At 36.3% G+C, this 144,179-nt stretch overlaps 1 protein-coding gene across 1 annotated transcript; it reads right to left on the bottom strand.

The window, feature by feature from the left end:
• Positions 1-16,676: 16,676 nt before the first annotated feature.
• DRD3 (dopamine receptor D3) lies at positions 16,677-80,735 on the bottom strand. Its single transcript, XM_003763596.3, has 7 exons — positions 80,445-80,735; positions 63,865-63,977; positions 50,596-50,738; positions 39,058-39,254; positions 29,348-29,428; positions 20,416-20,785; positions 16,677-19,586 (listed from the first exon to the last, which is right to left on the bottom strand). Exons 1-7 carry the CDS (start codon positions 80,730-80,732, stop codon positions 19,390-19,392), a joined length of 1,389 nt encoding a protein of 462 aa, XP_003763644.2. The 5' UTR covers positions 80,733-80,735; the 3' UTR covers positions 16,677-19,389.
• Positions 80,736-144,179: the final 63,444 nt, after the last annotated feature.

Raw genomic sequence — 144,179 nt, forward strand, 5'->3', positions numbered from 1 at the left:
GAACAAGTATAAATTTGAATCAATTCTCTATATATTTTATTCATTCATTCATTTATTTATGAGGCAATTGGGGTTAAATGACTTGCTCAGGTCACATAGTTAGGAAGGGTTAAGTATCTGAAATCAGATTTGAACTCAGGTCCTCCTGACTTCAGGGCTGGTGCTCTATCCACTGTGCCACTTAGCTGCAGTTTCTCTAGAAATGAGGACTTTATCAGATCCTTTGGATGTAAAAATATTTTCCCAGATTATTGCTTCCCTTCTAATATTTGTTTGTACAAAAACTTTTTAACTTAATATAATCAAAATTATCTATTTTGTGATCAATAATGATCTCTAGTTCTTTTTTGGTCACAAATTCCTTCCTCCTCCACAAATCTGAGAGGTAAATTATCCTATGTTCTTCTAATTTGTTTATAATATCATTCTTTATGTCTAGATTATGAACCCATTTCGACCTTATCTTGGTATATGGTATAAGATGTGAATCAATGCCTAGTTTGTGCTAAACTATGATGGAGACTATTTTAGTGGAAGAAGACAGTTTGTCTCACAGCTCTTCTTCTGCATTCAATTGAATTAATGATTTAATTGATTAATTCATAGGATTAGGATCCTATAGGATAGTGCCTACTATGTGCAAGCTACTGACCTAGAAACTTGAGGTTACAAGGACAAAAAATCTAGGGAGGGAAAAATCTAAGGAAAGAAAACAAAATAATCCTACTCTCATCTTCCATAATGATAATAGTAATAATAACTAGGATTTATATAGTTCTTTTACATTTGCAAAGATCTGTGGGATTTTAAAATGTCAAATCTACAATAAAAGAAACTAAATCAGAGCTCTGCACCAATGTCACTTTATTAAAGAGTTCAGGGATGCTCTCTAATGAAGTAAGTCTCAGATTTTCCTCTAATCCCCTGATTCCCAGGACCTTGGTTTTTATTGGGTTTGCTACCTAAATATACAAAAGAAGCATGGTAAATACAGAATCTCATTGGTTGACAGACCTTGCTCTTGAGGGTCAAAAATGATTAATAGTAGGGAGGGTCACAGGGTGGTGAAGTACGGGACATCTTCATTGACTAAATGATCATAAGATAATCACCTGCTCATGTTGGACAAAAGAGAGTGGTTGAGAGATACAAAATAAGTTGTAAGACTTTCAAAAGAATCAAGACATCCCATCCATGATGGGAAATTTGAGTAAAACAGGTTGGAGTTATCTTTGTCAGCATTCTTGTCGTTGCACAAGTGAACATCATAATCACTAAACAAGTAGTGAGCATTAATTACATTAATGTATGGGACTCATTAGAAAGGCCTAGTATAAAGATCTATCTAATCTAATTATTCCTATATGATTCATATAAAATGCCAAAGTGATTAATACTGATTGGAATAGAGATCCTAATGAATCATTTCTTACAGAGCTTTACATATATTATTTCCTCTGATTCTTACAATAATCCTGAGAAATTGGTACTATTATCATTCCCATTTCACAGTGAGGAAATTCAGGCCTAGAGAGATTAAATAATTTACCCAAAGTCACAAAGCTAAGAGTTTTATATTCACAGCTGCATTTATTGATGTTTTGGGAAGAGATCTTATATTTTTTATATCCAGAAAATATTTTATTAACATAATTTGGTTTTGTTATAATTCCAGTTGGAATCCAATAGAGAAACCAAGATGCTAAGGAATCATGTCAAATGAGAGTTGATTAAAGGAACATGGGGTGTTTTGCCTAGAGAAGTGAAACCTTGGGAATGGAGGGAATGTAAATAGCCTCAGAAATTGTCAAAGGCTACAAATCAGGATTTGATTTATTGATTTGTTGATTGTATAGATTCAAAAAAGTGATGGAGAAAATGTTAATGATTTGAATTAAATATAAAAGTGTGTCCTCAGTAACATTTTGTATGTGTATGTGTGCAAAAGTGATTGTTCCACATTTATCAGCCCACCACAACCCCTCTATCCATTTGAAAATTATCTAGCCACCAATTCCTCATGCATCCCTACTTCCCTCCCCGACTCTGCCCCTGACATGAATTAGCATGACTCTCTAACCTTAATCTCTATCCCAGGTCTAGGATCCCTGCTCATTCCCCCTAGTGCCTGGTTCTACTCTTACCAGATAAAACATCCTATAAGAATCACCAATTCTGATATCCCCTTCAATTGGACATTCAGTTGGGACCTTGACCTGTTTCCATCCACTCTGGCTGTCCCCCCTCTCTTTCTCTGTCTCTCTGTTTGTCTCTGTCTCTCTCTCTCTCCCTCCTTCTCCCCTCCCTTTCTGTCTCTCTCTTCGTGTCTGTGTCTTTCTGTCTCTGTCTCTTTGTATCTCTCTGTTTTTGTCTGTCTCTTTCTCTCTCCCCTCACATAACTTTAAGGTTGTGCTGTGTTCTGCCTTGGAGTAATTTTCCTCCTTGGACTGAATCTTGTAAACCTGTACTTTGCTTAAACTATATTAAGATGGGGAATAGTTGGAATGGGACATGATATAACTTTAAGCATCTGAAGAGGTATATATTATTAAAAAGTATTTTCAATACTGTGTTTACTGAATTGTATTCAGATCAATGAAAAACTTAAGGCTGCACATATATATGGGTAGGGCTGACCTTAATCAGTTTATCAGTCAGTCAACAATCATTTATTTATTTATTTTGAATTTTTCTTTTTTTTTTTTTTATTTAATAGCCTTTTATTTACAGGTTATATGCATGGGTAACTTTACAGCATTAACAATTGCCAAACCTCTTGTTCCAATTTTTCACCTCTTACCTCCCCCCCCACCCTCTCCCCCAGATGGCAAGATGACCAGTAGATGTTAAATATATTAAAATATAAATTAGATACACAATAAGGATACATGACCAAACCGTTATTTTGCTGTATAAAAAGAATCAGACTCTGAAATATTGTACAATTAGCTTGTGAAGGAAATCAAAAATGCAGGTGGGCATAAATATAGGGATTGGGACTTCAATGTAATGGTTTTTAGTCATCTCCCAGAGTTCTTTCTCAGGGCGTAGCTGGTTCAGTTCCTTACTGTTCCATTGGAAATGATTTGGTTGATCTCGTTGCTGAGGATGGCCAGGTCCATCAGAACTGGTCATCATATAGTATTGTTGTTGAAGTATATAATGATCTCCTGGTCCTGCTCATTTCACTCAGCATCAGTTCGTGTAAGTCTCTCCAGGCCTTTCTGAAATCATCCTGTTGGTCATTTGTTACAGAACAATAATATTCCATAATATTCATATACCACAATTTATTCAGCCATTCTCCAATTGATGGGCATCCACTCAGTTTCCAGTTTCTAGCCACTACAAAGAGGGCTGCCACAAACATTCGTGCACATACAGGTCCCTTTCCCTTATTTATAATCTCTTTGAGATATAAGCCCAGTAGTAACATTGCTGGATCAAAGGGTATGCACAGTTCAACAAGCATTTATTAATCACCTACTATGTACCAGTCTTTATGCTAAGTGTTGGAAATACTAAGAAAGGAAAGCAAATAAACAAAAACTCTGCTTTCAAGAAGCTTTATAGTCTAAAAGAGTGGGACAGGGGCAGAGGGAGGGGAGAGACAAGATGTGAGCAGCAACAAACAAACTTGGGTATAAACAAAATAAATTGGGAATAACCTCAAGAGAAAAGCACTAAGATTTAGGAAGGAAAGGTTTCTTGCAGAAGATGAGACTTTAGTTGAGACTTAAAGAAAGCCAATGAAGCAAGAAGGTGGAGATGAGGATAACAAACCTCCAAGCACCAGGAACACCTTGTAAAATTATTCCGAGTTGAGAGATACAAGTCAAATAACCTGGAAGTCTGTATCGCTGGATCAAAGAACATTTGGACAAGTTGTAAGGTGTAATGTTAGGGAAAAACAGACCAAGTTGTAAAGGGCATTAAAAACCAAATAGAGGATTTACACTTGATCCTGTGGTAATAGGGAGCCACTGGAATTTATAACTAAATGTGTCTTGTCCCCTTCTTTCTGGCCCTTCTTTCTCCTTTCCCCCTGTCCCACATTAGGGATAAAGTAAAGTGATTTAGTGGTGGGATCAGAGGAAATCTGATCAAAAGAAGGACATCAGGTCAATCTAATGACCGCACAGTTCCTTATGAGGGCTGGTGGCTGAATCCACTTACTTTATGTTGGGACTGTCAATGTTAGAAGAGAGAAGAGGTTATAGGTCCTGCCAAAAACAATCAGGATCAATAAAATATCAGCCCTTGTGAGTTTCAGTTTCCATTGAAGACAGTTTTACATCTTGTATGATAGATTATTTGTTGGACTCCTATTTTATTTCGATTAGTATTAATCAGTTTGATATGATTTCATAGGGGTGGTGATTATGAGTTCTTCACATCAGACCCCAGAGTTGTGAATCATAGGTTATAAGTTCACATCCTTAATCATAGGAAGCCAACTAGGGGACTTTACTTTGTCTTTCCTTGTTGTGGTCCCCAAACCCAGTGTGGCAAAGGTGACTCAATTACAGTTGTTGTCCCTTCAACCCTTGTCATTCCTCTATTGCCCAACATGGAGGCATGAGCACAAAGAAGTAGCCAGTGAATAACCCTGATTGTCAGCTTGCCCTTCCACTGGCTTGTTGGCTCAAGTAGATGTTTTGATATGCATTTATCAGCCCAATTCCAAGAATCTGCTATTTGACTTTGGTAGAACCTCCTATAAGATCAAGATAGATCTGTTAAGATCTGCTCATTAGACCATTTGTCAACCAATGGAGATGCTATATTTTGTATAAACCTTCTTATAAGACAAAGGCCAGGGTCTAACAATCCGTGAGATTCTGTATTGTTGTTCTTACTACTTCTGTATTGTCCAGGTATCAAATACTATAAAACTAAGGCCTTAAAGGAAGTGAGCATCTCAGATCATGAGAAAGACTTGAGGTCTACTTAATTCGAGGGAGCCAAGGACTCTTTAATAAAGTGCTTTCGGCTTCAGTGGTTTTTCTTACCGACTGAACAATTTTGAAAAGCCCCATACTAGACCCATAATTCCTACTTCTTCCATAGTTTCTAATTCTTCGGCTCTTCTGAAGGGTTAGGCATTAACAGGGCACTCATTGTCTTGCTTGCAAAGCATGCAGTGATGGGGAACTAATCAAATTCAAACTACATTTCCTGAAACTCTTGTGTTCCAAAAGAAGCTTCTACAGTTTCTCATGGGACATATAAAGAGTGGAGGAGGTATCACTTTATAGCCATTTGTTGGATATTTTAGTCTTAATTTTTTTTGTTATCCTGTACTGTTTATTTGCTTATTGCTTTTATACTAAGGATAAAGATAATTGCACAATATTCAAACATGTTTTATGCTTCTCTAGAGTACCAACTCCATTGTGTCAAGATTATGAAAATTTAGGATCACTGAGTAAAATTATGTCAGGAAAAAGGCTGGTTTGGGGACTGAGGAGGGGCTAGACAGCTGATTTCTGATTGAATCAGTTCATAAGTTGTTATATCCCATTCATAGATTATCAAATTCTCTGAAAACAAGACAGTGATGCTCTGTAGGTGTATGGAGGGTGGGGTAAGGCATGAAATGAGAAACAAATGGTTGGAAACCTCTGGGGACCATGGTGAGCAGAGAACTTAGTATTCTGACCACTGGGGCAATTATGAACACCAGGGTAGAGAGCAGAGGATCATATGTTTTTATAAACAGATGTGAGTCAATGCTTCTCAATACCGCCTGGTGGTTAAAGATGCTTTTTTGGCATGATATGAATGGCCAAAAGTTAATAATCAATTTTATAAGATTTCCCACTGATCTGAACTTTCCACTATCAAAAATTCTTTTCTTTGGACAACCTATTGAGAATTTACCAGAGAAGGACAAAGATTGCAGAACTGAGAGGGCATCAGTGAAGTTGTATTCTTCAATTGTAGTAGAATGCATTTTCATCTGAGCACTGAAGCATTATTTGGACTAAGACATTGTAGAGGGCCACAGACAGTGGGGGGACTCTGGGAGAGGTGTAAGACTCTTCAGCCTAGAGGGAACCTACTAACAATGTCTGGTTCGGCTCCCCATGTCCCCTAAGGGCTCTCAGCCTTCCTGAGAAGTCAGGGGGGCTGTGACAACCTGTGTGATAGTAGAAGCAGAGTGATACTAGGTGGCAAAGAATCATCTGCATGTAATAGCAAGTTGTTTAAGTGGTCCTCATGTACAATATATAGTTAGTGCATGTACAGTGTTGCTATAGTTATATAAGGGTATTAGGGTATATAAGGGTTAGAGAATTTGGAATAAATGGACTCCATGTTTGACCATCCACATGAGTCTCGCTTCATCACTCCTCTTCTGAGACCAATGACTCAGGCTGGTACCAAGATCCTCCAGAGAGCTAGTCCAGACACAACACCACATTATATCTCATAGGCCCCTTTAAAATGCAATTATACAATTCAGAGAGGATGTCAGTCATTACATTCAGTAATACCCTAAGAAAAAGCTGAGGTCCTGAGAGAATGGGAAGAAGGGAAGAAGGCCAGACTTTCCCTGACTACTTGACAAGGTCAAACCAGACCAATTTTGAAAGTATCTAGTAGAATTTTTTTTAAAGCAAACTTTATGAAATATAGTCATGTTTTCATACAGAAAATGTTTTCTATGTTCAGTGGAATGTATGGAAATGCTCTTTTCATGTATACTTAAGTTAAGAACTGAAAAAAAAAAGAACAGAAAGTATAGGTTCTAGTTGGGAGCCTTTGTGCAGGTAAATTGTGAGACATTGAGTGAATAGGGTGAGTGGGAGGACTTTAGTAAAACTGAATAAGTCGGAAGGGAGAGTAAAGATAAGCTTTGCCAGTTTCACAGTTTAGCCCAATAAAAGCTTGTGCATGCAATTTGATATGCTTGTATGTAGATGAGTTATGTTTCTCTCAGTGTTCTAAGCATTTCAGAACTTCAATATGTAGATTATACTTTGTTTTCTTTTAACAAACTGCCACTCGTCTGTTTTTTAAATGTTTTCATCAAAAAAGGATAACTTTTTTTTTAATTCCATTTTCTTGTTTGCAAAAAGAAATTATTAGGTCATTGAAGCATCTTCTAAAAGAAAATGCACAGAAAAGAACATGAGAAAAGCCAGAAAGAATCACAAACAAGAAGCAAAAAATGAAAAGGATGGAACACATAACCAATGAAGATGAAATTAAAGCAAATATTAGGAGTTATTTTGCTCAACTCTATGCCAATAAAACTGACAATCTAAATGAAATAGATGAATATTTACAAAAAAAAAAAGAAATTGACCAGATTCACAGAAGAGGAAATAGAATATTTAAATAACCCTATCTTAGGAAAAAACTGAACAAGTCAATTGTTCAATGAACTCCCTTAGGGGGGGAAAAAACCCAAGCAAGACCAGATGGATTTACAAGAGAATTATACCCAATATTTAAATAACAATTAATTTCAATATTATGTAAACTGGAAAAAAAAGTTTAAAAGGAGTACTGCTAATTTCTTCAGTGATACAAATATGGTGCTGATATCTCAGCCAGGGAGAACAAAAACAGGAAAAGAAAATTATTGACCAATTTCCCAAATGAATATTGACACAAATTTTTTTAATAAAATACTATAAAGGACATTACAGCAATACTTTACAAAGATCATACACTATGATCATCCTGAATTTATATTAGTAATGCAGGACTGCTTCAATATAAGGAAAACTATAAGCATAATTTACCATAGCAATAACAAGAATCATAAGTAGAACGGTTTTGAAAGTTACCTGTTGAATTCATTATACATTTAAAAGAAAAACAAACTATGTCTACTCAAGATCTCCAGTTTTATGTACAGTCTTTATACTGTGTGTACAGGCTCATTTTATATGGTATTTGAAGTTCAGAATGAAAAAGAAAAGAAAAATATTTGTCAAAATAAAATAAACAATTATGCACATGATATAACTATATGATTTTGAAATTATTCATCTTAGTAGCAACTCTTTGCTTTTAATCTTTTGTATGATCAGAATTAAATGTTACCACAACTACCAAAAATGTTCTGAATGGCTATTATAGCTTTTTTGAATGAAATTAATTACTGTCTCATTTCAAAGTACTATAATTTCTAAAAAGAAAGGCTATTAGAGATTTTTAAAATTTAGATCAATGAACTCCATCTCAAAGAACAATGAACACATTGCCTGGAATATAGTACATTTAAATAAAACTCTTATTGGATAATCTCTTATGATCAACGGCCTATTGGATATTTCTACCTGCATACACCAGAGCTCAACATATCTAAAACAAAGCTCATTATCTTTCTTCAAGAAATACCAATACTCTTCCAAACTTCCCTGTTTCTAGTGAAGGCACTACCATTCTCCCAGTCTCTCAGATTTGTAATAGAATTTATCCTAGACTTCTCCCTCTCTTTTAATTCTATATCTAATCAGTTGCCAAATCTCAACACCTCCACATCTCTAGTTTCTATTTTCTCTTTACACACACACTTAGCACTTTAGTTCAAATACTTATCAACTAGTCTTCTACAACATCCTCTTATTTGGTGTCTGCCTCAAGTGTGTCTCATCTTTAGTCTATCCTTCACACTGTGGCCAGGGTGATTTTCTTCCAAGGAAGAGCTGACTTTTTTATTCCCTTACTCTGTCAACTCAAGTGGAATTCTGTTACCTACAGGATCATATAGAAACTCTCCTATTTAGCTTTTAAAGCTCTTCACAACTTGACCCCAATCTATCTTTTTAGTCTCACAGTACAAGGCTCTCTCCTTTCATACTCTACAGTATAGTTTCCTTACACAAGACATTCCATGTCCTCCATACCTAACAAGGTATATCCCCATTTTCCTCTGTCTCATAGAAACTCTCCCTTAAGTATCACCTTCTACATGAAGTGTTTCCTGATTCTTCAATAGCTAGGTTCTCAAACTTCATTGGATTTATCTATTTTGTATTTATTTTCTTTGTATTTATCTTGTATATATTTGTGTATATCTTTATTGCCTTTTCTCCATACTCTTCCATGATACTGGTTTTTTTTAAAACTAGATCTCCAATCTATCTACTTCTCCATCTCCTGAATCATTATCCATTTTCCATCCTTTAATATAGGTGTTTTCTAGGTGACATTCTCTCTCTTCTCTTTCATTTTATCTCTGCTTTTCAGAATCTTTCAAGGCTCAGCTCCAGGGTCATTTTCTCCACAAACCCTTCCCTGATTCCCTCTTGTGGTTATCACCCTCTCTAAATAAGTATGTATATGTTGTATGTTTTCAGTTGAAAAGAAGCTCTTGAGAATAGGAGGATTTGGTTTTCTCTATTTGTCTTTAGTGCCTAAATTTTCACGTGGTAGGTTCTTAGTAAATATTGTTGATCAAATTGTCATCTTTGCTGATTTATCTTGTTTTACAAGAGCACAAACTTCCTATTTCAACAGAAGGTAGGAAGAACATCTTAGTGTCTAACTCTTATTTTGCACTAAGTTCATTGCATTTTTGTCTTAGTTAGGGAATCCTGCCTAAAGTGCCTTTGAAAGATAAGAGAAAAAATGAATTTTGCTTCATAGAATCTAGAGTTGTAAGATAACTTAGGAAACATTTCCTTTGATATCCTCACCTTACAGATGAGAAAACTAAAGCCAAAATAGATGAAATTGCTTCCCCAAAGTCACACAGATAGTTGGTAACATACACAGGGATTCAAACATAATTTTTTCTGACTCTAAACCTGATGCTTTTCTCCTCTAAGTAGGAACCACATAGATGTAGAAATAATTCCATTTTCCTCTGGTCACACTAATTAATATCCTTTTAATGTCAGTATTATGAAATTTCCTTTATGAATATATAAATGTTATTTTTCTTCCTTCCCTTCCTTCCTTCTTTCCTTCCTCTCTCCCTCCCTCCTTCCATCCCTCTTTTCCTCCCCCTCTCTCTCTCACTCCCTTCCTTCCTCCCTCCTTCCCTTTTTCTCTTCCACCCTTCTTCCTTTTTTCCTTTCCCCTCTATCTTTCCTTCCTCTTTCCTTCCCTCCATTCCTATTCTCCTCCCTCCTTTCCTCCCACTTTTCTACTTATGCTACTGCCAGTGGGCACTACCAGTGCTTAACTGATGGTAGCATTATTCTCATTATACCATTGTGGTAGGAGGTAGCCATGGTAACTCATTCCCTTTCTGAAATGATGGGGAGAGCAGCAGCAGGAAGGAGGAATCAGGTTAATTGCCTGTCACCCCCTCTGTGCTCTCTGTATGTTGATTCAAATTCAAGTTTTTTCAGTTTTTTGTTGTCAGTCTGTACTACTTATTGGAGTACAGGATTGGAAGTCAGGGATTCCAGAAGGAAATAATTTTTAATCCATCCTATCTATTCATCCATCTATCCATTCATTCATCCATCCAACCATTCATCTATTTACATCCTCACCTTTCTGTTCAATGCTAATGCCAGGTATTCAGAAGAACACATTTGACTGCCTTAAGCCTTCTGAGACTCCTGATCCAAACATCCAAGTGTAAATCAATGTAAAAACCAAATCCATTCAACTCATCCTTCCTCCTGGGATGGAAAGACAGGAACAAATCTAGTTTGGATTTCTATAGTTTGGTGAAATTTTGGAAGAGAGAATGTAGGAAGTGATGTCTTGGGGAGTATAGTCCCAAATAGAAGACAGGCCAGATCCATCAGGACCTTCTAGTCCTGCAATGGATAACTTTTTGATATAGTTGATATCGGGAATTTTGCTACTATTCAAAAAAATTTCTGGAGTCCCAAGAAAAAGAACCCTTTGCCCTTACCTTTCCTCCATAAAACAGTATAACATTTCTAGCAATGGTCACATGTATAGTAGGACCTCTTTGCAAAACTTTTTAAAAGTAGTACTATTCATTCAAATCTTATCCTTATGATGTGGAGAATTGTTACCCTTCCCAGAACAACTTTATACCCAGGATATCATCTAGGACAAGATAAGGAGAGGGGATATTGTAATGTAAAACTATGAATACTTTTATTTATAAGGTTTTTTTCTGTATATGTATAATATCTTTCTTTATAGGTCCTCTATAGTTGATTTGAGTGTTTTTACTGCTCAGAATAATTTTGTCCTCCACAGTTATTCTTCAAATGTTATTATTGTATATTATATAATGTTCTTTTGGTTCAGTTCATTATTTCATACAAGTCTTCCTATGCTTTACTAAAACTAACCTGCTCATAATTTCTTATAGCACATCCATCTTATAACACATTACATCACAATAATATACCACAATTTTTTTAGTCATTCCCCAATTGATGGACATTCCCTCTATTCTCAGTTCTTTGTCACTACAACAAAAATAGCTAAAGATATTTTAGAACAAACAAGTTCTTTTTCTTTTTCTGTGATCATCTTGAAAGACAGACCTAACAGTGATTTTCTGGGTCAAAGTGTATGCACTATTTTATAACTTTTGGGGTCAGTTTACAATTCCACTAATGGTACATTAGTGTCCCAATTTTTCCACATCTCCTCCAACATTGATCTTTACTTCCTTCTTTATTTTACCCATTCTGATAGGTATGTGATAGTATCTCCAAGTTATTTTAATTTGCTTTGCATTTCTCTAATCAGTAATGATTTAGAGCATTTTATATGAGTATCTATATCTATCTGTCTATCTATATCTTTGATTTCTTCTTCCCAAAACTTCCTGTTCATATCCTTTGACCATTTATCAATTGGGGAATGACTCACATTCTTATAAATTCAACAGAATTCTACATACATTTGTGATATGAAACCTTTATCTGAAAAACTGTCTAAAGTTTTCTACTTCAAATTTTCTGCTTTTCTTCTAATCTTGGATACATGGTTTTATTTGTATAACTCCATTTTAAATTCATTGTAATTGAAATTATGCATTTTATGTCTCAAATGCTCTCTACTTCTTGTTCATTCATAAATTCTTTTCCTAACCATAAATCTTATAGACAATACATTCCATGTGCTTCTAATTGATTTGATATCTCATATATTATGTATGTGTATATATATATGTATATATATATATTTATTCATTTATTCCTTTGATGTTCTTGACCTTTTATTTTTTCAAATGAATTCTATTTTTTCTAGTTTAATTTAATTTAAAAAATTAATAATTGAATTAGGATGGCATTGCATATTAAGTAATCTTGTTATTTTTGCTACATTGACTTTGCCTACCAATGAACAATTAACATCTCTCAAATTATTGAAATCTGAATTTATTTATATAGAAATTGTTTTATAATTATCTTCATGTAGTTCCTAGGTTTGTCTTAGCAGTTATACTCCCAGGTATTTTATGCTATCTATGGTAATTTTAAATAGAGTATTTCTTACTATCTTTTCTTGCAGGGTTTTATTGGTGATATATAAAAATGCTGCTAATTTATGTGGTTTTATTTATATCCTGATACTTTGCTAAAATTATTAATTATTTCAGATGACTTTTCAGCTGAATCTTTAAAATTTTCCAATTATATTATCAAAATGATATACAAAAGAGATCATATTATCATCCCATTACCCATGCTGATTTCTTAAATTTCTTTTTCTTCTTTTATTGCTATTGCTAGCTTTTCTAATAATACTGAATAATACTGGTGAATAGTAGACATCCTTGTTTCACAATTGATCTTATTGGGAAGACATCCAGTTTATCTTCATTACAGATAATGCTTGCTGATGGTCTTAGGTAGATGCTTCTTATCATTGTAAGGAAAAATCCATTTACACCTATCATTTCAATTTTTTTGTGTGTGTGAATGAGTGAGTGTTGTGTTTCCTCAAAAGCTTTTTCTGCATCTATTTATAATCATATAATCATTATTCTCTTTATTATTGACAGTCAATTATGTTAATAATTTTCCTTATGTTAAATCATTTCTGATATAGATCCCACTTGATCATAATATATAACCTCTGTGATATATTGATATAGTCTCTCAGCTAGTATTTTATTTAATATTTTTTGAATCTATATTCATTAGTGAAATTGTTCCATAGTTTTGTTACTCTGTTTTTGCTCTTCCTGGTTTAAGGTTCAGTACCATATTTGTTTCAAAAAAGGAGTTTGGTAGGATACTTTTGCCTATTATTCCAAATAACTTGTTTAATATTGGAATTAGTTGAAGTTTAAATGTTTAGCGAAATTCACTTTTCCTGAAGGCTTTTTAAAAATAAGTTCATTTATTACCTTCAATTTCTTTTTCTAAAATAGATTTATTTAGACATTCTATTTCCTCTTCTATTAATATAGGTAGTTTATATTTTTGTAAGTATTCTTTCATTTTACTTGAATTTTTAAATGTATTGGTATGTAATTGGGCAAATAATTCTCAATAGATGCTTTAATTTAATTTTCATTAGTGGTATATCCTTCATACTGGTATTCTGGGGTTTTTCTTTTCTTTTCAAATCATATTTACCAATGGTTTATCTATTTCATTGTTTTCCCATTGTTTCAAGCTCTACATATCCATGAAAAAAAATTTAATAATGCCTACAATAGTTGACCAAAAATTTAATGGATTACCTTAAGAGGTGCTGAGTTTTCTTTCCTTGGAGGTCTTCAGACAGAGGCTGGATGCTCAATACAAGTATGTTATAGTGAAGAATTATACCCTTTTGGGTATAATTTGGCCTAGATGACTTCTGAGGTTTTTGTAATTTTCTAATTTTATTATTATGGATTCATAGTTTTCTTCTCTCCCCATCCCCAAACCTGCTCCTTCTTGTAATTTACTTATATCTTTTCATGACACCATTATCTTTCTGTTCTCTCATACTCAGAGTTACACTTGATTTTTCTCTCTCTTTCATCTTCAACATAAAATTAGGTGTCAGGTCCTGGCCCTTTTATCTCTGTAGTTTCTCTAAATACATTCCATCATCTCTATTCTCACTGGAATCATCTTGCTTTATACTCTTATCACCTCTCCTTTAAACTATCATAATGGACTCCTAACTGTTCTCACTGTCTCTAGGCTTTTTGCTCTCTGGTTTATGATAAACAACATCCAGAATAATTTTTCTAATATAAAGGTATGATCATGTCACTTCCTTGCTCAACATCCATTGAAGATACTTCCTTTTGCCAATAAAAAAATAAATCCTTTAGCCTAGTGTCCAAAGCCTCCCATTATATGATTTCAAATTATTTTTCAGCTTATTTTGCAGTATTACTCTTTACACATTCTATATTCTTGTCAAACCAGACTTCAATACTAGCTGTTTCCCTTTCTTATCCTATCATTTTACATCCCCATACATTGCACAGAATGTCTCTCATGCTTAACATATACTTACTCCATACTCACAACTATGTGAGATTTTTTTCATTAAAGACCCAGACTGGGTGCTCCCAGAGCGGTAAGTATCATGAAGTGAATGAGGCATTTAGCCTAGGGACTTGACTTCGTTATCTTGTCATCTGACTTCACTATCCCTAGCCTTGCCACCTTCTGTAGCTTCTGCCACTCTTTAACCCTTAAAGTCACCACCTTCTGGATCAGAACTTCCAAGGTTCAATTGTAATGATAACTCTTTCCCAGGACACACCATCTACCTAATATTCTATCTAGACAATGTACAGAATCTCTGGGGAAGAGACTATACTTTTTTCCTAGGTCAACTATAACTGAAATTGAACTGTCCTTGGTACTGAAACACTCAATCCTCAAATTATTTTTTTAAACATTCCTAATCACAGTTCTAACCTTGCCTTTATTTAATTGTCCTTTATCCTTTTCTCCACCCCCATTGTCTTTCCTCAAATTTTCTTAAAGCACTTTGAAGCATTCTTTTGCCCCATTACATAGTATTGATATCATATTTTTTGTGGTTATATTAAGTTCCATCACTAACTACTTGAAAGGTAGACATTGTTTTTCATCTTCATGACTCCAGGGCCTAACATAGTATATTGTCCACAGTTGGTGCTTAATAAATCTTTGTTAAGTTAAGTTGAATGCCTAAAGGCCTGCTAGAAGAAATTTACAGATGATATTTTAAAACAAATTTGTTCTTTTTATTAAAATCTGACACAATTGTATCACAATTACACACACTGCTTTTTTTTTTTTTCAAATATTGTTGTAGATAAAAAAAATGACAATAGTAGGCAAGAAGATAAATGGCAAGGAAAAAATGCCCTTAAAATGTTGTTTGAAGGGATAATTACAAATTGATTCTAATGTGCTCCAAGTTATTAAAATTCAAGAATTATAAATTTTTAAATGGCACAAAGACCCTCCATATGACAATCCTAAAATAATGAAAGTCATCAGGTCTTAGGGACTACTGCCAAGGCTGAAAACAAGGTGCTTTGCCTGGGGAAAACTATGCAACTCTCTGAGAAACCTATTTTAAGCAAATACTAGAGTACAAAATGCAAGGGGAGCTGGGATGAAATAAGCTCCAGAGAGAAGAATGGAAACAGTGACTCAATGAAAAATAAGACCCTTGTGAACAGATAACCTAGGCAATGTACCATGACGTAGGAGAGAATGGAGATGCATGAAAAAACTGTCTCTTGCCTTTGCAGGCTATCTTGAACAATCCAAAAAAGGCCTCAGGAAAGAAAGTCTGCTACTGAAGTCAGCTACCTTGGAAGGCTAGAGGACATATACAAATAACTGACATTAATGTGACCTTTTAAAGTTTTCAGAGTACTTTACATAAATTTTCTCATTTGAGCCTCACAACCCTGTGAGCTAGATACTTCCAGTATTTTGGAAGAGGGAAGATTCTGAACCTGTTATTTCATTGATATAGGAAACTCTCAGTAAGAAAATTCCTTCTAGCAATAAAGACAAACAACACTTTGTTCTACTTTTATTTTTAGATAGATACTTGCCTGGGGTACTGAAAACATCAAATGACTTGCCCAGGGAACAGGTAAATAGGAAATATCAGAGGCAGGATTTAAAGCCATATTAACCAGACCTCAAGTCCAACACACTTTTTTTTATCTTTCTCAACTTGGAGATTCATTTTTTCCTGATCCCTCTTCTAGTATCTGTTTGGAATCATTATTTCATCAAATGCTCAGGACATCCACATTGTCTCCTCTCACATTACTCCTAATCCCATCTCCTTACCAGCAGCCTTGTATCCACTTTCCCTTTCCACTCCACTCCATCACACTTTTCAGACCTTCTTTATGTGTTGTCTCCCCTATTATAATGTAAGCTTCTTGAGAGGTGTTATCTTTTTTTTTTTTGCTTATATTTGTAAACCCAGTACTTAATACGATACCTGACCCCCACATCTCTCTCTATCTCTTCCCCTCCTTCCCTTCTTCTCTGTTTCCCTCTAACCCCTTTCTCTCTCTCATATCTGTCTGTCTGTCTGTCTATCTATCTATCTAATATTTCTATGTCAGGCTACTTTTAGTTGCCAATAAGCAAGCCTCTAAATCCTTACTCTCTAGCTATGTGCTGGAGCTAACTCATGCCAACTTGAGATGAGTTTTAAATTTTCAGTGAGAGCATTTATACCTTGGAAATCATCAAATGCTACAGATCAGGCACAGACTCATTATTTTATTGATTGTTTAGATTTTAAAAAGTATTGGAGAAAATATTAATAATGCAGATTGGACTTTAAAGAATATTTTGTGTGCATTTTTTGAAAGCCAGTTATTAAACATTTACCAGCATGACACTATTCTTCTTCCTCTTTACAGCTGGCATTCTTTTCAGAAACTCAGAGAAGTAAAAGTCATGGCCCTTCAGGGATTCTAAAAGAATTAGGTCAAAACATAGCCTAGGGATAGTTCACCTTGACCCAGATCAGGAGATCCTCTGCTATAATAAACATGAGGGTTCTGGAAGCCTCCTAAGTCAGCTGAGCAGGTGGTTTTCCTCTTCTAGGAATGGCATAAAACACTCCACATATGAGGTCCTCAGATCACTTGTTTTTGATGTGCCATTGATGGGCCATGATTACTTATAGATTTAATAAAGTCATTTGAGCCAACAATGGGTTATCACTTGCTGCTTTTGTTTCATCTTTATGCTTTTTTGTTGTTCAATCATTTTAGTTGTATCTGACTCTTTTTGACCCCTACTTGGGGTTTCCTTAGCACATATACAAGAATGCTTTGCTATTTCCTTCTCCAACTCATTTTACAGATGAGGAACTGAGGCAAACAGGGTTAAGTGCCTTGCCCAGGGTCATACAGTTAGTAAGTGTCTGAGACCAGATTTGAATTCAGAGAAATGAGTCTTCTTTAGTCCAAATCCAGCACTATCCACTGTACCACCTACCTGCCCCATCTTTATACTTAGAGAACTGCATATGTAGGCTTGGGCTAGAGAAAAACTTGGACACAACTCTGAGTTGAGATTTAAGAGTCACTGGGGCCAATAGCCATACAAAATAATGAAGGAAGAATCATTCCCACTATGGTGTTAGTGCAGAGTTCATCTGGCTGGTACTTAGTGACACTTATCTGTCCTGATGGTCAAGGGAGCAAGTTACCTAAAGGGCATCCTCCAAGCTGCTTTATTACTTCAGGAGAGTTGGCAAAGGTTGGATATCAGCAGGTTTTGGCTATGGTATTGGCCATAGAATTAGAATTGAATCCCAAGACAGCTCTTGCTTCCTTGGAGAAATATCAGTAGAATATAAAAACCACTGGCTTTGGAGTCAGAAAAACTGGGTTCAAATATGGCCTCTGTCACTTACCACTTCTGTGACCTTGAAAAACACATTTTAACTTCCAAGGGTCTCAGTTTTCTCATTTGTATAATGAGAAGGTTTGAATACTTAGTGTCTAGGGTTCTTTGAAAGTCTAAATCTATGGTCTTATTACTCACATAAAATGACTTCTGAGTCTCTGTGTCCAGAATGTGACCATTACTCATGCTGTCACTCTCCTATGGGGATCATATGCTCTTAGACAGAAAGGCTTTCCTATTTTTATTACTAGGTGATGAGTAAAGAAAATTTCCTCCATGGAGTTAGTCCTGAATGTACTGTATAACATTAACCTGACTGAGGCCACTGGCTGAGATTTCAAGAAGTAATGGTTCAATATGAATGATTTTTTTTACCCTCTGTCCAATTATGCTTCAGATTGCTTTTTGTTTAGCATTTAGTATTAGTCACTTCTTTGAGAATTATTGTCACTCTCGTGTCCTCTCCAGTTATCCAAAAAATAGTTTGAGTATTCTTAGATTTCACTAGAAACGTGGAACAGTGAATCATTATGGAATAATTTATGTGCTTGTCTGTCTCTTGCCCTCTTGAGAGATCCTAAATCTTCAATTTGACGAACATTTATTAAACACTTACTATGTGCCAAGCTCTGAGGATTCAGAAATGAAAAAACAACACAGTCCTTAGCTTCTAGGATTCTATAAACTAATACAGATTGGGAGGAATTACAATTATGGGAGGGAATAACAGGCATTTAGGCAAATAGGATAGGATAGAAAGCCTTACTTTCAGGGAATTTACAATTTATGACTAGATTGCAAGAATATCAGACATATAGATCAATAAATACAGTAGGATAGGAATCCCTAGCTAAAGGGAGTTTACATTATAATGGGGGGAAGCATAAAAAAACAAGAATTTATTAAGACCTACTGTATATATTAGATAGTATGCTAAATGCTTTATAAACATATCTCATTACAAGTTTACAAGACTATCTGACATATAGACCAATAAATATAATACAGTGTATAATGTGATAAGGTCAAGGAGAGAGCAAGACTAAAGGCTTTGAGAAAATTTGAGGAAAGGGAGATCCAGCAAAGAAAGACCATTTGAGTTGTGTCTTGAAAGAAGGGAAATATTTTAATAGGCAGAGATGAGAAGGAGAATAGTCCATCCCAGAGATAAGAGGAAGGCATGAGCAAAGAAATGGCACTAGAAGAGAGCAAGAGAAGAACAAGGAATGGAAAATAAGTCTCATTTGGCTAAAACTTACAGCTTGTGAAGCAGAAAATGTCAGACAAGACTAGAAAGGCAGATTGGAGCTGAATTGCAGAGAGCCTTAAATAGCAGGATAAGGAGTTTAAATGTTTTCCAAAAGCAATGGGGAGGCCTGAAGATTTGAGTATAGAAATCCTGTAATCAGTGTGCCACATTAAGAAGGTTACTTGGGCATTTCTGTGAAGGATAGACTTAAGACTTGAACTACTGAAGTTGAGAAAACAAAGTATAATACAAGGATGTCAAGCAGCCTGGCAAATGAAATCCTGGAGTGTAGCTAAAGGCTTCTGACTGCCCCCTATGGAGTTACGCTCCTCATTGTCCCTGGAAGGACCAAAAGAAGTCAATGAAGGTAGAGACCCTTCTCTCCTTTTAGCAGGACAGGATTTTGAGGAAAGCTCTGCGGAACTCTACATTGAAGGTGGTGTAGATCACAGGGTTGAGGGCGCTGTTCACATAACCCAGCCATGTAGTAGCGCTGTAGAGCTCTGGGGGCACATGGCAGGTCTGGCAATGAGTATTGAGAATATGGGTCAAGAAGAAAGGCAGCCAGCAGACAATGAAAGCCCCTAGATTTCAAATGGAGAAAGCAAAAAAGAGCAAAAGTTAGAAAGCAAAAAAGAGTTCATTTCACATTTTGCCCCACTGTGTATCAAAATGGTATAGGAGAACTAAACTCTTGAACCTTTTCAACCCTCCCCAACTTTTTAGTTCCCAGATGTCTCTTTAATAGTTCTTGATATCTCTTTGAAGCATTATTATCACTATAGGTTCATAGATCTATCATTGTTAAGAGATCTTAGAGACCATCTTCTCCAATCCTCTCATTTTACAAATGAGAAACTGAGACTCAGGAAAGTTAAGTCACTTGCTCCATGTCACATGGCTAGGAAGCATCAAAGGTGGAATTTGAACCCAAAGAGCAAGGGCTCTTTCTACTAGACTACACTGCTTTCATTATCAAATCAATCAATCACTTAATATACTTATAGATATATAACATAAATAAAGTGTTTTCTAAATTTTAGAGAGATATATTCATGTGAGTTATTATTATCTCATCACTTGAATATAACACTTCATTATTTGCAAAGTGCACCTTATTTTGTTTTATCTGGGAGACAGGTTTCAAATATTATCCTCAGTTTATAAAGAAAGACAAGGAAGATGAGATCAATGGTTAAGTGGCTAAGTTAAGAGGTTTAAAGCACATAACTAATTCTGGAAGAATCATGATTTGAACTCACATTTATTGAGGCCAGATTCACTGGTTTTTGGCTTGGTAGTGAATAACTGAAGTAACTATGGTTTTCATTAACCCTCAGTAATACCCAGGACCTATATCTATATGATGCAGAATTTCTACCTTCTGGCAAATGCCATTCCCATGCAACTCACCCAGAACAATAGCCAGCATCTGGGTTGCTTTTTTTTCTCGAAGTGGAACACTACGGGGCTGCTGGGAACTCAGTCTTAGAGAAGTCATCATTCTGCCATTGCTGAGTTTACGAACTTCTAAGCCCAGTTTGGGAGCCATGGTGGGGCTGAGCCCTCCCAGAGTCCTCCCAGCTCCTTTCACTTCTCCTTCCTCTTCTTGGTGTCCTGGCTTTGGCAAAGGGGCATCCTGGCAGAAGCTATAGTAGCGTTTCAATTCCAATGCTGCCAGTAGTTTCTCAGATGAATGGACTCTTCCTGGAGAGGTGGACTGAAGATGGGACAACAGTGAATCTTGACAGCCAGGGGGGTATTCTTTTTCTTCAGTAGGTTCCTGCAAGGAAGGAAAATGAATAAATAATAAAAGTTCACATTTAATATAGCTCCTTAAGATTTAGAAAACACTTTATATACATTATCTCATTGAGACTTCCCAACAACTTGCAAGGTAGGTGCCCTTAGAATCAACATTTTATAAATGAAGAAACTGAGACTTAAAATGGTAAAAATGACTTGTCCATAGTTATAACTAGTCAGTATCTGCAGTAGGCTTTGAACTCAAGACTCTTACCCCCAAGTCCAGTGTTTTATCTATTACACATTGTGAGAACAGGGAAGAGGAAATCATTATAATATGAAAATTATTGTGGGAAGAATCTAGGGTCTGGAAAGGACTGGAAAAAAGACCATAGGATTATAAAAAAAATATTGAAGACTCACAACAAGTTCACAACTGGGAAGAAAAAAAATTAATTACTGAGATCTTTCTCTATAGTTAATGTTTCCATCATCTTCCGAAGTGGAAAGACCTGGTGAATATTATAAGAAGTCTACAGGCTCTGAATATTTCTGCCTTGTATCCTTAGGGAGCTGTCCCTCTTCAATATGTGAAATGCCATTCTTTATAGCCCATAAACTCATTAGATGGACATATCCTAAAATTCAAAGAGATTTTAAAGTCACAAACTCAAACATATTTTTGAAAAAGATTCCCTTCTACAACATTGCTATGAGGGATTGTCCAATGAGGAGAAGTCAAGAGTCTCATTTTACTTTTAAATGATTCTGTTAGTTCTACCCTCTGAAGCCCAAGAAAAACCAGTCAAGTTGCTGTGAGGTGGTAAAAAGACATAAAGATACAAACATGGTGGATGATAATAATCCATGAGCAGTTTGAAAGAAAAGAACTGAGGTTCTCATGACCAAAGACCAGGAGAGAATTTTGTAGTGACTTGTTTTGATTGTGTAATATTTATATTTCTGTTTCTGCCCACCATTTATGTGCAAAGCACAGTCCCACAATATGAAAATTTGTTGTGCTTGACTATGTATATATATGATAGGTTTCCTACCTAGTGGGCTGTTGTATTTGTAGGAGGCTTTGACTCCTATCTGGTGGAAAGAATTCTTTGACCATGCTATATACTAGAAAAAGAGATGGAGTTGATGCCAGAGCTTCTCAAGTTCCTTCAGAAGAGATATAAGGACGGGATACTTCAGAGAAAGATTTTGGAAGTTGTTTATATGTAGGAGAAATAAATTCCTCAACATGTCCCTGATCTCAATCTTCTCTCTCTAGATGCTTCAGAGAAGGAATTTGCTAAATTCTCATCTCATTTCCATCTTAAGAGCTCATTTATTCCCATATATTTTCTATTCTATTTTATTCTGTATATCTTCTCTGATTTCTGTGTGCTGTATCTTTGGATAAAAGGGTTTACTGCCCTTCACTTTTTCTGATGGTTTTTTGTGTATCCAGTGCTTAAAAGGAACCTAGGGTTAAGTTGTGTAAGTTGAGGCCAACTTTCCTCTTTCAGAGTGACCAGAGAAATGGCTTTTGTTCTGAACCAAATTTATATTCCCAGATTAGCAATATTTGAGGTAGATAGAAGTCTAGTTTGACAGTCTTCCTGAAGAGGAATAAATACTTAGCCCATGGCCCTTTTCCTACTTCCTTCAAAGAAAAAAATTGTAATCTCCCCTACAGAGGGATGGCTGGATTCCAATTTATGCCACCTGTGAATTGCATATTTACACATTTAGATAACCCATGTGGACTTACATATCTTATATGTTGCAAATCTTATGCACATTTGTTACAAGGCTAGTGAATGAATGTTTTCAAGGAAGGACAGAGTTGGGAGGGAAAAAAGAGATATGGATGAGGTTGTTAAAAAGATAAGGAAAAAGAAAAGAGGGTCATTGTAGCATTTTAAAAAAATGCATAGAAGAGAACAGGAAGAACATTAGAATGGAATCAGAAAAGCAGAACAGTTTTGAAAGTCACATATTGAATAGATTACATATTTTATAAAGAAAAGCAAGTTGTGTATAAGAGAAATTCACAGTTTCATATACAACCCTCTTTTTAAGCTCTAATGTGTACATGGAAATGCTCATTTGATTTAGTGTTTAAGTTTGGAGTAAAAAACAATTTAAAAAACCCAAAACAAAATTTAGGGCTGTCTTCCTCCTGGAGAGAGAAGTAAAAGGAATCAAGCAATGCCCTTTCACACTCTGGGTTATAAAGAATCAATACTAACATTTGTTAGTAAGAACAAATAATCCCCCCCCCCAAAAAAATAACAGAACAGGCAAGAAAATAACAGAAAAAAAAATGATTTAAAGAGGAGGAGGGGAACTCTGATCACTTTTAAGAGTTTGGAAAACAAAAGCATGCCTCACAAAGAGCTTGGATACTTGGAACTAAATAACCAAAAAATAAATTTGAGGTTCTTCCTTAAGAGGAGAGAACTGAATGTTCTGAGAAGGAAACAGAAATGATAATTTCCTCCCCAGAAATTATAAAATAATTCCACAAGTGGTGTTAGATGTAAATTAGAAGAGAAGACTTATAATAAAAGAAGAAAAAAATAGTAGAGCAGATGATATATATGTCAGCAGTTATCATTAGTGGTGGTTGGTGACACTTTGCTGGGAGATACCAAGGCAGCTATTTATTAATCTGAAAACAATAATGGAAAGATTTGTTGTCTTCTCAGAGAATGTCTTCAATATATCATAGAGAACTTTTCAAGACTTGTCAAAGACCAATTCTGGTGATTCACATGGTACTGCCAGAAAGGACTTTGGCAGCAGTGTCAGAGATCATAATATTTTGGGAAAGAAACTGATGATCTCAGGAGAAGAGATTGCATTTTCTTCTTTGCTGTACATTGAAAGCAAGGGGATACTGAGAATTAAAAAAGATTAGAGAACTAAAAAGATGGTTAGAGAGAGAGTATCTGAGAATAGATTGGAATTTCTCCATCATGGAATGACAGGGATAGAGTATATCTTTCAGAACCTGGAAAGAAGGTATTTGCCTAGGATCTTGTATATTTAATCAAAAGGGCTTTAGACTGAAAAAAGAAGAGGGAAGGAAGAAAGTGCCTATATATATTTGCCAACCTAGAAATTGTAAAAGAGTAGCCACACTGTAGGAAGAATAACATTGGAAATATTCTACAGTTCTCAAGAGACAAAGTCAATGGAAGGAAATTGTAACAAAATCAATGACCCCCAAATAATCTGTTTACAACTGGACAAGATATGGGCAATGAGTAAAATGAATTTTAGGTCCTAATACTATTAACAAGACTTGGTGGGATATTCCATAATTAAAATGTGACTCTGGAAAGGTATGCCTCAATAAAAAAGAAAAAAAAGGATAGGTAAAAATGTTTTATGTTGTGTTGTGCTGTGTTGTGTGTGTGCGTGTGTGTAGTGTGTGTGTGTGTGTGTGTGTGTGTGTGTGTGTGTAGGGAGGAGGTAGGGCATCATAAATAAAATAAGATATATTTATGTGAGAAAGATCAGGAACCAGAGGAAGAAATTTTGCTGGGGAACATTTGAGTATTGTTCAGTAAAGGCAAAAACAGAAGTAAAATATTGCAGTATATTACAAATTGCTTGGCAAGAAAGAAAAAATAAATGAGGAATTCAGGAAATAAATCCTAGCCCAGAGATGTACATAGCAGTTATAGGGGACTTAAATAATTTGGAAATCTTCTAGAGTTTTTTCCTGCCCAAAGCAGAGCTGGTCATAATTTTTGACTTGTATTAGTGATAATTTCAGTTTTTAAAAAGTCTACTGAAACCTTGAATCTTGGCTCTTTTTTCCATTGTGTAATCTGTTCCTCCCAATTTCATGTCATTAGCAAATTTGTTAACCATAAAAATATATCTTCATTCAAGACACTGATAATTTAACAAGTTACCATTTAAAATGTTAACCAAGGACAGATCATTGGAACATTCCCATGTGCCTTCCTTCCAGCTTGACATTATCTATCCTTTGTTCCTGGTTATTTAACCAATTTTGAATCTACTTCACTGTATTATTACCTAGCTGGTATAAAAAGATAGCATAAGAGAGTATCAAATATGTTGCTCAAATCTAAAGATCCCATGTCTAAAGTTTTCTCTCCTGATTTCTAAATCCATCAAAATCTATCAGAAAAGGAAATTAGTTTGACCTGACAAGACCCATTTTTGGGGTAGCCATGCTAGTTCTTCATATAAGGTAGGTGCCTAAGTGAGGCTCAATCTAGTTAAATATGTAGGTGCTTATTACCTCTTGGTCACTGGGTGATAGCTATGATAATTTATTTACAAAGAAAAATACAAAATGATCCAGTCTTGTGCAATTTCTTAGTGCTTTATCAGTAATGGGAACAGAATGGGAATAAAGTTTGTGTGTGAAGTGGGTCATGGGGGGGTCTGGACAGGCTAAGTATAATACAATTTTTAGATTGCCTAGAAACACTTACTTAGTTGTTGGTATTCTGAATGGGAAATCCTTATACAGTGACCAATGAGTGGAAATTCTATTTGATGAAAAAAATCACATCAATTTTAATATTCTCCCTATAAATGAACCTAGAAGACATTAAGAAATTGGAGCCAAATGAAGGCTCGTTCTCGATGGAAGGGCAAGTGAAGAAATTGGTAGAATTGGTTTTATTATAAGTCCAAATAGGACATGATAGAAGAATAGCTAAAAATAACATGAATTATCACTATTTAAATGGTTCACCATCACAATAAAGAATCCAAAAGAACCTAGGAATTACTTCAGCCATCAAATATTTGGCCTCTTTACCAAGGAGAGATATGGCAGCCAATGGCAATACTGGTTTATAGTATAGACTTGAAAAATATTCCAATGTTTTATATGATTGCATGTGTATAAAATATATCAGATTGTTTACATTCTGAGGGAGCAGGAAAGGGAGGGAAGGAAGGATAGAATTTGAAACTCAAAACTTTAAAAATGTTTAAAATTGCTTAACATAGAATTGAGGAAAAATAAAATATTTTTCATACACACACATTCCAAAGAATTCAGATGAAAAATTTTATGTAACTTAGTAAAATAAAAGAAGTGAAAGCAAAAATAAGTTTACTGAGAATTTGAAAAGGGATCTAACCAAGTCAGATAATCTGGAGGGCATTTAAAGATAAAAATGGAGAAAAGGCAGGGATGGGTAGAAAGTTTAAATATCTATGAAGAATTCTGTAGCAAGCTTTATCATCAATGAACAGATATAGCTACTCTTCCATTTCTTTAACATTTCTAAGCTACATGTCTATACATAAAGGGAACAGGCAGATTATTCCAAATGACATTTAATCATAAACTACATCTTTATGATCATAGAACAGGCTAAAATATTGAAAATGTATGATGTAGCAATGCTTATTTTTTTTTAACTATAAAATATGGTTTGGTGGACCAAAATGTTTCCTTAAAGGCTGTCCTTTAACAAAATGTTTCCCAAACACATCAAAAATCATATGCAATCCTTGGAAAGATGGAATAGAGATGACTTTGTTTGATGGTCGCTGTGATTATCACAGGAAGGATAAAACAGGAAGTATTTACTACTATCATAGAGTATATTCAAAGCAGAGTCCAAGTTAAAGAGAAATTCTATATAGATAGTGAAGTTCTTTATATATTCCTATTTGAGGATGACATTTTATGATTGAATTAAGGATTAGAAAATTTTGGAGCCTCTTAAATGAGATCTATGAGCTCTCAAATGAATTTGGTCTAATTATCCACACTGGAAAAGCTCAGGGAGTGAAGAATGACTATTATCCCAATTTTGACAGATAGTTGGCTAATACTAGTCCATCAGTATCTATAACTTGTATGGACACTCTATATTGAAAATAAACTGAATTTATAACTGAATGGGAGAGGGAGAGTACGCTGAATTGCTTTTGGGTGCTTTTAATGATCCTGAGGTTTTTCCTAAAACAAAGGCCCATGTTTTTAGTGTCAATGTTTTCCCAATGAAGCTGTATGATTATGCATCATGGAATATCACATTCTGTTGATGAATTGAAGTTGTGAGCCATCTAAAGGGTAATGAAGAGGCTCATGCTAGTTATGAATAGGTTGAAACATATTTTAATGAAGAACTATGAAGGAAAAGTGACATGTAAGATGTTATTAGAGAAAAGACCAATCATAAAGCAAGAGCAAGAGATAATTGAGAGAAAGCCCAGGAATTCTTTTGGAATCTACACAATGTCAGGAGATCTGAAAGAAAGCCACAGCAAGTTAGATAGAATCTCGGTGGAATATATCCTGCTATAGCAGAATATAGACAACATGCTCATGGAATGAGATGATGGTAATGAGTTCCATAGTACTCTTAGATAGTATGGGTATTTTTGAGAGGGTTCTATGGATTTTCTTCTTTATGTTTAAGGGTGACATTTCTAATTAATACATTTTGGAGAAGAGGAAGAATTCCTTTTGACTCCTTTCTTCCCCCATTAGTGTTTGAATGAGGAAAATGCTTCCATTATCTCCCTGAAACTATATATGATTTGGCAGTTCTTTCTGGGATTAGGGTTCCAAAATCACTTCAACTGTGCCAGGTGGGGAATAAAATTCTAATCATCATGCTAAAGGCCTAAGCACAATGGCACTATATCTGCCAGATTTCAACCTGTCTTTCAATCTTTTCCTCTTTTGTAAGCGAGATAGTGCTTGACAAGCACAAAATATAAATTTAGGATGACTTATTAAGAGCACAAAGTAACTCCAAGAGATCCCCCTTCCTCTAGGATCTTTATTACCTGACTCCTTCAGCCATTTCTACTGTCTCTTATCATAATCTCTAAGACTGGCATAAAGAAATGCCACAGCCACAGTCCTTCACACATAAAGCATGTCATAACTGAGTTTTCAATGTAGTTATTGGAACCAGTCTTGATCCTCAAGATAATCCTGCTAATATTACCATTTTCCCCCTCTTCTTCCCAATTTCAATTGATGTGGTTTAGGAGTTCCTGAGTTACCTGCTTTGGATAGCTTTTTTTTTTAATAACTTTTTATTGACAGAACCCATGCCAGGGTAATTTTTTACAACATTATCCCTTGCACTCACTTCTGTTCCAATTTTTCCCCTCCCTCTCTCCATCCCCTCCCCCAGATGGCAAGCAGTCCTATACATGTTAAATAGGTTACAGTAGATCTTGGATACAATATATGTGTGTGCAGAACCGAACAGTTTTCTTGTTGCTCAGGGAGAATTGGATTTAGAAGGTATAAATAACCCGGGAAGAAGAATAAAAATGCAAGCAGTTTACATTCATTTCCTAGTGTTCTTTCTTTGGGTGTAGCTACTTCTGTCCATTGGATAGCTTTTTACCTTTGACAAGTCTAGTTGTTGCTCAGACCTTTGTGAAAAGCAATTAATTAACTAGACACAGACATGACATAGATGCAAAGGTTCAGCCTTTCACCATTGCTGGAATTAGAAAACTCCTTTTATAATGAGCTCTTGGCTTTGGTAGTTGGAGGAGACAGAAAACTCTTCCTTCTCTTGGAGCCCAATCCCATCAGAGCACTTCAGGTTTCAATGGCAGTGTTATATTTCTTTGAGAGAGTGAGGTTCTGAGTAGCCTGTAAGAAAGTTTTATGCTATTCTCTGGTTCAGTGAATAAATAGAATACTTCAGTCACAAAGCTGCAAATTTGTCTTCTCTTTCAAAATTAATTAGTTTTAAATTGGACCTGAAAAGAACACTTCCCTTTCTCATTCCTCTGTCTTTCTGTTCTACTCAGACAATCTTGGTTTCTAGTTCCATTTTCTTTAACATTTATGGTTGACTTCAGTCTCATAACTCCATTCTGACCATCCTGACTCAGATCTTCACATTCACACTCCTGTCTAAGAAATATTCAAGTATTATACTTTGATACTGCTTATTACAATGCAAAAAATCAGAAAGGATCTCAGATCTGATATAAATTATGTGCATGTCTATGTTTGCAAGTGCATGTGTAGGAGAGGGAGTATAGTTACCCTAGTATAAATATGTGGAATGTGTATTAATACAAATCATATTTCTAGAGGAAGTATTTCAAAGTTATTACAATAGAAAAAGAGTTATTGTCTTTCTTTTCACAGTTATCCTAGACAAATATCTATAGATAGCTGGTGTCATAGTAGAAGGAGTCCTGGGCCTGGAAGAGTAGATAGAGTGCTGGAGTTCAATTCAACCTGAATTCAAATCCAACTGGGTGATCCTGGGCAACTTATTTAACTTTTGTTTGCCTCAGTTTCCTCAACCATAAAATGGGGAAATAACAACACTTACCTCCCATGTTTGTGGTGAGGATCAAATGAGATAACATTTGCAAAAAGCTAAGAGCACAGTTGCTGGCACTATATAAATGCTACACGAATGTTTATTTCCTTCCTTTCCTTCCCTTCCTTCCCCTTTGGCAAGCATACATCTCCTTGTTTTATGTACTGTCTGAAATTAGTTATCAGGGGGTAGTCAAACAAATTCATCTTTGTTGTTTCATCATTCAATGACTGATTTCAAGGGAACATCTTTTTCTTATTTTCAAAGAATGGCCTACTTACTGTTTTCCCTCCGGTTTCTGATGAAGAAAATCTGGACCTTATTGAGAAATGCCGAATTGCATGCCGCCGCAGAAAGATAGACTAGAGAAAGAAGAGAAATTCAGATATAAAATAAGTTCCTTTCGTTGTACAGCATGGGAATGGCATAGAGTTAACATGAATAGGATAAAGGCTCGGTTACATTGGAAAAATTCTTAGTCTTCTGTCATTTAAAAAAATATATCATTTGAACTGAATCCAAGGCCTTCAATTTATCACCTTTTCCACTTTTGTTAAAAGGAACAATTCTCATTTTACCTGCACATTCTGGGGTCAACCACATCTCTGTAACTTCTTAAACTTCTTAAACTTAAACTGGCAGATTCTAAGGACTTAACATCCTTCTTTTGGGGAGAGACTCAGCATAAGAACTCATTATATGCTTAGAGAGTCCCCCTATTCTTCCAGGAAGGAACCTTTTTTGAAGTCCCTGAAGCACACCCTTATCTAGGAGGCACATGTTGCAAAACCCTCAAAACAACCCCTTTCCACTAATGGAACTTGATTTTTCTTTTCCCCTGTTCCCCTGCCAAGGTCCTGTCTCGAAAAGCTCTCCAACTTCAGAAAATATGAATTAAAAGACCATATAATTTCCCTTCTTTTTCCTTTCCTAGATCAGTGGGGAGTACATCCCTGAATGTCTCTAATCCCTTTCCTCATCCCTACCCATTCTTTGTTTTATTCTATCTAGTGTGGGGTGGTGTAGGGATAGGATGGGAGGGGGGGATGTGAGAAGAGTCTGTTAGTTTAGTTTTTTTATTATTATTATTTTGAGCCAATGAAGGGGACTGAGCTTGGAAATAACTTCTTAATCATCTTCTGAGGAATCTCTCTGGCATTTGTATTGTTATTAGCAATTTAAAAAAAGAAATTTTATTGACATATTTTGATACAACAGGTATGGATTAACAAATATCTAAATGAATGAATCCCTTTACAAATTCTAACCTTTTTTAATCAGCAGAATAGAATCCAATGAATTAATAAATAGCAAACAAGCAACAAAAAACAAATTTCTGCTACATCCCTTTCTGTCTATAGTTCTGGTATATTCTCTTATCCCCTTCCTTCTCTTCCTTGTCTGTTCTCTCTTTCATTTTATGATGGTGTGGGAGAGAAGAGGTATTAGACTGCCTACCAAAGAAAAGGTCTATAGAACTGTTGTGCTGACCTTATTGTTGTATGCTTGTGAAATCTGGACAGTCTGCTAGCACCCTGCTAGGAAATAGAATTGCTTCCATTTGAATTATCTTAGGAAGATTCTGAAAGTCACCTGCTAAGATAAAATACCATACACTGAGGTCCTTTGTTAAGCTAAACTGCCAAGCATTCAAACTCTGTACCAAAGAGCACTAATCTGATGGATTGATCATGCTGTTCAAATGCCAAGGTATGTACCTTTGCCCCAAAATCTATCTTATGGGGAATTTTCACAATGCAAGCACTCACCCAGAGGTCAGAAGAACCATTATAAGGACACTCTTAAGGACTCTGTGAAGAGCTTTGGAATGGATTGTGAGACATGGGAGATGCTGGCACAAGATAACCCACACCATGCTCACATCAAAGAAGGCTCTTTGCTCTTGAGCAAGCAGTGGCTCAAAAAAAAAAAAAAAAAAAAAAAAGGAACATGCAAATTTAGAGACATCACTCCAATGTTCACATGGATTATTTTTACTAGAGCCATCTGAGTTCATATTGATCTGATTAGCCACAGTCAGATAAACTGTATCTTGACCCTAACATAGAGATGTCACTTCAGTACTCTTTGAGAACAAAGGAAAACATATGTACCTATTCAACTCAATATTCATATATATATATATATATATATATATATATATATATATACACAATTCTAGTTTTATAGATATTATTTATTGCCTCTGCACATAGGTCCTTCCACATTTTCTTGCAGCACTATAACTGATTTGGAGCTCTAGGGGAGAATATTAAATTGTACTCACATTCTTGACATTGTGGATACATATTTTATACACATTTCTACACATTTCACTTCATACATCAGATAAATGCCTTACTTGCTTTACCCTTGTTATGACTGTTTCCTTATAAGCTTTTTTGTGTATATATATATATATATATATATATGATACATATGTATATATCTGTAGAGCTCTCCCTATAGATGCCTATCTATATTTATTACCTTTTATGACACTGCAATTTTCCATTATATTATCATACCATAATTTATTCATCTAGTTACCAATTGTTGAACATATAGCTGTTTCTATTTTTTCCAATAACAAATAGTACAGTTATAAATATTCTGTATGGACATGTCCTTTTTTTCTTTTTAGGATGGTTTTGAAAAAAAGAATTCTAACAATGAAAACATTGGACAGAAGGTATGAGTAGCTTGGTTACTCTTAATCAATATTGCCGTGTTGTTAACTACAATGTTTATACTACTCTATAGTTCAATCAAAAATGTTTTCCACAGCTTTGATAACATTTGGTCTTATTGTTCTTTATTATTGTTATCATTCTAGTGGATGTAAAGTTGTCATGGTTTTGATTTGTAATTTTTTGATTATTAGTGAATTTTCATTATCTTTTCATTATAATTATTAGGAATTTATATTTCTTCCTTAAAAAAAATTGTCTGTTATATTTGAGCATAGTTCTACTGGGAAGGAAGGAAACTTCATTTATTAAGTGTACCAGGCACTGAGATAATTGCTTTACAAATATCTCATTTGATCTTCACAACCTTGGGAGATAGATGCTATTATTATCCCCATTTTACAGCTGAAGATATGGAAGTAGACAGAGATTAAGTGATTTATCAAGTCAGTTCCAGGAAAATCGCTGGTACAGTGGGATAGAGTGCTGGACCTGGAGACAAGAAAATTCATCTTCTTCAGTTCAAATCTGGCCTGGAACACTTACTAGCTATGTGACCTGAGGCAAGTGACTTAACCCTGTTTGCCTCAATTTTCCCATCTGTAAAATAAGATAGAGAAGGAAATTAGCAAACCACTTCAATATCTTTGCCAAGAAAACCCAAAATGGAATCACAAAGAATCGAACATGGCAATGAGGTTTCCTGTTATCAATTTTTGTGAAAAGTCACCAGGTATATGTACATTTAAGATAGATATACTCTCATTTTGTATAAAATATTAATGCCTTTATTTCTTTTAATGATATTGATATGATTTAGACTTTATTTGATAACCTTAGTACTCCTCCTGATTTTTATGATAAAACAGCAGTTATCATAGTTTTAGTCTATTTTTTCATGTTGAATCAATTTAAATATTTCTGCATTATTTCCAAAAAACCACAAATTATTGCTTTTAAATCAATATGTAATTCTTATAATTTCATCAGAGCATTTAGTCCACTCATATTAAATGTTGAAATTTTTAGAATGACTAAAGAAAAGAAAGATTGAATAGGATATATAAGTTTTCTTAGACTTATTATTCTAAGTATTAATCCGAACTTTATAGGACTATTCTAAACAAAGTTTCTCTTTTTATACTAATAAAAATAGGTTACCTCACCTTAAATTTCCACTTTATTAAAAAAGATTTGGAATTATTTCCTTCTTTCTCTTTTTTTTTTTTTGTTTTTAATTGTTTCCTCTTCCATTTCCCCCTTCCCCCCCCTCCCCCCGCCTCTAACAACTATATTCTGGAATTGATTTAACCAATAAGATTGTCTGGGTATTCTTGTACTTTGTCAGCAACTATCATTATTCATTGAGAACTGTGAGTTATCTTAAATACTTAATTTTCTTTTGGCTGCTAGACTTTATTAAAATATATACCTTTCTGTAAACTTTTCAAGGTCTGTTTTCTTCTTAAATATCCATCTCCTCTATTCCTAGAGAAGGTTGACTTTTATTGGATGTATAAGTTTGGGTTCTTAATCTTTAGAATTTTGTTTTCTAATTTTTGCAACCTTCCTGGTCTTCTTGTTTCTAAGTACTGTTTCTTGGTAAGCAATTTGGCCATTTGTATTAATATTAGTATTTGTAATTTGTAGCATTTTCACCCATTCTCTTCCCCTGTTTTCACTATGGAATTGGAGTTTAAGTATTATGTATCTCTGTGTTAAAGTTGAGCTTCTTTTTGTCAGTATCCTGAGAAATGTTAAAGGGATGATGGGTAAAGAGCGATAATTGTTAAAAGAGTAGTGATGAGGGTTGTAGAACTCCTTTTTTTTGTCCATCTTACTACTAACTTGTTGCTCACATGTTTTTCCCAGTATAACTACTCCTCTATTCTAGAAAATAACATCAGAGGATCTACAGCTTCCTTTTTCTTGTTGTTAATTTTAGCCACCCTGACAGAAATGACACTTTTGGAAAAATACTTTCCATGTTAGATCAACCTCTATTTCTTCTTTAGGCATACTCCCTTTCCCCCATAAATTTCTTTCTCTCAATTGTATTGCCAGTAAGTTTAACTTTGCCTAGCATTTGTTCGTGATTACCACAATTAAAAAACACACACACACAAACATTTATAGAACAGCTATGTGGTGAAGTTGGTGAAGTACTGAATCTGGAGTCAAGAAGAATAACATTGCTGAGTTCAAATACAGCTTCATATATTTACTAACTGTGTGAGCCTGGGCAACTCATTTAACCATAATTGCCTTAATTCCTCATCTGTAAAATGGAGAAGGAAATGGCAAACCATTCCAATATCTTTGCCAAGAAAACTCCAAATTAGATCACAAGGAGTCTCAACAGTAACAATAAACATTTAAAACAAAGAAAAATAGACAGTGACTTTCCTTCCCATCCTCCCCAAACAGCTTCTCTCTCTCTCTCTCTCTCTCTCTCTCTCTCTCTCTCTCTCTCTCTCTCTCTCTCTCTCTCTCTCTCTCTCTCTCTCTCTCTCTGTCTCTCTGTGTCTCTCTTTCTCTCTCTCTCTCTCTGTCTCTTCCCTTCCTCTGTCTGTCTCTCTGTCTATCTTTCTATTTTTACACACACACACACACACACACACACACACACACACACACACTCTTACATGCACACATTCACATGCTCACAGGCACATACACGTACACATATAACAAGAGGAAAAGGCTTCAGATTCTTGTGAAGGATTTGAAGGCAAGAAAGGGGATACTGGAAAACTACTTTGGGACGTATGTTTCAGCAACCCAGCCTTTCTCCCTAAATATCTCAATCCTAATGGCCCCTTATTTGCAGTGATTTCTTTTGCTTATTCTTCATACTTTTTGTTCCATTTGCCTTTTGTTGGTGCCATGTTTTTTTATGCTTGTTCCATCAGGATCTGGGTTCCTTTCTGAGTCTCCTAGACAAAGTAAACTGAATTTTAAATGTCACACTAGTGTCTGACCTATAATTCTTTATCCTATTGTATTTTTTCCTTTCTGAGTCATTCAAGAGACTAATTGGAACTTTATAAAACAATAAACCTGTTGTGGCCAAATTTTTTATGGTTTGTTAAACAAAGGAGTTCTTAACATAACCTCCGAGTATTTGACTTAAACCTTTTTTTTTAATAACTATAATATCATATGATTAGCTACCTATATGGTATATCATAAAATTATATATAATCTGTTGTATATTTACTATATGTCACAAATGGTTATAAATTCTATGTAATTTATTTTTTATATATTTAAAAACATTCTTCTGAGATGGGGTGTGTAGACTGCACCAGATTATTAAAGGGGTTCATGACACAGAAGAGGTTAAGAACCTCTGTCTTAACACCCCTCTATTTTCACTTCTCTCTTATTAGGTGCTAGGCTTTCAAGCACCACTTCCTTACATGCATTTCATAAATTGTTTTGACTGGTTTTTGGGGAAATTTCTTGAAATTTCAGTTTCTTGAAATATAGTGTTCATATTTTTCTAAATTCTTTAAAATTCTCTGAGATGGTAGTAACCTTGAGTTGTGGTTTGTCCTTTGTTCTCAGAGAAAACCAATGACATCATCTTGACTTGTGTGTGAACAGGATTTGAGTGAAGTAGAATTGTGCAAAGTTTCCAACCTCACTCTCTTCTAGAGTCATCAAAGTAGAATGGCAAGACAAAAGTCAAGATGGCTGGCAATGACCTGAGTTTGTCTAAATTAAGGTCTTTTTTCAAGATTATATTGTATCTTCTAGGCCTATAACTTTGGTTTGTGTTCTTCAATAATTTTGATAATTCAGGTTTTTTTGAGCCAATATTTCCAACTGCTTTATATTTATGGGCTGTGCTTTATATTATAGTAAATAAAATCTATACCTAAACCTACAGATTTGGGGAAAGTTTTCTACTATCATTTCCATATTAGTCATGATTTTCTTCATAATTTCTTCTCATGTTTATTTGTGGGGAGTTTTTTGTATTTGAAATTTTTAATTTGCCTCTTGTAATGTTTTTTAAAAACTTTTCCAAAAAAGCTCTTCTTTTTACTTAATTGTTTTATTTTCTTGTATTTCTAGTTATAGTCTAATTTCTTTGAATGAGCTATTTATCCCATTAGGTATTTTAATCATTTCTTTATTCTTTTCCATCTTTATTTCTATTTTTTATCTATCTTTATTGTTTATTTATCTTTATCCATTTCTATTCGGACACTTTGATCATTCAGCAACATTTTAGTATTGTACACTAATTTTTTTTCTCATCCTAAATTTTTCTTGGTTTATATTTTCTTGTGTATGTTCATTCTTAGGCATTTTCTTTTCTTTTGTGCATATATCTATTGTGTTTTGTATGGGGTATATGAGAAGCCTAACTCCTTTCATTCATCTTTTTCCAATATCTTGGATTTCTCCATTCTTTAATTGTTCTTCCTAGCTTCCCTTACCTTCATGAGTAATTACTGCCTGTAGAAGGTTTTCAACTAAGAAGTATCACTTATCTCACTTCATTAGCACCAATTTCCCTTTTTCCTCTACTCCCCTTTAAATTTTAGTACCATTCCATTTAGGTTTATTCTCTTCAAATGCCTGTCTCTGGCTATCTCTGCAATTCCAAACCATTTAAATCTCCTTATTTGTAATTTCTTTTTCTAATTCTTCAACTCAAATCTTTCCCCCAAAACCAGCCTGTTGTTGATAGATCTACTTGTATAATTTGAGATGCCAGTAAGACATGGAGATGAACAATATAACTGACAATGTAGACCTTGAGTCAACATGTGATGTTTGTTAAATGTTGCTTTATGATTAGTTATACCTGTTAATAAATGTACAAGTTACTTAACTTTTTGTGTGTACACTCATAGGATGATATTATAAGACCTTAGAGTAGAAGTGTCATGGTCAGGACCTAGAGGCTGCCTAGCCAGCTTGAATTAAATTAAAATGTAATTGAATAAAATGCATCAAAGTAAATTTTTAAAAATCAATACAATCAATACAATATAGATACAATACCAATTTATAGTTTTTCTAAATCAAAATCCAGTCTGAAGGAATTCCTTTCTATTTGAGATTGACACTACTACCTTAGAGGTCGCTTTACAGCTTAAGGAAAGTAAGATCTAAAGAAATGAAAAGACTTTTTCTAATCATACAATAAGTTAATGATGAAGCCAGGTCTAAAAATTGTAGAAATCTTTTGATTTCTAAAGTGGAATTCTATGCACCCCTTCACCTATTGTGTCTTACCTATTAAATTAGATTGTAAATTTTTTAAAAACAGGACTCTATGTGTAATTTCTGCAGTTTCTAACAACTTACTATCAACACAGAGAGAGTGGAGTGGGAAAATACATTCACGTTCTTCCACATCCAACATTAAATAACAAAATAAGACAGACTCTTAGCCCCAAAGAGTCTCCCTAGTCTGCTGTTTTCTCTTCAATAACACAGAATTATACCTCAAGCTGGTGATACAAAGCACAAATAAATATGCAACAGAGAGAAAGATAGGAACCAGGAGGCCATAGAAGCAACAAAAGAACCCTCCAATGCTCATGGTGTGTGGGAGGGAGAAGTTCAGACAAAAGTACATGGAGAACAAGATAATCATTCCTGCTCTTTAAATCCTAAACTGAGTACCCAGCAAGTGGTCAGGTGGCCATTCAGGGCAGAAAAATGTCCAAGAGGAATTATACCTTCCAGGAAGGATGATGTTTGATATCCTATTGTATAGCACATAACACCTAGCACAGAAGCTTTTACATAATGAACACTGGGATAAAATTTGGAGCTGGAAGAGATTTTAGGTAATGTGTAATCCAGCCTCCAGACTAAAAAAATACATGAGAAAAGTGAAAGATGAAAGATGAAGGGATTTACCCAATGTTCTGCTGTCAATAAAAGGCAAAGTCAAGATTCATATCCAGTCTGATTCAAAATCTATTATTTTTTTCATTGATCCAACAAGGGATTGATTGTTCAAGTTGTTACCATCTCCATCTGAGTAGCCCCGTGAGTGCTGCAGGTGAAGACCAAGAACAAATAGATCATGCCCCTTGCCCAGGGCAAGGGGTTGGTTCTTAGCTGTCTGTATGTCAAGGGTTGTTCTGGCAAATCTGGTGAACCCTTCTTAGAATAATGTTTGCTGCCTATATTCATAATGGAAGAAAATGCTAAATTTCAGCCTAAGGTGAGTAAAAATTAAACCTTTTTTTTTTTCATATCTGCATTCATGGACTCCCAGGCCATGAGCCTGTCCCTAGGACAGGATAGCTAGGATAATAATTATAACTAACATTTACCTAGTGCTTACAATGTACCAGGCACTTTTACAATGATTACCTCATTTGATCCTCTCAATAGCCCTGAGTGACAGATGTTATTATTATCTCACTTTATAGATGAGGAAACTGAGGCAAACAGAGATTATTGGTTTGCTCAGGGTCACACGACTACCAAATGGTGAGTCTGCATTTCAACTTAAATCTTCTTGACTCCAGACCCAGCATTCTATCCACCATATCACTGTTCAGCCTATAGCTATGTAGCAACAATTTTTCTCTAGGAGAAATCGGAAATGTACTCTTAAGGCAAATATCTTTTCTTTTCAGAGCTTTCTCTAGCACATCTAGCACACTTTCTTATCCAGTAGCCATGACCTTATTACAGTGGCAGGTTTTGCCAGGAAAGAATTTACTACCAGCCCCAGGAACTCTTAAAAGATCCCCTGAGACTGAATCCTCATACTTTTTCTAGGAACTAAATTCTTACAATAAAAATAAGAAAATGTTTTCCTTATAACAGCTCCATGAAGCAGGTAACATGAGTATTATTAAAACCCATGTTTTATTATTTAAAATTATTATTTAAAGTATTATTTTTAAAAAGTATTATTTAAAACTCAGAGAAAACTGAGTTTTAAAGCACATCTACTGGATACAGGGCAGAGTTGGGACTTGCACTCAGTCCCTCTGATTCCAAAGCTAGGGTTTCTTTCTGCTTTCTATTCCTCAATGAGGAATGGCATTTGAATAAAGTGGAACAGCCAATGCTTGCCTAATATCATGCCTGCTAAGGTGAGTTCACTAGACCTATCATTGGATTCTGGTGGTTTCTTCCACTCTTGAGAGGGATGTCTATTCTCTATGAAAGTGCAGTCGGCACTTATTAAATGAGAGAATAATATTAGATTTGGGTTTATAAAATGGCAGGCCAGAATGCTGATTGATGGAACCATGACAGGCAGGCTGCACGATTAGATGGATCTTTTTAGGATCCAACAGGGTTCTTACTTGTGGAGGGTAGCCAGGTTTGATGCTGATGCATTGACTGTTCTGCCGTGTGAGAATCCTTTTTCTTCTCCTTCGTCTTAGCACCACATAGATCCGAGCATAGACAATGAGAGTCACCACAAAGGGCAGGTAAAAAGAAATCACTGAAGAGTAGATGATAAAGTCTGGGTTGGATATGGAACAGACACTTGGATCCCCTGTGAGGAGAGAGAATGGAAAAAAGGGAGAACCATTTGTAGAGATGTCATTATTCATTGGGGAATGGTCAAAGCTGTGTGGAGCAGCTTTGCATCCAATCTAATGAAAGTTAGCAAAGGAAGCTCAGATTGGAGGTTTCAGGAAAGTGGTAGAATTTAGGACAGATTCACAGAATAGACCAAAGGATAGAAGAGGTTGATATTGGATGACAAGAGTTGACCAAGGACACTGGTATAGTAGAGAAAGAGAATGAGTAGTAGTGGAAAGTCATCTTTTTGTCTCTATTCTATAGAACTCCAGTAATTTCTCTATTCTTGGGATTATCACATCAATCTACCCCTTAAATAGACCTGTTTTTGCTGACCAAAAATTTTTCCCAGCCTCCAATTACCCTCATAATCAAGATGTTTATGGCAAGAAAAACCACATTCCATGAATATGTGGGATTGTTCTTTCTCTCAGTATTTTATCTTCTTTTTTACTGGGTAGGGATAGAGAATGTTGGTACATTTGGTTGGTAGAACTCTGAAATATCACTTGAAAGCTATTATCACATGATCTTCTTTTACCTTTTGTAGACTAGGTAGAAGGACCTAAATCCACCGTATACTAGCAGATCCCTGGAATATAGGCATACCTTACTTTATTGTACCTTGCTTTGTTGTGATTTGCAGATATTGAGGTTTGCTTTTTTGTTTGGTTGTTTTTTTTTTTAATTGGAAGATTGTGGCAATCCCAAGTCAAACAAGTCTGTTGGTGCCATTTTTCCAAAAACATGTACTCACAAAGTATCTCTGTGTCCCATTTTGGTAATTCTTTTTTTTTTTTTTTTTTTTTTAATTTAATAGCCTTTTATTTACAGGATATATACATGGGTAACTTTACAGCATTAACAATTGCCAAACCTCTTGTTCCAATTTTTCACCTCTTACCCCCCCACCCCCTCCCCTAGATGGCAGGATGACCAGTAGATGTTAAATATATTAAAATATAAATTAGATACACAATAAGTATACATGACCAAAACGTTATTTTGCTGTACAAAAAGAATCAGACTCTGAAATATTGTACAATTAGCTTGTGAAGGAAATCAAAAATGCAGGTGTGCATAAATATAGGGATTGGGAATTCAATGTAATGGTTTTTAGTCATCTCCCAGAGTTCTTTTTCTGGGCATAGCTAGTTCAGTTCATTACTGCTCCATTAGAAATGATTTGGTTGATCTCGTTGCTGAGGATGGCCTGGTCCATCAGAACTGGTCATCATATAGTATTGTTGTTGAAGTATATAATGATCTCCTGGTCCTGCTCATTTCACTCAGCATCAGTTCGTGTAAGTCTCTCCAGGCCTTTCTGAAATCATCCTGTTGGTCATTTCTTACAGAACAGTAATATTCCATAATATTCATATACCACAATTTATTCAGCCATTCTCCAACTGATGGACATCCATTCAGTTTCCAGTTTCTAGCCACTACAAAAAGGGCTGCCACAAACATTCGTGCACATACAGGTCCCTTTCCCTTCTTTATAATCTCTTTGGGATATAATCCCAGTAGTAACACTGCTGGATCAAAGGGTATGCACAGTTTGATAACTTTTTGAGCATAGTTCCAAACTACTCTCCAAAATGGTTGGATTCGTTCACAACTCCACCAACAATGAATCAATGTCCCAGTTTTCCCACATCCCCTCCAACAATCATCATTATTTTTTCCTGTCATCTTAGCCAATCTGACAGGTGTGTAGTGGTATCTTAGAGTTGTCTTAATTTGCATTTCTCTGATTAATAATGACTTGGAGCATCTTTTCATATGACTAGAAATAGTTTCAATTTCTTCATCTGAGAATTGTCTGTTCATATCCTTTGACCATTTTTCAATTGGAGAATGGCTTGATTTTTTATAAATTAGAGTTAATTCTCTATATATTTTGGAAATGAGGCCTTTATCAGAACCTTTGACTGTAAAAATATTTTCCCAGTTTATTGCTTCCCTTCTAATCTTGTCTGCATTAGTTTTGTTTGTACAAAAACTTTTCAGTTTGGTATAATCGAAATTTTCTATTTTGTGATCAGTAATGATCTCTAGTTCTGCTTTGGTCATAAAGACCTTCCCCTTCCACAGGTCTGAGAGGTAAACTATCCTATGTTCCTCTAATTTATTAATAATTTCATTCTTTATGCCTAGGTCATGAACCCATTTTGACCTTATCTTGGTGTACGGCGTTAAGTATGGATCAATGCCTAGTTTCTGCCATATTAGTTTCCAATTTTCCCAGCAATTTTTATCAAACAGTAAGTTCTTATCCCAAAAGCTGGGATCTTTGGGTTTGTCAAAGACTAGGTTGCTATATTTGTTGACTGTTTTATCCCTTGAACCTAATCTATTCCACTGATCAACTAATCTATTCCTTAGCCAATACCAAATAGTTTTGGTAACTGCTGCTCTATAATATAATTTTAGATCTGGTACAGCTAAGCCACCATCATTTGATTTTTTTTTCATTAATTCCCTTGAAATTCTTGACCTTTTGTTTTTCCATATGAACTTTGTTGTTATTTTTTCTAGGTCATTAAAATAGTTTTTTGGGAGTCTGATTGGTATAGCGCTAAATAAATAGATTAGTTTAGGTAATATTGTCATCTTTATTATATTTGCTCGCCCTATCCAAGAGCATTTAATATTTTTCCAATTGGTTAGATCAGACTTAATTTGTGTGAAAAGTGGTCTGTAATTTTGCTCATAAAGTTTCTGATTTTCCCTTGGCAGATAGATTCCTAAATATTTTATATTATCAGTAGTTACTTTAAATGGAATTTCTCTTTGTAACTCTGACTGTTGGATTTTGTTAGTGATATATAAGAATGCTGATGACTTATGTGGGTTTATTTTATAACCAGCAACTTTGCTAAAGTTGTGGATTATTTCTAATAACTTTTTAGCAGAATCTCTGGGGTTCTCTAAGTATACCATCATGTCATCGGCAAAGAGTGATAATTTGGCTTCCTCATTGCCTATTCTTATTCCTTTAATCTCTTTCTCAGCTCTTATTGCTATAGCTAGCGTTTCTAATACAATATTAAATAGTAACGGTGATAGTGGGCAACCTTGTTTCACTCCAGATCTTATTGGGAATGGTTGCAGTTTGTCTCCATTACATATGATGCTTACTGATGGTTTTAAATAGATGCTGCTGATTATTTTAAGGAAAAGTCCATTTATTCCTATACTCTCAAGTGTTTTTAATAGGAATGGATGTTGGATTTTATCAAATGCTTTTTCTGCATCTATTGAGATGATCATATGGTTTTTGTTAATTTGGTTATTAACATGGCCAATTATATTGATAGTTTTCCTAATATTGAACCAGCCCTGCATTCCTGGTATAAATCCTACTTGATCATAGTGTATTATCTTGGAGATGATTTTCTGTAGTCTTTTTGCTAATATCTTATTTAAGATTTTAGCATCAATATTCATTAGGGAGATTGGTCTATAATTTTCTTTCTCTGTTTTCAGCCTACCTGGTTTAGGTATCAGTACCATGTCTGTGTCATAGAAGGAATTTGGTAGGACTCCTTCATTCCCTATTTTATCAAATAATTTATATAGCATTGGGGCCAATTGTTCTTTAAATGTTTGGTAAAATTCCATTTTGGTAATTCTTACAATGTTTAAAACTTTTTCATTATTATATTTGTTATAGTAATCTCTAAATAGTGATCTTTGATATTACTATTATAATTGTTTTGGGATGCCACAAAATGTGCATATAGAAGAGCATGAACTTAATCAATAAATAAGTGTATTCTGATTGCTCCTCTCATCTCTCCCTTTCTTATGGCCTCTTTATTCCTTGGGACATATTAATTAGATCAATTAATAGGCCAATTAGTATTAGGCCAATTAATGGTCCTATGATATTTTGTAAGTGTTCAAATGAAAGGAAAAAGTAATCTATTTGGCAAATTTCATTGTTGTTTTATTTTAAGAAATTGCCATAGCCACCCCAACCTTCAGCAATCACCACCCCAATCAGTCAGCAGTCATCTGCACCGAGGCAAGATTCTTTCTATCAGCAAAACGATAGTACTGCTTGTTGAACACTTAGAGGACGCATAGCATTTTTCAGCAATATTTTATTACTGAAGGTATGTACATCATTTTTAGACATAATACTATTAAACAATAACAAGAAAACACTATTGCATACTTAATACACTATAATATTGTTATTGTTCAGTCCTTCTCAGTTGTGTTCAACTCTTCAGGACCCTGTTCAGGGTTCCAGCCTGGCACTCTATCCACTATACCACCTCATTGCCCTTATTAATCATAAAATAGCATTTATTAGGCATGTACTATGTGCCAGATAGTCCTCTAATCCTGGGGATTCTTTGACTTCAAGGAGTTTACTTTCTAATGGGGGAATATCATGTGAACAATCAAATAGATATAATATACCCAAAATAAAAGGAAGACACTCTGAGACAGAAAGGCAAGAGTGTGCTGGTAAATGCTTAAAAACTATCTCTCTAAGGGATGAGGGAGGATGTATACACCATTTTAAAGTTTAATCTCAATCTAGACAATCAACAAAACAATAAATCAATCCCTGATTTGTAGTGTTTGCAGATTTCTGAACCTGCTGAGAATTCAATTATTTGATTAAAAAGAGTAGAGTCTTCCATTCTTCCTTCTATCACCTGATCTGCTGCCTGGTCTGAACATCTGCTCTATCAGCAGTTCTCCCCTCCCCAACCCTGGCTGGCTTAAGGATCATCCTCCAAGTGAGTCACGTATAGTGGCAGTCTCTGAGCAGCTATTGTGCAAGGTGTCTCTGCTTGTCCTGACCAGGCTGAGCAAAAAATTCTGCAAGGGAGTTTCTGTGTGGGCAAAGATGCAAATCACAAAGCCAAGAGCAAATCCAACTTGGGAACTCATATGCTTCAGTCCAGTTGTTTTCCATTTAAAACAAACCTATTAAACTGCCAGAAGATTTCTGTCAAGCATGACAAGGATTCTTCATGGACTTTGGGGATGTTTGCCAGACAAATCAAATACCATTTGACCTTCCCTATCCCAGCTCGGGATATTTACCTCAGGCTGTCCCTCATGTCTGGAAGGCTCTTCCTCATCTCTGCCTCCTGGCTGCTCTGGTTTCTAAAATTATACTTTCTATAGGAAATCTTTTCTGATCCCATCTTAATTCTAGTTATCTGTTTTTGCTGATTATCCCTAATTTGTTTTGTATAGCTCTTGTTTGCACATAGTTGTTTGCATGTTGTCTCTCATTTAAACTGTGGGCTCTTTGAGAATATGGACTATCTTTTGCCTTTCTTTACATCCCTACTCTTGGCATCTTGCCTGGCACATAGAAGGCATTTAATATTTACTGACTGACGTGGTCTGCAAGGAATATTGGGGTCCCTCTGATAATAATAATGATGAAAGAGTATGGCTTCCAAGTGTTCTATTAGGTATTTAAACTTCTTCACAATCTGGCCCAATCATTTGTCTTGTATATCATATCATTCCCTTCTATAAACTCTCCAGACTAGTCACACTGACCTATTAGCAGGTTTTCTTCTCAAACACTCTGTCTCCTGCCTCCCTGCTTTTGCCCTGGATGTCTTCCATAACTGGAGTGCTCAGAAGGAGCATTTCACCTCTACCTTTTATGATTCCTTTAAAACATAGCCCAAGTGCCAGTTTCTTCAGAACTTTCCCATCCTTCCAATTATCTGAACCTTCCTTTCTTCTATTCTGTACATGTAACATTGTAATGCATACATATGTATATATATATATATTACAATGTTATCTTTCTCATTAGAATGTAAGCTCCTTGAGGGCAGGGAATTGTTCCTTTTCCTTTTCCTTTTTTTTTTTTTTTCCTATTTCCAACTCAGCTGAGTGTCTGGCAAAAAAAATAAAAAATAAAAAATATGTGCTTTGGGGCATCTAGATGGTCCAGTGATTAGAGCACCAGCCCTGGTGCTGAAAACCTGAGTTCAAATCCAGCCTCAGACACAACACTTCTTAGCTGGTGACTCTGGGCAAATCACAACTCCAATTGTCTCAGAAAAAAAATGTGCTTAATAAATGCTTTTGATGACTGGCTGATTGATTGACTTGACCACAGGGGATGAAGCAGGAGTCTGGTAACTAGAATTGAGGTATAAGATCAAAGCAGGACCAAATCTGGCCTAAGAACTCACTAGTTGCAAGAGCCTTGGAAAAGTTACAACCTCTGTTTGTCTCATTTTTTCCTCTGTAAAATGGAGATAATAATAGCACCTACTTTATAATTTTGCTGTGAGGATTAAATGAGAGAATATTTATGAAAAGCATTTGGCACAATGTCTGGTACATGGTAGGTATTATGAGCAACCTGTGAAATTGCATTTCCATATAAGGACAAAGACTTAGAGAAAGGTCATGTTAGCTGACTGAGTTAATTGTACAAACAAGATATTGAGTTGCTGAACTGATAAACTGATAAAAATCACCCAAAACAAGAAGTGGGTGAAAGGTAACTGCAAGCACTGTGTGTGCATGCTTAATGAGTTAATATCAACCTCTTCTCTAGAAAGGAGGAGTTTTCAGCCATTTTTAACATAGATTGCATAATGAGGGAGGAAGAACATGAAGAGGAGGAACGTGCAATGGGAAGACTAAAAAATCTGTTAGGCCATCCCCAACCAATTGGAGGGATGGAGGAAGGATCTTGGGCTTCAAGATAGGAAATAAAAGGCTTATTCTAATTCCTATAAGCTCACATTTCCCAGGGACTGCCCCTGGGTGGATCACCTGTTTCTTGCAAGAACCGTAAATAAACCAATTTACTCCATACATTTCTGAGTCTTTTTTGTCTTTGTGATGTATTTCTAATAGGCACTATATAAATATTATCCATTATTATCTTTATTAATATTATTGATAGTAAGGATAATGATATAAGAACACTGGATTTTGGATCCTTGCTTTGGAGCAGAGCTAATCTGATTGAGAGAGTTTAAGTGATTCCATTTGTGGAGATGCTAGGAATGAGGTTTTCCACCAAGTCATTTTCGTTGCAAGACTACAGAAAGGGAAAATCAAAATTTTGTTAGGTAAACCAATTTCTCGCTTCTAGTATTCTGATACTAATTAGCTGAATAAGCATTGGCAAATTGCTGAACCTCTTCTGTAAAACTGAGGACAATACAATCACCTGCTATAAGATCTTTCCCAGTGTCCCTAATCGTTAGGTTTCTCTCCTTCCTCAAGTATGGCATCTCCTCAGTAAAATGTAAACATCTTGATCTCAGAGGTTTTAAAAATGTTGTCTTTGTACTTCTAGTGCTTAGGAGCACCTTGCACAAACAGCTAATTAAGTGATGCTTCTTGAACTGAACGTCATTTCCATGAGGAAAGTCCTGAGTAAACCTTAAAAGATTTTATAAACTTGGATTAAAAACACAAACATTATTATCACTGTTGCTATAACAATGGCAACAATGATAAAGTAGTACCACTACATCAGTTTATACTGATTTTCTCAATTACAGACATATATAACCTGCCCCTTTCAGAATGAATTGCCACCAGTTAGTTCTTAGTGCCTGAGGGTCTTTAGGGCATATAAGGGGATGTGCTACATGTCTCTAGGGATTTTTGCAGGATAAAATCAAGGGCAGATGAGCATGGAACCAGTACAGTTTAGTGGAGATGCTTCAGACACAGTTTAAGAAAACAGATATCTTCTAAAGATTTTTTTAATAACTTGGCTCATTTTTCTCTCTTATCTGTGTGTGTGTATCTTAGTGGATTAAAAGCCTGGAAGGGAATAGAATTGATGTCTGTATCACTAAAGAAATTTACTTTTCCTCTTCCTATCTATTCTTGGGAAGACCAATGGAAAGAAGGGGCCAAGGACTAAAAGCTTCTTGAAATCAGGCAGGGACTGTTTTTGCTTTTCTTTGTTTAGCCCAGAGCTTGGCACATTGTAGTCACGTAATAAATGCTTGTTGATTGAAGGGAAGCCTCTTAACAATGCTTTCCCCAATTTATACTCACTTCAAGTTTGTGACTAAATTAATTTTCTTTCTCTGGTATGTGGTGGATCCCAAAACATAGTATAATTTGTCACTCTGTTAACTTGGATGAAATTGTCTGAGGCTATGCTTTTCTGAGTGAAATATTATAGTGCCATCACAGATCACAGAGTAATGTATCAATCAATCAATCAATTAACTCGCAATTATTAAGCATTTACTATGTGCTCTGTACTGTGCAAATTCCAGGAACGTAAAGACAAAAACATCATCTCTACTTTCAAGGAGCTTACATTCTAATGGAAAAGACATGCAAAAAATCATATACATACAAGATATATACACAGAGACAGACAGGCATATACAAATGCAGGAAGAGTCAGACAAATATACAAATATTTGGAGAAAAAAGAGAAAACAGGCAGAGACAGATATCCTCTCCCTCCCCCAGCAAACAGACTAAAAAGGACAAATTCCTCCCTAAATAAATAAAGTGTATTCTCAACTTCCCTTTTATCAAAAAGGGACTCTCAAAATTAACCTTGTTTCTCTATCTTTCCATTTTCTCTTAGGCAGAGAGGATAGGAAGACAGCCATTCCTGCTTTCTCAAAGTTGGATTCCTCCCTTTTAGCCAAGAGCTTTTTGGGAAAGATCAGCGCCCTAGAAAAGACACCATCACATCAATGTAACAAAGCAGGCTTTTCCAAAGGAGAATTCATCTGCTTTTCATTTTAGATGTTTACATCAATCAGGGGGAAGTCTGTGAAGTTTCCTTGGATATCCCCCATGCCTGGAATTCTTTCTCTTCTCATCTCTGCCTCCTGGCTTCCCTGAAATTCCAATTAAAATCTCACTCTAGAAATCTTTTCCAATCCCTGTTAATGCTTGTGTCTTCCCTCTGCTGATTATCTTTAATTGATTCAGCATATAGCTTGCAGTGCATAGTTTTGTGTTTTTTAAATCACTTCTCTCTCATTTGATTGGGAGTTACTTTAAATTAAGGGACCCTTTTATGTTTGTATCCCCATTGCTTAGCACAGTGCCTAGCACTTAATAGATGTTTAATAAATGCTCATTGACTGACAGGTGGTCACATCTTAAATTCACACTTTCTTTATTACCAAGGAGTTGGTTGAAGCTATTGAAACATAATGAATTCTTCATTTTAAAACCTATCTGGAAAATTGGTGCCATAGTGTGTATGGGTGTGTGTGCACATGTGTGTGATTTTTATTGAGTAAAAAGTTAGCAATAAATGATATACTAATTTTGTCTTGTTTATTGGTTTCTATTTATAACTTAGCTTACTCATCTAATAAATGAAAACTGTGAAAGCACTAGTTTGCACCCAGCTCTGTATCTTACTATTTGATCTTAAACAAATAATCACACTGGCTCTAGGCTTTAATTTCCTCATATGTAAAAGGAGAGATCCAATGTCTATAACCCCTTTCAGCTCTAAATCTATATTAACTTTTGATATTTTTATTTTAAACATTCAGCAAGTCAGGTATCACTTAATGGGACAGGGCAGGATTTCTCTCCCTTCTCAGAATTTCTAGAGGTTCTGTTATATATTTATTAAATATGACATCTTTTAATGACAAAGTTCTTAGAAACAGAGTAGGCATGTAATAACTGCTTGTTGATTGGTTGGTTGAACCAGATATCAGAAACTTTTAAAATTTTGAGTACCAATCAATGTTGATTATACTATAGGTCAACAATTAGTAACTTTGCATTTATATACTGCTCTAAGATTGTTACAATGGATACACAGATGGATTTGGAATCAGGAATAGCTAAATTCGAATTTGAATGCTTTAGGCACTTTCTAGTTACATGACCCCAAGTAAGTCACTTAACAACAGCCCTATTGTGAGAATCAAATGAGATAACATGTAAACAAACTTTAAAGCACTATGTAGATGTTAGCTATTATTTTTTGTTGTTGCTATGATTATTTACAAAATTCTTTCCTCAAAATATCTCTGTGAGATTGGGAATATAAGTATTATTATCTCCATTTTCTAGTGAGGAGGAAATTGAATAAGGATATGCTAAGTGTATAGAAACCAATTCTCCCCACTCAAAAAACATACACAAGACCTACTTCTAAGTTTAATTTGCATTATTACTATTTTCTCTCTTACTTTCATAAAGTATTTAATATTTAATAAAACTATTAATAAGTCACCCTCTGATTTGTAGCCTTTGCTGTGTAAATACTGACACTGAAGATTTAACAATCAGTTTGAGCTGACTTAAGTACATCCTTGAAATCAAGGTTCAAATTAAGCGAATTGCCTGATGTCACAAAATTAAGTGACAGAATCTGTTGATTGCCCTAACCCAGAGCTCTTAAAAAAAATTAATAGCTATTTTAATAGCTTTTTTATTTTTCCAAATACATGCAAAGATAGTTTTCAACATTTACCTTTGCAAAATCTTGTGTTCCAAATTTTTCTCCCTTCCTATCCTCTTCCTCCTCCCCTAAACAGCAAGTAATATGTTAAACATGTGCAATTTTTCTAAACATATTTCCATACTTGTCAGGCTGCACAAAAAAATAGCACATCAAAAAGGAAAAAAAATGACAAAGGAAAAAACCAAGCAAACAAACAATAACAACAACAACAACAAAAAGGTAAATATAATTATGCTTTGATCCACATTCAGTCTCCAGAGTTCTTTCTCTGGATGCAGATGTTCATCACAAGTCTATTGGAATTGTTTTGAATCATCTCATTGTTGGAAAGAGCCAAGTTCATCACAGTTGATCATCACAATCTTGATATTGCTGTGTATAATAATTCTTGGTTCTACTCACTTCATTTAGCATCAATTTATGTGAGTCTTTACAGGCTTTTCTGAAATCAGTCTACTCATCATTTCTTACAGAACATCAGTCCATTTCTTTCATACACCATAACTTATTCAGCCATTCCCCAGCTGATGGGCATCCACTCAGTTTCCAGTTTCTTGCTACTACAAAAAGGACTGCCACAAACATTTTTGCACGTGTGGGTCCCTTTCCCTCCTTTATGATCTCTTGGGGATACAAGCCCAGTAGAGACACTGATGGTTCAAAGGGTACGAACAGTTTGATAGCCCTTTGGCCATAGTTCAAATTGCCTAAAGCTCTTTTTATGGCACCCACCATACATATACAGACACATTTACATGGGCTTTGAATGGAGCGAATTTACCTACAGAAAGCATTATGGTAAAGCAGTATCTTCATGACTTTTGCACAATTCGAATCTCAGAAGCTCTGAAGGATGAATTATGGTTGTTACCTGTTGTGTTGAGGCCAAAGAGAAGAGGACAAGAGACAGCGAATGCGAGCACCCAGACCACGGTGATCATGAAAGAAACCCGGCGGCAGGAGCTCTGGCCAGAGCTGTACTGATAACGGACTGGCATGACCACTGCTATGTATCTGAAAAAAGGAGTCAGCTTCAAAGACCGGGAAGGAGAGACTATCACAGAACCACACGGTATTAGATTTGGAAGAAATCTCAGCATCCCATCCATACCTGGACAATTAAATATAACAGAAAAGTGACACTCCAACTTTTGCTTTAAGGCTGCCAGGGAAAAGGCAGTCCATTCCACTTCTGGATGGCTCTAAATCCTGGGAAGTGTTTCCTTATCTGTAGCTTAAATTCACTTCATTATAGCTTCCTCCCTCTCCTTGTCTCTCTCTCTCTCTCTCTCTCTCTCTCTCTCTCTCTCTCTCTCTCTCTCTCTAATACTATTTTAAAATATATTTTATTTTCCCCCAATTACATATTAAAACAAATTTTGAACACTTTTTTAAGTTTCAAGTTCCATTCCTCCTATTATCTCCCCTGCCACTGCTCCTGGTTCTGCTTTCAAGGTCAAGATGAATAAATCTATTTTCTTTTCCTCTAACCATTTGCTCCAAAGACTCAAAATGGGGACACAGATAAGACAAGAAAGTAAGGTAACTAATCAAAGGAAGATGGGCAAGATATAGGTATGACAGAAATGGCAGAAGTGATTTTGAAAAAGAAGGAAAAGGGTAATTAAATAACAGCAAAGATTCACAGGAAAGTGTGAGGATATATTACATAGGACAAAAAAAAGCAAACAAGAGAAATGATTAATCTAACCTTCAAAGTGTAAGAGAATCTCTTCTTTCCACATTTACCTCCTCTAATTCCGATGCTTTCCCTCTGAGATTGCTTTCAATTTATCTTATTTATATTTTGTTTATACATAATTGCTTGCATGTTATTTCCCTCATTAAATTTTAAGTTTCTTACTTTTTGCCTTTCTTTCTATGCCCAGCACTTTGCACATTTAGCACTGTCTGGAGCATCATCGGCATTTAATAAATGCTTATCCACTTGACTTTCCTTAGGTCTGATTGGCTGTTCTTCCCTTCCTAGCTCAACTGAAGCATCACCTGCCCGCATTTTTGATAATGGTGAATTGCAGATGTTAGTGAACTATGGATGCTGTTTCCATTTTAGAAAATGGCAAAGAAAGAGATGCTATTATAATATGAGCTCCTTGAGAAGTGGGGATTGTTTCCTCTCCCTTTCTTTATATCCATAGCACTTAGCCAAGAGCCTAGTATATAGAAAACCTTCAATAAATGCTTTTTGACTGACCAACAAAGATAAGGGCAGTTTACCCTTCCAATAATGTATTCATAGCAATTGTTCAACTACTGATAAAACTCTCATTTCAGTTTTGGATGTTATAGAGAAATTCAAGGGAACTTTTATGAGGGGGTTGATCTAGAGAGCTTCTAAGGTCTCTTCCAACTCTAACAATCTGTGATTCTATTTTCCCTATGGAAACATGATGGACATTTTCCAGCTACAACTTTAAAAAAATCAGTTGACAAGCTTTTATTCAGCTGAAATCAATCTCTTTATAGACAGTTATTTATGTACGTTCTCACACATATGTCTAATTGTCTATTGGATATAATCCGTTTGGAAGTTCTACTGTCATTTTAAACTTGAAAGTTTTAAAACCAATCATGTCATTCCCCTATCTCTCCCTCCCCCCAACCCAAAATATCCTTCTGGTTTTTAATTTCTATGAATGCTACTTTCATTCTTCCAACCTGCTCTGAGTCTTGACATTTTACTCCTTCTTTCCCTTCCCTCCCAATTACCCCACATTTAAACAATAAGATATCTCCCAAAATGCCTCTGTAATTTCTTCCTTCCTTATTCCTTTTTCTCCCATCTTATTTCAGTCTCTCATCTTAAGTAATAGATTTAGAAATGACCATGTTTTTTCAGGGTGGCTACGTGATGCAGTGGATAGTTCAAATTTGACCTCAGATACCTACTAGCTATGTGACCCTGGGCAAATCACTTCACCCTGTTTACCTCAGTTTCCTCATTTATAAAATAAACTGGAGAATGAAATGACAAACTATCCTGGTATCTTTGCCAAGGAAACCCCAAATGGTGTCATGACAGTTAGACACAGCTGAAGAATGACTAACACCAACAACATAAATATTCTTCTAGCTAATCTCTCCAAAGGAACTTAGCAATTATCTTATTCAAATATCTCATTTTCAGATGAGGAAATTAAAACCCAGAGACTTGTTTAAGGTCACACAGACACAGAGAGTGATGGAGTTAAGATTCAAACTAACATCTGCTATACAATTGACAAATTAATCTTCCTAAGATACTTTTCATCATGTATCTTCCTGCAAAAAAAACTATGAGAGCTTGGTCGGCCATAAAATAAACCAAGATCATCCAATACATTCTGGGCCATTGCCAATTATCTTGACTTTTTTCCAGACTTTGATGACCCAGGAAGAGACAGTGAGATGGACCACTGTGTGTAACTTTGGCTCACTTAAATTCAATTCTCACCAAAGTCAAGACATCACTGGTCCTCTTCAGAAATGAAGAATGAGGGGCAGCTAGGTGGTGCAGTGGATAGAGCACCAGTCCTGAAGTCAGGAGGACCTGAGTTCAAATCTGGCCTCAGACACTTAACAGCCAGGAAGGCTGTGTGATCCTGGGCAAGTCACTTAACTCCAATTGCCTCAGCAAAAAAGAAAAAATAAATGAAGAATGAACAATAACAACCTTGTTATATTGAAGAGTTATTTACATATAGTTTCTCCAACAAGAACCTAAGCTTCTTGAGTGTAGGGACCATATTTCCCACTTTTTCCTCTCACTCAAGGACTTAGCATAAGTTCTTATGGAAAAGAGGCACCAACGTACTATTCATTCTTTTCTGTAAATCTAGGGTATGGCAGGCTAGTTCAACTTATTGGCTGCTATTCCACTTTCCTTTTTTGTGTGGGTTTCTTCCACTCAATTTTGCTTATGGAAAAGGATGCAGGTTTTAGCAGCATAGTTGAGGAATGGGTTTGAAGTCAGAGGACTTAGATTCAAATGTTGACTCTGATGCCTATTACCTATTGGCCTTAGGCAAATCAAGTCATTTCATCTCCCTCTGTCTTCCTCATTTGGGGAAAGAAATGAGGTTGTTGGACCAGATAGTCTAAGAAATCTTTTAGAAAAGGTTAAAGTTTAAAATGAGGAAAAAAGTCCCAAAATTATATATGCCTATACAATTAATCACGGTCCTATATGCAAAGACATAGAGAATTAGACTTTTATTTCTCAGATTTTTTTTTCTTTTTCTTTCCTGATTAACTGCCTTCTTTTCCATGGAACCACCTGGCTCAATCCTGTCTGTTTAATACTAAATTAAAATAAAATTTTTTAGCTGACAGATTCAGTTTGACAGGTAACATAGCTGTCTCATTACTCCTTGAATCTGTTTTTTTTTTCAGTTTATCTCTGAGATAGAAATACAATATAATACAATAAATATTTATTAAATGCCTACTACGTGACAGATACTTTGCTAAGCGCTGAAGTTACAAAAAGAGGCAAAATTTCCTTGTCCCACAGAGCCTCTTTCTCTACTTCCTTTCATTCTTTTCCATGAGCTTCAGGACTATCCTTGCTGGTCATGGACCTCCAAAAGTATTGCCTTTTTCTGATCTGTTCTTTGAACAATAAAGATCTTCCTTTTCTGGCTCTCAGAGATTTTTCCCTTGGGTGATGGGCCATTTTTTATGGTGTTCTTTTTCTTTTTCTTTCTGTCTTTCTATCTCTGTCACCTGTTCTCTTTTTCTCTCTCACCTGTCTTTTATCCTAGCATCATTGTTTCTCACCCTACTTCCCCATTCTCTGTCCTGTTTGAATATCCTGAAGCAAATTCAACAGTCTGATTTAACACTGTCCTTTCCCTTTAGAAAAAGATTTGGCTTTTATAACTATTGCCTTAGGTTAGCATTTGAGTCAATTCTCTTTGGATGCCTTGTGAGGTAGAATCATAGGACTTAGGAATCCCTTCTCTTAGCATGAATTCTCCCTAAGCCCCTCCTGGTAACCCCCTCTTTTGACTGATGTATTATATTCTATTTTCTTAGTTCTCTCTAAGATCTCACATGAAATTTCTCTGTCTCTCAAGTCATTGGCAGAGCTGAGATGACAAACTTACTTTGGAACCAATTAATAGCTAATTTCCCTACCAGCTTGTTCCTCCCTTTTTTTTTTTTTGTTAGAAAAATGAGGAATCCAATTTATTTTTATTTTAAATCAATTCCCTTCCCACTAGAATCTTAAGCAAGCATCCAATTAAATATAAAAGGATGTGGGAAAGGAATAAGCCTATATATAGCCACTTACTATAAGCAGAATACTACTATACTCGATGATTTACAATTATTATCTCATTTGATTCTCACAATAACTCAGCAAAATAGGTGTTATCATTATCCCCATTTTACAATTCAGAAAACTGAGACCAACAGAAGTAGCTCGAAAGGGTCTGACGTGGGATTTGAACTTAAGTTTTCCTGACTCCAGCCCAGTTCTCGATCTACTTTGTCACCTAGCTGCCTCAAACACACACACATACACACACATACACAATTTATCATATACTTGATCTACAAAAAATATATTAATTAAATATATTGATAGCTAATACATACATATAATGCATATGTAACAAATGCAAACAGATACACTCATACACATGATCAGAGAAGTAGAACTGAAAGGGAGCTCAAAGGCAATCTGCACCAACCCCTTATTTGAAGAAAATTGAGACTCAAGAATAATAAGAAACTCACCTAAGAACAGTCATCATGAGAGGAGGGAGGTCATCCGACACCATATGAATATACAATGAATAATAATAGTTTATTGTAACCAATATCAATAAGAGCATGTTTACTGCAGCACATAAATGCTCAATAAATACTTAACAATGTGTTGATTTATTGAATTGTCTTGGGTTCCTCTAATCAGGAAATTGTTGGCTTTCCCATTTCATTAGCATCTCCCTTTATCTATCTATATAAGCCAAAGCGCAGGTTGAAGTCTGTTTATGTGAATGTCTCCTTCTCTCTGAAAAGATCCTTTTAGTTCTAGACAAGACTCAAGATGTAAATCTTGATTATATGATGAGTTCAAATAGTGCAGCCTGGGTTTTTTTTTTTTTTTTTTTTTTTTTTTTTTTAGAATTCTCATATTTTCTATAGCAATCGTTCTCAAACCTTCTGATCTTAAAAAATTACTGAGGACCCCAAAGAGCTTTTGTTTATGTGGGTTATATCTATTGATATTTGCTATATTAGAAATGAAAACTGATGGATTTTAATATTTACTCATTCACTTAATAAGTCTTTTTATATGTTAGCATAAATAATATATTTTATTAAAAAAATTCTTTCCCCCAACAAAACAAAAGCAGTGAAAAAGAGTGGCATTGTTTTATATATTTTTGAAATTCTCTTTAATGTCTGGTGCTAAAGAGAGATGGAATTTAATAACTGCTTCTTCACTTAATATCTTGTGATAGGTTGTTTTAGTTGAAATATATGAAGAAAATTATGACTCATATAGACAGGTAGTTGGGGAAAGGAGTATTTTAAAGGACAAATAGTGTTTTTTTAATTGTTATCCCTTCCATGGCATGGGGATTAGGGACACAGTGCCCTTGAGATCTGGAAAATCTCTACAAAGTTTTTTGACTCTCCCTTTGTAGCAGAGAAGAAATCTGAATTATTAGGTATTAAAAGATAAGATATATTGAGATTATACAATACTATACATATGATTTCTGCATTTTTGAGTTTTTTTCTGTGTTGCTTGCTGACCTTTGTGCATGTTGTCTATGGCTTCCTCACAATTCCCCCCTAAATTCTCATTAATTTCTTATGCTGATCCTTGGTATTTTGAAATCACAATGGGAAAAGTTGTGATGTGGAAGTAATAATTGTGTTATGAAAAGTATTGACTTTGCAGATCCCTGAAAGGGTCTTAGGGGCTGCCAAATATACACAGATCACACTTTGAGAACCACTGGTCTAGAGGCCCAGGCAGCATGGCCCACTGAGAAATGTCTAGGTACAGTGGTTCTCAAACTTTTGTTTTCAGTATCTTTATCCTATTAAAAATTATTGAGGATCTCTCCAAAGCGTTTTTGTTTATCTGGATTATATTTATAGACATTTATCATATTGGAAATAAAAACTATTTTTGAATTTGTAGACCTTCTAAAAGGTTTTCAGAGATCCCCAGGATTCTCTAGACCATACTTTGAAAATCACTAGGGACTTCCTGAGAACAACTGCAACTCTGCAGCTGGGATGCAAATTAAATCAGCCCCTGGAATAAAGGCAGGGCAGCAATATTTTCTTGGGCATCTAGTCTGGTTTCTGAAAGCTTCTTACTCGTTGGATTCTGTGCCTTCTTAGGTTCCAGTCCTTCCAAAGAGCATCAATGCTTGTAAAAAATCTCATTTTTAGGCAAGGCATGAAGCTATGTTAAAAATGAATAAGGCGACCTCAGAAGGCCAAAGCCTTGCTTCCAGCATCCCAGTGGAATTGATTTTTTTCTCAAAAGCAAGAGAAAAGAGGTTTCACTAAGCTAAATTAAGGTAAAACTTTTGAATTGACTAAAATCTCCTGGGTTAAGGTAGGGAATAGTTTTGAATTCATGAGACCCTGATATCTATCACCTCTGGGCCCTGATGTTACCATAGAAGCATATCTGAGAGGTTCCTAATTTTTCTCTCCTTGATACTGGCTCTTGACACAGATTCTAGTCCTTTACCTGGGTTTCATGATTAGATTTCAGGGATGTCCATGAATTTGGAGGCAGGATGGGGAGATGGCATCTTTATTTTTACTAACATCTAACAAAATTTACTTTTCCTTCATTCATTTAAAAATTTAACTCTGCTAAGGGATCTGTAGGCTGCACCAAACTGATAAAGGGATGCATGACACACACTAAAAATTAAATTGCTGCCCAAGGAAACATGAGACTCTCCCTTGACTCTTTCTTCATAAATTGTAATCTTTACCGTGGCACAGAGGAAGATTATGGGAACAAACACTGGAGGAGGGAAGGGTGCTGCTTCAGGGCAGAAATAATTATGTTGGTTTGTTTCTGTTGACCTTGAGGAAGCATTAAACTAAATGTTGGTTGTAGGATGTCTCCTCCTGGATCTCCAGTACAGAAGTAATGCCATCTCTCCCTTCTCTCAGCTTGTGCTTTATTTTTGACACTAAAGAGTCACTCTTGAATGTCGGAATAATCAAAGAGCTTTGAATCTAGGTTTTGAGGAACTGAGATCAAACCGTGGCTCTGCTACTTTTCTAGCCTTTGGTGAAGATATCTGTCATAAATCTCTTTTTTAGTGGCTGCATCCCTGATTGTAAGGGGAAGCTTAATAAGATCCTGGATTTAGAATTTCAAGGAACCTTAGAAGTTATTCGGCCTGACACTGCCTTTTATATTTTTTTTTAAGGAGGAGGAAAAAGACGCTCACATAGGTTTAGTAACTTGTCCATGATTACACAGGTATTGAATGGCTGAATAGGAATTTGAACTCAAGATCCTTTTGGTCCAAATTTAGTTTTTTCCCAATATTTGCATGTCCTGAAGGTTCTTGTGGTGGTAGGGTCAAGTGGGCGGGCAACAAATTCAGTGTGTTAAATTTTAAGGAAGAAAGAAAAACACCATTTTAAGATTTTTCTTCCTGGCAACCTCAAGCGAATGTTTGTGCCTATTCCAGAATTGGCCATTGGAGGGCACCATAATGCTACAAGAATTATACCACCTCTGCCCAAGTGGAGAAGTTCAGTCCAGGTCCTGGGGCTTATTCTGCCCAGTGGGGAGGTGGGGTGAGCGTCGCCCCCTTATAAGAAAGACTGAGGTCGTCCATCTTTTGGGAAGAGTCTTAACTGGTTTTAATGTCTCAGGGCAAGAGGAGTTTCTGAAACTCACCTTGTTCTGTAACCTACTTTCCACAGCTATTGACTCCTTGTAAGATAATGATCCCAGGCCAAGGTCATTGCCCCATCACCAAGTAAATAGAATACCTCTGGCTATAAATGAAAGGGCAAAGGAAAGTAGCTGTGGCCTCTGAGCATTCTGGCTGTGGCTGAAAGCATCTCTGTTGCCTAGTCTTTTTATCCCAAGAGCATTTTACTTGAATTACTCTGAATTCGACCTCATCACCCCTCTCATGGACTCCTGCAATAAGTATCCTTCTGGTTAGTCTGCCTTCTCTCTCCATTCCAGTCTGTCTCTCACTCAACCCGATTTATCCAGAGCACAGCTTGGATCATGTCTCTTTCCTATTCAATAAACCCTCCTGGCTCCCTGCTGCCTCCAGGATCAAACATGATGGCATTCAAAACCCTTCACATCTCCCACCTTTATAATCTCCTTTACCTCATTCATTCCCACACTCTGTGATCCAGTGACTTGGCATCCTGATATTTCTTGCACAAGACCCTCCATTTTGATTCTGGACTTTTTCAGTGTCTGTCCTCATGCCTGAAATTCCCTCCCTCCTCTTCTCTACCTCCTGGCTTCCCCGACTTCTTTGCTTTCCTTAAAGAACCAATTAAAATCTCACCTTTCACCAAAAGTCTTTCTTAATCAACCCTTGCCTTGTTCTACAGTGATCTCCAATTATCCTGTATAGAATCTTATTTATATATAGTTTTATACTCCATTAGACTGGAGATCTCTGACAGTAGGGGCTGTGTTCTGCATTTTGTTGTATATCCAGCACTTATCACAGTGCCTGACACATAGTAGGTGCTTAATAAATGTTTGCTGACTGACACTGCTTGAGCCACTGTGCAGTGAACTCTAGATAGGAGAGCTCTATCCCCCATATTTTTTACATATCCATCCTCTCCCCACCATGGCTCAGTGCTACTAGAACCCGAAAGCTCTAACTATCCATGCTGCTGAAGGCTTATCTTAGAGGGCACAATTTCTCACTAGGCTTAGAAATCTTTTCTGCAAGTTGAAGCAAGGTACTAAGACATCATCTGTGTTAATGTGAAAGACAGTCATAGGCCCTATTTCAATCTGATTAGCAGAGTGCCAAAGGCCTAGTTTGGGGTGGGGGAGTGACTGGGTTTGTATGTCTGTGAATGGTATCATTGCTGCTTCCATCTCGTTGCCAACATGTTTTTTTGAGACTGATTCTCCTTAGGTCTTTCCAGGCTGGAAATGCGTCGACCACTCAGGGTCTGATCCCACTGCTGTCCCACTCAGGAGCTGCTCCATTTTTCCTTAGGTCAGTTCTCGCCTCCCTAAGCAGCCTGCTGGCCTCTTGCTCTGGAATGTTTCCATACTGATGCTGGAGTTAATGTGGATACTCAATTGTTTAACCCACTAAAGCAGTGGTCCTCAAAGTGTAGTCCAAAGAATTGTTGGGGTCTCTGAAACCCTTTCAGAGGGTCTACAAATTCAAAATTATTTTTTATTTCTAATATAGTAAATAGCTTTAAATATAACCCATGTGAACAAAAACTCTTTGAATAGATCCTCAATAGTTTTTTTTTAACAACATGAAGATATTGAGAACAAAAGTTTGAGAACCACTGCACTAAAGGAAAGGATTCCTGTGCTTCAGCCATTACCAATGTCAGCCTCCCTAGTAGTAGCAGGGATTATAGATACCTGCCACTATTCCTGCCCTTAATGTTCATGTTAAGAAACAGGGTGACTATAATAATAATAATAATGAACATTCATATAATGCTTCAGCACTTGCAAAATCCTTTATGCTTTATGTCATTTTATACTTACAGCAACCTTATAAAGTAGCCTTTATTACTATCATCCCCTATTTATAAATAAAGAAGCAGACACTGAGAAGGGTCAAGATATTTCCCCCACGTCAGACGGCTAATAAACACCTGGGGCCTTTCTGACTCCAAACCACTAATCCAGCCTGACTTTGGAATCCACCATGGGATTGCCATGGCCAAATAATTCATTACCAAGTAGAGAGTCTAATTTAGCTAGGCTATCCTAAAAAAGCAGACACATTCTACTGCCAGAATTTTTCGGAGTCTTTTTTAGCATAGTAGAACTTGGGCGAGTTTTCAATTCACTGCAAGTTCACTTTGAATCCCACCATGATGAAGCATCAAAATAGAACTTTGTAGTCAATGGCCATGAAAACTATCTCTATGGATGTGGCAAGATTCACATCACCCTGCAGTGACAGTATCCTCATAAATTTTAACTCCCTATAATTAAATAAATGCATAGGTTGTGTGTCCACACTGTGGAGTGAGCATTATAGTGAATTTTTCCCTTGAGGGGATCAACGATGTAGAAGAATATTACGACTGGCTCTTACTTTGAGGGCAAGAGTAGGGACCATTTGTAAGGTTTTCCTCAGGGAGTATGGACATATGTGGGCACAGTTCACCTATACACTATTCAAACATCTGGTCCTTTTCCTGGCCTACCTCATAATTTTCCTGATAGTGCCCCTGATTTCGGCATCCCTCTGGTATACTACTACCTGAATACCCAGGGAGTGGGTAACTGAAGGTAGAAAGAGGGTCTGGAGTGACATATGAAGCAGGTGGTACAGAGCCAGTTAAAATCAAATTCATTCTTGTCAACTAGGAAAGGGCCTGCTTTCCACTCACAGTTTGGATTTAATGAACCCCCAGAGCACAGAATGGGCTGCTTTTCACTAAGTTTTGTTTTGTCAGACAGGGGACTTAATAAATCTTTAGTTCCATGAACTTACCTCATAGAGTTGTTGGGAGAGAAGCCTCCCCACCCCCAAGACTGGAAAGCCCTCTGCAAATATAATGTGCTATTTAGATGCAAAGTAAAAATTCCAGGGGCCTGTGACTCATCTGGTCTCTTTTGTGCCTTTTGTCAAAGACTTTCAAGGTTTGCATGTGTGATGGGTGCCATTTTAGAGGTCGGGGGAAAAGAAATCCCGACTGAATGAATTCAGCTGTATTCTTTCCACAGCTCCCCAAAGGCCTTTTTTAAAATTTATCCTTACACTGAAAATTGCCAGCCCTTTCTGACACATACATGCATAGCCCTTGAATCGGCTCTAACGTAAGGCATTGTGGGAGGTTGCTGTATGCTTTCCTGGGATCTGTCACTTACCACCTGGGTGACCTTAGGAAAGTGACTCCCTCCCTGTGTTTGAGTTTTCACAATAATAAAATGAGAGGGTTAAACTAGGTGGTCTCTCAGGTCCCTCCCAGCTCTGCATCTATGAAAGTTAACAGGATCAGGGCTCTAGATCTAAAAGGGACCCTAGAGGCCATCTACTCTAATCCCCTCATTTTAGAGTTGACGAAATTGAAGTGCAGAGACATGGGGGGATTTGTCCACACAAAGTCAAACTCAACCCATTGCCCCTTCTCCTGTACCTATTACTGCCTTCTGTCAGGAAAGGAAACTAAGAGATGGTCCTGTGTCTTTGGGGACACTCCAATCACTTAGGAAAAAAATTATATGACACTGGTCTAATGCTGACACAGAGACTGTCTTTGCTTTCCCAAGCTCTTCCTCTTTTCCTCCATTGCATACATTTCTTTTTTTCCTTTTATTACCTTCCTTCTTTTCATTACCTCCACTCCCTCAGTTACAGACTCTGTTCAATATCCAAATACAGAATCGATATGGCCCTACTTACTATTTGTCCAGATAAAGCTTCTAGATGTATATGGAATTGACTGGATTCGATCAATGGTACAATATGAACACAGATCTCTGCCCTGCTTTCTGCGCTTAGTAATCAGGCAATGTCATAGCAGCAGTCCTGAGTGGAATCTTGTTCTTATTCTTAGAAAATTCCCAATTTGAGAGCTGATGTACTTGATGATTCCCAACTCAGTCTGTGTAGGATCATGGGATCATCCAAGTAGAGTTGGCAAGCATCCTAAAGGTCATCTAGTCCAACTCCCCTCATTTGAGAAAATTGAGGCTCAGAGGTAAATGGCAAAGTTAGAATTCAACTTCAGGTCCCAAGACTCCAAAGGAAATGTTCTTTCTACCTCCTCCATCCTCAGGTCAGGGACCTCATCTCCATTTGGGTTTTCTCTATTAACCCAAGGAGCATCTTGTTCCTTGTTCACTTTCTACATAGAATTAAATTCAGTTCTAGGTTAGCAGTGTCCTCAGTGAATAAGGTAGACTTAACTATGGAGAATGAGTAAAGAAAGGAATGGGAGTAGCACCGATAGGACTATTATATACCCTTTGTCTCTAGGAACTTGACAGAACTCTCCCTTATTCCAAGGCTTTATGTACTGTTGCAGGGCTTCTTAAACTTTGTGCACTCTTGACTCTTTTTTGCCTAAGAAATTTTTATGTGACATTGGGTATATAAGTACATAAAACAAGTATACAAATTAAACATTTATTGATACCCTTACATTAAGTTATGAGACCCTATATGGGATCATGACCCACAGTTTAAGAAATTGGGCTATAGAGAACAGCCATATTAAGCAGTGTCTATCTCACTCTAACTATAGCCATGATTCAGATTTGTGTCAGGATAATGCCAGGGGTTCAAAGATTTTTGGTCTTGAGGATTACCATTAGAGCTACACAGAGTGTGTGTTGGGCAAAGGGTCTGGGACGAAAAAGGGGCATGGGACTAGTGAATCCAGGACACAAGCAGGAAAAAAAATGAAGAAAAAAAAAACAACAGAAGAGAAAAAAGGAAGAGAGAGAGAGAGAAGAGAAAGAGTAGAAGCAGGAGCAACTAGCACACAGAAAATATGGGGAATAATATAATTTGCCTATTCCAATACAATAGAGACTTAGAAGAGAATAGAGAGAACTTGGGGAAGGAGGAGGAACAGAGAGAAGGGAAGGGAGACAGAGACATAGAGATAGGCAAAAACAGAGGGATGGAGGAAAGAAAGAAAGAGAGAGAGGGAAAGAGAGAAAAGAGAAGAAGGGGAAGAGGAACACAAGGAGGAGGAAGAGAAGTAGGAGAAGGACAAAGGACAAGAGAAGAAGGCAGAAAAGGAGAAAGAAAAGGAGGAGGAAGAAAAAATAGTAGAAAGAGGAAGAAGATGAAGTGGAGGAAGAGAAGGAGAGAAAGAAGACAATGATGGAAAAGGAGAAGGAGAGGAGAAGAAAAAGGAAGAGGAGTGTTCTTCCCATCATTTCAGGGTCCCTTTTTTATATCAAGGATATCCCCAGTCCTACCTGTCGATGCTTATGGCACAGAGGTTTAGAATGCTGGCAGTGCACATCATTACATCCAAGGTGACAAAAACAACACAGCAAATTCGGCTGAAATTCCATACTCCTCCAGTCACCTAGACATCAGCAAGAAAAGATGTCAGTGTTTACCCCCAGTCAAAGAGCAACAATCCAATGGAATAAACTGGATTTCCCATGAGACCCAGCAGAACATGTCAGGACTCTGTACATGGCAAAGCCTTCTAATCCAGTACAATCCCACAAGTTTTTATTAAATGCCTACTACATGATAATTCAAAGCCTGTACTTATAAAGTTTATCTCCAATACAAATTCTCTGACATTGAATCCCTGGGGATACAAAGATGGGCAATGAAATCAAGGCTAGCTGGGACAGAAATTGGGAGTGATTCCTCTCACCCATTGTGCAAATATATATTGGCAAGTAAGTAGGTTTTTAGTGAGGCTCTCGATGGGCTTATAGCCACCAAATAGAATGTGCTCCATGGGCCTGGGGAATGAGAAAGAATTATTTCCAGTAGGTAATTTCAGTCCTCACTATAAGTATGCGATTTTAAAGCTGCATCCCGAAGATGAATCCATCACATGAGTTGGTGGCCATTTCCCTGCACAGCACACTTACTGTTCTACATGTCAAACAGCTGGGATCATGGGATCAAAGTTAGAAGGAATCTCAGTGGTTACCTAGTCCAACTCTCTTGTTTTATAAATATGGAACCTGGGACTCAAAAACACACTGAGTGGTTTGTCCAGGGTCACATGGTGAATGTTAGATAGGAGATGTGAACCAGGCAGATCTCTGGGGCTTCCATATTGCTTCTCTAAAAGCAGCCTGGGGATTGGTAATGAATATAATTCCTTCACCTTTCTAGGTCAGGGGTTTGAATTCCCATGGACCTACTGAAGATGAGATGGACTTCATGTATTTATACAAGTGTTCCCATCCCTGTTAGATGGCCCTTCATAACCCTTATTAAGTGGCAAGAATTTAAGCAATTGCATTTGCATTCCTCTGCTGACATTGGGTTATTTATTTTCTCTGTGCTCCATTTAGATAAACCCAGAAATCTGGGCAGGGGAGTTTCTCTTATAGTTTACCCTCAAGTCACATTCTTTGGTACTTTGGTTCTCATGCCCCGGGGATAGCTGGCTACACTACTTTGGACAGACATGTCCTCAGCGAGTGGTCTATTACTCTCCCCCCTCTCCCTTTTCATCCTCATTAGTCATTAGTTGCAGCTGGGAACTCCTGGTACCAGAAAATTAGAGAATACTAAAGTTGGAAGAGACCTCCCTTCGAGGTTATCTAATTCAATTCCTCCAGAGATCAAGGGAATATTTAAAGGAAGAGTTACTGGGAAAGCAAGAACTGGAATCTTTAGTTGAGCACAGAACTTGGTCCCTAGTAAGTGCTCCATAATTATTTGTTAATTTATTAATAGTAGATGCTTTATACATGACTATTGAATTGAATTGAATTCCTCCATTGTCTCTACTATAAAAATGGAATTTAAACTCCTTGAGGGCAGGGATTATTTTGGCTTTGCCTTTTTATCCCCAGTGCCTTACTCTTAATACATATTTATTAAATTGAATTGGATTGGAATTATTTTCTGTAAAAAGACTTGCTTGACTACTGAACTGAATTATTTGAGAGGGAAGAAAAGGTGAAGGAAATGTAGTCCTTTGCTCTGGACTATATTCATTCATTCATTCAAAAAGCATTCTTAGGATTTAGGGCAGCATGGTATAGTGGCTAGGACTTTGGACAAAGGGTCATTAAGTCACAGATCATAAAAATCATGGAGTCCAACACCTAATTCTAGAGATAAGGAAACTAGGGCCCAATGAGGTAAACTGACTATCACAGGAGAAAGATTCAAACCCAGTTTTTCCCTTTCTCCAAGTCCAAAGCTCTGTCCAGTTGATTGATAAATATTTATTAAGTCCTTACTATGCTACGATCCATGGTGCTGCCTCTTGGATAGAAGTATTGTTCAAACCTATTTTCAGTTATTGCTTAAGATGCTGAGTGATCAGAGACAGATCACTTGATCTTTTAGAGACTGTGTTTTTTAATCTACAAAATGGGAATAATGATACAGGACCTCCTTAAAAGACTTGTTAAACAAAAGCACTTTACAAACCTTAAACCATTATATAATAAGAATTAGAATTATGGGGGGGGGAAACCTTCTATTTCAGTTTCTGCATTTACAAAATAAGGAGTTGCATTTATTGGTTTCTAAACTCTAAATTATACAATCATACCCCCCTGTATGGCTTGGATGAAAGTAATTAATGTTGAAGGGGGCATTCAAAAGTAATATAGGAGAGTTGACTCAGAGAACTGACAATTGAACAGGGAAGTTGTGAAATATTCCCCCAGAGACAGAGGAGAAAATCACCAGAATTGAGTAGGAGGAAAAGCAATGATAATCCTAGGATCAGCCAATGAGTTCCTAGTGTAGTTATAAGATATGACCTAAAGTAATGATCATGGCTCTTAAATGAGACCCCTGTTGCCATCTCATCCCATCCTCTCATTTTATGGATGAAGAAATTGCAGTCCTAGGAAGGTAAAATAATTGGTCCAGGGTCACAAAGGTGGTGATCATCTGAGACAGGATTGGAACTCTCATTCTAAAACCCCTATTATTGTCGCTGTACTACACTTTGAGGTTGATTTTATCTGTCAGTCACACAAAGAAAAATCTGTTTAGCTGTATTTTTCCTTCGTAGCATTTTTTTCAGTGAAAGATCTTTCCCTTTGGCCATTATCCATTTCTCTTCTTTCTCACCTACCGGGATCTAGCAATTTCTTTTTGTTTTACTGTAAACTGATATTAAAAAAAAAAAGAAAAAGAAAAAAGAAATACAATATCATACGTGACCAGTAGATGTCACTGTCTCATATGCCATTTTTTGGAACTTTTTTAAACTTTGAAACTTCTAATAATGTATAATGAATTTATTCTAAATTTTTAAAATTTGTTCTTTATTTTTATTGGTGTGATATGCTTAAAATCCTGTATGTTGAATTTACTTGAAATGAGAGCAACTGTATGGAGAAAATTAAAAGCCTGTTTTCTTAATTTACTGGTAGATGATATAGCCTAGAAGTATCTCATTTAAAAAAAAAAAGATTGAGAAAATGCAAGGGAAGTAAGGCAGAAGAATATGACAGAGCTAAGTGGGGGAGAGACTTCATAATGTCCTTGTTGGAGAAAGAGATGGCTTTCACTGACCATTTTTTAATGTGGGAATTACAATTTGCAGCACAGGCAGCAATCACAGGAGATTATTATTTTAAGTGGTATCAGTGGTGGCTGCCAGGCAGACAAAATGGTAGTAGAGTAGTAATAATAAAAACTAATAGTTTACATAGAGATTTAATTCTTGCAAAGCATTTCACATACATCTCATTTGATCCTCATAGCAACCCTGTGAAATAGGCAGTGACTACAATCTTATCATTTTTCCATTTTAAAGGTTAGGAAATAGAGACTCAAAGCAGTGTCCAAGGTCATATAGGTAATGAGGGTCAGAGGCAGGATTTGAAAATCCAATCTAGGACTAGGTCCGTGAAGTTTGTCTTTGAAGCTCTACCTTGCTTTTTGATCCTGACCTCTATCCCAGAGCAAATTCTCAAAGTCTTCATTTTTCATTTTCTGTCCATCCCAATACAGTTTATCCTATTCAGAAAAGTGAGTCCTCTTAGGAATAGGAAATGAAAGAAAAACAAATTGACATAGAGGTGGCTATGTTTAGTTTAGTTTTCCTTGGGGGTATTTGGGTTTTTAAAGATAAATTTTTAATGTTAATGATCTAAATTGTTAGAAGGATGATTATTTTTGATCTTCCTCACTCAGCTGAAAAGGGATCTGTAACTTGTCATTCTCTTTATTACTTGAAATATTGTACCCCTGCTCTTCATTTATATCTAGTACCTCTCCTACAAGGTTTGTTGTTGTTCAGTTATATCAGTCATTCCTCATGACCCCATTTGGGGTTTTCTTGGCAAAGATACTGGAGTAATTTGTCATTTTCTTCTTCAGTTCATTTTATAGATGAGTAAACTAAAGTAAACAAGGTGAAATGATATGTCCAGGGCCATACAGTAGGGAACTGTCTGAGGTCAGATTTGAACTCAGGAAGATGATTTTTCCTGACTCCGGGATCTATTGCTTTACCTAGCTGCCCTTACAACAGGGTAGCTTAAAGATATCATTTTATAAAATTCAAAGCTTTATCAATGTAAGCAATTATTATGATTGGAGAAATAACATTTTCATGAATCCTTGTAACAACACTGTGACGTAGCCAGTAACTACAATCATCGTTTCTTATAATTATATTAAAGGAAACAGTAAATCTGATTGGTATAAGTCTCGTGGAGGTAAACTTCAGGATTGTCTCAGAAAAACTAATGAACAACTCACTTTGGAAGCATAGACAAACATAGCCAGGTGGTATTATTCAGGTGTTATTCTCACTTGCTAATGAGTAATTAACTCCCTTTGGCTATACAGAAGGCAGAAGCAGACTAATATCTTCACAAACCCAGAAGTAAATTTTCCATATAGAATACACACAGCTGAAGGGGGTTTGGCTCTCTTAGCCAAAACTTCCAGAAAGCCTAAATGAACTAAAATTGAGAATTATTTGTTTTATTCCTGGAGAATTCTAGGGGTAGAATCATAGGACTGAGAAGTAGAAGAGACCTTGGGGACTATTATTTAGCCTATTTCCCTTCACCTTAAAAAATCTGGAAAGTTCATGGTCACAGAGCCAGGTTGGCCAAGGCCACAGCAAAGTCACAAATTAAACAGAACAATAATATTCAAGCTCAGGACTTCTGTCTACAAATCTAACCCTTGGTAGCCCTCTTGACGTTTCATAGCTTCTAATCTAAGGGTAACAGAGATGAGGCTCGGAACCCTTCTGATGTTTTCTGGCTCAGTGCTGAAGAACTTTGAGATAACAAAGAAAATTCTGGTTAGTCTTTTGGTCCCTGAGATAGTGAAGGAGGCTCTTTATCCAAGAGAGAGCCACAGTCAGGAAGAGATGCTTACCTAAGGGGTAAAGGAAAGTTAATCCTATTATCCCTCTCCCCCACTCTCCCCTTCCCAATTAAAGATGTCAGGATTCTTCAAGTCTTTCCTTTAGACTTCCTCTGATATGAGGAGAGGGTATTTCTCCTCATCTGGCACTAACAGTGCCTGTTTGAACATGATGGCACGTATGCAAACTTGCCTTGGTGAGCCTAAACCCGAAGTTCAAGTCCATAGCTGCATCTCCTCCCTTGCATTTCTTTCCCAAGCATGGTTGATTGAACAGCAATCACTAGTCTTGGTGGATTCCTCATGAGGTAAAGTATAAACAAGAGCAATAAGAACTTTCTTCTACTGCAATCATTTCTTAGAGGAAATGACCACTTGATGGACTGAGAGCATGATACAGATACTTCTGATTGAATGGATTATTCAGGCATTTCTGATTCAAAGTGAAAGTGAAATTCCCACTTGCTAGTCCCACAAAGGTATAACATTAATGTGTAATGTGTAAATATGTAATGTGTTAAATATCAGCTTTCCCTTTTCCTTCCCTAATCCCCAATATGATGCATGATGAGCTACTTTATCATGTTTTAAGTCTTTATCAATGAATGCTTCTGAATCTTTTGTGTTTTAAGCATTTCTTTTTTGGTGCAGATAATAAATGGCTGCCATATGCTTTTCTACTTTGTACTTTGAATGCCTTTCTAGAGGAATCTTTGTTTATTCTTTTTTGGGAGTAGCCTGAACAAACCTAGCTCTAAGAGATTTTCTCCAGAGTTATATATTCTTAGATGAAGGCATAATGAGACAGGGTGTGTGAGAAAAGCCTTGTCCCTTCTATTTAGAGATGAGACTCTTTGAGAATTGAATCTGGATCTGCAAAAGTCCAGGATGGGAAGTCTTTGGAGGAAGCTACCTTCCCCAGATCTCCTACTGGAACATTTCATATAAATTCCTCACTGTATTTTAAATGTGTACACTAAATCTTTTTGTGTGGGGGGTGGGGTTCAAGAAGAGTGTGGAGAATAAATTGAACATAAATTTAGAACTGGATTTGTCATCAGAGGACTTCTAGTTCTCCTTTTACAGATAAAGATGTTGAAGCCCCAAAAAGTGATTTGCCTAGTTTGATACAAATAGTACTTGAGAGAATTGGAATTCTAACCCATCTCTTTTTTTGAAACTCAATGTTCTTTTCACCTTGCCAGATTGTAGTTTTAAAACAAATGACAAATCACCTAAATTCTCTTAAGTCTCAGTTTCCTCATTTCTAAAATTGGGGCATGGAATTAGATTATCTCTAATTCCTTTCTAGCTCTACCCTTCTCTGAGTACATATTTATTCACAGTTTCTTAAGACCATTGTGAAGAGCTTCCATTTTCTTTATCTTATGGGAGGTTTTAAATTGCCTTCACTCCAGCTGGCTGTTTTCTTGGTTTAGGCACAGGCAAACAAATCTTGGGGATCTGAGGCAAGAGGGCACCTTTAATGTCTCTTGTTATCACCTTCATCATCAATCCCCAGGTGTCTTTCCTGGCTTCTCAAAGCTTTTCTTGCCTTTCTTTACTAACTCAGACTGATTATTTTCTTAGAGGCAAATTGACTCCATTCTATCAGGTTCTTTCTTTCTTCTCTGCCTCCCCTATCTCCATTTAGCTTTGTCTCATTTACGTTTCTATCTGTTTCACTTTCAAGTAGACTAACAACTCCCATTTCTAAAGCACTTTTAGATTTATAAAGCACTTTTGTCACAATATGCCCTTGAAGAGAGAGAGCACAACCATTATTATCCCCATTTTACAGCCAAGGAAATGGAGACTGAGGTTTGATGATTGCACAACTAGTGAATAACTAAGGCAGCATTTGAACGTAGGCATCCTGACCCCATGTTCAGTGCTCTATTGACTATTCCCTCCAATCTTTCCTTCATCCTTTCCAGAATTCTCAGCTCCTCTTTAAGTTTAGCATTCTTAGTGTTCTTCTGGCTGCTTACTCTCCCTTTCTGTCTTAATATGAGTGCATTAGACATCACAAAAGGAGCTTAACAGAGTGGAACAAAATTGGATGTTTATGCTTGGAGAAAGAGCCCCAAACAGCCTGCAGTCTGTAAAGCAGGAAATTAAAAGCTTGGGAGAGAGAATTTGAGACAGAATTCTTTGGTGTGCCACCGAGGAGTACACTTGAGAAAATGCTGCAACTGAATTAAAGGGACATCCAAGGCAAAGGTCTTTCCAAATTGTAGCCCTCACGGTGATGCAGCCTGTGGGAATCCACATGTTGAAAAGCCTTGTGCGCTATGCTTATCTTGATGAAGTGTTGGATCCTGTAGTACAGGGAAAGTCTTAAGTAAAATGGTGAACTCGAGTCCATTTAGCCTCTTCTCTCTGTTCTCTCTCACTGTCCCTCCTATCCCCATTTAGGCTGCCTCCCCACAGTATTTAACAGTACCTCCTACTCTGGTGTTCTCATTCTCTCTCTCTCTCTCTCTCTCTCTCTCTCTCTCTCTCTCTCTCTCTCTCTCTCTCTCTCTCTCTCCCTCTCTCTCCCTTTTCCTTCCCCCTTTCTCCTTCCCTCTCTGATTTCCTCCCTCTTTTCCTTCCTCCCGTCTATTTTCTTTCTTCCCTCCCTCTCTTCTTTCCTTCCTCCTTTACTCCTCCCTCCTTCTGTTTCTCCATCCCTTCCTCTCTCCCTCTCTTCCTCCTTCACTTCATTCTTATCTCTCTTCCTCCTTCCCTTCCTTCCTCTCTCTTTCTCTTTTTCTCCCTTCCTCCATTCCTCTTTTCCTCGCTCCATCCCTCCTTTCTTCTCTCCCTTTCTTCCTTCATTCCTTCCCTTCTTCCTCTCATGAAAGACTTCAACTCTTCTATCCTTTAAATTTCTCTAATTGTAATCCTTATTGACCATGCTTAGGGACTCTGTTAGGCCAAGAAATAATGAACTGATCTGAAGGTTGTGAGAAACTATAATGAAACATAAACCATTTTTTAGTTTTTATTCATGTAACTCTCTTTTGGCACTAATGAAATTGACCCTAGACTGGACAGATAATAGTCTTTACATTTTTAGAGAATCATGGATTCTCAGAAATTATTTAGACTAATTTTTCTTCAAGTAGGAAACTTCTCTACCATATCCCTCCTAAGAGGGCATTCAATTTCTGCATACATGCATCTAGTGATGAGGAAGTCACTACCTTTAATGAGCCCATTCTGCTTTTGGACTACTCAAATTGTTTCTTATTTCAATCAAATATCTTCCTCTGCAGCTTCCATCCATTACACTTTATTTTTCTCTCCGGAGCAGGCAAAATAAAATAACCATATATTCCACAAGAAAGTCCTTCAAATATTTGAAGTAGCTGTCTTATGCCTCCAGGTCTTTTCTTCTCTAGGGTAATATTCCTGGTTTCTTTAGTTGATATGCCTATGGCATGGATTTCTGTCTCCTCACTCTCCTGTTTTCCTTTGGGACAAACTCTAGCTTGTCGATGCCCTTTTGACTATGAGGTACAGAGAACTCAACACAATATTCCAAATGGAGTCTGACAAGGGCAGAGTGTACAATGATCTTCCTAGTTTTTCTTCTGTTAACACAACATAGGATTATATTTAAATTGTTTTTCTCCTCCTCTTCCTCTTCCTTCTTCTCTTCCTCTTTCTCCTTCTCCCTTTCCTCATTTTTCTCCTCTTCCTTCTTTTTCTTCTTCCTCCTCTCTTAGCTATAATTCATAATGTCAATTCTCATTATAATTATAATCCTCTAAAATCTCTGGGTCTTTTCCCAAATGAACTTTCATTTAGTCACATTTCCACCTATCTGAGTTTTTAGTTGATTTTCTATACACAGAAGGCTTTTTATTTTTGCCTTTTAAATTTCATTTTAAGAGATTAGACCCACTGTTCTAATCTACTCAGATTTTTTAAAAATCCTGATTCTTTTATCCAATATTTTAGCTTTAACTTCTAGCTTTGGAAGTTAAATAAATTAATGATCCAGCTTTGGATCATTTGCGAACATAAAAAACATGTATTCATTGATAAAAATATTGGATACAATGAGGTGAAGGATAGCTATTGGGCACAGTCCACTAAACTAAAGGTCACCTTCTGAGATGACATTAATCCACTAATTGCTTTTCAGTTCTGGTCATCCAATTCATTTAAATCCACGTAACTGTAGCTTCATCTTGTCCACAAAGATACTCTGAGAAACTTTGCCATGAGTCTTGCTGAAATCTAGATATACAATGTGTATACCTTGATCTACAAATCTAATAACCTTCTCAAACAAGAAAATTAAGCTAATCTGGAATGTTGTATTTTGGTTGAATCTACAAGGGCTCTTAGTAATCACCACTTCCTTTATTAATCATTCATAAACCTTCCCCTTAACAATAAATTCTCTAATTTTGTCAGGAATCAAGGTCAAGCTCATCAACTTTTGAAGTTTGAAGAACTCCCTCCCTCTTGCTTTCTTTTTCTTTTAATTGGGAAATTTGTCTAGCCTCAGTTGTGTAACACCTCTCCCCATCTATGTAATTTTTTTCAAAGATCACCACCAACATCACAACAAACACAGGTGCCAGTTCTTTCAGCATCTTGAGATGTAGTTTGCCCGGTAAGAAGCTAAACCTCATTGAGGGAAGATAGGTCTTCTTTTACCATCTCCCCATTTATCTTGGGTTGTTATTTCCCACTTTATAATGTTTACACTATCCTTATTGTTTCAATGATCATTCTCCTTTATGGCATAGGAAACAATAACAGAATAAGAGTTGAGTATTTCTACCTTCTTTCCTTCATTCATTATTATCATCCCACCTACTATGAACAATGACCCTGTCCCTTTATTGATTTTTCTCTTTTCCTTGGTATTAAAAATTCACAAACACACTCTCATCTTTTGGTATTAATATTAAATTAATTCAGCTAATTCTTAGCTTTAGCAATTCTGACATGCTTTTTAGAGAATTGTACCACTTTTTTGTATTCATTCTCAGTGACTGGCTCCTTTTTCCATGCCTTTTCAAAATTTATGTTGGTGGATAAATTAGCTGTGCATCTCTTTCAGTTTTTTCATCAGGTACTTTTGTCATCAAAAATTAATTAGTGAGAGCATCTCACCTCTTCTTGAACTGACTTCTTCTGAGGAATTTTAGATAGACCACAGGATTCTAGCTGGTCTTTCTCTGAACTCTGTAATAATTTTAATGCAAATAAAATGAGTTTCTGGCAAATCTCCAAAGAACCAAGATGCCCACATTATCCTTAATTTGGCAAAATATGAACTAGTTTTTCCTAGTTGGGGAAGGAAAAGAAAAGAGAAAATGGATACCTCTAGATAAAAACACACCCTCATTGGACTACTTTTTCCCCCAACAAAATCTCAAAAATCTTTGAATTTATTGTGCTTACTTTCACCCAGAAGAATATTTTTCATATAGATGTAGTCATTTTGATTTTACCCTCTCCACAGTCAACATTACTTCATTGTTATTGTTCCATTTGGTCCCCTTTCCTGTAGAGATCCAGTGTTTCTTCTTGCCAATTTAAATAATTTTATTATTAAGGAAACACAAATGATAATGATGCTATGCAGTCTCTCAGACACGTTGTTTTTCATGGTCTATCATCCTTTTCTTCTAAGAAAGCTACATTTTCCCCCTCTATCTCATTAAGATGTATAATCTACCACGGAGGATAAGCCTAGAGAGAGCATCAAGATCATTTGAGGATTTCTTGACTTCTGATTTAACACTTTGACATGAGCCCATACTGATCTCTCTTAGCTTCAGACCCTGTGATAGGGATAGATATAACATAGACTTAGCTAAGGACCCAGGAATTCATGTACCAACTAACAGACTTCTACCTACAGTGTACATAACCTGTGTTAAGATTTACTTTGATACTACATAGTGATAGCTGCTGAACATTTAAGAGCATACAACATGTTTTCCAGGGAGAAAGCAGAGCTCACTGATGTGTTAGAGGCTTCTGGATGACATAGAATAATGCAGAAAAGGAGTCGTGGGAATATAGGGAACATAGTTTTAGACCTTATATGTCATTTAGTCCAATCACTTTATTTTAGAATGTCATTGTTAATTAGAGTTTCCCTAAACAAGTTCATAGATCACCTGCCACCTACTCTTGGGCCTCTTGTACTTAGGCTGAGTAAGGTAGAAAAGTGGGCAGAAAATCAGAAAACTTATTTGAGAAAACTAAGACCCAGAATGTAAGTTGTCCAAGCATGGCATAGTGGGTAGAGCACTGGACTTGGAATCAAGAAGACCTAGGGTCAAGTCCTAACTACACTAGCTGTGTGACTGATTAGGCTACTTGATCTTTCTTTTTCTCACTTTTATCATTTGTAAGATGAGGGGGATAGCTCAGTAGATAGAATGCCAGACCTGAAATCAGGAAAGCTCATCTCTCTGAATTAAAATCTGACCTCTGTCACTTACTAGCTGTGCAACCCTCAACAAGTCACTTAGCCTTGTTTGCTTCAGTTTCCTCATCTGTAAAATAAGCTGGAGAAGGAAATGGCAAGTCACTCCCAATATCTTTGCCCAGAAAACCCCTACTGGGGTCACAAGCAGTAAGACATGAATGAAATGGCTGAACAATGACAACAATATCCCTTTCAACTCTATGATGCTAGGACCATAGATAGTAAGTGATAGAGGAGGACTCATACATCTAGTATTTCTTTCTGACAATCATTGAAACAAATTCATTATCATTAGTTTTAGCTTTGCGTTCTCTCAGAAACATTGTTTTAGTTTTTAATTCCATAACTACCAATCCACTAGACTATATCAGTGATTATATTTAAGATTTGTTTTTAAAATAATCTGAGAAAATTTCACATTCTTTTAAAAGAAGCAGCCACCTGTAAGTTTGTACCGATACCCTATGGAATGGAAAGGAGAGGAGACACAATGCATGCTATAAAGTGAAATCAGAAGTTCTTATTGTAGAGTAATCTCCAGACTAAACTCAAGCCCCTGTCTGTGAAGGCTTTGAACTAGTAAGAGTTTGATGGAAGGCTGTAACCTCAAAAATAGAAGTCCAGAGAAATTCAGAAGGTGATAGAGTCAGGAGAGGGCCTAACTAAGGGAACAAAACCACAATTTAATTTCAAGGAGAATGAAATACATTTTGTAATAGAGCTGGGTTTTCTGCCCACCTTTCTATCATACTCAGCTTTGGGCACAGAAATTCTTAACTTGGGGGTACAGAAGGTCCCCCTGGATAGATGTTTCTAGACAAATATGAATTTATATGAGAAAAAACTATATTTTAATTTTCAGTAACTTTTGATTGAAATTAAATATTTTCCCCAATTAAGAATTAAAACATTATTCTGAGAAAAGGTTCATAGACTTCATGTGCCTTTACCAAAGGAGTCCATCATAGAATAAAAGGTTAAGAACCCAAGGATGACTAGAAACAGTTTGTTGGATGTGGATGGTTAGAATTGTTGATTTATCTTTATCAAACCACAGAATCTAACAGTCCCTCAATGTCATATAGACATTTTTATGTATTTAACTAATTTCAACTTTTATTCAAGCTCCTTATTGGTAGGGACTAGATTTGAGGTTTCATTACTATAGAGAACTTCCTGGTAAGGAAATTCCCTCAATCAATTGATTGAGTAATTTTGCTATGATTTCTGGTCTTAGAGAATGGCCCAGAACAATAAGAGGTTAAATGATGTGCTCAGGGTCACACAATCAAAATGTATGTGAGGCAGATTGGAACCCAGGACCTCCCAGCTTTGAGGCTATTTCCCTATGGATCTAGTGATACTATCTCACTAACCAAAACCAATCTGATTCTCATTGATCAGTCACCAATAGTTCCCAAGCCTAGCCCCATTTGGTCATTGTTTGGGTCCTAACCCAACTCAGATTGAATGTAAATAATAATCTTTTCTGCTTTGGTCAGAAACCCTGAGGATTTATCCCTCCCAGATTTATTAATTTAGATTTTTTTTTGGACTAGGTGAAAGAGGAAATTCTTTGCCTCATTTCTTACTTAGTCTTAATAGCTAAATGGGTGGGATTTCAGTTAAGCTGAGACCTCTTGGAGACCTTAATTTAAAAGAGACCATCTCTAGTCATCCTAATCTTTATCTGGCCATTGGACCCAAATAGTTCTGGAGGGGAAAGTGAGGCAGCAGACTTGCATAGCCCTCATTTAAATCCAATTCACTCATGTGTCATGACATCATTTCCTTGATGTTACGGTCCTCTTCAAGAATAAAGAACAAACAACAAGGATTCAGAAAATAAACGGAGTGAGGGTCTCAAAACGTGCAACAGAAAAAATGATATATTTAGAGATATAGGGCTTGGGTTCAAATCCTGACTTTGCCATAGCCTACCAGTGTGTCCTGGACAAATCACTCAATCTCTTTGAATCACATCTATATAATGAAGGAATTAGATGACCTCTGAGATGACTGATCATCTGCTACATATATTTCTTTGAAGGTCCAAGGGGTCATCCCCCAACAAGATTTATTTTGAATATAGATCTTCTGAAAATAAGGTGGTAAAATGAAATTAAATTTAAGCAAATGATTACCTTCCAGTAACCACTAGATCTATTCTTGTCCAACCTATTTAATTTTCTTTTCTCCTATTTTTCTCCATTTCCTTTTTCTTCCTTTTGTCTTTGCCCCTCTTGAGATCAAATGCCTAATTTTAGTTCTCAGCCATTCTTTAATATTATTACTAACATAAGGTAGTCTTTATGTTTGAGGCTTTTGCTCTCCTGTGATATGTCATACATAATTAACTGTCACCTTCACTATTAATATTGGCTGAGATATTAATTTGATGAATCTTAATTTCACTTAATCATAGCATCATTATGATCCTCCATTGGACATTTCTTTATAAGGACACAAATTGCCAAGAGGAAATAATAATGGTATGTTATGGTGTTGTGGGGTAAAAAAATCTCTCTAGTAATTATATGTTTTGCTAGGGAGAGTATCTGTTCCTTGAATGGGTGACTGCACCCTGATTTCTCTGTTACAGAATAGATGTTTTGTCTTGATAACCTTTGGACTTATTTCATTTCACACATTCAAGTGAAAATACTTTAGAAAATAAACAAATATTCCTTCTGAGAAATAGTCCCTAGTGCCTGCGCCATTTTGTGTGCTGAAGGGCGAGGGGGGGTGGAGGGAGGAATATCTGGTCCTGTGATTTCATGGGTTTAGGGAATTCCTCTCATGGGTCCACAAATGTAACACAAAATCAACAAGTATTTATTAAGGTCTTACTATGTACCTTGCACTGTGCTCTATTACTTCATTCTTGGCAAAACGCTGAGAGCCAGGAATACAAATGTAATACTCCATTACAATAATTAGCTCATTTTAAGCCTCAAGGCCATATGTAATGGCCCCTGAGGTCCACACGGTTCTCTTTTTCCTTCTACAGCTTTAGGCAGCGGTTTGGCTCTCTGCCTTAATTTACATTTATATTTATCTCTAGCTAACCTTGGGCCCTTTGTGGTTGAAGCAAAATTCAGGTTACCAGAAATGTTCAGGCATCAGCAGGGGAAGTTGGGGAAAGAGAACTTTTCTTGGAACTTTCCTCAGTGGTTGATAATGTGGCTACAAAGCTGATGGTGTCAATCTGGATCTTGTATTCAGAGATCCCTCTAGAGCTGATGATAGTTCTCCCTTAGCGTCTTCCTCCTCCACCTCGGCTAAGTCTTACATTCTCTTTTTCGTGTTACTACTGCCTACCAATTCTGGCTCAGCTCCTAAGTCCCCACTCCTTCCTCTCAGCTGCCAAAGCCCTGAAAGTTCTCCCTTCTTGGCTTTCAACTAGTTCCTGCCTATATAAACATTCTTAGGGCCAAGTCTTTCATGCAATCTGAACTGACTTTCTCATGCAGTCCCAACTGATTTCTTGATTAGATTGTAAACTCTTTGAGGACAGGAACTGTCTTTTGCCTCTTTTTTTTTTTTTTTTTGCATCCCTATTGCTTAACACCATGTCTGGCACATAGTAGGTGCTTAATAAATGTTTACTGATTGATTGATTGATTGGTAAAGCATTGATCACATTTAGGGCCCCTGGGTGGCAACCACAGAGCGCTTGGAATCAGGAAGACTCATCTTTGTGAATTCAAATGCAGCCTCAGTTACTAGCTGTGTAAGTCACTGTTTGCCTCAATTTTCTCATTTATGAAGTAATGTAGAGAAGGAACTGGCAAACCACTTCAATATCTCTGCCAAGAAAACCCCAAATGGGGTCACAAAGAGTTGGACATGACAGAAATAACACAAGTGGACAATTGAAATGTGTTGTTAATATATATACACTAGCAACATCTCTCTCTGTCTATTTTTATGTCTCTGTTTTTCTTCTATTTCTCTCTATGTGTCTCTCCCCCTCCCTTTTTCTCTCCTCCCTCTCTCTCCCGCTCTCCCCTTTCTCTCTCTCTCCCTCCCTCTTTCTTTCCTTTGCCCCTCTCTGTGTTTAGCATCCTGACACTTTACAAAGGATGAGGAATTTTAGCTGATTGACTCTCATGCTAGTCTTACAAAATAAAAAACAAAAACAGTTCTTGCCCTCAAAGACATTTCATTCGAATGGAAGAGATAACATATACATGTAGTTCTATGGACACGAGCACACAGACTAGAGAGAATGGCACCTTTGAAGGGAAGACACAAGCAGGAGGGAGGCAGACCTGGAAAGGTTTTATGTAAGAAGTTATTCTTCAGTTGAATTTCTTCTTGATTCCCAAAACAATCTATCCAGTTCTAGGGTTTCTCTTACTGTTATTCTAAGTAACTTAAATGTTCATATAAAGCCTTGGTCTGGCTCTGCCTAAGTCAGTTATAGATATGGAAGAAACCAAGTTCCTGAGGTGCCCTAATCAGGCTGCATATTAATTTCTGGTTTCTCCTCACCCCCTTTCTTGTCTGTCTCCTCTTCTCCCTTTCCCCTTCCTTTGTTCTTCCTTTCCCACCTCCCTAATGTTCCCTAATTCCTCCTCTCTCTACTTGACCTCTGCCTCTCTGGTTTCCCGCCACTTTCTTCCTTAGAAAATAGTTGGACTGAGGTGAGTATATTTTTCATTCTTCCTCATTTTTCTCACAGACAAAGAAGCCTCATGCATGATTCACAGAAACCCGGGCATTCTTGGTTAGTGAAACCCATGACAGCATTTCTTCAGTCTAGTCATCATGCTGGGGACTTGGGAATGGAATCATTCCCCATTCTCTGCTTCTGATTTTGCGGAGTGACATTAGACAGTCACTGTATTTCAGGGAGCCTCAGTTTCCTCATTAAAATGAGCAGGATGCTACCTCTGTCCTCTTTACTCACTGGGAGGAATTGTGAAATGGAAAGTGTTCTGAATTCCTTGGAAGCAAGAGAGTTGACTGAAGGTAATTACACATACAGCAGTAGTTATGAACAAAATTCCCCAGGCTTGTCCTGTGGCACTCAGGCACTCTTACCTCCAGGTACACCACCCAGGGCATCACCAAGGTAGCCACAAGCAGGTCCGCCACAGCCAGGCTCACCACTAGGTAGTTGGTGGCGGTCTGCAAGGAGCGCTCTTTCAGCACAGCCAGACAGACCAGGACGTTGCCAAAGACGATGGCCAGAATGAGGGCACAATAGGAGAGGGCATAGTAGGTGAGGGGGTGGGGCAGTCCTGGTCCAGTTGTGTTCTCCTTCCTGCATGTAGAGTTGATGGAGCTATTGAGTGGACTGAGGAGAGCCATTGTAAGAAGGGAAGTCATCGTCCTGACAGGGTTCCCTAGAACAAGATGGAAAAACAACATTGATCATTACAGTTCATCTTGTACTTTTATGTCCCTCCTTCTCAATATGATAACAGTGAGCATTTATATAGCTCTTTAAAGTTTGCAAGTACTTTTACATATATTATTGCAGCTAATTCTCACAATTACCTTAGAAGATAGGTAGTTAAGTTATCCCCATTTTAACTGATGAGGAAACTGAGACAGATAGGCTAAGTGAATTGCTCAGAATCATACATTTAGTTAGTATTTGAGGCAGGATTTGAACTCAGGTTTTGACTCCAATTCTAGCTCTGTATCCATTGCACTACATAGATGTAATTTAAACAGCGGTAGGTAGGATTCAAAACCAGGTCATCCTATCTTGATATGTCTATGTGCCTCTTTTCTTTTCTGTCCTCCTTTTTTCCTCTTTTAAAAACAGAAAAGTACATGAGATTTAGTTATTACTCTTGAGGATCCCGAATCTACCAGTATAAATGACAGGTAATAAACTAATCATGTAAGGTAGAATATGATAGATGCCATGAAAATGGAAAAAAAAAACCCCAAAGAACTATAGGAGTAGAGGAGATGACTTCTGGTCGGTTGGTTTTTTTATTTCTTGTATGTAGGTATGTAGATAGGTATTTGCTGGAGGTAGGAATCACAGAGCAATGAGGTGTCACAGTGGATAGAGCACTGGCTCTATAGTCAGAAAGAACCATTTTCATGAGTCCAAATCCAGGCTCTGACATTTACTAGCTGCATGACCCTGGGCAAGTCACTTTGCCCCATTTACCTCAATTTCCTTATCTGTGAAATAAACTGGAGAAGGAAATGGCAAACCATTCTGGTATCTGCCAAGAAAACCCCAAATGAGTTCGCAAAGAATTGGACATGACAAATGACTGAACAACAACAAAGAAAGGGATCATAGAGGAAGTCACATTTGATAGAATCTTTAAACATGAGTAGGATTCCAATAGGCAGCTAAAGGCATTATTTCTTTCAAATGCAGGTAGAAAAATATATAGCCTAGATCTGAGCTTCTTCTAAATTCGAGTGTTAGCAAATTAAAGTGATGCTTTTGCTCTGTGATCATCATTGGCCTTGATACTAGAGGGAGTTGGTTCACTTATCCTGGTGTATCTGTACCATGTTTATTTTTATTATTTCTAAATTCTTTTGCTTTTCAAAATATTTTATGAATGCTTTTGATCCTTCTTTGTAGTCAAGGAAAAAAATCAAAATTAACCAAGACAATAATGACATCTGATAAAATATAGATAAAATTTCATATCTGTAGACCTTCTTCTCTCTACTAGGAGAAAAATATATTTTACCATCTATTTTCTGGGGGTCCAGGGTTGCTCCCCATTACAATTAACCAGAGTCTTCTTTTAAGTATTGTTTTGTTTGAATTTCTGTAGTCAATATGCATGTTTTATGATATATAATTGGGCTTCAGTTTGTTTTTGTTGTGTTGTGTTTTGCTTTTTAAAATGTAATTCACTATTGATATTCAGCTGCACTAGTTTTAGAATAAAGGCCTTTCAACTTGGGAAATGAAAGAGTTAAAGTGACTGAGAATGGACCACAGGTTTGGAATAAATTTAAGACTGGTTGGCTTTGTTTTTGTTTTTTGATCCTCCCTACTTCATCCTGTCAACTATTTGTACTCACTGTATTTTAGAATGTAATAATAAGTTGCTAATAATAATCATTTGCACATTATTCCAAGAAGGGTAGCTGCTGCCCTGGTGATGATACTACCATTGCCAAGAGCTTTTGGAAAAACACAATGCCTTCCTGATTATTTCCTGGAGGCAAATATTTCCATCTTTGAGAAAGGCAAAAGTCCAGAGGACTTGACATGATTTGGACTATTAGTTAGGGGGACAGTTTGACCACCTCTCCAAATGGCATGGTTCTGTGAGAGTAATGATGGCTTACACCCATCTCTCTTGTCAAACAGAAATGAAGCCCAGAACTTTGAGATGCTTATTATTGTATTGTCTGACCACCAAGAGTTTTGACAGCTATTTAAAAATAGTACAGCTGAATGTCAATAGTGAATTACATTTTAAAAAGCAAAACAAAACACAACAAAAACAAACTGAAGCCCAACTATATATCATCTACCAGATGGTTTTAACTTCAGATCAATTTTTCCCCCCATTACTCTGTCTCTGGTCTCTAGTTGCTTACATTTCTAATACAATTGAAGCAACTTATTCTTTGGTTTTCTTCTGGTAGTTGGTTGTCTTGGGGAATAGAGGTAGTGTGGAATGATTAAAAAGTTTGAATGATGAATAATTTTTACGCTGGAGAACAGAGGAGGAAACATCTCTTTCTTTTTTGTTAGAAAGGGAGGAGACTATGGGTGCCAGATAGGCATATACTATAAGATGCAAGTGCTATATCACCTGACTTTGCTTAATGATTTTTTTCCTTGGAAATGACTAAAACATAAGAAGAAAAGGAATCAATAAAATGTTTTAAAAAATTAAAAGTTTCAAATAAACATCACATCTCATATTAGCTTATTGTTTTTGATTTCTATCTAATTAGGATTTTTAAAAAAATCTAAAGTTGTTAAAAGTTGATAGACCTAAATTTTCCTTTTTTCCAGTTTTCTCTCTAAGTTACTATTAACAAGTAAATGTGGAATAGAAGGGAAATGAAAAATACCTAAAGGACCCACCAACTGAGCAATTGATGATTAAATAATTCAAAGTAATTAGTACTATATTAATTTAAATATAGATTGTACTCTTACCTCAAATCTGGATTATATAAAAATCAGATCATGGCCTATATTTTATGTTACTTTTCAAAACATATCTATCTGCTTTTTCTTTTTAAAAGTAATTTATTTTAGAGGTACTACTGTATTTGGGGGAGAGCTTTATTTTTGGAAGTCTATATTCTGAACTAATATGATTTTAAGCATATTAAATGCAAATATATTAGGTATGTATGTGTATCTGTAACACATTTCCTAAAGTTGCTTTTGTGGTTTTTGATTTAATTTTCATAGGTATATAATCTCTTAAGATACTTGACTTGATGGGTCCTAAATCTTAGTATTCAACTTCTATTTTTAATCTGGTCTCTCTCGGAATACAAACTGGTGGCAGAAAAGCAGCATTAATGAAATATATAAGATGTTCTTCAATCAAGCCTAGGAAATGCTTTAAACTGTGAGAGCTATAATAAATGAGTAACAGGGCATAGGAACACAACCACAAAGAGAAAAATTATACCTTGTCTTTCCCTGGTACTGAGTCATATGGATTATGTAGGTCCCAGGAAGGGAAATTAATTTTGTAGTGCTACAAAACATTTTTTTTCATAAAAAATTTTTTTTGATAATACTCAAGAGTTTTTCCTCTGTTTATGGGGGCCTTGATCTCAGGGTGGTACTACAAATCTGGAGCAATCTGCATTAGGTAGCTGAGGGAAAGTGAGGTTCATAAGAATAAGAAGGTATTCTTGAAAATCTATAGATTCAGGGATGTCTCCTCTGTATTCTTTGGGATATGTAATAAATTTGTTCTCTGTTTCAAGTCTTTTTAGTCTTTATGTTTGTTTGTTTTTGCTGAAGCAATTGGGGCTAAGTGACTTGCCCAGGGTCACACAGCTAGGAAGTGTTAAGTGTCTGAGGACAAATTTGAACTCAGATCCTCCTGACTTCAGGGCTGGTGCTCTATCCACTGCTCCATCTATCTGCTCCTAGTCTTATGTTTTAAAGAAAACTATAGACATCTAGATGTTACAGTGAATATAGTGCCAAGCCTGGAGTCAAGAAGATTTGAGTTCAAATCCAATATCAGACACTTAATAGGTGGGCAAGTCACTTAACCCTATTTGGTTGGGTTTCTTCATCTATAAAATCAACTGGAAAAGGAAATGGCAAAACACTTCAGTATCTTTGCCTAGAAAACCCCCAGTGGGTCACAAAGAGTTAGACATGACTGAAATGACTGGACAATAATAAGACATCTCAATAAGAGCTACATAAGCCAAATTCAAGGAATCAAAATCAGAGAAGATCCTGGATAGCATCAAAGTAAGCTTCATGAATAAATCTAATTTGTTTCCTCAGCATTCAGGGTACATGATATTCATGACTAGCCTACATGGTGGGTAGACCACCTATTATTGCTCCCCATTTTATGGATAAAGAAATTGACCCATAGTGAGATTGAATGACGTGACCAATGTCATACTCTTTGTTAGTTGTAGAAATGGAAGTAGAATGTAAGTCTCCTAATCCATTATTCTTTCCAAGCAAACTGTCTCTGGTAACAAAGGAGAGTGCTGTACAGATGAGGGACCCCTTGACAGAGGAGTATTATCACTCCCAATTCTCAGCTTTCATAACAGTGGATTAGAGACCTGCTACATGATATGCCACTGGGACCTCCTTACAGGCTACTACAGATAAGCAGATGGATGATGACAGGAGAATAGTGGCACAGGGAATTCTGGAAACTCTAAAATACTTCTGTGATACAAATGGAGAAATCCTTTAAAACCACAGTTCTAAGAGTCCTCTATCAAAAGAACCATGCAGGTCTGGCTAGTGCTGAGTAAATCTCAGTTGGCTCCCCTTAGTCATGGAGTCAACTGTTCTTCCCTCTGAGAAAGAATGTCAAATGTGGATGGTGCCAAAGGTTAGACACCCTGGAGAATCTGTGTGTGAGGCTACCAGAATGAAGGAATGAGTTCCATTTTTAATCTATTGAATGCAAAAGCCTTAGGATCTAGCTTTGAGTATTGTAGGTGGATAGGGGTGTCTAAGACTGTATAGATCAAGACTCAAGAGCAGGGTTTATTCAGTGAGAACATTTATCTTCCAGCAGCCTATCTATCAGTTGAAAAACTGGGACAAAGACATATTCACACTGGCTATTAGATCCTATTAAAATCATTTAATCTCAAAGGCTTTTGAGGCAACAGTCTTGTCCTAGAAGGGACTGGTCTTTGTGGGTAAAAAGTTCCTCATAAGAAGTCTCCTATTTGGATTTTTAAAAAAATCAGGTGGTTGAATTGAAATGGAATTCTCCCTCCTCTGGAGCCTTAAATTGATTGACCTCAAAACATTTATTAATTAATTGTCTACTATGTACTAAATTCTGAGAATACAAAAAGAGCTAAAAGACAATCCCTGCCTTCAAGGAGCTTACAATCTAATTCAGGGTTGAATAAAAGGTTCTTAAACAGAAAGTCTGTGAATTAAAAAATATCTACACCCACATTAGTGACTGTATTTTAATATAATTGATTTCCTTCATAATCCTATCCAACTTATTTTATGCATTTAGAAACATTCTGAGGAGGCTATAGGCTGCATCAAAATGCCAGAGTTCCACGAAACACAAAAGATTAAGAACCTTTAGGTTCCATGATTCTCTTAAATCTCCATCTCCTTCCTTCCTCCCTTCCTATTTACCTGTCTGTCTGTTTGTCTCTGTCTCTCTATCTCTCTTTCTTTGCCTCTATCTCTTTTTCTCTTCACACACACACACACACACACACACCCACACAACTTGCATATAAGCTACCAGATTCTTCAGGATTTAGAAAAATGAGGTTTTACAACCTCTTCCCCAAATTGCACCCCAAATATAGAGTAATCCTGAATACTGGATGAGAAGCATTTTAACCTTTGCATGAGAAGTAGTATGGTTCTATTTCTCTATTGAACAGGCTGGGATGGTATGGGTGATTATTTTAGTAATTGTTATCAGCTTTACGAAGGACAGCTAGATGGTGCTCAGATCCAGCTTCAAAATTGTGTGATTCTGAGCAAGTCACTTAAATGTATTTGCCTCAGTTTCCTCCTCTGTAAAAATCTGGATAAGGAGATGGGAATTTACTCCAGTGTCTTTGCCGTGAAAACCCCAAATTGGGATCACAAGAAGAGTCAAATAGAACAATTCAACAATGATAGCATCAGCTTTAGGAATAGATAGTAATTCATAAAACCTCCTCTGTCCTACTCTGCCAATTATTAATGTCCCTCTCTTCACCGAATTATCTTGAATAATGTGCAGATGTGTATGCCCCACCCCAGTAGAATATAATTTCTTTGAAATCAAGAACTATTTTTTGTTTTGTCTTTTACAATTTGTGAATCAAGGAAACGTGGGCTAGAGTCTGTCGTCTGATATATAATGGCTGTATGACCCTGGATAAGTCACTTAATACCTTAGTGCAACTGTGACAAATGGACAACTCTAAGAAGAGTAGAACTTTATTAGTAGAGGAAATTTCATCATTGGGAATCCTTGTGCATGTCGGCATTTGCTCTGCAATTTATCATCTTCAAATATCACGTGATACTCTCATACTTAGAGGTCTGACTGGACCAAGGTCATAAAGTCAGTAAGTGTCAAAGAGGGTTCTTTAGCTCAGGTCTTTCTGACTCAGAGGACAGCTTGCTCTACTTTATCTATGATTCTTGCCTTGCACATAGAAAGTGCTTACTAAGTATGCTGTTGGATTGATTTGCATTTTAAAATTTAATCCACAGAACCCCAGTAAATGTTTTATTTTGCTTTTAAATGGGCTTTTACTAAGTGTTCAATTTTAGGGTCACAGTGTCATAGACTATGGAACTGAAAGGAGCATTAGATTAAACGCTCTTATTTTGTAAATGAGGAAATTGAGTAATAGTGACTTGTTCAAGGTCATACCTATTTCATTTTCATTCTCTTGCCTGGCTGAAGATGGCAGCATGAATGGTTATCTATTTTAGAAGAGGAGGTGGGATTGGTAGGTGCTTGAAAAAAATCTAAGTCCCAGCAGCAAAAGCTAAGGATAATACAGCAAGTGCACCAGCACCAGCCTCCCACACTCAACTCAATTGAAGCTTCACTATCCTGACCTATTCCCCCAATCTTGAGAAAAGATTCAGTTGGCTGTCAATGTCCCTCCATGCTGATTGATTAGGTGATATTCAACACCATTTATAAAATGCCTACTAGGCTCTACAGTCTTAGAACTAGAAGAAATTTCATAACTATTAGCAAATTTAATCCCTTTATTTCACAGATGAGAAAACCAAGCTTTCCTACCCCAAATCTAGATCATGATTTATATAGAAAACATGAATGTTAAAACTGAAAATTAAATGGTAAGATCAAGGAATTTGCAGTCAGAAATTCCAGGTTCAAAAACCATCTCTGTACTTACTGTCTGTGTGACCTCATGCAAATAATATAACTTCTCTGGACTTTAGTTCTCTCATCTTAGAATGTTGGATTCTGAGATCCTTTCTAGGTCAAGCTCTATGATCTGATGATTCTTTGGTACATTTCTTTAAGGATTTGTCACATGGAATTTGGTAACCAAAGATTACAGGCACTTATGATTGGGCATAATGTCTAGCTGAGAGTCACCTCTTCTCCCAGCATGAAAGTAGCTGACTTTTTAATAAATCACATAGTAAGTAGCTCCTCATCCCCCATCATAGAACAACATAACAAATGAATACTCATTTCTTGTTCTGAATCATTGTGCTCTCTTTTTTCCCTTCTTCCCATAATTCCAGACCTCTCCATTACCCTCCAATAGTTTTGTCAATGCATCTTCATCCCAGTTGCAGCTATTCCAGTATAGTCCTGCCTAGTGTCAAGATGTGGAAACATGTGGGTTAGAAGGTGATTTAAAATTACCATGACCTTTGTCTCTTAAAAGCTTCTTCTAACCATCACCTGACTGAGTCTTCTATGCAGGTGTGCAGAAGAGTTCTTCTGAGTCAGTGGGCGTTATATTGTTGTTATTAGTAATAGTGTTTAGCATTTCCATGGCTCTTTATGCTCTCAAAGAGCTGCAAAAAAGCTTTAAAAAATTAGCAATTCCTAAGTGAAGAGAAATATATCCTATATTTACATATACAGTATAGAACAAGAATATGTGCTGCAGTTTCAGTGGATTAGTAACCAGGGTCAGACCTGAAAAGACTTAAATGTTTTCACAGCTAAACCTTCTTAATAAGCATCCTCTTCTATCACATTTGAAGAAACAGTCCTTCCAATATTATTCAGAAAGAGACTAGGACAATCAATTAGTCAATCAACTGTTCTATCAATATTTGTTGAGCACTGATAAGTGCTAGGTGTGAGTACAGAATGGCTCTTCCCCCCTTTTCACCCCCAGTTTGTCTCATTGATTTTTGGTTTACTCTCATGCAGATTCCATTTTGGTTGGCTATTGTAGAGTCCTCTGGTTTCTAGGTGCTATAAATTGTAAGAGTTTATATTACCCTTGCCCTGCTCAAAACTAAGCTAGCCATTTTGATCCTAGGAAATGTTCTAACTTAAAAAGCAATAGCAACATTTAGGATCCCTCCCTTTTCAACCTAGCTCTCTTGCTTTAAAAACAAAACAAAACAAAACAAAACAAAACAAAACAAAACAAAACACCAATATAGTCTGGGGCAAAAATTTTCTACTGGGAACCAAAAGCAGATAATGCTTACTGACCTCTTGATTATGGAATACAGAAGCAAAATCTTGGCCAACAGATAGACACCCAGAATGTAGTCAGAGTCCATGTTCTATCATGACTGCTACTGCTATACTATTATTTGTATGTGTGCTTTTTGAGGGTATTCGATTAAGCCAAATGCATGAACTGGAACTAATGCTTAATTGCAATGAGTTTCATTGATCCAATATGCCACAGTAAATAATGGCAGTTCCACACATGAGAAAAACAACAACAATAACCCTCAAAATCATATGCCATCATTAAAGAAAACATACACAATCATCATCTCAAGTACTATACATCTCTGCTGGGAATAATTTGATTTTGAATTGGAAACAGCCTGACTTTAAATAGACCATAGAAAACAGTGTCTCTCTCTAAACCCTCAAACCTGGATTACAGGGACACTGAATTAGGGAATCTAAAGTAAGAGATTCTCATAATTAAATGAGGCACTCAAGAGAAATACAATCAATTCCCTCATAAATCCTTGGAATAATAACATCTTTCTCTTTTCCATCTTTTAATTCTACATTAATATAACTTTCAGACTTTGTGAGAATCCAATTTTAGGGAAAAGATAAAAGGAATAAGGAAAGATTTTATGCAATCTAAACTACTTAGGAAAGAAAAGAAGGATATTTTTCCTAAAGATTTCAGGTTTTTAAGTAATAGTATGTAAGTAGTTTTGATGCATATTTTCAGAAAACCACAAAAACCTCAAGTCAGCAATACAGCCTTTCAGGAAAACGTCATGTGCAAATTTAGAAAACAAAAAGAAATAATTACTTACCCTGAAAATCCTTTTTGATTTCTGTAGATTATGGAGTTTAACAGCTCAGCTCCTGCAGACATTCACTCCTCGCATACGAGCTCCCAAATGCCAAAGTTTGCTTTTCCTAGGACACTGAAACTGTGGAAGTGAAAAGAAAGGAAAATCACCCATTTTTGTCTCTAAGGTGAAATCAGTAGTGTGCTGCTGCTCCAGTATTCCCTTCAGACCTTACTGCATGTCTCAGAGCTGCTTTCAGATCCATGAGTTTCCCCTGGTGGCTTAGATAGGGACCCTAAACAGAATGGGCCAACTGATCTGTGTCTCTGTCCTTGGTGCTGAAAAGCGAGGTGGAGAAGGCAGAGGCAGGTTTGCTATTTTCTCCCTCCCTCTTTCTCCCCCTCCCCGTTTCTTATTTCTCTACAATATTTTCATTCATTTCTTGTATTCAGGCTTTATCCATACTCCAACTTTAATTTCTCTTTAATATCTCCCTCTTTACTCAGTTTAATTTGCTTTACCAATTTTGGGTGAGTTTCTGTAACATTGACTTAAAAGGACAAGATTGGTGAATTGATACTATAAGAAGCCAAGTTAAATTAAGGCAATTAAGTAGTTTAAAATAGGATTAGATGAAAATGGAACTTTAAGAAAAAAATCTGGGGAAAGAATGCTAAAAAATATAAAAATTAAAATGGGAAACTAAGACAGACAGTACAATTGGAGATAAAGATAAAATAAGCTTAATAATGTGAGAAAATATTAATCTTTATTTAGCAGCACTCTTCATTTTTACAGAACTTTACAATTATTTGCCAAGATTCTTATTGGTCCCTTGTGACATATAAAAGTGGTGTTAACAGCCCTTCTTTAGAAATAGTCAAGGTGAGAGATAGTCTGATGCCATGATGGAGAAAAATCCATTTTAAGAATTGGTTTTGGACCTTAACAATGCTCTTTTTTGACTGTCCATTAAGTTGGAATCAGGACTATCCATTTTTTCTTTTTGGGGGGGTGATGGTAAGTTTTTCCCTTTCCCCCTCAGTCAATATTGGATGTATTTCTGATGTATTGCAAATTCTAATGAGGAGGTGGGTCCTGGAAGGACTCTATAATGGAGACCTCTGCTGGTTAGTAAGGGGGCAGCACTAGCATGATCCAAAGAAAGAACCATTTAGATTGCCAGAGTGATTATTAGTAGGTTAAGAGGAGTTGAGAAAGAGTAAGTGGATTAGTGCTTGTGCTAAAATGAGCCTTTTATATGTATCAAGACTATCACTTCTTGCCTTGATGCTAATTGAAAGACTGTCCCTTTCTTAGGGGAAGGAGGAAAGGGAATTAAGTCCTTTGTGATAGATGAAATATCTAATCTGTTAAAACAGTAATACTACAGGATGATGGGTGAAAAGAATGAAGCAGTGTGTGCAGCAGCCGGCTCAAATATTGATTATTCACCCCTTTGGTAATGGAAGAATGGGAATGAGCATGTAATTTGGTCATTACTGGTGACACATGGGCTCTGGCCTCCTTAATGAAGGATATATGGGGCAAGAAGCTCCTAGTTAATCACTTAGACCCTGAGATGGTGCAGGATGATAGAGATTGGCTGTACCAACAAGGATTGGCCACTGAGTCTGAAGTAATCTTCCACTCAACAAGCTTAAAAAAATTCTGTTCTCTCTCTCTCTCTCTCTCTCTCTCTCTCTCTCTCTCTCTCTCTTTCTGTCTCTCTCTCTGTCTCTCTCTGTCTCTCTCTCTCTCAAAAAGTCTTTTTCTCCAACTTGCAATGAGTGAGTAGATCTCTCTCTCTCTCTCCAACTTTACTCCTAAACCTAGTGGCATGGTGACTGGACACACATATCAGCAAAAACATGTGCTTATGGAGGTGAGCCTGAGATTGATCTTTCAATCCCTGGTTACCTCATCTTCTGCTTTGTGATTCTTTCCCCAAGAACAGGTGATCCAGAGATAAATGTTTCTATCTTTGGCATTGTTTGGTGAATTTGATAGAATAGGAACTCCTAGGTTCAGATAATTCATTGCCCTGCATGAAATGAAACCCACAATTTCTCAGAGGAGAAAATAATGATTTACAAAAAGATATCGCAGATGAAAGGAGTGAGAAAGTCCAAAATGTATCCTATGTTTTGAGAAGATTGGGATTTATGAATTGTACTGAAGGCACAGATCTGAAATGAAAGTGAAAGTTAGGAAATTAAACAGAAGTGATAGGCTGTTACATCAAGTCTTAAATAAATATTTGTCAATGGGAACATACAAGTCTTTAATGTGTTAAGTATTTCTATCTTGGTAGAAGTAAATAATTGGCCTATATTTGATTTACTTTGTTACATTGCATAGATTTCTGGAAAGGGCTTTGTTAATTCCTTTGTGGGATATCCTAAACATGAGCTGTTTGTAAGCTTTGCTTTAGAGGTTTTCCCAGAGTACTACTTAGGTATCAAGGTGGCATGTAGTGAACCAGAAAATATTGAAAAATACTATATTTCCATTAAAGAATCAGACTTTTCCAAGATGTGAAATGAGCTTAGAAATGCTGCCCCTTGGGGAAAAAAGGGTGTTCCTTCTCTCAGATCATAGGTCTTATAAATGTTTAAACACGGTTTACACAAAAGTCAACTTTTTTGTTTTATATTGTATCTAATGGTAATTTACCCATGCACTTGTATGTACATGGTTGATAAGAAACTAATAGTTCTCTTCAGAATGAAATCATATTGCACCTTTCTTTAGGTTAGAGGCTATACATTTAATTATCATGACTTTTCCTATGACTTTCCCATATTATTCTTCTGAAGGAATCATAGAAAGCTAGAGATGATTAGGGACTGGTGCTCTCATTTTGTGGATGGAAACCAAGAGAAATTAAACAATTTGTCCAAGGTGATATGAAGAGGCAATGGTAGTATAGAACCTTATACTTAGGCTTCTTGAATTTCTGTAAAGAGTTGTCTTCTGTTGTGCAAAAATGTTTGTGGCAGCCCTTTTTGTAATGGCAAGAAACTGGAAACTGAGTGGATGCCCATAAGTTGGAGAATGGATAAGTATATGAATATTATGGAATATTACTGGTTTTTAAGAAACAATCAGCAGGATGAATTCAAAGAGGCCTGGAGAGACTTACATGAACTGATGCTAAGTGACGTGAGTAGGACCAGGAAATCACTGTACACAGCAACAGCAAGATTCTACAAAATCATCAGTTCTGAAGGATGTGGTTCTTTTCAACAATGAAATGATTCAGACCAGTACCAATGGTCTTGTGATGAAGAGAGACATATTCAACCAGAGAGAGGACTGTGGGGACTGTGAATCACAACATAGTATTTTCACTCTTTTTGTTGTTGTTTGCTAGTATTTTGTTTTCTTTCTCATTTTTTCCTTTTTGATCTGATTTTTCTTGTGCAGCATGATATTTGTGGAAATATGTATAGAAGAATTGCACATGTTTAACATATATTGGATTACTTACTATCTAGAGGAGGGGTGGGGAGATGGGAGGGAAAAATTGGAAATTGTTGAAAATTATTTATGTATATTTTTGGAAATGAAAAGCTTTAATTAAAAAAAAGTTGTCTCCTCTAGAGTACACTTACTGCTACAGTGGATATGTGTGGGGACTGATTAAGAAGGTGGGTAAGAAAGCCCCCACCCCGACCCTACTCTTTAAATGAAGATCATCAATTTTTTCACCTTGCCTGGTACTTAACCATGTATACCAAGTGTCCTAATGAAGTTTTCCTCTCAGAGAAATGAAAACCTTATTTATGACTAGTATGGAATATTGTGAGATCTGCTCTTTGGGAAAAAGTCCAGGATATGTACAGAACAGAAATGCCTTGGCAGAAATAAAGAAGAGAAACACAGATTGTTTTTCTACCCTGTTCCATCCAGGAACTAATTCCAATGGCACCACTGGTAATGTCTCATGTGCCAGTCAACAAAATTTCACTAGGAAAGTCTATATCTCTTGAGTCTGTGGTGACAGACCAAGAGCGAGGGAGGGGAAAGCAAATTTTTTTTCCTTAGAAAGAAAATGTAGTGGAAAAAGCACTAGACTTGGGATAAAAGGTTTCAGTTTGAATATCATCTCTGCTACTGATTTCCTCTGTAACCCTGATAAAGTTATTTGACCTTTCTAAATCTTGGTTTCATCAGCAAAATAAGAGGACTGGGCCAGATGATTTCTATATTCCTTGATGGTTTTTAAATCTTTAGGATCCTATGAAGCTTTCTAATGCAGCTTTATACTGGATTACTTCCTATTGGTATCTGAAATGCCAGATCAGTGTAGTTATATTTTTTCAGGAGTATATTACTTCCAGATAATTGCTGTCTCTTGAAGTAATGTTCTCTGTGATACAGAGTAATTCAAATACTTTATGTGGTAAGCATCTGGAACTACTTCATTCACCATTCAGTGTGCAGTCACTAAAGAAGTAAGCATATTAAGTCCAATTCAGTTTTGTTGACCTTGGTATGACAAATAGACTCTGGGGTTCTCTTGATCCATACTTATACTGATGGGCGGGGTGTCTAGGACATGGCTAATTATATTTCCTTTCAGGGTTCTTGAAGTAATGGAGATGATTTTCTAGTTACTTCTGTACCCCTAAATAGTATGTTCTGTCTAATGTCAATCACCAAATCCTCAATATTAATTGAAAGATTAATATCAATTAGATTTCTAATGTCAATCACCAAATAATACATCCTTAATAGCATTTGAGCAATTAATATTAATTAGTTCTTACAGAGGAATTTTTACTGAGAAGGTATAGCAAAGCCTAAAGATCATCCCCTTTATTTAAGTCAGGTTTCACTTTCTCCTTCTATACATTCAATTTTTCCTTGGAGAAAGAAGATTTGAACTTAGTAGCTACCAAACAATCCCCCCCTCCCCACAAATTCATTTCTAGGGATGACATTATCAATGAACAAGTTGTTTCATTACTTGTAAGATATTTTGCCTCAGTTGCTGAGCTACTTCACTGCTGGGCTAGGAAAAACAGGGAACTCCTCAGAGCTTTCTCCTCACCAGGTTTCGGCTATTGTAGTTATCAGTAGACTTTTATAGACACCAGTAATTGTAGCTCTGGTGATTCTTCAGACCTCTAAATGTGCACAAGGTTATAACTTGGCCGTTCTTACTCTGATATTCAGAGTCACCCAAGAGCAAGAAAAAGTCAACAGAGATGGAAAAACAACATCATCAATTCCTATTACATGGTAGCTGGATGAGAGAGAGGGTCCAAGTTTCCTTTCCCCTCTAAGGCCCAAAGCATTTTTTTCTTCCTCCTTACTTCAAAGCTGCCAGGGAAAAGAGGATTTTTCTATTCTTTGAGACTTTTATATACAAACTCATTTTGATCCCACTTCTGAATATAAAGGTTTTCATTACCAGTCAGTAATTCAACAGGAAACACCTAGGATACCTATACATGTTCTAAATTGGAAAAGGGCTCCCCCATCATGCATTTCTCAAAGCAGGTTCTCCAAGCCTCTGTGGAGATTGCAGTAAGCTGAGCATATTGTACATTTCTAAGAAAAGGTTATTAACCAGTCCTCCATTTGAAAAGATCTATACATTATTAAACACTATCCATAAATATATACAAGCATCATCCTCTCTTTTTGTCTTGCCCAAGTTGTCTCAGTCCTTAGCCAAATCCAGTTCTTTTTTGGGGGTTTTCTTAAAAGCCTTTGAAAGAGAATGTACTTTGGTCCTATGGCAATGAATGAACCCTTCAAGGTATAGCTATCATCTTATAAGGTGATAATATTCTATTATCACATTATAATTTGTAATCAATTGGTATACTACTTTTTAAAATAACATACTTTGCTCTTTTTAAGTGAATTTAAAGTTTAGCTTACCAAAAAATATGAAATTTTCATTGTATGCTGTTTATCTATTGCCTTTGTTTGACACATCACCTTGTGAAAGTCCCTTGGGTATCCAGCAGGATCCATGGTCCCAATTCTATAATACCAAACATGAACTATCAAAGGTTTTTCACAATTCTACAGAGCCTGTATTAACCTGATCATGTGTGTGGACGAATTTGTAATGCTCTCTATGTAAGGTCATCTTTTTCTCAGCCCCTGCTGAAAAGCGCTGTTTTCTACATTGAGACCCAGGAAACATGATAATCATTATTATCTTCAATTGTATGGTTCCCATCTCGTCAGAGGCTCAGGTTTGCAGGACAACATCAGGCTGTAATCCAGACCCCTTAAGGCAATGAAAATATGTGGAGTAGACAGTGTCTCAAAAGACAAAGTTGTTTGCTGCTTTCCAACCTCTCCCCTCATGGCAGACAACTTTTTTGGTCTTGTAAACCAGAGCTGCCTGATGCAGTAAAGGCTAATGGCTTTACTCACAGTCTCCTGCTCCTATAAAAACATCATGTTGGAGGAAGATGGAATCTATTTCATTTGTTATATAGTTACCATCATTTAATCCCCAGCAAGAGTCTAACTACTAACTCTCCCCAAAGTAGGAAACTTTTAAGTTTAATTTACATTATTAACATTTTCCCCATTACTTTTTAAAGTCTAGATAATGAACAAAACAATAAATCAAGCCCTGATAATGGGCTTTTCTCTCCAGCCAGTACAAAGTTGTAGCATACTCTAAGTACTTTCAAACATGAGAAGTGTGGAAGCAAAACACCACGGCAGAGCCGCAGACAGTGGTTCAATCAATCCACCCAACACATTGTCTAATCTCTGCCATCCTCTCCTAAACTCCATTCCACCTGTTTTTTTTTAAAGAACAGAGACAAAGTAATTGGGGGATGGGGAGAGTGAAAAAAAAGGGATTTATTGGGACTAAAGGTAGAACATTATCTCTTACTCTTCTGTTAGCCTGACCTTCCAGTTCTGGATCAAATCCCTTTCCAGACTTCTTTCTCCTCAGCAGCCTTCCCAGTCTGCAGATACTTCCTCCTTGAGGTCTGCTTTCCTATGACTCCCTAGCCCAGACCATCATTTCATGAGAGATCCTAGTCATGAACATTTTAATTCAGGTTCAGTTTACTCTTCAGATTTCATTTCCCTGTCAGACATTTTTCCACCTTGAAGATACCTCTATTTGAGGGCTATCAATCTGATTAATGAGTCTCTAGCCTATTCTGGTCAACAATTCATGAGGGACCCAGTCATTCTCATTTCACCCCCAGCTCAATTCACTCTTTGTATTTCTGTATTTCCTCACCAGCATTCTTATCTCCTTTCCAGGGATCTACATTGTCTTCTTCCCTCCATCCCCTCTCTTTCCTCTTCTCCTTTATGCATTGGCTTCTATAAAAATAGAATGTCAACTTTTTGAGATTAGGGATTAACATGACCAGCACATTTTAAGTACTTAATGTACTCTTTTCTCTTCTCTCTCTCTCTCTCTCTCTCTCTCTCTCTCTCTCTCTCTCTCTCTCTTTCTCTCTTTCTCTTTCTCTTTCTCCCTTCCTCTCTCTCTTTCTCTCCCCTTCTCTCCTCTCCTCTTTCTCTATCTCTGTCTTTCTGTCTCTCTGACTGTCTGTCTCTATGTCTCTCTCCTCTATTTCTGTCTTTCTCTCTCTTTTCTCTTCTGTCCTCTTTCTTCCTGCCTCTGTCTCTGTCTGTCTCTCTTTCCTCCCCACCTGTCTTGTCTATCTATATAATTTTTTCCTTCTTCATTTTCTCTTTTTTCCTTTTTAATCTTATTTTTCCTTCTCCTTTCCCCATTTCTCTCCTTTCCTTAATCGACTGATTTTCCTCCCTTTCATACACTTTAAGAGGGTAGTGGGCAGTGTAGGGTTTGATCCCTAGCATCTAACAAGTGGTCTGTTGATTAAATGCAGCTTTCCTGACTTCCTGACTTAGAGTGATGCATGCCCAAGATTCTTGCAAAAAACTTTGCTTTCCTTTGTCTGTTTTAATCTAATGTTATCCACAAACTAGTAAGCCAATAGGGTCAAACTACCTGGATTTTCTACACAGTCACAAAGTGGAATATCTGGTTCCTCCTGTATCTGTGAAAATACATTCTTTTTCTTGAAATTGCTGCAGATGAAGCTGGGATCTACCATCTGGGGTGTAAACCTGGAGTCAGAATTGAGATATTCCCTGATATATAATAGTGTTAAATATCAGTATTTCTATTGAATTGATCAAAATTGATTTATGACAATAAATGCACTTTTGTATCAATAAAGTTGTGCAGGTTGTATTTGAGACCGACTTTAAAACTTCCTCATCCCATTCTTTTCAATAAAATATTCATACATCACACATACATAAACAGAGATTTTAAAAAATCATTCAGCTTTCTATTAAAAGGAAACAAGCAAAACTAGAAGCCTCTGGGGTAGATAATGATTTTGCTTTTTTAAATTTATAGAGCTGGAAGGAATCAGAAAAATTACCCAGTTCAGTCATATACATTTAACCCAAACTAGTAGTCAAGGAGTATGGTACTCAACTTTATAGTCTAATTTTAATTGAAGGCAACTATGTTTTTAATGCTTTATTGTCTTCATTTAAATATTGTGGCTCATATTTGCAAATGGTGTCACTAGATTCTGAAATAAATTTTAAATATTGTGAATTATGAGTAATAGTTCAAAATTTATCATTTCTTTATTTCTAATACATTAGCAGGAAAGCAGAGAGATATAATCAAAGTCCAGAATAAATGTGGAAATAGTATTGGAAAGTGGACACATGAGAGAATATAAATGGATAGGAAGAATCTATCTTTGGTTCCAGAGCTGTATTATGGCTGTTCTGCTTCTCTCCTCCAAGGCAGAATTGTAGCATCACAGAAACTAAGAGTTGGAAGGAACCTCAGGATGCATCTATTCCAAAGCAGACTCAAAAAAAGGAATCCCTCTGCAATGTACATGACAAGTAGCCATTCATTCTTTTTTTTGAGGACCTCCAGTGAAGAGAAATCCATGACTTCCTTAGAGACTATTACATTTTAGCTAGCTTTGTTAGAAATTTTATCTATGCAAAATGCTTGGATTGGCCTTTTCACAACTCAGGGACCAAATAGAACAAATCTAACACCTCTTCCATATGGTCCACTTCACATACCTAAAGAGTTTTATTCTACAGGTTAAACATCCACAGTTGTCATATGATCTGAGTGCAAAAATGGTGAAAAGAGCACTGGCTGTGGAATTAGAGGACCTGACTTCACACCTTGCCTTAGATGTTTATTACCTGTGAGATTTGAACAAATCCCTTAATCTCACTTACCTCAGTTTCCTCAACTGGAAAATTAGGGAGTTGGATTAGATAGATATTAGAGACCTTCTCAGTTCTTGATCTATGATCCTATACTGTTCTGATTGTTCTTTGAGCATTTTGCACCTGATCCTATTTAAACTGTGGTGTTCAGTACTATATGGAGTATTCTATATAGAATACCACCTAGGCAAAACCTAGGAAGGATTTTTTCTGTTTGTTTATGGAGCATGGGTATCTTTAAATGTGAGGAATTATGTGAACTCTTCTGATTACTGATTCCTATGACTTATTTTAATTACTAACACATTGGAGTCCACTAAAATCAATTAGATCAATCTATTTGTAGGGCATCCAGGCGACTTGGGCCATGACTAAGTTTGAAGAACCTTCAACGGATTAGAAAAGAGTAATGTTCTCAACATTTTTTGTGTTATTGGACCTTTTTGTCAATCTGATGAAGCGTATGGACCAATATTCAGAATAATGTTTTTAAATACATAAAATATATAGAAATTCCAAAGGAAACCAGATAGGTAAAAACCACGGTATAATTATTTCCCACCCAAGTTCATACATTTCCTAAAATTTATCCATGAACCAACCATAGATTTCAAATTAAGAATTCCTGATTGAGGTTGATTCTATTATGTGCAAGAATTTGCTGTGTTTCAAATACACTACATATGGAAATAAACAATTATCTTTGTCATCATTTATGGTTTGATTAGTCAATAGAACAACTCACCTGGGTAAGTGGAATTAATAATGATTTCATCCTTCCTTGGCCTTGCCACATATGGGAGTTTCAACTTTTTAAAAATATTGGCTCTTACAAGATTTTTAGCATTCATAATGTCTATCTGAAATGGGCTTTGTGGATTGTATCCTTTAGTTTTCTGAAACACAATTCTATTTGGGTAAGGTACATAGAATGATGATAGTTATCACTTATATAGTAATTTAAGGTTTGCAAAAATTCTTTACAAATATTATCTTACTTTATCTTCATAATTACACATGAAATAGAGGCTATTATCCCCACTTTACCTTTAAAGAAATTGAGGAGACAGTAGCTAAGTGACTTGTCCAGAATAAGTATCTGAGGGTAGATTTGAATTCAGGTCTTCCTAATTCCAGGTCTAGTACTCAATCATTATGCCATCTCTATAGCGAAAACTTTAATCTTAGATCTAAGAGCTCAAAAGAACTTCAGAGACTATTTGGTACAACAATACCTGAGTAAGGGTCATCTACCCTTTGTTCAAAATCTTCCAATAAATGGGAATCCACCACTTCATGAGATAGTACACTCTACTTTTGGATAACTACTATTGTTAGAACGTTTTCCTTACATAAAATCTTTTAAAAGTGTTTAATTTTCATTAATATTTATTTGCTTTCTCTTTCTTCCACTCTCTTTACTGTCCGTAATTGATCTACAATAAAAGGAAAGCCCTCCTAACAGATACCATTGCAGTTGTTGTCATTTTTTTAATTCTTCATGAACCCATTTGGGGATATCTTGGCAGAGATACTGGAGTAGTTTTCTATTTTCTTTTCCATCTTATTTCAGAGATGAGGAACTAAGGCAAACAGGGTAAAGTTATTTGCCAGGTTACACAGCTAGTAAATTTTCAAGGCTAAATTTGAATTCATAAATGGGTCTTCCTGATTCCAAGCCCAGTGCTCTATCTACTGTATCACCTAGTTACAGTCCCTCTTCCCTTTCAACAAATAATCAAATTTCCTAAATAATCATGTCTAAAAATGTATGTCTCATTTTGCAAATCAAGTCCTTGTATTCATCTAGAAATGGACATCTCTGGCATTTCTACACATTGATTCTGGAGTCAAACAGGAAAATTAAACCCATTCTTCATGGGACAATCCCTCAAATTCTTTTATTTTTATTTATTTTTATTTTTTATCAATTTAATTTTTATTAATTAATTTTTATTAATTAAAACTTTTTATTTACAAAACATATGCATGGGTAATTTTTCAATGTTGACCCTAGCAAAACCTTCTGTTCCAAATTTTCCCCTCCTTCCCCCCATCCCATCCCTTAGATGGCAGGTAGTACAATACATGTTAAATATGTTAAAATACATGTTAAATCCAATATATGTATACATATTTATACAGTTATCTTGCTGCACAAGAAAAATTGGATCAAGAAGGAAAAAAAAACCTGAGAAAGAAAACAAATACAAACAAATAATAGAAAGAGTAAGAATGCTATATTGTGGTCCACACTCTGTTCCTATGGTTCTCTCTCTTTGGGTGTAGATGGCTCTCTTCATCATTGAACAAGTGGAACTGGTTTGAATCACCTCATTGTTGAAGAGAGCCATGTCCATCAGAATTGATCATTATATAGTATTGTTGTTGAAGTATATAATGATTTCCTGGTACTGCTCATTTCACTTAGCATCAGTTTACATGTCTCTCTCCAAGCCTCTCTGAAATCATCCTGCTGGTCTTTTCTTACAGAACAATAATATTCCATAACATTCATATACCACAATTTATTCAGCCATTCTCCAATTGATGGGCATCCACTTGGTTTCTAGTTTCTAGGCACTACAAAAAGAGCTGCCACAAACATTTTTGCTCATGTGGGTTCTTTTCCCTCCTTTAAGATCTCTTTGAATCCTTCAATTTCTTGACCACAGCTGTCATCTATTTCTATATTTCCATGTCTTCTCTTCTCCAGGCTCTCTTCAGTTTTTTTTCCCAGATGATCCTCACAAGACATATTCCCAAGGCCTTCAACATCTTGGTCACCTTTCTCTGGAAGCTTTCCAGATTATTCATATTCTAAATTATGGTGCCTAGAGGTAAGCATGAGAATCTAGATGTGATTTGTTGAGGGAAGAGTTAAAAAAGAAGCTACTATTTTTGAATATTCACTTACATTGCATTTTAAAAATCAGATTTGGGCTTTCACCAACTACTTCTACCAATATAGATCAGCAGCTCTACAACTTATAGTATTAGAAATTTACCTGGGGAAATAAGAAGTTGTCTTGTCCAGGATCACATAGTGAATGAAATCAGGTATTTCTAATTCAGTGGCCAGTGTGGCAACTTGTGAAAAAAGCAATTGACTTTGAAATCAGAGGACCTGGATTCAAATTTCATACTGCAAGTCACTTAAACTGTGTCTCAAGTATCTCATACAGAAAATAAGAAACTGAACTAAAATGACATCTGAAGTCCCTTCCAGCTTTAGTTATGTAGTCTTTTGTTCTCTGTTCTTTACTTCACACTGCTTCATATCTATATCTATCCATACATTTATCTATAGTATGTGTATATATATATATTCACCTATATATGTGTATGTATGTATATATATATATAATTTAAGTGCATAAAAGGAAAATATTGGTGAAGATGTAGAGGAGGCCATTGTTGTCCATTTCAGAGAAAACCAGGTGGAATGAATAGGTTGAGTTTTCCTTAGCTTTATTATAATGGGCCATTCCCTGAAAGAAGGAACTATGAAGAATAGCACTGCCCCCTTTGCCTATGTGGACTGGAACATGAGAGACAGAAAAGAAAGGATGCAACATAATTTCCTTGCTATATAAAATTGTTATTTTAGCTATATTTTGGATGTATAGTTTGGAGACTTCGGGTCAGTATTATGGCTGGGAATCTAGGAATTTTATTCAAGTTTTTCCCCTAACCTGAAATTCCATTGGAGAGAGATGGTAGATTGACCAATGTAGGCTCAATTCTTTAAGTATGTGCATTATGCTCTCTTTGTCATTAACTGTGTGGCAATCTCAGAAGCCTACTTCTGAAAATACCTAATGATGTATATAGAGGGTTATATTTCTCACTTTCAAGCTTGCACAAGTATTCCGTGACTCTTTCTAGTTGGTTTATTTTGTGGTAAGTGACAAAGCTTTCAACTGACTGTTGAGCCAGAAGTGAGCGTGCATACAGGAGCTAGGAACAGACCAAAACTATCTCTCTTCCCTGGTGGCAAATGAGGAAAGAGCTGTCATAGGTTTCCAGGTAGAGAGAGGGTCGCTCTTTGACACAGGTTACTTTAGCTCCCCATCTGGGCTCCCTCTCTCCCTACCTGGAAGCCTACAATCGTTCTTTCCTCACTTGCCCCCAGGGAAAAGAGATAGCTTTGGTTTGTTCCTATCTTCTGTGTGTACCCTCACTTCTGGCTCAACCGCCAATTAAAGCTTTTTCTCCTACTACAAAATAAACCAACAGGAAAGAGTCACAGAAAATTTATGCAAGCTTGAAAGTGGTAAATAGGATCCTCTATATTCATTATTAAGTGTTTTCAGAGGTAGGCTCCTGAAGTCTCCTCATAGGTTGATATTACTCATGCTTGGAAGAGTGGGCCCCCACTGGCTGGTCCTCCTCTTGTTATAATTAAATTGAGTTAACATAGTAAGGAACCCATTTTATTGCTAATATTATGGCTGCACCAAAAGTAATCCTCAGTGGTCTTTGTTAAGATGATAACAGACTAAAAAGAGAGAGTGCCATCTACAGAATGAATTATACTCTATGCTTGGGTTTTCCTTTGAGGTCTTTCCTTCCAAACCCTGCTCAAAGGCAGAGTTATTTGGCCTGCCCATGCTAGCAATGGTTTCCATGTAATGCACATAAACACCTTGTCAGGCACCAGAGACAGGTTGGAGAGGGATGATTGATGGGAGTAGGCTTGTGAAATCACACCTGCTGTCACAGCAGATGGGAAGAAAGCCTGAATAACCTGTGGAGCCGCTGATCCTTTTGGAAACTTCACTTTTTAAAACATTATTTTAGCTTATTTTATGCATTTAAAAAAAGTCATCCTCACAGCCCAAACTCTAGGGGAGCAGCTAGTAGAGGCGTTTTCTTGAATGCTATTTCCATAAAATAGCAAGAAGGCTTTGCCTACCAGTGTGCAGGCACTTGTTTATCCACAGTTGGTGGGAAGGCAATTCTTTCTTTGCCAAGTAGGGGGAATGTTCAAGCAACAAGCATTTACTTACTGCTCACCAGGTGCCTAATGCTGAGCTACATGGATGTCACCTGAACCTCCTCAGAGTTACTGTCTTTTTTTAGCACACACGGCATCTAGAAAGAAAAAGAAAGAAATGAATATGGCCTTGGTACTATACAAATGAATGAATCTAAAGGACCCCATTCATTATCATGACCAAAAAGTAGCTAACCACATATTCACCGATGAAAAGCCTCGGGTCTTTCTCTGTCTGGCTCCCTGTGGACTTGATCCTACAATTATAGGTCACTCAACAGGATACTTCCTTAATATTCATTCATTTATACATTCATTCATTCATTTAATATTGATTGAGCACACACTATACTATACTATACTTTTGTTGTTACCACTAATTTAGATACTTTAGAGGGTAAAGAAAAGAATTAGTCATAGATCCTATTCTTTAAGAAGTTTACAAGGTAGTTGGGGAGACCAGAAAACATACCCTCCCAAAAGTTTGGTTTTTTTAAAGATGTTGTAAACGAGTATGTTTATATAAAATTAATTTTAGTTATGCACATATGCATTTCTATCAATATTTTGTGCATGTGTATATGAGTATACATAAAACACATGTATATTTGTGTGTGTGCACACACACATACACACAGCAGCTAGATAGCATAGTGGATAGAACTCTGGGCTTGGAGTAATAAAGATTCAACTTCCTGAGTTCAAATCTAGCCTCAGATACTTATTAGCTGAGTGAACCTGGGCAAGACATTTAACTCTGTCTCAGTTTTCTCATTTTAAAAGGAGCTGGAGAAGGAAATGGCAAGCATTCCAGTATCTTTATCAAGAAAACTCCAGATGGGCTGATGGGGATTAAGATAAAACTGCAATGACTGAACCACAATAAAAACAGCAAATGTGTGTGTATGTATATATGTATACACACATATATACACATATGTGCATGTAAATATGTGTGTACATGTATGATGGGCAGCTGAGTGAGTGTAGTAGATGGAATACTAGGCTTGGAATCAGGAAAACCTGAATTAAAATCTGATCTCAGACTCTTAGTAGCTAAATGATCTGAGGCAAATTACTTAGACTCTATTTGCCTCAGTTTTCTTATTGTAAATGGGGATAATAATAATAATAATAATAATAATACCTATTCCCCAGGATAGTTGTGAGAATGAAATAAAAAATTGTAAAATGCTTAAAACTGGGTCTAACACATAAAAGCACTTTATAAATGTCAGCTATTGCACATGTACACCCACACTCTCTCACACACACACTCACATACATACATACACACATGAAATAAAGAAATAATATCGATACTCACTGCCATAAATATGAAGGAAAATGAAGACTATGATTTGGAATGGTCTGGAAATGGTCTTTCTTCCTGGAAGAAGTAGGAATTTATCTTGGTTTTGAAGGATAGTTATGAGTTGTTTAGGCAGGGATGGCAGTAAAGAGTTGAGGAATGGAGGAAGGGGGTAGTCTATTGTTATTGTTGTTGTTCAGTAGTTTCAGTCCTATATAACTCTTCATACACCATTTGGGATTTTCTTGGCAAAGATCCTGGAGTAGTTTGCCATTTCTGTCTCCAACTCATTTTATAGATGAAGAAACTGAGGTAATAGAGTTAAGTGACTTGCCCAGCATCACATAGGCAGTAAGTGTCTAAAGTCAGATTTGAACTCACGAAGATGAGTCTTCCTGATTTGAGACCTGGCATCCTAGCCACTGTGTCACCCTTGGATAGGGGATGCAGGATTGTTGTACACCAAAATTAAAAGTGAAAGGGAGAATTTTTTTCTTAAAATAATGAAAGAAAAGGATTTTGTTAGGAGTCTTGTCCTTGTAGTTTTCCTGTAACTTTTTTAAAAAGGTACATTTCTATCATAACATTATTCTCTTCTATTAAATACGAATACCATTCATCTGCTTCTAGAGTTGCTACCAATATCTGTATTTTTCTTTCTCTAAGCTCTCATAAGCATCTTATTGAATTTTTTTGTCTCCTATTTTATGTTGTAGTTGGGTTGGGTATAAAATGTTCTGAGATCTGATTCCAATTCTGTAACTAACGATGTGATTTTAGATAACTTTCATATCTTCTTCCTAGTCCTTAGTTTTTCAGCTAGTCAGTCAGGTGGCATAGGGAATAGTCTGTCAAGTCTTTCTTTAAATCATCAAATTAAAATGCTTTCTTTCAGCATTAACTATCTCATCTAATTCTTCTGTGAAGCTTCTTAAAGTCTGTTCTTCATGAAAAAAAAAGCCCCAGATCTGGCGAGTGCAATAATAGCAGGAGGGTGGGCATTGGGCTGACTGTGGGCACTTGCAGGTGAACGAAGTCCCTGGTTTCAGTTCCAGGGCAGAGAAAAACACTATAGTTTGCAGCCACCTCCACCTGTGCAAAATTGTCCCCTCAGTTTTCCCAAGCAGAGATGGCCACTTATAACAATTGTCAGACCACACTTCTTATGTATAGCCCAGGATATATCTCATAAAAAGTGGATTATTTGCTTAAAGACCATTCAGACAGTCATACTCAAAGGAAAATTCCCTGAAGTCTCTAATGTGTTAAGCAAAGAGTAGGAACATCATCAAGGTCCTGGATCCTCTTTATCTTTGACTTCTTCTCAGAGTTTTTTTTTCTCCCTTTAGGTAACTGAAGAGAATCTGGACCTCCTTTCTTCTTTTTTTTGAGCTCAGGGGATAGTCTGGACATGAAGTCAGAAATCTTGTTCAAATCCTGCTTTCAGATACTGACCATCTGTGTGACCTTGGAAAAAAATCACTTAACTATTTAAATTAACATTTATTGAGCCCTTACCATATGCCAGACACTGTCCTAAACCCAAAGAAAAACAAGAGAGCTCCTGATCTTAAGGAGTTTACAGTGTAATGGGGAAGATTTCCTCATTTGAAAATGGGGATAAGACTAGCACCTAATTCACAGGGTTGTTTTGAGGATCAAATGAAATATTGTAAGAATGTTGAATACTTTTAAGCACTCAGTTATTGTTATTGTTATTCAATTATACAATGAGAACATTGAACAAGATGATTTATAAGTTTGGAAGGTGCAAAAAGGCAAATTCATGTTTAAAATAATGAAAAACTCCCTAAAAATGAATAGTTCAACAGGAATTTATTAAACATTAACCAGACACTCTGCTAAGAGCTGAGAATACAAATACATGCCCTCAAAGAATTTACCATCTACTGGGAGAAGATGACAATACATGAAAGGGAATGATTGGAGTGGGACATAATGTGGTGAAGACCACAGAATGAGGGATGACTGATCTGAGTCCTTCTCCAAAAGAGGAGTCATCTTTTGGATAGGGACCCTCAGGGACTGAGGGTAAAGGCAGCTGAGGTGTGGGCAGTTGTAGTCCAGAGCAATGCAAATGTGGAATGGATTTACTTGAAAAGTAGTAGGTCCCATCTATTTAAAGGTCTTTAGGGAGATTAAAGCTTCTTTTATACCTAGGGCCCTTCTCAGCCTTTAGAATTTCCAGCCCTAATAATTAGAATTTAAATTCCCAAAAGGCAGAAAGCTTTTTTGGGAGCTCTTTGGGCTTTCTTTGTATCCTTAGCATTTAGTTCAGTGCCTGACATAATAGTAAGTCCTAAATTAATGCTTATTGATTGATGATGATGATAGTATTTATATAGTACCTACTATGTGCCAGGCACTTTATAAATATTATCTCATTTAATTCTCACAACAACCCTGGAAGATAGATGCCATTATTATCCCCATTTTAAAGGCAAGAAAACAGAGATTAAATGACTTGCCTAGGCTAGTCTTACACAAGCTGGTAAATGTCAGAAGCTGAGTTTGAACTCAGTCTTTCTGACTCCAGTACTCTCTCATACCACCTGGATCATGTGCTTTATGCTATTTTTTCTTGTCAACTATTTGCATCTTATTACAGCTTGTGCTTTAACTTTCCATTCTTTTTGGAGAAAACTATAACTTTAATTCTTCTGTGACAGTGTTTTTCTGTCTTGCTATCATGTAGCATCATCAGAAAAATATTGATATTAAAACAGTGAGCCTTTGTTTTGGGGATAAACTTGTGTTCATTAAAAGTGCTGCAAAAGACTTCCTTCTATGAAATGTTGAGTTCAGTTCATTATCTGAGTGTAGCATCTGTTCAGGATAAATAAACAAACAAATGAATGAATGCGCACACACACACATATATTTTTGTAAATATATGCATATACATATATGCATATACATACATATAACATGTGTATAATACATTGCATAGCTATATTTCTGTCTTATATGTGTATATATGTGTATGAGTATGTACATGAGTATAAATACATATATATGAATATATGAGTGTGTGTATATATGTATATAAAGAGAGAGAGAGAGAGAGAGAGAGAGAGAGAGAGAGAGAGAGAGAGAAAAGAGAGACAGAGAGAAAAGAGAGAGAGAGACAGAGAGAGAGGGAAAAGAGAGAGAATGAGAGAGAGAGAGAGAGAGAGAGAGAGAGAGAGAGAGAGAGAGAGAGGGAGAGAGAGAGGGAGAGAGAGAGAGAGAGAGAGAGAGAGAGAGAGAGAGAGAGAGAGAGAGAGAGAGAGAGAGAGAGAGGTCAGCTAGGTGGGTCAGTGGAGAGATTGCTGCACTTGGAATCAAGAAGAGCCAAGTTCAAATCCAGCATGAGACACTTATAAGTCACCTAACCTTATTCCACTAGAGAAGGAAATGACAAAGCCCTCCACTATATTTGCCAAGGAAACCTCATGGACAGTATGGTCCATGAAGAGATAAATAGTTGGACACAACTGAACAATAACATGTGTGTATATACATATGTATATATTCTTATCAGTAACTGCCTAAAGGCAAAGTGTGTTACATTTGTAACACTTTCCTAGGATTCTAAGCTTCTGTTAAGGGGCCTTAGAGGGTGTTTCTCATCTCCATCATTAGTTCAAGTCTCTACCAATTGTGTTCTCCCAATTTTTATAGGCTCCCAATACCCCAGTTCCAGTTAACCATTTAACAGTCAGAGTAGCTTTTACAAAAGAATATTTACCAGAAAAACTACAAATAAACCTTCTCCCAACAGTTGAGGAGGTATAATCTCCCCTGTGGCACCCTAGTCTTTGGGGAAAGGAGATTAGATACATAGCTTGACTAAATTTCTATATAACCTTAGTTCTATCAAGTTCTAAATTCAAAGGCCCTTTGAGCTCAGTCCTAGGGCTTGGCTTCTCTGACCTCCCTTCCTAAACTGATAGCGACATCTGCAATGAAATTATGACTTCAAGATTACTATGATTCAAGAGATCTCCCAGGGTGGGTCCCAGGATGCCTCTATCTACACTAGAATTGAAAAGGACAAACAGAACAAATCCCCATTTCTCTGGACCACAGGATCTAAAAGAGGGTGGGGAGAAGGAAAAGTAGCCTTTCACCCCTTGGATACTTCTTGAAAGTAAGAGTCTGTCCCAGTCTGATAATTTTAAAGATGTGTCTGTTCCAGTTAGTAGTCAGTGGAAAGAGTTCATTTTCCCTACCATGTGGTAGGGAAGCATGTCTTCTCCAAGGAGCAGGTACCTGCCATCTCCCAAATGCCAAAAATTGGCAAAGAAATGATTGTCTTTAGAAAAAAATTTTTTTTAACATTAACATGGCATTCTACTTAGTTTGGAGAGCTCCCACTTAGAAATCAGCCCTTGACACTGGCAGACTTAGTTGCCTGCATTCTTTTGGAGAGTAAGTTTATTACAGTTTATGCTCATTTGAACTTGCTTTGGGCACAGCAGTACATCTCTCCATCCTTGATGGCACTATGTGTTCCTGTATTTAAATCTTAAATTTAGAATAAGTAATGGCAGCTCAATGATTGCAAAGACAAACAAAACTAGAGTGACTTAGATTCTGTCGTTCTCTGTCATCACTTGGAGTTTTTATTTGGGTTTAAAATTTAAAACAGTGAAACTGTGAACTGTGAGGTGTGATATTTTGGTTTGGTAAGTGCAAATTTCAGTTCATAAATGAACTATTTTGCTGAATTTGAATATCTTTAAAGTTGAAGTACATTATTTTTTTAATTGTTAATTTGTTTGAAAACCAAGGAACAAATGAAGAAAATAAAACATTATATCAATGGTATTATAGAATTACTGCCTGCAACTGCTAAAGGTAATTATACTTTTTGCAGATGTTTTTGATTTTATAAAAAATGACTTGTGAAATGGGATTTTTATGAATTTCTGCCAATTTTATCCTTATGTTTAAGACTTTTCCTAACCTGGAACATGTTGTTTTATGTGAAAGAAACTTTTTGAAATGAAAATTTATTTTTAAAAAGTATTCTTGGATTAACTTTGAGTAAAGATAGATGGATAGATATGAGTATGCTATCTATTGAACACAAATATGAATAAAAGATCAAATTTGATGAAGTAGTTGACAAATTTTCAGAATTTAAAACAAAAAACTATAACTATGATGTTATGTCTTACTAAGAGAACACTATGTAGATATCACTTTTTTTCTCTTTTAAAATATATTGAGATAATTTAAAAATATTAGCCCATTATCTTTTCATTATTATTTCACAATTTTAAATTTTTTTGTTTTTAAAAAATGTGTTTACTGGCATAATTGTTAGCAGTTCAATAAAAGAAAAAACTTGTTGTCTGCATTTTTAAACTACCATTATTGTTTGTTTCACTTCATGAGTATCATTCAAAATAATTTCTGGTATAGATGAAGTGAGCATTAGGTGGCACCATGGATAGAGCGCAAGTCTCGGAATCAGGAATATTCATTTTCATGAGTTCAAATCTGATCTTAGACGCTTACAAGGCAGGTCACTTAACCCTGTATTCCTCAGTTTCCTCACCTATAAAATGAGCTGGAAAAGGAAATGACAAACCACTGTAGTATCTCTATCAAGAAAACCTCCAAATGCATTCACAAAGAGTCAAACATGACTGAAAATTGACTCAACAACAACATCATAGTGGAAATAGGTGTTTAAAAAAATGATCTGATCAGGATATCAAATACTATAGAAATACCACTGGTCTGGACTAGGCATTCAAATTCAAAATCTTTTTCTGTTCTATATAGGGAAGTCTTTTTCATAATAGTATTCCATCTCTAAGCATTAGGTAATAAGAATAACTTATCCAGCAAAACTGAGTTTAAATCCAAAGGGGAAAGGCAGATCTTTAGTGAAATGGAAAACTTTCCACCAATTCTGATGAAAAGCCCAGAGCTGAATAAGAACTTTTATAAACAAACAGAAGAATCTAGAAAAGGCTAAATAGCATAAATTTCTCTGAACAACAGAAAATAATAACATGACAACTGGAAAATAATTAACCAAATTGTGAAATATCCTAAGGGCACAAGAAATAACAAAAAAATTGATTTCAGAGAATTCTAGGTAGTATGAATTGACATAGAATGAAGTGAAAAGAATCAGAAAAAAATTATAAAAATACAAAAACCATAGTAAAGAAGAAAGAAACTTTGAAAGACTCAAGAACTCTGATAAAAGTACTGACCAACTATGTTTCCAGAGGAATGATGAAGATGCATGTTGCCCATCTTCTGACAGATATAAAATGAAGAGATATAAATTTTTAGACAGGATACTATATTGATTTGTTTTGCTTAAATATGCTTATTTGTTTAAAAAAAAAGATGGTTTCCCCCCTTTTATTTCCTATTAGTTTTCAATTCATGAGAGAGTGTGGGTTAGCAAGAGTTATGCCAGAAAAAGAGAGTCAACTCAGGGTGAGCATAGATTAGTGAAAAATCAAGACTTGGGGTAGAACTGGGGTCCCCTAGATACAACCCAGGAAGATCCTCAGGAAGACTCCAGACAGGGCATTAACTAGTGTGAAATGCAAACACTTCCAGGCTAGTTCTGAACAAACCCAAGTGGGAACACCAGGGGCTGTAGACTCAGCAGAAACCAGAAGAACTTTCACCTCTCAGACAGCATGAAGAGTAGGAGTTCTGAATCTGGGAAGACTGAGGAAATCTTGACTGATCAGGAATGTCAGGCCCAGCCATGCTGCAGAGATTCACCTCTGGGCTAGAAGGAACCAGCCCATCCCTCAGTGCAGAGACAGTGGTAGGGTTGCTGCTGGCTGTGGGCACTTGAAGTAGGGCAGAGATCTTGGTTTGGGGTTCCAGGTCAGAAGGGAGAACTGAAGTGTATCTAAGGATATCATTTCCCCATCCTACTATTAGAAGTGTTTACACTTGTGCTTCTCATTATTTTTTCAAAAAAATGAACTGGCAAAGAAAGAACCAACTATAGAAATTTACTATTGGAATAAGGAAGATGAGAATTCATCTTCTGAGGAGGATATCGAAATAAAAAAAACCTTTTTCTATCCCAAAGGGCAATGTGAACTGGCTCCCTTCCCAGAGAGAATTTATAGAACTCAAAAAAGAATTTAAAAATCAAGTGAAACACATTGAGGAAAAGTTAACAAATAAATAAAAGCCATCCAAGAAAAATAAGATTATGAAAAAAAGTTAACCAACTATAAAAGGAGATTACAGAGCCTTAAAGATGAAGATTTTAGAATTGAACAAGGGGAAACCAGTGAAGTTATGAGAGATCAAGAAATAACAAAAGACTATATAAAGAATGAAAAAAATAGAACAGAGTATGAAACATAAGAAAAACTATAGATCTGAAGAAAAGATCTTGAAGAGAAAATATAAGAATAATTGGACTACCTGAAAGCTATGACTAAAAAAAGAACCATGAAACTATAATGTAAGAAATAATCTAAGAAAATTGTCCTAGAGTGATAGAATAGGAAAGGGAAGTAGTAATAGAAAAAAAAATCTACCAATCACTATCTCAAAGAAATCTTTTATGGAAAACACTTAGGAATATTATTGCCATATTTTGAAACAACCAGATCAAAGAGAAAATTTTGCAAGAAACAAGGAAAAAAATTCAAATACGCTGGAGATACAATTAGAATTGTATAGGACTTATCAGAAGACCCAATAAAAAGCCACAGGTCCTGGAATCATATCTACTGATAATTGAAAGAACTAGGCATGTGGCCAAAAATATCACATCCAGCAAAATTATCCATAATATTGGATGAAAAAAATGGATATTCAATGAACTTGCAGATTTTCAGGACTCTCTTTCAACCAAACCTGAACTCAATAGAAAATTTAACATATATAAGCCAATATTAAAGATGAATTTCAAGAAATTTTTAAGATGGGCAAATCATTTATGTTTTTTACATGAAAACATATATTATATATAAGATTGACATCAGCAATTGGGCAGTTCCAAAGAAAGATTGGGGCAGTGTTTAGTATGATTTGACTCTAAAAAGCAAAACCTCCTAAAAAAAAGTTTAAAATAGTAATTATGTATATAAATGAAGTGCAGAGGAAGAATAGACACAGAGGCATTAGAAGGGGGAGGAGAGTTCTTAGCTCTGAAAACAAACTCACATCAGGAATGAATTAAATAGGTAACATTAATCTGAAGGGTACAGCACCGTCCAAAATCTATAAAGAAATAAGTGGGGAGGCATTGGCAGAGGGGGAAGCAAAGTGTGGGGGAAGAACATAAGGGAGGGATCCATGGTGGGAGGAGGTTGAGTAATAGCAAAACAAGTTAAGGAACAGAATTAAAACAGAAGAATTAGCAGGGATAGGAAAGAAGAAATATACTCAAATACAACAAGGATCAGGAGTACAATTTATTAGGGGAAAAAAAGTATGGCCAGTAATAATTGAGCTTAGACAAAGTCAAACTTAAAAGTTCAATTAAAAGAAATTACATTATATGTCATTCATACTAATATTATTTTAGGTACTGCTTAGGGGACAAGGGGGGAGAAAAGGAAAAAAGGAATAAAGTAAAACATATACTGCAGAGAACAAAGAAGCAAAGAAAATATGGACACTCATAAATATAATTGAGGGAAGTGGTTTCAGAAAAAACATGACAAGACCTATATGAACTAATGCAAAATGAAGGGAAAAGAATCAGATCATTTGCACAGTAACAACAATGTTATAATAATGATGAACTGTGAAAAACTTGCCTATTCTGATCAATACAATGATCCAAGACAATTTCAAAGGACTCAAGATGAAAAAATGTTATCTATCTCCAGAAAAAGAACTGATAACTTTGAGTGGAAATTGAAGTCTATGTTTCTTATTTTTTTATTTCTCTTGCTTTTTTTTTTAAATGTCTAATATAGAAATTTATATTGCATGATTTCACATGAATATCATATTGCTTACCTTCTTAGTGGGTTGGGGAGTGAGTAAGAGGGAGGAAGAGAACTTGGATCTCAAAATTTAGAAAGACAAGAATGTTTTTTTAAAAAATAATAAATTAAAATGTTAAAAAAAAAGTATTGCATCTCTGTACCAGAAGCATGAACACCAGTAAATGTGACTTCTTAGAGGAAAAAGTACAGAAGCTTATAGATGAGAAACTTATAGACCTGAAATGTATTTCCACCTTCAAAATCAAATTCTGTTGCCAGGTGACATAAGAGAAATATATTGGAGTTGGGTACCATTGAACGAGAACCTCATGACTCTGCACCCGTTTTGCTGCCCAAATTTTGAGCTCCCTGATCCTTCTTTTATATCCCTTTCATTTCTTATTGACTCTGCTAGGTGGAAGCAGAACCTTGAATCTGAAACTTCTTACTCTATCTTTCAGCACTTTATGAAAGTCTAAACTACCTTGCCTATCTAGCCAGGGGATATAGGAGCAACAAGTTTAGGGAAGATTGTTTTCTACTATTACAGAAGTAGTGTTTGGATTCAGTGATCTCTTTCTGTTTTCTAATTACTTTCTCTGTTGCATTGGATTGAATCCCTACTAGGGTTTTATTCTGTCTGGTTATTTGTTAAAAGTCAACAGCAGGCATTTATTAAGCACCAAGATGTATCAGCTGAGGTTAAGTCCTGATACAAAAAGAAGCAAAATAATTAATAATAATAATAATGCTGAGGAATTCCCAGTTTAATTGGAGGGAATGGGGAACAACATACAAATAAAATATGTTTGCATATCCATTATATCCACACACACATGCATAGATACCCATGCACACTCACCCCCCCACACATATATAGTATATCTCTATATCTATCAATATATCCAGGAAATTGGAGATAATCTCAGAGGGAAGTTACTAAGATCAAGGAGGATGAGGATATGTTTATTATGGAAGGCTATTATTAGCTGAGGCTTGAAGGAAGCCAGGATGTGGACATGAAGAAGGAATGGGAAACAGTAATTGGAAATGCCCAGAGTTAGTTGGGATATGGAATGTTTTGTGAAACTGCAAGAGATAAGGATCACAGCTAGTAGTGTGGGAATGAGAGTGGGGGAGGAAGAAGAAGAGATAGGGGTAAGAAGACAGGAAAAAAGGGACCAGGTTAGGAAGGATTTTAAAAATCAAGCAGAGGATTTTATATTTGATTTGGAAAGCAATAAAAAATCACTGAGGTTGATCGAAGAGGGGATGACGTGGTCTCCCCTGGAAGATTCCTTTGTCAGTCTTATCATTCTAAATAAATGGTTTGGATTTAATAAATTGTTCTCCTTTGCTTTTTGTCTTTAGCACCTTGGATGAATGATTGAAATCAGATCAGTCATCAGTAATGAGATATGGAAGGCAAGATTATTTTTTGTCTAAAAAAAGTTTTTTCTAATCTTTTGACTGGGGGGAGCAGAGATAGGCTACAGTAAAAAAAAATACATATTAAATGTCTATTGACCAGGAAATGGTTAAGCAACATATGGTAATGAATTTCACTGCTATACTGATGAAGATGAAAACTATAGAAAGGGATGGGAAGATACATATGTGAATTGAGGCAAAATGAAGTAAGTGGAATCTGGAAAGCCACACATACACAGACTATATGTCAATGGAAATGGAAACAATAAGACCAACAATAAAAATTGAAATTGTAATTACAATGGTTTGGAAGAAAAGACATCTAGAGGGAGACAAGGTAGGAGACAGTACAAACTGTCACTTGATTTATATGTTGGTTAGTTTTGCTGAATTTTAAAAATCTTTTTTTATTCTTTGTTCTAGGAGATGGCTCTTTGTCCTGAAAGGGGACAGAGATGGAGAAAATATGCTGGGAGATAAATGTTATATAAATAAGCTGTTACAATACATATTTCATGTGTATCAGGACCCCCTTACATTAAAACAAAAAAAAATAAGAATTCAATCATATTGACAAACATTTACTAAATGGCTACTATATGCAGAATTCAATATTAAAAGCTGGGAACATAAAAAGTTTAGAGAATGTGATAAAGTGGATAGAGCACCAGCCCTGAAGTCAGGAGGACCTGAATTCAAATCTAGTCTCAGACACTTAACACTTTCCAGCTGTGTGACCCTGGGAAAGTCACTTAATCCCAATTGCCTCAGCAAAAAAAAAAACAAAAACAAAAACAAAACAAAAAGAAAACAAGAAGAAGAAAGAAAAAAGAAGGAGGAAGAAGGAAGAAGAAGAAGAAACAGAAGAAGAAGGGAGAAGAAGAACAAGAAGAACAACAAGAAAAGGAAGAAGGAAGAACAAGAAGAACAACAAGAAAAGGAAGAAGAAAGAAGAAGAACAAGAACAAGAAGAAAAGGAAGAAAGAAGAACAAGAACAAGAAGAAAAGGAAGAAAGAAGAAGAAAAACAAGAAGAAAAGGAAGAAAGAACAAGAACAAGAAGAAAAGGAAGAAAGAAGAACAAGAACAAGAAGAAAAGGAAGAAAGAAGAAGAAAAACAAGAAGAAAAGGAAGAAAGAAGAAGAACAAGAAGAAAAGGAAGAAAGAAGAAGAACAAGAACAAGAAGAAAAGGAAGAAAGAAGAACAAGAACAAGAAGAAAAGGAAGAAAGAACAAGAAGAAAAGGAAGAAAGAAGAAGAACAAGAAGAAAAGGAAGAAGAAGGAAGAAGAAGAAAGAAGAACAAGAACAAGAAGAAAAGGAAGAAAGAAGAAGAACAAGAAGAAAAGGAAGAAGAAGGAAGAAGAAAGAAGAAGAAGAAGGAAGAAGAAGGAAGAAGAAGAAAGAAGGTTAGAGAAGATTGTGTTCCTTCTGTCTAGAGCTAATAGTCTAATGGAGGATCAGGTACAGTGAAAATAATGTTGGATTGTAAGTCTGAGGTCCAAGGTTCAAATCCTAGGTCTGCTATTTATTACCTGTGTAAACTTGGGCATCTCTTAGCCTCAATATCCTCATTTGTTAAAAAACAAAACAAAACAAAACCAAAAAAACCAAGATTGGACTAGATGATCTTGAAAGATCCTTTTAGCTTTAAACCTGTGTCTTTGGGAAAACTCAGGAAGAAAAACTTAGGAAAACTAGTTCATGATAAATGGATTAAAGTTGGAAAGCAAAGTGCTTCCCAGAGAGGAAAATCCTTGCTGAGAGAGGATATCATCCTAGGTGGAAAAGGTTATATTTAAGTTGGCTTTTAAAGAAAAGATAGACATAGAAAAGAGTGTAAGGACAAAAACAGTCAGAAAAGAGCAAGGCACAATTCTTGCTTGTATCTAGATAATATCATGTTTGGAAGGAAAATGCTAAAGGCTAAGGCTAGCTAAAAAGGTCAGGTAGTGCAACAGTGCTGAGGACACTGAGTGTCAGGTAAAGAAGTGATCTTTTCTTCTGATAGCACTCTTTGAAATAAGAATATTTCTTCCCTTGTTTCAGAATCATTCCATGCTAATATGACCAAAATCTGCCTTTTATAATCAATACAGAAGGAGAAACAATATTGTTTCAGTTTGGAGGAGTCTTGTCTGCTTTCAATTCCCAGGAAATTTCCTCAGACAGATATCTCCAATCAACTCTAATCTACTCGTCAGTAGTTTCCTTTCAAAAGTACTCACTTGAGGCTGAGCCAAAGCCTCATCAAGTATTTTAGGCTTGGAAAGTGGGGCAGTAGGGAGTTGGAGAGAGAGAAGGGCAAAAAGAAAAAAGGAGGGTTTAAGGAAGATGGGTGGTTGCTGATGTTTGTAAGCTTCCTTTTGAAAATCTGACTAAGCAGAGGCAAAATATTTAAAGTCTAAGGCAAAAGATTTTGGATATTTTGTAGCAGATTGGGAAGGGTAGGGTGGGGAAGAGAATGTAATATACCCTTTCCCAGACAATTCAGCATTAATGTGATTGAAAGAAGATATGTTTTATAAGGGGCATCCTTTCCAAAATATGACAGTTGAATGAGTAAGGTTTTACCTTTGACCATCTCTGCTTAAGTCAACAAATACAACACAATAAATACATTAATTTTAAGCCATTTTGTCCAGTATTCATAAATTGATTAGTGTTAATGACAGAGTCTCAAGATTTCTCATAGTTTTGCCCCAGGGATCAGAGAATCGCTTTGAACATATATTCAAGAATTTGTCTTTTGATGACTTTAGGACACAAAATCATCGCCATCATCATCATCATCATCCATGCTTTTTAATTAATTCTGAGTCAGATCTTAGGCAGCTTACAACACAATCTAAGGCATCACACTTTTATCTGAGAGACACAAAATACAGGGGAACACAAGTATAACCACCACAATCCTATTAGGTAGATGAGTCCCCAGAACTGCCCTGTGAGGTTTGACTTTTCTTTTAGTTTTCCTTTGGTCAACACATTCTACTCAAGAATTGTTTCCAAAACACCAGGTCAGTGCTAGGACTGCTCCTGTTTTTATTTGGGCACTGATCTCCTGGCTGCTCTACAAACAAGACACTCCATCTCCTTGCTTTGGATATTTTCTCTCATTATCCTCCATTCTTGGAATGCTCCCTTTCCTTGGTCCTGACCTCTCCAGCTTCCATTAAGCCCTCCAAATACCCCCTTCTACTAGAAGACTTCCTGAACCCCTCTTAATTTTAGTCCTTTCTCTTTATTATTTCCTGTTTATCCGTTATGTAGCTTGCTTTTTATACATGTGTGCATATTCCTCCCCTATTAGATTGTCAAAATTTTTTGAGAGCAGGGACTGTCTTTTGATTCTTTTTGTATCTCCAATGCTTAGTACAGGGCTTGGCATATAGGAGGCATTTAATAATTGTTTATTTATTGATTCATTCATTAATTTTTTAGCTGTCTAGAGAGTTATAGATATATCTTTGTTGGAACATTGTGAGCTTGCTTTTCATGATCTGCATAGTCTCCTTCTGCCCTACTCTCCAGATTGTGATAAAATTTTGAGATAGACTGTCCTTGATCTATTTATATCTCAATGCTTAAGAAACAGGCTTGATATGGAGATTAATAGCTAAAGTTCCTTCTAGCTCTAAAACTATCATCTTATCAAATTTTCTTAGCTGTCTAGACAGTTAAGATAATCTTGTTGGAATATATGCGTGCTTTCAGAATCTACCAGCCTTCTGCTACCTCCAATTGATAAATTAGATACATCTACTATTTAACCAGCAGAACTGATCAGATAGTATCTAATGGCTAAATTCCTTTGATTTGTCCTAAACTATCACTTAGTCAAATTTTCCTTATACTATATGAATAAATAATTTAAGTAAAAAGTGAGGTAAATTGCCTTTTCCTAAATGAATAGATCTGACTATGTAATCATAGACAATGGTCTTCAAATGATTCAAATATCCTGATTCATGTAATCATTAGATTTTAGCCCTAGAAATTTTTCCCTTTATTTTTGAATAAATTCTATTATAGTACACAAGTTGAGTATTTTTAAATGAATAATTCTATATTAATTCATATCTTGTCTGATTCAAATGGAAAATATCTGGCTAGAATCAAGGTAGGATAAACATTAGCAATGAATTTCTAATAAACTTCTTTAGACCACCTTGTATTTTAAAATGACTTGATGATTAATTCACTTATCTATTCATATAGAAGGTCATGAATGGAAAAAAAACATGGAATGAGAATTAAATAACTTAACTCCTATAGAACTGAGGATGATGATAATTTTATATCTAGAGTCAGATGTGAAAGGAGAAAAAAATCAGATGGTATCCAAGAACAATATCTGATAATCTAGAACAGTAGTTCTCAAACTTTTGTTCTCAGTATCTTTATACTATTAAAAATTATTGAAGATCTGTCCAAAGAGTTTTTGTGAATGTGGCTTATATTGATATTTACTACATTAGAAATAAAAAACTAATTTTGAATCTGTAGATCCTCTGAAAGGGTTTCAGTGACCCACAAGATTCTCTGGATCATACTTTGATAATCACTGTTCTAGAACATGCCTTATGATTTAAAAAAAAAAAAGATTGGTCCCTGGTAAGGAACAAAATGTATCTCATGAAGATGGGGGAAAACAAAATTTGGCAGGAGATTCATCAATATAATCATAAGGGCTTTAAACTTTCACTGGAGAAGGTAGGGGAAAAGAATAAGGAAAGGGAAAGGGAATATGCATTTATTAAGTACCTATAATGTGACAGGCACTGTGATGAGTGCTTTCACAAATTTTGAAAAATGCTCAGATAATGATGGCAAAGAATTGGAAATTGTGGGAATGCCCATCAATTGCAGAAAGGCTAAAAATTTGTGGTATATGTTCTGCTTTTAAGAAACAAGCTTAATGATTTTGGAAAAGCATGGAGAGAACTCCATGAAATAATGAGGAGTGAAAAAAGAGCAGAACTACAAGAACACGATATTAAGTAACAGCAGTATTGTTTTAAGAACTATGAACAACCAAGTCATTCTATTATAAATACCCCCAACATCTTCCTATGAAGGAAGATACTGTTTGAAAAAGCACAGAAAAAGAACTGATATATGTATATGTATATATGTATATATGCATGGTGTATATACATATATGTGTGTATTTAATATATGCTTACATATTCTATATATATACACACACACACACACACACTCACACTCACCCACATACAGATATCTGTTTTAACAGCAGCCACCTCAAAGTTTTTGGGGAAGAGGAAAAAAAGTCACATGATAACTTTGTTGTATTCGAAAGAAATAGCAGTTGTATATAATAGATCTGCAATTTCAGGTGCAATCCTCTATTTTTCTAACCCACTTTGTTATGGAAATGCTTGCTTTATTTTTAAGTTCAGAATAAAATAAACTTAAAAAAAATAAAAATGCTTAGGTAAAACTATAAGACTGAACTAATGGTAGGAAATAAAGGTATGATGTAAAAGAATCATAGAAAAATGCCTGGTAACTCTTAGATGTGAGGCAGATAGGTGGTATGGTAGCTAGATCACTAGACTTCGAATCAGGAAGATGTATTCATGAGTTCAAATCCAGCCTCAGATAGTTGCTAGTTGTATGACTCTGGGCAAGTTATTTAACTCTGTTTGCCTCAGTTTCCTCATCTATAAAATGAGTTGAAGAAAGAAATGGCAAACTACTCCAGTATCTTTGTCAAAAAAAAAAATCCCAGATGAGGTGGGTCATGAAGAGTTGGACACACCTAAAATGACTGAAAAAAATATATTATGTAGCTTGTGTCCATAGAAGTTTGGCAATGGTATTGGCAATAGAAGTGGCAATGGGGTCAATTCTCCAGACATCTGTTGCAGATCTTATTCTGTTAAATTTTAACTTTGTTTTTCTGATCATATTATTGCACATAAAAGAAAGGGAAAGGCTATTTTGAAGTTTGTTTTGGGTCACAAGAAAGATTTGACCAATGACATAAAAATGATAAAATTTTAGAAGAAAATGGCCATGTCATCTTGAAATTTATGATAATGAAGGAATAAAATTGCAAGGTATACTCCAATACATCCACTAGCCTTTAGGAACACTTTATAAAAAAATTCAGAGAAGACATGTTAGAATGCTGGGCCTGGAGTTAAGATGATCTGTGTTAAAAATATGGCCACAGGTGCTTGCTAGCTGTGTGACTCAGGGAGGGTCATTTAGCTTCTTTCTGACTCAGTTTACTCAACTGTAAAATGAGTATAATAATAGCACTTATACCTCCCCGATCCCCATTTTAGGTGGTTGTGAAGGTTAAATGATAAAATATTTGTAAAGCCCTTAGTACAATTGTAAAGCCTAGAAAGTGTCCCCCCTCCTCTTCCTTCCTTATAATTTTCAAAAAAGGGGAAATCTTAGTTCTTAGAAACTCTAGGACAGTGATTTTAACTTCAATCCCATGCAAAATTCTAGAAATGACTTTTAAACAGATAGTTTGTGGGCACCGATAAACTAGAAGTCATCATTCAAAGTCAGTACAGGTTCACTAAAAGAGTCTATGCCAGACAAAGTTCATTTCCATTTTTGCTATGGTTACCAGGCTAGATAATCAGAGAAATGCCTTAATTTGAGATTGACATCTGACAGACTCATAGTATTTTGTTGAGATATTCTGTTGGATAATCTAGTGAGGTGGATTCTTAACTGTTTGAACAACTATACTCAAGGAATTGTTAGCAAATCAAGTTCATTTTAAGAGAAAGGCTCTGAATCTGGTTTCTATGAACTTGGTTTTATTTTTCTTTTTAATTTTTTTGATAATTGTATTTCAATATAATTTTTTTCATAATATTATTTGTTTTGTTCATTTAAAAGCAATATTCTGAGGGGTTTGTAGGCTTCACAAGAGTGACAAAACAGATTAAACAAAACCATTAAGAATCCTGATTTAGAGGGAAATCTCCAGAAGTATGACACAGAGCTACTCTGGCCCTGTCTTATTGTGATCAATATTTTTATTATAAATTCATCAGTAACTTGGATAAAGAGTAGGAGACATGCTCTTAAAGTTGATTCAAAAAATTTTGATAACTAAGATGCTGAAAGACTGAATTAGCATTCAGATAGTCTAATACCAGCACAGTGAAATTTAGCAAGTAAAAATGTGAAAGCTTTGTTCTTATGATTAGTAATAATAAAAAAAATCAATATATAATGACATAATGAAATAGACCTCAGTTTATGTGGAAAAATTCTGGGGTTTTAGTTGACTACACGTTTAACATAAGCTAATAGAAGACCTCATCTACTAAGAAAGCTAATTAAATTTTAGATTTTAGACTGTCCAGACAATATTGGTAATCATCCCTCTATATTCTGTATCAGCCAGACTACAACTATGTCAGTCTGGGCACTAGACTTCAAGAGGAACATAGACAAACTTCTGAATGGTTTGCTAAGATGGTGAATGGATTATCAAGACTAGATCAGGGAATAGGGGAAATGTAAGCAAGAGAAGAAGAAATTAGATGGCTCAGTGGATAAAATGCTAAGCTTGAAGTCAGGAAGAACTGCCTTAAAATCTGGCCTCAGACACTTACTAGTTGTGAGACCCTGGGCAGGTCACTTAATCCTGTTTGTCTTAATCCACTGGAGAAGAAAACGGTAAACCACTCCAGTATATTTGAGAGAAAATCCCATGGATAGTATGCTTTCCGGGGTCACAAAGGCAGACAACTAAATAGCAACAAGGCAAGAGAAGACAAGGGAAGTTTGATGGTGGTCATTTGTATACTTTCTGTTCATCTACAGGGGCAGGAGGAGGACCTGAATAGAAGTGACAAAGAGGCATTCCTTAAGTGTAATGCTAGAATTCATTCTCATTCTTTAAAACCCAACTCTGGGGCAGGTAGGTGACCCTGTGAATAGAGCACATGCTTTGGGATCAGGAGAACCTGAGATCAATTAAGACCTGACTGCCTAAAAAAAAAAAACAAATAAAAAACAAAAAAAGAACCACACAAAATCCAATCCCAAAACAACCAACTCAAAATCCACTTTTTTCCATGATACATTCCTTGATATCCTTTGTCACTAACAACTTTACTTCCTGGGAAGAATTTTGGTTTGCGACTTTTGATGTCCTTATCATGCAATATTCTGCTCAAAAGTAGGAAGAATTTCCTAACACTATACTTCTCCAAAAATGGAATATGCTCTCTTACAAAATAATGAGCTCCCCGCCACAGAAACTGGTTAGCTGGAGACCAGATAACTACCTTCCAGGAGTATTTTCTTTACAGGGAAGAAGATTGGGCTACCTTCTCAGGCCATATAAGTATTTTTGTGTTTCTTTGAATTCTTTATAGTCATCATTTCTACTGCACAATAATATTCCATTCCTTTCAGCTCCCACAATTCGTATAGTCATTCTCCAGTCAATGGATAATCCCTTCTAATTTTGAGATTCTTTATTTTTAGGATCTTTCAAAGTTAGCTAGGTAGGACAATGGACAGAGTGGATGGAGTGGACCAAACTGTGATCAGGAAGACTTGAGTGCAAAATTGACATCACAAATTTATTACTTTTGCCTGCCTCAGTTTCTTTCACTATAAAATAGGAATAATAATAGCATCTACATCAGAGGGCTGTTTGAAGGATCATATAAGATGATATTTATAAAGTCCTTAGCATAGTGCTAAACCTGGCACATAGAAGATGCTTAATAAATGCTCGTGTCCTCTCTCTTACTACTTTATCTCATGATTCTTACATATACTTGTGAATCAGGCAAGGTAAATATTGCCTTCATTTTACAGATGGGCATATTGAGGTACTGAGAAGGTAAGTAATTTGGTTACACTGTTAAAGTCAGGTAATGGCAGATCTAAGACTCAATATTAGATTTCTTTTTGTTCTTGTTTTGTTGATTAATCATATTCAATTCACCATGACCCCTTTTGAGCTTTTCTTGGCAAATTTACTAGAGTAGTTTTTCACTTTCTTCTTCAGGTTGTTTTAGAGATGAGGAAACTGAGTCACACAGGGTTAAGTGACTTGCCCAGAATCACACAGTAAATATCTGAAGCTGGATTTGAACTCAGTTCCTCAGACTCTAGGGCTGGCATTCTATCCACTATGCACTTAACTGCCCCATACTTTTAAAAATTCCTTTTCAATGTTCTTTTTATTATATCCTGCTACCTACCAATACCCATCTATGCTGTTTAATTAGCATGCCATTATAACAAATATTTAGATGATTGCTTAAGTTCTCTGCTCCACAAATCAAAGAAGGAACAGCTGTTGATCTGTAAAAGGAAGGACCCTCTAAAATTTTATGTGTAGGGAAGCATATATGGAAAAATTTAATGTGTTTTTTTTTTTTACAGGAGTAGCAAGAAAGGAAATTGTTTCTCCTCTCTGGATACTGAGGGTGCACAGTTATATCTGATTGGAAGACAAGAATTGAGATTTTTATTGTCAAATATGATTCATTTGAAAGACAAGATGGAGGGAAGAGGGGGAGGAAGGACATTCTGTTCTTAATTTTTTTTATTCTGAACTTATCAAATGCCAAATAAAATGAGTATTTCCATATTCAAAGTAGAACAGAAGAGGGCTGTACACAAATCTCCATTACTTTCAGCTTGATTTTCCTTTTAAGTAAATATTAAATTCAACATGTAACTTTCAGAGCTGTCGTGCTTGTCTGTGTCTCCTTCTGGCCTCCCTTCTGTTCTCTTCTATGCATTTTTGAAAAATGCTTCAATGATATTCCTTTCTTTCTTTCATTTTTTGGCAACTCTATTAACATGTTACTTTCAGGAACATATATTAAACCAGAAGAAGTCACCAAAATGTTGCCAAGTAAGAAGTACCCCAAATCCCACTTTGTTTTTATTTAAAAATATGTTTTATTGGGCCCATTTTTTGTTTTTCATTCATTTTTAGATATAACTGCTTCTTACCTTCCTCCTCCAATATTGAACCTACTGCCATATCAAAGAAAATCAGTGAGGCAAAAGTGACTGCTACAAGTGACTGATTATGAGTTAAACATTTCCATTACAAAGGTGGGGTTCTGTAACAGCTTGAAAGCATTGCAATTTCCCAAATATAATCTAGTCCATTTGCTTCCTCATATTCAATTCTGGTCCAGGCTCTCCATCAATCTCCATAGAACACCCATAACTTAACAAGCTGCATATCCAATTGCATGGAATAATGCATGCAATATGTTTTGAGTGCCCATGCATCTCTTGAAGAACTCCCTGTAATATTCTTGGTTTCAATACTATGGATTATATAAAAACTTTTTATAACATAAGGTGGAGTGGATAATGGTAATTATCAAACTCTAATTCTCCAACAGTCCTCAACGTGTTCTGTTAGCAACTATGTGGCTATTGCCTTATTCAGATACATTATAGTGGAATAGAGACAATACTATGTATTAGAAAGTGTATTGTACCTGTAGCTGAAATTTCCTATTTGTTAATTATAAGATTTACTAGCAAGCCATTTTAGCTATCTAAGCCTCAACTGCCTCATCTGTAAATCACAGATGAGATGAGGAGGAGGATAATAATCATAATACTTCATAGGGTTGTTGCAAGGATCAAATGAGATAGCCCATCAAAATGTTTGTAAATCTTAAAGTGCTATTTAAATATCAACATGAAGAGGAAGAAAAAGGACTAATTGGCCATGGAGTTAGAAAAAGCTTATATTTACCTATGATTTACTCCATTGATTCCTATTCCTTCCACGTTGATATCAAGCTCAACATCCCAAGGTGCCCAAAGGTATATCACTTATTACAAAACTGGTTCAATAATGTCTGTCATGCCTACCTCACAGGGCTGTGAAGCTCAGCTGAAATTATAATGAAAAAAAATATATGTAATACTTGGATAACCATAAAAAGTGCTCTATCTATTGTTATTATTAATGTCAGGATCTCCATGCTAAGAACCACCTCTCTCTCTGTCTCTGTTTCTCTCTCACTGTCTTTCTCTGTCTGTCTCTATCTCTGCCTCTCTCTCTCTCTTTTTCTCCCCCTCTCTTTTTTCCTCTTCCTCCTTCTCCTCCTCTTCTTCCTTCTCCTCCTTCTTCCCCTTCTTCTCCTCTTCCTCCCCCTCCTCCTCCTCTTCCTTCTTCTTTCTCCTTCTCTTTTTATTCCTCTTCTTCCTCCTTCTCCTGCTCTTCCTTTATCCTCCTCCTCTTCCTCCTCCTCCTCCTCCTCTTCTTCTTCCTCTTTCTTTTCTCCCCCTCTCTCTGTCTCTGTTTCTCTCTCACTGTCTTTCTCTCTCTGCCTCTGTCTTTGCCTCTGCCTCTCTCTCTCTCTCTCTCTCTCTCTCTCTCTCTCTCTCTCTCTCTCTCTTTCTCTCTCTCTCTCTCTCTTTCTCTCTTTTCTCTCCCTTTTTTTCCTTCCCCTCCTCCTCTTCCTCTTTTTCCTCCTCCTCCTTTTCTCCCCCTTTCTTTGTCTCTGTTTCTCTCTCACTGTCTTTCTCTGTCTCTGTCTTTTTCTCTTTCTTCCCCCTTTTCCCTTTCCTTTCTTATTAGAAGACACTCTATTTTCTAGAGCAGAGGCCCCACAAGTAAGTTCTGAACTTGATATAACAACAGTCCTTTGTGTTCACCCTCTGGATGAATAACTAAATCACAGATTTGATGGTCCCTGAGACTGAGCAAGCACCAACAGGCCCAGACACTGCTGCAAATGGACTTTTTGTCACTGGACAACCCTGTCTCCCTGTTGCTGTTTTGCCTTGCCACCTACACTACACTGTTTGATTCTTTGTCTAACAATGACTACAGAAACCAAGTTTTAGCCCCACCTTAAGTCTCCTAGAGGAGGTCCCATTATATGTCTATTTTCCCACTCCAATAATAATGATATCTAATTTCCCATTCCCAATGGAATAAAGAAATCTTTCTACTTATAACCTGTATAAGGTCTTTGGTATATCTGGAGTTAAGAGTGGTTATAAAACTTCTGCAATTTTTAGACATATGTTACTGGAGTTGACATTTTATGTAATATTTTATTAACTTTCACCTGTAGGACTGGGAGCATGTAGTTTGTTATATAGTCAATGAGGGCTAGTTTTATATTAGGGCAGTGATTCTCAAACTTTTGTTTTCAGTATCTTTCTCCTATTAAAAATTATTGAGAATCTCTCCAAAGAGTTTTTGTTTATCTGGGTTATATTTATAGACTTTTACCATATTGGAAATAAAAATTATTTTTGAATTTGTAGACTCTCTAAAAGGGTGTCAGAGATCTCCAGGATTCTCTAGACCATACTTTGAGAACCACTGTTGAGGGTTAGATTGTATAGTAGGCTGCCAGGCCTGGCTCAGGTCACTTTGGGAATTCAGGTTAAAGAATAGAATAAAATGAAACTCTGGTAGAATATATGACAGTTGACAAAGGATGGTTTCTCAGATATAGCACAGAAGGATACTGAGAGCAATGAAAACTTATTCAGTGAGGATGCACCATTTATTTACCCTATGTTGTTGTTGTTGGTTATGTTTTTAATGTGCTGGTCAGAAGCCTGAGAAAGGAGACATGATTACTGGTAACCTGGCTTTTCTACTTAGGCTACCAGGAAGCTATAGTAATTGTCTAAATCTCTTGTGTCCTGAGCAAATTTAGTCTTGGATTATTTTAATGTCATTTACAGAAAAGCTAGCTTAGCTTGCTTGGGGACAAAAGCTTACTCTAACTATAGATTAACCACTTCTGTTGTGAGATGATAATGAGAGAAGGACTTCTGTATTTTCAGCTATTCTCAGTCATGTACACAGTGTCTTAAATTCCACCAATCTAGATTAATTTCCTTGGGCTCTGGGAAACCTGTCAGGTTTTTTCAGTTCTTTCTTAACTGAAAGAACTGAATTTCAATTCTTCATGATCCTATTTGAGGTTTTCTTGGCAAAGATACTGTTTTGCTATTTCCTTCTCCAGCTCATTTTACAGATGAGGAAACTGAGGAAAGCAGAGGTAAGTGATTTGCCCAGTGTAGCATAGGAAGTGTCTGAGGTTATATTTGAATTGTGGTCTTCTTACTTCAGGCCTGCCATTCTATCCATCACCCCATCTAGCAACTCTTTTTAAAAAAATTTTAAACAATTAAACAATATAAAAAATTATATTTTTATCTATAAATTTTGACTCAATAATCATTAAGTAACAAACTCTTAAACTTCCCACAAAGTATATTTTCTGAAAACAGGTAGGCAGAATCAGGTAGGCAAAATCACATCAAAAGGTGATTAAACCAATAACACATGTTATTTTCCACTTTTGTTGTTTGCCAATCATTAACAGGAAGGATATGAGCTTTAATGTTCATTATTTGCTATCAGTAGTTGTCTGTTATCTTTGACTTAAATCTCGTTGCCTTTTAGTTTTATCTTCACTTCCAATGTTGTAGTCATTGTGTATATTGTTTTTTGGCTCTGCTGTCATTTTTTTAAATCATTTCATGCAAGTCTGCCTGTTCTGAATTCTTCATATTTTATATTCTTAATGGCACAATAACATTCCATTACATTCATGTAGCATAATTTATTCAGGCATTATCCAATCATCAGGTACATTTTTTTCCTGGTTTTTGTTATTACAAATAGTACTGTTATGAATATTTTTGTACGTGTTTTCATAGTACCTCCTTGGTACTACACCTTTTCCCAGGTGGCACTCATAGATTTACAGGTTGGGTTCCCATGGCTGTATCTATTACCTTCAGTTCAAAGGTATTCCTAAAATTGGACGAACTCTGGTGCACTGATCAGTGAGCTTACTCTTAAGAGTCAGCAAGTAGACACAATTAATTCAGAGCAAAGACATTTACATGAAGATGGCAGCAGATAACCAAACTTTCCCTCCTTATAGCTGAAGATCTTTCCCATAAATATACACAGTGCTGTTAAGAAGATTGAGATTAAATTTCTAAAACACTATAAGTGAGGGATGCGTGTAGCTAATATAAATGGCCAAGGAAATGCATAATTCTGACATCCAATGTCCTCCTTATATCCCCTGTCCCTAGTCCCTATTTCTAAGACATAATGCTGTTGGGTAGGTTGCCCACATTGTTCCCTATGTTTGCTCCACTGTGCAGCTCAATTCTCAATGGCCAAGGCTAGTCCATTTGAAACCACAGTCAGCTCTCTCTTCTGTTGCCAAAGATCAAAATTTCTTGAAGCTGCTTCCTGCCCCTGACTCTTTTTTTGCCTCTGTCTCTTTGGAGAATATTTGTATCTACTCATAGATTCAAATAGCTTGATTCTCCAAACTGTTCTTGTTGGATATACTCTCCTCATATACTCATATACTCATAATGGTCAAAGGGAAAAGAGGCAAATGTTCCTTCTTCCCACAGTAGTAGCTATTTCACTGACTCCAAAGCTTGACTGATTTAGATTTTTATTTTTGAAAGTTATATATTGAATTTGCTATACACTCAAAGGGAAAGCAAGCTGTATACCACAGAGACTGCAGTTTTATGTACAATAATTCTTTTCTGCTCCACTCTATATAAGGACATGCTCATTCTACTTGGTGGTTAAGTTCAGAACAAAAAAAACAAAACAAAAAAACAAAATCAACAGCTGACACAAAGTATAAATGGAATCTAAATGACAAATTTGCTAATTGGTTTTCCTTAACTACATATTGTGAACTCCATTATCAAACATATCAGGGAATGAAATGCTCTGGTTGCTAAAGAGTGACCATTCATTAACACATTTCAAAAGAAATTAAAATAGAAAGAATACATTTCATACTAAAGTGATACTGAATATAATTTAATCTTCCTTAGAGTCCACTACAATGAATACTTCACAGTTATGTCAAGCTTAGCTTTTTAAAGAACTCCAGAAGCATGACGAACTCCAAAGGTGTGAATATTCTGCATCTGTTTACCATGTGGTTGATAGCAGTCCCTTTCTGTTGGTTGAATAATTGCCTGACATTGATTTCCCAATCAATAACCAGTTGCCCTTACATTTAGAAAAAAGAAAAATGTTATGTTTTCTGAAGGGATGATTGACTTAGATAAATCTTTGTCCTTCATTGTAATATTAATACTTCTGTTATATGCCCATTACTTTCTAGAATTGCATCAACTAGCAGATAAAGGGAAACTCAATCCCTCTCCCCATGTTTTTATGGGTCTTTTCTTCTTGTCCTTAACTTTCTATCAGTGTGATCACTGAATCGAAGGGACTGGAGAATTTCATAATTTTTCTTACATAATGTCTTTGAAAATGATCCTATAGGAAAAGAGTAACACAATGAGCTGTTGAGAATCACTGAGACCTTACTTAGGACCAATCTCTGCCTGGGGCTCTAAACTAAACAATCTTTAAAGGCAACTTAAAGGAGCTCATTGGTGAAGTGAAAGCAGACTGGATTTGGCTTCAGAAGATCTGAGTTTCTACTTATTATCTGTGTCACTTTGGGCAAACTGCTTCACCAGCCCCATTCTTCACCTGTAAAATGAGGGGGTTGGACTAGAATACCTCTAAGGTCCCTTGCAGTTCTCCACCTATGATCCTAAGAAGGCTAAGAGCCCATATTTATAAAGCCATAAAATAGACTTCAGAAAGCATCCATTCCAGCTCCGTTATTTCATGTGAGGGGAGTAAAGGAGGGAATTTATTTATTAAATGACTACTGTGTACCAGACACTATGCTAAGTGCTTTACATATATGATCTCATGTGATCCTTACAACAATCCTGGGAAGAAGATGTTATTTTTATTTTTCTCATTTTAGAGTTGAGAAAACTGAGGCAGACAGACTTTGAATGATGTGTCCATAGTCACACAGTTGTAACACGGTAAGTGTTAGAATTCAGATCTCTCTGACTCTTCGTTGACTAACTGATGCAGTGGATAGAGCACCATCCCTGTAGTTAGGAATGATTTATGAATCTGAGCCAGGATACCCAGGATCAGGGTTAAGGAGGTCCATTAATTGGCTGAAGTCGAATCTTGGAACAGCCTCTGAAGCACAGGCATAACAACTTTCAATCTGAGCCTCTCCAGGTTCTAATATCTGGGTCCCAATGCAAGATCATCAAAGAGATCTTAGCAATGATGGCATTTGATTCAGAATCATCTCAGAACCGACTATTTAATCTTTCTTATTGAACTGGTCATTTCCCTCAAAAGGGAATAGATATTAGTAAGCAGTTATGTCTCTGTGTGAATACATATAGTTAATTCAGAGTCGGGAAGATCTGACGAATCGTTACCTCTGAAACTTAAGTAACTGTGTGATCCATGCTAAATAGTTTTATATTTCTTGGCCAGAGTTTCCTATCTGTAAAATGGGGATCATTTCATAGGGCTGTTGTGATAATCAGTGAGATAATATAAGTAATTAAGCTTTGCAAACTTTAAAGAACTTTTTAAAAGTTAGTTGTTATATTTGTTTTTTTTCACTCTATATGGGGTTTACATGAGGAAATTAATTGAAAAAAAAACAAATTGATAAGAACTTCAAAGTTGTTACCTTTTTGTGTTTCAGGTTTTGGTCTTGTTAAAATCTACATGATTGGATAATTAGGATTGGGAAGAACACTGGAGCAAGCTTCCAGAATTCACATAAAGTTGTTTTTTGTCTGAATTCCACTTCAATTCAATAGTCTTTCAGTTAATAAAGTGAATAAACTTACTTCTTTATCAAGTCTACTCAATTGCTTCTGGTTTTAACCCCAGGGCCAAATAGGACAAATCTAATTTACTTTCCTCCTGAGGGCTAATTGACCATAATTATCAGCATTGATTGAATGTTGACTGTGTGGAAGGAACCATGCAGGCTGTATGAATTAAGAAATTTCTTCCTCCAGTAAGGAAATATACCTGTGACATCAAATTAATCAGAATGCTGTTGGGTGAGCGTACAATATATAAAAAGTGTAACAAATAACCGGCCTCCTAAGATGGAGGCCATCATATGGGGAGACCCCTGAGACCTCTTTCTGGGAGACAGGGCTGGCAAAGGTGTAGACTTTCTGCCTTGGACAGCCTCTCTGTCTTTTGGCATTCAGAGGTAAAGGATTGATTTCCTTAAAGAAGAGGCATTGTGCAGTAAGCTGGGAAAGGTAGAACATAAGAATTATCTTCCCTTTCCCTTAGATCTTGTGGGCTTAAGAAATGGGCTTGGAGTTCTGTTTGGTTTCTTTTTCCTTTCTAGGTGGAGCTAGTAGAGTACTGATATAAGGACCTTGAACCATAGCAATCTTGGAACTAGGATTATAGACCAGCTGTTGCAATTTTCCCAGGAAGGAAATCTTGAAAAGTCAGGGACCCGGGATGCAAGTCTGAGATGGGGGAAAGGCTTTAGACTTGGAACTTTAACTTGGTGGAACTTATATTTTGTAGGAACTGAAGCAAATTGTAAACCCAATCCCTTTCTCCTCTTGAGAGATTATGATCCTGAATTGTTGGGGAAAATGTTTTCATGTTTTTGATATTACTTTTGAAGTACTTTTTTCCTCTGTAAAAGCTATTTTAAGAGGTGAAATGGAACCGAAGTACTTTAAGTCTCCTTAAAATTGCTGGGACACAATTGGAGGGAACTTGAGCTAGTTAGTGGCAGAAGAGGAGAGACATCCCACAGGCAAATCCCCCAAGGGTTCTAAGGAACCCTGAGGGAGGAGTGAAAAGTAGCACACTTGGCTTTTCAGCAGTGGGGGCCAGAGAAACTCCCAGAAGTCAGGGAGAATGTAGGACAAGCAACAGAGAACCACTGTTTCAAGTGCTTATTATGTACCATACTAAATAGGTCCATGGATGGCTAGATGATCTAGGGGATAGTCAGGAAGGACTCATCTTCATGAGCTCAAATCTGGCCTCAGATACTTCCTAGCTGTGTGACCCTGAGCAAGTGACTTAACCCTGTTTGTCTCAGTAACTCATGTGTAAAATGAACTGGAAAAGGAAATGGCAAACCACTCTGATTTTTTTTATTATTATAGCTTTTTATTTACAAGATATATGCATAGGTAATTTTTCAGCATTGATAATTGCAAAGCCGTTTGTTCCAATTTTTCCCCTCCTTCCCCCCCACACCTTCCCCCAGATGGCAGGTTGACCAATACATGTAAAATGTGTTAAAGTATAAATTAAATACAATATAAGTATACATGTCCATATCCACTCTGATTTTTTTGCCAAGAAAACTGAGAATAGGGTCATGAAGAGTCACACACAACTTAAATGACTGAACAATAACGACATATGGGCCACCCATATATTCAGAAAATGTAAGAGATACCCAGTGGATAGCTTCCTTGCTTCATGAATCTGGACAACATCAAGAGAGCTAGAGGAAAGACCAAGGCATATGGGAGAAGTCCCCTCCCCAAATTCCCAAATTACCAGATTTATGGGAGGACATGAACTAGAACTGGGGAGAATGGGCAGGCAGAGATGGATCATGAAATCACAGATTTTGAACTGGAAGGTGCCTTAGAGTTCCTAGAATCCAACTCCCTCATTATACAGATGAGGTCAGGAGAGGTTAAATAATTTGCTGAGAAAATAACTGTTAGGACATGTATGCTTATATTGTATTTAACTTATACTTTAACATACTTAACATGTATTGGTCAACCTGCCCTTGGGGGGAGGGAATGGGGGAAGGAGGGGAAAAATTGGAACAAAAGGTTTGGCAATTGTCAATGCTGTAAAGTTACCCATGCATATAACGTGTAAATAAAAAGCTATAATTTTAAAAAAGGTTAATTAAAATAAATAAATAAATTGCTGAGGATCATACAGCTGGTAGTGATCTGAATGTTTTTTTTTCCAGATATCCGAATGAATAAGATCACATGCCTTTTGGAGCAGAAAAGTAACACCTGATGGCTTCTTATGGTCTCTAATCAATCAGTAACTAATATTTAAATATCTGCTGGGTATTTTTATATAGCACAGGGATATGCTGAATGTTGGGAATGCAAAAAGAGGCAAAATATAGTTCAGTCTTGTCAAGATATTAGGAAACTCTTGGTTTCCAGAGCTAAGACCCAGCAAGCAAGTTATGCCCTGAATTTCGCATAACAACCAATCCTTTGCACTGACCCTTTGCATAAAGGCACTGCAACTAAATCAAAGAACTGACCTAACCTGCACTCAGGAAAGCACCAACGATCCAGATATGAAGCCCTAATGAATGAACTTTTTGTCTCTAGGCAACTTTGCCTCCCTGTTGCTGTTATTTCTCACCACTGTTGCTACACTATGCTGTTTGATTTGTTTCTGTCTAGCCACAAATATCTATAAATCAAGCCTTGGCCACACCAAAGCTCATTAAGGACAGAGCCCCAGAACCTGTGTCTTATTCCCCTCTTTACTTGCAAGACATTTTCCTCACTTTGAAATTAAACTTTAATTCCTGACTCTTCTTTCTCTATCTAACCTTCTCTGTTCTTCAACTATAGCTGGGTCTTTTCCTCCTAGATTTACCTATTTATTTATTTGTTTAGATTTTTTTTTTGACTACATGAAAGAGGAGATTCTTCTTTTATTAAAGCTTTTTATTTTTCAAAACACATACATAGACAATTCTTCAACATTAGCCCTTGCAAAACCCTGTGTTCCAATTTCTCCCCTTTCCCTCATGCCCTCCCCTAGACAGCAAGGAGTCCAATATATGTTAAACATGGTAAAATATGTTAAATCCAATATATGTATACATATTTATACAATTATCCTGCTGCATAAGAAAAAAAGAAGCAAAACAAAATGCAAGCAAACAACAACAAAAAGAGTGAAAATGCCATGTTGTATTTCACACTCAGTTCCCATAGTTCTTTCTCTGGATCTAGATGGCTCTCTTCATTACTAACAATTGGGACTGGTTTGAATCATCTCATCATTGAAGAGAGCCACGTCCATTAGAATTGATCACAGTATAATGTTGTTGTTGCTGTGTATAATGGATATTCTTTTTTTTTTAATGTAATAAAAATACACGTTAAATCCAAGGAGGAGATTCTTTACCTCGATTGCTATCTAGTCTCAATCACTGAATGTGGGTTGCCTCAAACTGAGACCTGTTAAAGACCTTAGCTTAAAAAGATCAAGGTCTCCCACATCATCCAAGGCCATCCCCAGCTGTCCTGACCTATATTTGGCCACTGGACCCGGATGGCCCTAGAGGGGAAAGTGAGACAGGTGACCTTGCACAGAGCTCCCTCACTTCAATCCAAGTTACTTATATGTCAGAATATTGAATGTGTTTAAAGTTTGCCTATTTATTGATGGATACTTGGTTTAACCAAGTGATTTTTTTTTTGCAGTGGATGATCCCATTGAGCTATTTTAAGAGGTGAAATGGAACTGAGGTACTTTAGGTATCCTTAAAATTGGGGGGGCACAATTGGAGGGAACTTGGCAGAGAGAAGAGTCTTCTAACAGGCAAATCCCGTAAGGTTCTAAGGAACCCTGAGGAAGGAGTGAAATGTAGCACAGTTGGCTGTTCAGCAATGGGGGCCAGAGAAACTCCCAGATTTCAGGGAGAATATAGGGCAAGCAACAACAGCAACAATAATAGCTATCCACAGGTTAGAGGCCAATTCAGGCAGGTTCTGTCTGGTTGACACCCTCAGGGTGTTTATAATCTAACTACTTGCTTCTTGGAATGAAGTTCCTTCCAGTTCTCCAAGTTCTTTTGGAAAGATTATTTGTGAAGTTATAATCCCTCTCCCTCCCCCTCTTATTTAATGGTCCAGTAACTGTTGATGGACTTAAATGATGATCCAACAAATCCATATGCTTTGGCCACTGATGGGGCCTTCTCCATCCTGGAAGGCTTGCAGCTGTGAGCTCAGCAGTGCTTGTCCAGGAGGATAAAAAAAAAAACAGAAAATTTTAATGCTCCTAAGGGAAGTGTTTGTAACTCTAGCAGAAACCTGGATGGAAAATAAGAGGAATTTAACCAGGTAGGAACGAGCCCTTCCTCCTCTGCCCTGCTTCCACCTAGCCCAAGGGAGGCTTCTCAGAAACCCCACTGCCATATTTCCAATTATCTGACTCCCTGTTTGGCCTGTTTTCAGACCCCTACAAGACCAGCAGCCTGTGCTGTTGTGCTGGTAATATGTAGTTGGCAGCCATTCTTGCACAGTGTCACTGGGCTTTGAGATGAGTATTTAGAACATGTGGATGTATTTTTTTATTATAGCTTTTTATTTACAAAACATATGTATGGGTAAATTTTCAACATTGACCCTTAAAAAACTTTTTGTTCCAAATTTTCCCCTCCTTCCCCCCACCTCCTCCCCTAAATGACAGGTAGTCCAAAACTTGTTAAATATGTTAAAATATATAATGAATATGTTTAAAGTTTGCCTATTTATTGATGGATACTTTAACTGAGTGATTTTTTTTTTCACTGGATGGTCCCATGGAGCCTCTGATGTCTACTAAACCTAAAACTGTTAGTAAAGAGGACCAGAATGGAAGAGTACTTATGGGGCCATAAAAAAAATGATTTTCTACCCAACCCTATGGGAAAGGAAGAATTACTGAATCCAGCTTTGTATTTGTTCAATGCTGGTATAGTCTGGTGAGAATAGTCCATCATTTGTGCACTTAGTACATCCTGCCACATAAATTGTTCAATAAATGCTGTTTGATTGGCTAATTAACTGATTGTTGAAGTTTCTAGTGATGGGTGAGAGTGGAGAAAATGAAACAGAAGTAAGGTTCTTTAAAACTGCACACACACACACACACACACACACACACACACACCAGTTATCAAACATTTTCCCTCTCCAGTTCATGGTTCCCTCCCCCACCACAGAAAAGAAAAACAAAATCCTTGTAACAAATATGCATTATCAAACAAAACACATTCCCTTATTGGCTCTGCCCAAAAAACATGAGTCATTCTGCATATTGAGTGCAGATTAGGTTCTAAGGAGCTTGTTGCGGTCCCCTTGGCTGTGAGAGTCTGGGATCTTTTTTCTCATTTCCCTGAGGGCTGTTTGTGTGGTCCTTTCGAGACAATATCTTCTTGTAGTATATCTGTGTTTCTCTGGTGCCTTGTGTGGTCTACAATCAGTTCTTGTACTACTCAGCAATTATGACACAGAATACACTCAAATGGGAATTTGAGAAGTTATAAAATATTTTATAGTTTTATTCTGAGAGCTACAATTCAGCTCAGTCCCTCATCACTGAAGGAGATGGCCTAGTGTTGGATATCTTAGTAAAAAACACAAATAACCTTGACAAATATGCTAAAATGACTCAATATAGCTTTTATGGTCAGTCAGCAAGCATTTATTAAGCTTTTATTTTACTTATTAAGCATTTGCTAAGCTCTGGGGATACACAACAAAAGGGTCTCTGCTCACAAGAAACTTACACTTTATTAGGAAAAGACAATATAAAACAGGAAGCTGAGAATGGAGTCGGGATGAGAAGAGATGAAGGACCCCAGCAAGGGTACTGTACGAAATGTTTGAACTGCAGTCGGAAGAGAATGAGTAGCAAATCCAATGTAAGTGTCCTGAGTTCTGGGAGAGAAGTTTTTGATTTCTTGTATTCATATGGCTCTAAAAAGGTGACTGAAAAGGTAAATGATCTCTCTCCAGGACTCTAATGAAAGGACTGGACCCTGTTCTACCGGATTTTCTCAGGGTATTTCCCTAAAACCAAAAAGTTTTGTGTACATGTGAGATGTTCTGAATGCTTCAATACTTCAAAAGCTCTGTGATCTCATTAATATGCAGGCTGTCTCCACTGGTTAATATTATAACCATCTTGTACATATTCAACCTGTATCAGATTGCTTGCTGTTTTGGGGAAGGAAGGTAAGGAAGGAAGGAAGAAACATTTGGAGCACAAAGTTTTACAAAAATGAATGTTGGAAATGACCTTTATATGTATTTGGAAAAATAAAATACTATTGAAAAAATTTTTAAAGATTATAACCCACCTTGCACATACTTAACCTATATCAGATTATTTGAACTTTCAGGAATGGGGAAGGTAAGGGAGAGAGGGAGAAAAATTTGGAACACAGAGGCTTATAAAAATGAATACTGAATTCTGTCTTTATGTGAAAAAATAAAATACTATAGAAAATTTTAAAAATAGATTATAATCCATTCAGACCTTAACCTATTTCCATTGTCTTCTAGGCATTCCTTCAAAGAGGACCTGGCCAGCAGTTTAGAGATCTTTTATGTATATGATCACTACCCAACCCCCATTTTGCAGAAGAAGAAACTTTTAGGATGAAAACACAGTTAATGTGACACTTGTCTTTCTGATTCCAAGGCCAGTTTCTAAACCATTTTCAGTTTCAAAAATACTGAAAATAAAAATCCACAGGCTTTGCAAACTACATGAGTTTCTCTTGTAGTAGCTGCTGGTGGGTACGTGGGAAATTCAGTGTTTGGTATAAATATATAACAATTCCATACTCAAACGGTTCACTTGTCATGTCCTCCCACATTCTCCAACTGGGACTACGCTACTTTATCTTCTAGCCATATATGTTAATTCAAGAAATCTCAATAAACATTTATGTTATATATAGCACCTGCCGCACAGAGATATGATAATAATAGTTCATATTTATATAGCACTTCAAGTATTGTAAAGTACTTTATATATATAATCTTAGTTGAACCTCGTAACAATCTAATAAAGAAGATAGTATATTATCCCCATTTTTAAAATGAGGAAAGTGAAACTGAGAGAAGGGAAACTTAAGATTATATAACTAGAAAGAGTTAAGTAACATTTGAACTCAGATCTCTCTGATTGCATGTCAAGTATTCTACTCACTTATAGAGTGGAGAATGTTGTTGTTCCATCATTTCAAATCTGACTCTTTGTTATTCCCTTTTTGGAGATTTCTTGACAAAAACACTGGAATGGTTTGCCATCTCTTTCTCCAACTCATTTTTGTTCAAATGCAGAAAAGATTTATTTTACATTTTTGCAAGAGTGGGTACCTAGATTAGTAGACACATTTTTAAAACTGAAAAAGCAGTATTTTATTTCCTATCCTGAAGCGCAAGCCCCTCCTTTGATTCCTCATTAACTGGATGTTACAGAAGTTATACAACATGAATTGCCACCCCTTATTACATAGCCAGTCCTTGCCTTGTAAGGAGCTTACATTCTTCAGCTCGTTTTTACATATGAGGAATTGCCGCAAATAAGGTTAAGTAAGTTGTCTAAGTCACAGAACTAGAAAATGCCCAAACCCACATTTGAACTCAGATCTTCCTGACCCAAGCTTAACACTTTCTCCACTGAGCCACATAGCTGCCTCCAAGGCAGACAGAGATATGAAGATGACTCTTCTTGATTTTTAAGCCCAGTGTTCTCTCCACTTAACTGTCCTAGAGACTGGACAATACAAAGACAAAAAAAAAAAAAAAATCCAACAAAGTCTGTCCTCAAGGAGCTTATTTTTTTTTTTTTTAGATATAATGGTACCAATGTCTTTAATGATTAGGTTTTTTTAATAGTAATCTTTGTATATCACATGTTTCTTCCATATTCATCACATGAACTTGGGATACTTCTGAGTTCCATCTCCTGCCAAGCTTTCTTTTTTTAAATAGCTTTTTATTTTTCCAAATACATGCAAAGAGAGTTTTCAACATTCAACTTTGCAAAACCTTGTGCTACAAATTTTTCTTCCTCCCTCCTACCTTCTCTCATAGACTGTAGACATTCAGATTATACATGTGCAATTAAGGTTAATATATAGGTTAAATATAGGTTTAACATGTGCAATTAAGAAGCTTTCATTTATTAGATGTCTTTTATATTTTTTTTGTGTACAAGTCATCATTGATAGTATGCTTATAATATAACATCTCATGGTGATACATGACATATTATGATGAAAATGCAGCTGATGACATTCTTTCTTTTTATCATGTTAGATAAACGTTTTTTCTTCAAGTGCTTCATGACATTCTCTGATCATCAATGACCCTACTGGAAAATTCTATCACTACATAGATTCTGTTTGAACTAAAGCACTATACTGAGAGTAGATCTAGAAAAATAGGGGAACAAACATCCCCTTTCTTGAGAAGAGCAGCCCCCAAGATTACTAGGCATTTTGGGTCCAGGTCTTACAGCAAACCCCTCACTTGGAGGAGGTAATCTCTGTAAGGCAGGTTCATATATCATTTAAAATAAGAGATAATGAAAACACTTTCCTCACAGGATTGTTTTGAAGTTAAATGAAATAGTAGATGTAAGCTTTTGCTTTTGCAAAAAGCAAACTAGCTATTGCTTTTGCTGTTATTTAAAGTACATGTTGACTCTCTTTAAACTATAGTTTGCAGACAAGGTGGGCTGGACCCTAACAGATTTGATCTGTGTTGTTATTACTAGGGGGAATATACAGTAAGGAAACTCCTACCAATGTAGATGCCTATGCAAGCCTACCTGCTCTGCAATTATACACTTATAGAAGTGCCTCAAAAATTGAGAAATCAAGTGATTTTACCAGGAACATCTAACTAGTATATGTCAAAAGTGGGATTTGAACCTTCCCAATTCTGAAACCAGCAATGGTAGACTGACTCTCATCAAGTGCCCTATTGGCATTAAATCAATAATACTAGTATCTTACTTTTACTTGATACTTTATAGTGACAAAATGCTTTCAAATATATTGTATTGCTTGGTTTAACAAAATTGTGAGGAAGATAATACAAGCATTTTTACAGATGAGGACATCGAGAATCAATAAATCTAAGTCACTTGTCCAAAGCTATCAAGGAAGCAAGTGAGGAAGCATGGTAAACAGAAAGAAAGCTGGACTTGAAAGATGTGGGTTGGAATCTTGACTCTACCACTTATGATGCTGATCATGTCACATAGCCACTAGAAGCCTTAGATTTGTCATTCACAAAATAAGGGAGTTGGACTAGATGATCAAATGAGATAAATGAGATTACTGTTTGTAAAGTGCTTAGCACAGTGTCTGAATTGTCATTCAGTCTTGTGATTCATCTTGTCATTCAATTTCAGTCTTGTCATTCAACAATTCGTGACCCTGGACCATAGCATGCTAATACTGTCCATGGGATTTTCTTTCTTTCTTTCTTTCTTTCTTTCTTTCTTTCTTTCTTTCTTTCTTTCTTTCTTTCTTTCTTTCTTTCTTTCTTTTTTTAAAATAATAACTTTTTATTTTCAAAATACTTGCAAAAATAGTCTTCAACATTCACCTTTGTAAAACCTCATGTTCCAAATTTTTCTTCCTCCCTCCCCCCCCACCCTCTTTTTTACACGGCAAGTAATCCAATATGTGTTAAACATGTGCAATTCTTCTATAAATATTTCAACACTTATCATGCTGCACAAGAAAAATCATATCAAAAAAGGAAAAAACATAAGAAAGAAAAAAAAGCAAGCAAACAACAACCAAAAAAGTGAAAATACTTGTTGTTGATCCACACTCAGTCCCCACATCCACTCTGGGTGCAGATGGCTCTCTCCATCCCAAACCTATTGGAACTAGCCTGAATCACCTCATTGTTGAAAAAGAGCCAGCTCATGGGGTTTTCTTGGCAAAGATACTGGAGTAGTTTGCCATTTCCTTCTCCAGGTCATTTTACAGAAGAGAAAACTGAAAGCAAATAGGTTAAGTGACATGCCCAGAGTCATATAACTAGTATGCTTCTGAGGCTGGATCAGATCTTCCTGATTCTAGACCCAGTGTTCTATCCACTGTTCTACCTTATTGCCTCCATCAAGCCCATACTAGATGCTATATAAACATTTTTTTCATTCTTTCTTCCCTTTCCCAATTCTCTTAACCATAGGATATAAAATGGTAGAGAGAACTCAAACTCATATCTTCTATATTCAGTCATAAGTATTATAAGCTCCTACTACATACTATGCACTGAGGAATGAGGACATCTTCAGGGACAGCTGGGTGGCTCCGTGGATAGAGCACTGGCTCTGGAATCAGAAGGACTTGAGTGCAAATCTGGCCTCAGGCTGTGTGACACTGGGCAAGTCACTTAGCCCTGTTTGTCTCAAGAAAAAAAAAGACTTATTTAATATTCATTCTTTCATAAGACACTTCCTCTGTAATGGATACCAAAATAAAATAGAAATCTCACTTGTGATGTGTATAGAGAGATAGAATAACAGGTTATAAAGGCATAATTACATCCCTTGGCATGATACCTGTACAACTGAATATAACAGTCTCACCATCTACAACAGTCCTGCATTCCATCTTGGGACAGTGGAAAGAAGATTAGATTTGAAGGAAGGTAGTTTGGGCTCAGATCTCAGTTTTGTGTTATCTTGGACATCCAAGCATCCAAGTTTCCTCAGTAATAGTATTAGCAGCAATAGCAGCAGAAGCAGTAGAACCAATGGTGGTACAGTAGTAGTAGAAACAGCAGCAGCAGAAGCAGCAGCAGTAGTAGAAGTAGTAATAGTAGTAGCAGCAGCAGCAACAGTAGTAGTAGTAGCAGCAACAGTAGTAGTAGTAGCAGCAGCAGCAACAACAATAGCTGCAGGAGCAGCAGCAGCAGTAGTGGTAGTAGAAGTAGTAATTGTAGCAGAAGCAGAAGCAACAGTTGCTACAGGAGCAGCAGCAGTAGTAGTAATAGTAGCAGCAGCCGCAATAGCTGCAGGAACAATGGTAGTAGTAGCAGCAGCAGCAGAAGTAGCAGCAATAGAACCTGTAGTAGCAGCAGCAAGCAAGCAACACCAGCAAAAGCAGTAGAGCCAATGGTGGTAGTAATAGCAGCAGCAGCAATAGCTGCAGGAGCAGCAGCAGTAGTAATAGTAGCAGCAGCAGTAGTAGTAGTAGCAGCAGCAGCAGTAATAGTAATAGCAGCAGCAGCAGCAGCAGCAACAATAACTGCAGGAACAATAGTAGTAGTAGCAGCAGCAGAAGTAGAAGCAGTAGAACCAGTAGTAGCAGCAGCAGCAAGCAACACCAGCAAAAGCAGTAGAACCAATGGTGGTAATTGTAGTAGTAGTAGTAGTAGCAGCAGCAGCAACAGTAATTATTATTACTATAATTAATATTTAAAAAGCACCTACTATGTGTCAGGCATTGTGCCAAGTGCTTTATAAATCATTTGGTACTCTCAACAACTCTGAGAGATAGATGCTGTTATTATTATCCCCATTTTACAGTTGAGGAAACTGAT

The sequence above is a fragment of the Sarcophilus harrisii genome, chromosome 3 (assembly GCF_902635505.1).
Source record: "Sarcophilus harrisii chromosome 3, mSarHar1.11, whole genome shotgun sequence".
In the NCBI taxonomy this organism is placed as follows: domain Eukaryota; kingdom Metazoa; phylum Chordata; class Mammalia; order Dasyuromorphia; family Dasyuridae; genus Sarcophilus; species Sarcophilus harrisii.

Coding starts and splice junctions, on each gene's coding strand:
- DRD3 (XM_003763596.3), bottom strand. CDS start 80,732: ATGACTTCCCTTCTTACAATGGCTCTCCTCAGTCCACTCAATAGCTCC. Junction 63,978..80,444: donor CCTGGGTGGTGTACCTGGAG/GTAAGAGTGCCT, acceptor GCTGATGTCTAG/GTGACTGGAGGAGTATGGAA. Junction 19,587..20,415: donor GATGCTGGCTATTGTTCTGG/GTGAGTTGCATG, acceptor TTTGAAATCTAG/GGGCTTTCATTGTCTGCTGG.